This window comes from Triplophysa rosa, linkage group LG6 (genome assembly GCF_024868665.1).
Source record: "Triplophysa rosa linkage group LG6, Trosa_1v2, whole genome shotgun sequence".
In the NCBI taxonomy this organism is placed as follows: domain Eukaryota; kingdom Metazoa; phylum Chordata; class Actinopteri; order Cypriniformes; family Nemacheilidae; genus Triplophysa; species Triplophysa rosa.
In genome coordinates, this window is record NC_079895.1 from 10,631,018 (window position 1) to 10,774,516 (window position 143,499).

Sequence of the window (143,499 nt, forward strand, 5' to 3'; positions counted from 1 at the left end):
TCAAACAATGGACATTTTATGGTTGTCTATGTGATGGAGCACACGTGTGGTTACAATGCTTGAACAGCAGTGTAAACTATAAAATGTGCAAAAGGGAGCTGACTTACATACATTCACTTACGTGCATGACTTATTGGTTAAACAAATTGCAAGCGAACTTAGATCTGAGGTCTAAATGTGTCTAGCATGATTTGTTTGTAGATACGTCTTTGTTTGATATTTTGTGCAATCACATTCGTATATTTATGTGTCTATTGCCAATTGCTTTTTGGGTCCAAGTTAAATGTATTTTGATGTTCGATTGCAGATGGTACATCCCCCTGTTTACCCTCATTATCCTCATGATCTGCTGTTACGCTCGAATCATCTGTGTGGCCAATGAGAGGGTAAATGAATCGCCTTAACCTACACCCACTTAAATACCGTCCTACAACTTGATTGTGAAACTAGTCTTACATTGGTCTCAAATTCATCATGAACAAAGCCCTTGTCTCTTTATCTTTTCACTGTCTGATCACTGACCTACCATGATAAGGCAGAAGGCCACATTCCAGAACATTTTTGCTCGATTTGCAGTTTATGATGAGACACATTCACCTGATAAATCAGAATATACGTGCTTGTAAGTGTGCTCACACCGGAAAAGACATGTACCTGGTTTTGTGTCTACTGCTGCATTAAATAGATGAAATAATTGCAATACTTATTGTGTACTTATCCTTTGGTGGTACGCAGTGCACCTTAAAATATTCTATAAATATAAATACATGCTCAGACGAGTTTAAAGTTCAGAACTGTCTTAATTTCAGATGCGTTCCTGGTTGGGCACCTTTAACCCAGAAAGAGAGAGGAGGAAGGTAAGTGTTTGTGTATGTGTAGAAGAATACAGATGTACCTGTAACAACAATGTTGTATTCACATCCTGTACCAAAACGTCTTGCAGATGTCTTTAGCTGAAGAGATCAGACCGTTAAAGTGGTATCCCTCTGTTTATCTGCTCGTATCTGTCTTCCCCCTTATAAATCGGTAACGTAAACTCTAGGCACGTCTTATATTTTCGTGAATGCAACTTTGGGTGTGCATCTGATTTATGTCTGTATTTTTGCAGAGTTCATAATGCTGCTTACCCAGAGGACCCTGTGTTTTCTTTGACTTTACTGCACGTGCTCAGTGCTCCATTACATGGTCTTGCCAATGCTCTCGTTTTTGGTAGAGACACCTGGAGTCAACTGAGTACCACAGGAATAAAGGTACTGTTCACACTGGTCTCAGATGGTACGCACACGGTTTGAACGATCTAATGCCTAATTCACACGTAAAAAAACGAGCTGTAAATTGATTCTCTGGTTTTATTGCGGTCAGATGTATGTTTTTTTATTCAGTCTCTCATTCATGTTTTAGATGGCGCTTCAGTCTCGGCTGTGTGATCGCACTAGGATTGGAGAGTACCATCCAACGACTATAAGATACACACATGACCTCGACACACACTCCGACTCAGATGACGAGGACAGCAATGTTCTCTTTTATAGTCCAAACATGACTCTGAAAGACAGAGGACCCTGGGAGAGTGTTTAGGAAGCAGTGTGTGTGTGTTGGGATGTTTATTTACACTCCTTGCCTTTAAAAACTTAATTCAGTGTTAAAATATTGCCGTTTTGTGTCAACACTTTAATTAAACTGAGTAGTACAGTGACGGTCTGTCCTTCAGTGATGAGTAGATTATTTGTACTGTATTATTTAGAGAAAGCTTTTAAAACTGGAGCTGTTTACCACCTCAGAATAATATGTCTTGTATATAATGAAAGACTCGCTTTTATATATCATTCTATAGCACATTTCAGACATATGATATACTTACAGAGATTTAACCTGTAGGCCTAAGATTTGTGCATGTTTCATTGTTATATTTATGAAAGAAAATGCTATATTTTTGTATTGGCTGCAGAATCTACAAATTTTTAATAAAAATAAAACATTTTTATTTTGTCTTTGTGTTTCTGTGCAGAAAACAATAAGCACAAAGAACTTTAGTATCTAAAGTTGATTTATGAACATGTTTATGACATGAACTGTTTCACAAGAGGGTTATGAAAGATTAAAATCAGTGATAAACTTTGAATTGCCAGAGGTGTCCTCAACATTTAATAAGTTGCGGTTGCAAAGAGCTGTTCTGGACAATACTGCGAGCTACTGGAGAATATTTTTCAGTCAGAATTTTGTTTTTGTAATCGGCGGTGTTGCGCTACGTCCTCAAAGCGCATTTAACAGCGATTGGTGAACAAGTCACCAAGTCTGTTAAGACAACCAATCACTGATGAGTGCGACCTTAAGGTTGATGAGAAATGCGACACTAATCATACGTTAAACAGTTTCACAACAGCAGCTGTGCGAAGGCTGGGCGCTTCCGGAATCATACAGCTCAACAACATCGGTGTCGTGCACAACGTACAGACGCGTTTGTTTCAGGACAATATTTCGTGTACAGACGGTAAAAATAAACACCAATAAACAATGGTATGACTTCTGATTAAAGGTAGGAATTTCATAACTTTTACTGTAAAGCCTGTAAAGACTAGAATACTATAGGATTCAATACATACTGCTGTTTACGAGATGAATATTTTATATTCATAGTTATATATTTACTCAATATTATATAATAAATGACTAATACCTAAATTAAGACATTTAAGTAGGTAAATTCAAGTACATTGTTATTAACAGACAGTAATCCTCATATTTAAATGAACATTAATCTTAATTTTATTTTATGTTTGACTGTATGCTATATGACTGATTTATAATGCTCTCCCCTACAGCCGGCTCCTACGTGGTGCGCAAAATCAGTGCAGCCCTTAAACAGGGAGAACAGCCTGACCAACCTGTGCTCACACCATGTAGTCTGGCTAAAGGTGAACTCTCATTATATATTTCACACTCATACAGCCATAAACAGATTTTTATCATTCACGTTAAACATCAGCACAGCTTATTATCAGTCAGGAAAAACACACTATGTTTAAACAGACACATACATTATTTTATTGTTCAGCACAGCAGATTCAAGAATTTCCTCATTCCTCAAAGTGATACTTCACCTAAAAAATAAAATTCTGTCATCATTTACTGACCTCCAAGTTGTTCCAAAACTGTATACATTTGTTTGTTATGATTAACACAGAGAAATATATTTGGAAGAATGCTCATAACCAGACATATTTTGTCCCCCATTGACTCACATAGTAGGAAAAATTACTTTATCATTTTTTTTTGTTCTGTTGAACACAAAAGAAGACATTTTGAATAATGTAGGACAGCAGTCAGTTCTGGGGCACTTTTGACTACCATTGTGTTTTTCCTACTATGGTAGTCAATGGGGGTCAAAATCTGTCTGGTCATAAGCATTCTTCCAAATATGTTTCTCTGTGTTCATCAGAACAAAGCAATTCATACAAATTTGGAACAACTCGAAAGTGATTAAATGATGACAGAATCACTTTAAGTATGTGACAGTATGTCAGGTTTTTATACCATTTAGCCTCAGGACGAAAGAATCAAAGCACATCAGTGTTTATGGAATGTACAGATTGCATGTACAAATGTAACTAATGTTGTCTGACGTGTTTGTGTGTTTCCAGGTAAAAAAGAGCTCTATGCCGGGGATGCAGCATTAATGTCGAATCCAGAACCTGAGGGGGTTGCTGGCTCATCTGCATTTGCGCCTGCAGTGACAGCTGTGCAGAATTGTGGTTCCTGAGGTTAAAGGTCATGCAGAAGCAAATCTGGGCACACAAAGGGTCAACATTGCTGAAAAACTCTGCATTCCACCTAAAGCAGACATAACCAACCAGCGATGCCAGAAAAAAAATGCTGGTCAAACAAATTTGCTGGTTGAACAGCACAAAACCAGCACTAACATTTCAGCAAAGTTTTTATATCAGCATTGTGAAATATGACACCAAACCAGTTTTGCTCTGCATGACCTTTTATTTTTAGGTGCCAACACTAGTGGCCTTTATCTCTCTCTTTCGATATGTTTTCATTCAGCTGTAATATGTGAAGATCGGTTCATCAACCTCTGTTTCAGGGACGGTTCAGATCTGATTTTTTACCTGCAGCTGTTTAATTATATGACTGCATTTCGACTAGACTTACAGTATATCACTTGCATGACAAAAACAACCAATAAATTAGTGAGCTCTAATTCTATTATTGTCCTTTTGTTTCTTTCTCAAATGAGTCAACAACAAATTAAGATGTTGAACTTGATGTTATGTATGACTTGATATTGCACTTTTAAGGAGGGCCAACTTTCTGTTATTTGTAATAGTTTAGATGGTAAATGTTCATTGGGTGTGGTGTTTTGATGTCCAAATACTTTTAGCATTAGTGTTTTTACTCTGAGCAAAACAACTCAACTCAACTTTATTTATATAGCGCTTTTTACAATTTTCATTGTTACAAAGCAGCTGTACATGAGACATATTGACTATAAGCAAAACAATTAAAGTTGTACCTGTAAAAACAAGAAAAAGGTGAAAACACAGAAGACAAGACATACCCACATACAAAACACTCCACACACAATATCCACACGTACTAACACACACAGACAAGCACGCACGCACAGTGAAAGCACACATTTAAGATAAAGGAGAGAGAAACACATGTCAAATATTAAACAGACTATAAAATCCTATATGCAATATTAATTAAGTAAAATTAAACAATTCTAAAGCAGCCCCCGGCCAGGCAAACAGTGCAAAACAGTATGCAAACAGTGGTGAGGAACCCTAAACTCCAATCGAGAAAAAAAACCTCAGGAGAACCCAGGCCCAACCAGGGGATTCCAGTTCCCCTCTGGCAATAGCTGCTGCCTCTGCACAAGCTCGACAGTGCTTGCACAACCAGGCTAAATAAAAATAAATAAATTTACTAATAAGGTAAATTATAGATTTAAGATTATCACTAATAATCTAATAGCATTTGAAATGTTGTAGTGAAGACGTGTCAAGTCGCCGCGTCCTTCTTTATCCAGCTCTATCATCTCAGCTCTTGTCAGGTCGCCGCTTCCCATTCTCTGCTCTACCATCAGGTCTGAGCATGAACTGCATCCTGCTTGCTGTGGTAACCTTGGATCAATGAGACAAGACTGGCTGAGAGTAGAGTACTGTTCTGCACTCTTTGATGCAACAAGTACATCAGTTGTTGTTGGAAGTTTTCCTGGTTCCGGTTGATCTAACTAATGCAGCCTAAACATTTTGGACCAGTTGGAGTTTTTGTAATAAGCCTGCAGGGCAACCACCTAACAGTGCATTACAGTAATCTAGTCTTGATGTCATGAATGCATGAATTAACTTCCCTGCATCTGACAGTGACAGCATATGACGTAGTTTAGATATATTCTTAAAATGGACAAACGCAATTTTACAGGTGTTGGCGACATGGCTCTCAAATGACAGATTACTATCGAATAGAACTCCAAGATTCTTAGCTGACGACAAGGGTTTTATGTGACATCCGTCAATAGTTAAGCAGTATTCTTGGTTGTTACGTATGGCGGTTTTCGGTCCAATAAGTAACACTTCTGTTTTGTCCGAGTTCAGTAATAAAAAATTGTTACTCGATGGAACTGCTGTGTTTCATGAGGCTTCGAGGAAATATAAAGTTGAGTATCATCAGCATAACAGTGAAAGCTAACTCTGTGTCACTTTATTTTTTTATATTTATTTATTTTATTTATTTATAATGCGAAGAGCAGAGGCCCTAAGACTGAGCCCTGTGGTACACCGTACTGGACTTGCGATTTGCGTGACACCTCATTGTTTATTGCTACAATTTGAAAAACGTCGGATAAATAAGATTTAAACCATTTCAAAGCTATTCCCTTAATGCCGACATAATTTTCGAGTCTATGTAGGAGTGTGCTGTGGTCAATGGTATCGAATGCAGCACTAAGGTCTAGCAGCACCAATAACGAGATACAACCTCGGTCAGACGCCAATAGCAGATCATTTGTAACTCTGATCAAAGCAGTCTCTGTACTGTGACATGCTCTAAATCCAGACTGGAATTCTTCATTGATGTCATTCCTTTGGAGCATAATTGAGTTGAAACGACTTTTTCCAGAACTTTAGACATGAAAGGTAGATTCGATATAGGCTTATAGTTCCTTAGGGTCAAGTTGGTTTTTTTTGACAAGGGGCCATATAACAGCCACCATATATGCTTTAGGAACATGTCCTAATGTCAGAGATGAGTTAATGATACTAAGAAGAGGATCTATAATTTCTGGGAGCATCTCTTTCAGTAGATTTGTAGGTGTAGGGTCTAGCATGCATGTTGTTGGTTTAGATGATCTAATGGTTTTAAACAGTTCATCGTGATCTACGGTAGAAAATAATAGCAATTTCTCCTTAGGGGCGCTGTAGTTAGTTTGTTCAGCGGGTTTGTTCAAACAACAACCATCACTTGCAATTGTGGCGAAACTGCAGCATATCAGGTAATATTGGTTTTTATTTAAATATACAATAAATGCGTAGAAAAACAACATTTTGCCAAACATAAAGCAAACTTGCCTACAATGTTATCTATTGTTATTAGAATGTGTTTATATTTTCGTTTAGCAATATTTTGTAGCCGTTCTCCTGAGCTAGACCTACACCTTAATAAACTGTTAATATGTGTTGTGTGTAATTTCTTATTCTTATCAAATCTGAGCTTCAGTTTATACCCCAAATACAACTGTTCAATATGAATAATAATATTCCACTTACATTAATAATATATTTGAATTAAAAGCGAATACGTCAACTGACCAAATGTGGACATCACTTTTCACCGGGACAGAAGCGTGCTCTTTATACCACTAGATGGCGCACTTAATCTTCGCATTTTCACGTTACCGCTTCTCAAAGAAGAAGAGCATCTGACTTCCGGTGACTAGCGGAAGTTTTTAGTCGAGGGCTGTAATCCAAATACACATGCGCTCACTTTCAATTCATCAGCGAAATTATCTTCTTTTATCATGATCTACAGTTTACACTGACTCTGGATTTGAAAAGTAAGTAGAATATATAAACATTGAACCAATATGAGGGCAGATTTAGGCGTTGTATTAGCTAGAAGTTTAATGAGGAACTTTTGTTTACTGTTAAATGTATTTAATTGTTGATTGTTTTATACGGCATGTGCTAAACTCCCCTAATACATGTAAGAAGATAAATCTCACAAATTAGGCGTTTTTGATTCAGGTTAAAGATGTGCTGTTAGCACGTTACATTGATGAAACATTGCTGATTCAGCTGTCCTGGTTACAATAGTAAACCCAGGTTCTAATCTCATGTGTTGTGTCTGTTCTCCTCTGTGCTGTGCTTGCGATCTCAAAGAGGCTTTTTAACCTTTGTTTGGAGAATGCCACATGAAAAAACCCGCAGTAGTCTCTTGTCTGACACCCTGAACCGGAGAAGAGCTCTGACCCTCTCACCAGGTGGCAAACATGTCAGCTGTCAGGTAAGTCCATACATAAAACAACATCTGGCGACTGGCATAGTGATGTTTATTATGTTAAAGCTTTAACAAAGGATTTAAAATAATCTTTTCGACATGCCCATGTGTCCCAGACTGAAAGTCCACTCAAGATTCCCAGGAGAAGTTCCACAGCTAAAGATGAGGATATAGAGACATCTAAAGATTGGAAAAAGAGCAGCACCAAGGTGACTATAGATGAACTGAAAGTGTTGCATGTCAATATAACATTGTCTTTATACAAATAGGGTGTGTACTGACACTTAAAGGGACAGTTCACCCAAAAATAACATTTTTGTCAGCATTTACTCACCCTCGACTTGTTCCAAAACTGTATACATTTCTTTATTCTGATTAGCACAGAGAACATATTTGGAACAAGGCTTATAACCAAACAGTTCTTGGCCACTATCATAGCTGGAAAAAATACAATGGTTGTCAAAAGTGCCCCACAACTATTTGTTAAAAAATATATTTTTGTTGAACAGAACAAAGTAATTTATAAAGCATTTTTTTCTTCTATGGTAGTCAATGGTGGCCAAGAACTGTTTGGTTACAAGCATTCTTACAAATTTGTTTCTCTGCGTTCATCAGAACAAATAAATGTATACAGATTTGGAACAAATTGAGGGTAAGTAAAAAAAACAATGTAAACTGTTCCTTCAAAATTTAAACCTAAAATCAGTTGTAAAGATAGTAAATAAAAGACTATAATAAATGAAATGTAGCAATTGCAGTTTTTGCTCACTGTATATAATGACAAATAAAAATGTGGCTTTACAGATCAATTGTAAAATAATCATTTGACCATCTTTTATTAACAAAAATAATGAGACCAGTTTTACATTTGATAAAAATTTATGATTTCCCCCCACAGTAATATTCAATTCAATTCAATTTTATTTATATAGCGCTTTTCACAATGTGCATTGTTCCAAAGCAGCTTTACAGGAGCAAATAAGAAAAACACAGAAAGGTAAAACACAGCACAGTGCATGGTGTTTATAGACCAAGCAAGATCATTATAATAAATAATATCTAATAAATAAATGAATAAATAAATAATAAATAAATAAATGCAGTCTCCCGGTGAGCAAGCCAACACTGCACTGCTCTGCTGTGCTGTGGCGAGGAACCCAAACTCCAATGCTGAATAATGGAGAAAAAAAAAACTCGGGAGAAACCAGGCTCAGCCGGGAGGGCCAGATCTCCTCTGACGTGTCATGGCTGCACTCAGTGACCCCGACCAAAAATTTTGAAATTAAAACATACTACTTTTTGCAACAAATAACCTGTGATCTCAAATATGTTTTGATAGTCTTATTTATTTTATTTGTTTATGTGTTTGTATTAGATCCATTGGACACAGCTGGCATCAAATGGTACGTCCCCCCAGTTAGATCCCAGATCAACCAGTGATCGAGGACAAAAAACATGGCAGGAATTTGAAAGGTAAAATGCTTGCTGGGCTCTGGTACAAGGCTGTAATTCTGATTGTCTTATTCGTTTAAATGATGACATCAGAGCCATAATCTAACGAAGTCTGCTAAATTCTGAGGATTTAACCTGAATGTTTAACGTTCTTTATTTCCCACCTGTTTCCTGTAAGAGGAAATGATGCTAGTCTCATTAAGCAGTGAGAACACCTGCATGCATTCTGCATTTGGTTTGAGTTGTTTTAGGGCACAGTAAGATTGTACTGCTGCCTGTAATGAAGTTGTAAGCGATTAATTTGTCTTATCTGGCTTTAACACATCAACTACTACTCTTTTGCTTATCATTCACGCACCATCTGTGCATGCTGGCTCGTGAACTAAATTTGTAAATGTGTGTGCCACTGTGCCATTAGTAATCAAATGAAGCAAATAATGAATCCATATGTCTATGGGATTTTTGCCTGCTCTTATTGTTTGCTGGGTTAAAAATAGAAAACTAATTGCACATTGCTGATAGAACAAGTCACATTATTTTCGGTGCAATTAAAATCTGTAGCACAAACTGTGAAGTATAAGTTGTGCTCTTAAAGGGACAGTTCACCCAAAATAAAAATCTGTCATCATCTACTCACCCTCAAGTTCTTCCAAATCTGTATAAATGAGAATTATTATGAACACAGAGAAAGATATTTGGAAGAATGCTTGTTACCAAACAGTTCTTGGCCACAGACTAGGAAAAATGACAATGGTAGTCAAAAGTGCCCCAGAACTGTTTGCTTTCCTACTTTAAAATATCTTCAACAAAGAAATGTATAAAGCAATTTTTCCTACTATTGTAGTCAATGGTGGCCAAGAACACTTTGGTTACAAGCATTCTTCCAAATATCTTTCTCTGTGTTCATCAGAACAGGAAATTTATACAGATTTAGAACAACCTGAGAGTAAGTATGTGAAGACAGAATTTTCATTTTTGGTTGAACTGTTCCTTTAAGTTTAATATGTAGTGTTTGTTCCCTAATAATTATAAAAAATAATGTGCATGTTGCTGATCAAATTATTTATTATTCTTACAGACGTCAGGTTAAGGTTATCTTAGAAGATGTCCTCCAGACAGAGATCGGACAAAACTTTCTAAGAAGTAGCAGACAGAGTTTCCAACTGAAAAACCAAAATGAGCCCAAAAGAACAGCCAGAGAGAGGCGAAGTGATCAGACATCAACAAGTGAGCTCAAAGACACGAGAAGAAGCAGTGTGTCAGTGAGAGGTAGAAAAGACTCTGCTGAAGCAAAATATTCTTCTCCATGCCCAAAACAGACCGAATCAACCCCTTGTACTGAAAATGAATCATGTTCATCCAAAGATAGGAAAAAGATAAAAAAATCACGAGTCAAACAAACTAACTCTTCACTGAAACAATCAGAGCTGTCTGAAGAATCAAATAACTCGTATTCACCTAGAGAAAGTGACTCTCCAGAGATTAGCGATCAGTTGTCTGAACAGATCAAGCCATCTACATTTAAAGAGACGGAAGCAACATCGCTTGAAGGATCTCCACAAAATGATGAAGCAGTTTTGTCTGAATTTGAATTGGGACACAGCCCCTTATCATCAATAGAAGAGCAAGTTCACCTCAAAGAGGATGACACTGATAGTGAGGTAAGATTCATATTCGTAAATGAATTACTACCCGCTAGTTGGTTGCAGGTATTCTTGAAAGAAACAACAGAAGTTATCAATATTTATGATATATTTTCCAGAAAAAGAGAGTCTATAAATTTGAATTGTGTAAACCTGCTGAATATTAAATAGTCAACAGAAGCTACTAGTCATGGACTAAAAGCCACAAAAATCAAATTTCTTGCTGTGCACTACTAGAAGTCCTTACTCTTTACTGGTCAACTTTGCAGCATCTAACCAATCAGAAAGAAAGTGAAGAAACACAAGAATTCTCAGAGTATACAGAAGAAGATATTAAGGAAACCCGCAAACGCGTGAATGGAGAGGTGGTGCAGGAGTTGGAGGGGTTAAGGGGTAGTGTGTTGCGTCTCTCAGTCGGGGCTGATGGGGAGGTCCCGCTCAAAAGATGTCGTTTGGACAGCCTCTCAAGTGAACAGGTTCCTGGCTCAGACTCTGCCTCTGAGAGTGCAGAGGGACAGTCCTGTCAGCCCCTCCCAACTGAAACCAGTAAGTGATTAGTGATGTCACAAGAACATTCTGGTATGATTTTATTAACAGTTTTTATGTCAGCATCAGTGATTTGACTAAAGCAGCATGTGTTTTGCTTTCATTTGTTTTGGCTATTTGGTGACAATCACTCCCTCTTTACCTCTCAAGTTGTTCTCTCAAGTGAAGAGGAGGAAGAGGAGGATGTGGTAAAAGACAAAGAGGAAGAGATCTTAAACATTCAGCCACCAGAGGGCGATAAAGACATGGATAGACTAGAGACACCAGAAAGTATATATGAGCAGATACCAGTGCCTGATTTTCAATCGCACATTACACGACTGTACACACAGGTTGGTTTGATGATCCACATACTGCACTATATGTACAAGACTATTGTTCCAAATACAGTGGCCTCAGAAATTATTTGGACATTTAAAGCAATAGTTTGCTCAAAAGTCAAAATTCTGTCATCATTTACTCCCCCTCTTGTCATTTCAAACCTGTATGACTTTCTTTCTCTTGCCGAACACGAAAGAATATATTTTAAAGAATGTCGGTAACCGAAAACTGTTAGTCCCCATTGACTTGCATTGGTTTTGTCTCCATATAATAGAAGTCAATGGGGACTAGCAGTTTTTGGAAACCAGCATTGTTCAAAATATCTTCTTTTGTATTCTGCAGAAGAAACAAAGTCATACAGGTTTATTTATTTTGCGTTACAATTGTTTTTTCTTCATTTTTAAATGTGAAAAAGCATTTAATTGGTTATTTGAGAGTTTTTTTTCAAACTGTGTAATTTTGTATAGATCATAGAGAAAACAGTCTCAACCATGAATGTGCATTCTCATGGCCCATCACAAAGTGTTCAGACTTGTGTAAACACAAAGTGTTTATTTGTGTTAAAACCTGTTTTCAGAGTTGTAGCATGATGGAGTTGCGACTGTCTTCGCTTCATATCGGTGGAGTTAGTGCCATATCCAATGAGAATATGAAGGTAAGGACAATATAATAGATTAATTTCTTACAAACTATTTAATAAAAATGCAAATTAGTGTTTTTAAAGCATCAGGATGTTATTATATTATACATATATTACAGATTACAACAGAGAAGATCATCATTTCATTAAAAGGTAAACATTTAACAAAAATCAACATTTATTATTTACCAGTAAAACTTCTGTTCATGCTTTCTGTTTATAAACTGTGTCACTTGTAGATTCTTCAGTGAAAGTTTCTATATCGATGGCAAGCGTGCGTAAATACAGTGTGTGGGAGGGGACCATGTTGAAGGGGTGTGAACTGGTTAAGGATGATGACATCCTGCCCCCTTCTTTGCTGCTCCTATGGCTGTCTGACACTCAGGCCCGCCAAATGCACAAAGATCTGTCCGTTATCCAACCAGAGACATGCCCAGGTCATATATCTGCACTACCTTTCTGTATGCTGGAGTGCTCTTGTATAGTTGAAATGACGTTTTCTCGGTGTTGTGCTATGTGTTCAGATGAAGGCAGCACGTGTGTGGTGCTGTGTTTGGCAGAGCCTGTTGCTGGCATTGAGAGCGCCATCTTGGCCTCACTAATGGATCTGGTGGCTCTCAACCAGGGCAGTCCAGAGCTCTTCTCCCCCCTCACACATTCAGACTCCCTGAACCTGCTGCAGAGCTCCCAGGAAACACATCTGCTCAAGCTACTGACGTCAAAATATGACATGCAGACCAGTACTGCTGCACAGGCAACTGTATCTGCCATAAAGGTGCGTTTTGTGTGATCTTTTGTGATGTTGCATGTTTTTATTCTTTGAGATTTGCATGTACAAATCTGCTGCTTATCTTGCCTTTATGTTGTTCATTCCTGTACATTTTTGTCGTCTCAGGACGCTGATGTTCAGCTGAAGCCAGTCTACACGCTGTGCCACAGGAGATCTCATGGTTCCTACAGTGTTTCAATGGAACCTGGGCTCGGGTCAGAATGGACCCCGTACCGCCACCAAGGTCCTACACGCAGGTACACAAACTCAAAACAGAACTTGGTATTGTTGTGAAGTGAAGTCATATTATTAAATAGATAATTACGGCTGGAAAAAAAGGATAATTGGATTTGCGTATCTTTCTGTGCATTTCAGTTCTGATTTGCCTCCATTAATCTCTTTAGGTTGATTCAGTTCCCTCCTCCGCCCTCTAAAGGAGCCCTCTCTGTGACAACAGAAGACTTGGAGTGTTTAGACAGTGGCGAGTTTCTTAATGATGTCATCATCGACTTCTACCTCAAGTAAGGCTGGTATTGAGATGCTGTACATCAGCGGGAGGAGTTTCATTTGATCCAGCCATTCCCTTAAGGTTTGGGGAGATTTAGGGTGGAATTAAACAAATTGTTCACTTAGTGGATTTTGGCCTGAAGTCAATTAGCTTTTCCTGACCGAGAATCACCCACAGAAAGAGGTTGTTCGAATGAGTCTGCAAATGTTGAAATAAATGTTTCAAAAATATTTTTTTAGGTATCTTTTGGTGCAGAAGGCTCCACCGTCATCTGTTGAAAGATCACATGTTTTCAGCAGCTTTTTCTATAAACAGCTCACACGCAGAGACAATGCGAATGAAGACAGCACAAGCACACCGTGAGTGTATTTCAGATTGTCTGCAGTAACAAAGAAAGCTGTTTCACTGTACATTTTTATATTTATGATGGGTTTTTTGCTTTCAGAGCTCAGGTCAGAAGGCATCAGCGTGTAAGGACATGGACCCGTCATGTAGACATCTTTGACAAAGACTTCCTGTTTGTACCTGTCAATCAAGAGTAAGTAGTTGTTTGATTGTGTCCACATGAAGCGGCTCCTGATAGTTTTCGGACAATTTGTGACCCTGGACAACAAAACCAGTCTTATGGGTCAATTTTTCGAAATTGAGATTTTTACATAATCTGAAAGCTGAATAAATAAACTATATAGATATAAATATAGATATATGAGTTGTTAGAATAGGACAATATCTGACTGAGATACAACCGTTTAAAACTCTGGAATCTGAGAGTGCAAAAAAATCAAAATATTGAGAAAATTGCCTTTGAAGTTGTTAATCAGATGCACTGTGGCAGACCATCCACTCACAAAATAAAGTTTTTATATATTTAAGGCAGGAAATTTACAAAATATCTTCATGGAACATGATCTTTACTTAATATCCAAATGATTTTTGGCATAAAAGAAAAATCGATAATTTTGACCCGCACAATGTATTTTTGTCTTTTACTAAAAATGTTCCCGTGCTACTTAAGACTGGTTTTGTGATCCAGGGTCACATTTGTACTTTTTGCTCATGAACTACCTATCAGCAGATTATTGTCAGATTTTTGTTCATATTTCAATGGGGCTTAAGTCTTTACGTGTCTGTTTTGTTCGTGTCAGATCTCACTGGTATTTGGTGGTAATATGTTTCCCCGGGTTGGAAGAACCGCAGTGTGTGAACAGGGAAGGATTTGGTGAGGAGGGTCTGTGTAAGAACGAGACTGAGATCCAGTCTGACAACAGGTCCAACAGTGATGAGGATAAAGACGCAGGTAACGCAAGTTTTTAATTCTTCAATTTGTTCAGTTTGACCCATCAGAACCTGGAAATAGGGAATACCATCTCATGATGCTGAGCACCTTTTTTCCTAATTTAGATGACAGCCACAAAAAGGCCAGTAATTCTCATGAACCCGTGGTAAGTCACCATAAACATTAATATCTGACAGGGCTCTTCAGTCAGAAATATATAGGATTTATTCGATTTTTGTTGAGATTTAATATAGAAAAGTAACACATTTTCTGCCTCTTTCTCTGTAGAACTGCACGGAAAGTACCTGTAAGAGACAAACTATCTGCAAAAGGTGTGTGGGTTTCTTAAAATTGTAAGCACCGTAGCTCAGCATGAAGTAGCAAATGCCTTGCCTGCCAGGCCACATGTCAGTCTGAACTTTGTTTAACACTGTCTCTTTATGCTTTATTCTTTCCAGGCCGTGTATTCTTGTCATGGACTCCCTGAAGTTATCTCTTCATGAGCGTATCTTCAAACTCTTGCGAGAGTGAGTGTTTGCACTATGTTTTGTTGAAGTCTTGGATCTGAATTCCAGTTGTTGTACCAATGAAATAAGATATTTTAGAATGTGATGTAGGCATTTGATTACAAACACATCATATGTCAATTGAATATCGAATATACGTTGTTATTAAGTGTGAGCGTCTTTTAGATACCTTCAGGTGGAGTGGGAGGTAAAGAGAGGTGGTTATCGTGACTTTAGTGTTGAAAACATGGAGGGTTTCCATTGTAAAGTCCCTTTGCAGGACAACAGCAGCGACTGTGGCCTCTACCTGCTACAATATGCCGAAAGCTTTTTACAGGTAGACACATCTGTACACCACATAATCAAATACACAATGTGTGCAACTGTCTGTTTCAAACCTTACAAACAACAGCAAATGCTCTTTTCCTTTCAGGACCCAGTTGTACATTTTGACTTGCCGCTGAGATTAGAACGCTGGTTTCCCCGGCAAAAGGTTCGAGGGAAACGGGAGGAGATTCGAGACCTCATACTACACCTATTCCGATTTCAGCAAGGCTCTCTGGGAAATGAAGCATTAATAGATAGAATAGATAATAGAAATGTGATTTAGTAGTGTATAGTGTTTAGGTGTGGATTATTTTACACTAGATGTATTTATATTTGATGTCTTGAAACATTTTATATAATTTTATGCACTTGTATACGTTGTTGCAAAGATTTTAGAAGGAAATAAATTTCTTGAACTTTTTTTGCACTGTCAAAAATTACTACTTTTTACCACATGCCATTGTATATTTCTCTGTGTTCCCTCTCATCAGTGGTTTGGTTGTCATGAATGAATGTGGGAATGAGCAAAAGGCCTGGAGCATACGATTGGACAAGCAGTTGGGTGTAGCGTAAATTGGTACTGTGATTGGTCGACTTGGACGGGAAGATTGAAAGTGATGCATATGGTTTAATGCTAACCAGACAGACTGAGATTAGACGGATTTAGAGACCACCCACCTTCTTCCAGTAATCTCAGTATTCCGGTCTGTGTACATTGTTACTCTGTTTGATAGAGGCTTAATTTGAGACAGATGGGGATTTCTACAGTGTCTTATCAGTTAGTCATGTAAGGAATTTAGACTAAAAATGGGTGAATGGTTACTGTTTTTGTGTATTCACATGCTTTATTAAAAATTGCCAATGTACATTATGTATGGCGCAGTTTATATTTAGTAAATTCTTATTCTGTTCAGCTCAAACTTTTCTGTTGAGTGAATTGCCAATGCTTTTACTGCATTCTGGAAATTTCTAAGCAAACCTTTCACTGCTCTGGAACAATAATAAAACTCACACACCATGGTGTACTTTCTGCCAAACTGGGATGAGGGTTGATACACTAGCTGAACTTTAAAGAAGCAAAATGGCTAACATTACAGAGCAATTACCTAGTAACTGCACTGAGGTAAAACAATTTTAGACAACGTATATATGCATGTAAATTGGTCAAATAATGTTTACATTTGCGTTTAGAAATTTAGCAGATGCTTTTATCCAAAGCGACTTACAAAACAGAATGTTGCAGCAATCCCTGAGACATTAAAGGAACAGTTAATCCAAAATGAAAATTCTATCTTCAAGTTGTTCCAAATCTGTATTAATTTCTTTGTTCTGCTGAACACAAAAGAAGATATTTTGAAGATTGTAGCAAAAAACAGTTCTGGGTCACCATTGACTGCCATTGTATTTTTTTTACTATGGTCAAATGTGGCAAAGAACTGTTTGGTTACAAGCATTCTTCCAAATATCTTTCTTTGTATTCATCAGAACAAATAAATGTAGGTTTAGAACAACTAGAGTGAGTAAAAGATGACAGATTGTTTTTTGGTGAACTGTCCCTTTAAAGCAAATGCAACTGATGTCATATAAAACTTATTTTGTTGGCAGGAGAATCATTTTTTAAATGAGTGGTGTACTGGTATCATGCTAAAGATGTTCTTCCTCTTGAATCCAGTTTATTTACAGTTTGTTGTGGTCTTTAGTGGTCAAACCAACAATACATGTCCTTTACCCAGTCCTTAACCTTACAGGTTCAGCTGAGAAGTGGTTGTGTAATCACCGCCGTATCACGTTTTCAATTGAAAACTATTGAAATCCTGTATGTTTTTTTTTTGACGGGGGCCTTTAGACAGTCACCATAACCTTTCTCTTCCACCTGCACTACCTACCCCTTGTATTCTTGGTTATGCAGTCTTGTTTACATCCAATACCTCCAGTTACTTCTTGATGAGCTTCTCTACAGGATTACTAAACAAGATTAAAGAGAGAAAAAAATCCCTTTCCATCTGTTTACCTGCATTAACAGGAGCGGCAGCGTTACCTGTGCGTGACTTTGAGGATCTTGCTGCATAGCCCTTAATCCATAACAATACTATACCTTGGATACACACATGTACTGTGGATACCATGTAACATGCACAGGCGTGTGAAGGTCTGGGGTCCCAAGTGAAGTAGCGGCTATCGCTTGACAGCTCGATTTTCAAGCCACGGGAGGTAACTGAACCTCGCTATGTTGCAGCTCATATGGACGTACAGCCTTTGTTGTTTGGGCTGCGTTTTTGCAACAGCCAAACTGGATATTGCTGCAGGTAAGGGTCTTTGTGCAAATATGTATTATCTGGAAAAGCCAGGGAAAGTGTGATGGTAATGTGTGTATTGCTGTTTCAGAGGAGGTTGACTGGAGTCGGTTTCCTACACTTAGAAATTCAGATAAGCGCTCGCAAAATGATGATATTTCACGGTTGTTGCAAATGCTTGTGGAGAAGCCTGGAGACCGAGCTTTCTTGCCAAGAAAGAAGCGTAATGTTCTTCTCTCCAGTGGAGTATGGCACTGCAGTCAAGAAACAGTACAGCAAGTCATCAGCAATCATCTCAAATACTACCAGCTCAGAGGTGAGAGCCTTTTACAAATTGTCGCATTTATGACATAGTTATAACATAGTTGTAACATATTTATAACAGGATAAAGCACCATGCTGTTTAATGTAAGTGCAAGATTTATTGTTCATGTATTTTTTTTCAAAATTGGGGATGCGTAGGGTGTGTTTTGATTGAGAGCAAAAGTTTTGTAAATTGGTTGTGGATGAGATCATCTTTTAAAGCTAAAAAGGTCCTTAGCCCAGAGGCAAAGTGCCAGACATCTGAACACTTCAAGAAATAGACGAAAGAGCTGTCTCTGATTACGGTTTGGAAAGGCATGACGTCAATACTTTGTGCGAACATGATGTTCTTTGGTATGAATAAACACGTTCTTAACCAGCTTCAGTTAACTATTTTAATGCAAGGGTAAAAGACTTAAGATAATGTTTTTGACATTTATGTGCATTTCACAAATCATACGAAGACGCAGATGCTTTAAAATTAAGTGTTAAATGAAATGCAGCTGTAATGATTGAACCAATTTACTAATCAAATAATCAAGTCAAAACAAAACTGATGGCTGAACAAAGAGATTATTTTTTAGGTCTATGTGCATACATTTCATCTCTTCCTGTAGTTTGAGCATATACAGCACTTGCCACGCCAAGGTTGTAGGTTCCTATACAGGGAATGCACGTAATGACAAAATTTATACATCGAATGCATTATAAATGCACAAATGTAATGCTATAGAGACTAACATAATACACATTATGCAGTGGTTTCCCGGACAGGTATTAGCTTGAAACAGGACTAGGCTTTAGTTTAATTAGGATATTTAGGTAGTTTTTACATTTTTACATTCCTTACAAACAAACATTATTAGTGTGCATCTTGAGACAAAACAATGGCACAGATATATTTTAAGATCTTTCAGTGCAAGCAGTTTTCAGTTAAGACAGCTCTAAAATGTATTTTAATCTGAGACTAGTCTAAACCCTGTCCGGGAAACCACCCCTATATACAGTAATTTAATCAACAACATAATCTGAAAAGCGTTTGCATCCATCCCTTTTGTGAACTGCTTTTGTTGTCAACATCCCTTAGCAGAGATAATCTGAATTTGGGAGAATTCGATTAGAATCAAAGCAATCTCAGGCTGTGGAATTTAATTTGTTATATTTCTTAAGAGACAAGAATAAGAATAGCAGGAGGGACATTTTTAGTGTCTGCAACACATTGTCTTGTATAAATCAATGAGGTTTTGGATAAACAACCAGACCTGTTGTTGTCTATTTTAATGAACTGAAATGAGAAAAGGTTGACTTTATTACATCATTTATTTCCAGCAGGGAAGATACATATTCCTGCAAATTGTTTGTAATAGTGAAAGTATCATGCCAAACTGTGGATGACATAATTATTACTTTTAGCTAATTGGAATAGACGGCAACGCTTTAGATTACGGCCCGCAATGTACCGCATAATTCAACAGAATTTACAGAGTAACTAATTGTAACAATAATGTACCTCTACAGTACATACCTGTAGGTAACGGGGAACACTATGCAAAGTTTGGGGAACAAAGTAAATTCTAAAAAATATGTATACTGTAAGTATTTTAAAACTAAGGGGTAACTATTTTAATATAACGTGGTATGCTTGACCTGCAGTATGCTATACAACAATCTTAGCGTGAACATACACTACATTTTTGTAATCACAATGTACTCATAAATAAGATACTGTGGATATTAACTAAGTACGGGGTTCTTATTTTAGTATTATAGCAAACATGAAATAAGGGGAACACAAGCAAAACAGCACGAATGAAGCACGCAGACTGTCAACTGTAAATTTGACAGAGTTTTGACTAATTTTTATTTGAATGATTTTAGGATTGTTGGTCACAAATAATAAATTTTTATTAAGAGTTATTACGAGTTAGTTTGATGAGTTTACATGTGTAAAATGCGCAAAATCAATGTTGATCTTCTGAGACTATAATCAAGTATTTAAAGAGCAGTTTGATTTGGATGTTTATATGGCATGCAGTTCCCTCATATTTTTAAAATTTTCCTCACTCTTACCCCTTTATTCCCCAAACTTGACATATTGTCCCCCTTTACCTACATATATGTACTGTAGAGGTACATTATTGTTACACTGTAAAACCTGTTTAATTGTGCGGTACATTGCGAGCCGTAATCTAAAGCGTTACCGAATAGACTGTTTATCTCTGAGACAACAAACCAACACCAAAATCCAAAGCAGCATACTAACATGACCCATAATAACCCTGTGCTCCTGAAAGGTTTCAAGACCAAAAAATAAAAATTCGCCAAGTGTGAACAGTTTTCCAGAGTGGACAGCTGAGTAACAACAGCATTTGGCTCACATTCATCCAATCCACTCACATCACATCACACAGAGACATCTCGGTTAGTGGGGATAGACAATCTTTCACAGCTCACGTGTGATTTCTCCCTCAACAAATTAGAAGGCAGCCTATGCAGTTAAATGTCAGTTAACATAATGGATTGAAGCCAATGAGGTCAAAGCTATTATATCCGCATGGCTGAGATAAAGGGTGTGAGCACATGCAAGCTGTCATTCGTGTCTATGTGTGTCACTGAGATGCTGCGTGCTAATACCAGCTCAGAATTAAACAGTGGTGGACAGTAACGAAGTAAATTTACCTGAGTACTGTACTTAAGTACACTTTTTGAGTATCTGTACTTTACTTGAGTATTATTTTTTCTGATTACTTGTACTTTAACTTGACTACATTTGAAAGACAAATATCATACTTTTTACTCCACTACATTTATAAAAAGGTCCAAAAGTAGAAAATGGTTTCTATGCAGCGGGGTTTCCTGTGTGCGCAATTTATCTGGCTTGCGATCTGCCAGGACCTTTTACTGTTGCCAAGTATTTCAGTTTTTCTAAGTTTGCGGTTTTCCGGCAAGCTTTGAATGGCCATTAGGCAGATTTTCTTAACGCAAGTCTGGCAACTCTAGGATCTTCTCCGCTAAACTAATGTAAACGTAGGCGCTGCTACACCATTGATAGCGCTCTAAAAAGGCAAATAGAACATTAAAAGAGGAAAAAGGCAGATGTTAAAGTGTGGTGTAATCATCTGTGGGTTACGATCAATGAAAGATCGTAGAAACATTGTCATGAAAATGATCGGCATAACGGCTAAACGGTAAATAAGCATCACATACACCTTGAGCTACGCGTGCGTGTTAACTTCTGATCTGCTGCTATATCATTTAAAGTGATTTGGAAAATGAATGATGTTTTTACTGAAGTAACTATAGTTGAAGTATTCCTGTTGAAATAAAAACAATAGAACCCTGCCCAAAATACAACATAACATGTAATGGATTTAATGGTTATAATGGGAATTGTACTATGGATACTTGTTGTCTACTTGAATGTGATGGATTCTATTGCTGGGATGGTAAATCCTATTGGAATAAAACCCAAAACACTCCAAAGAGGAATTTAATTTAAAAATCTCATTCTAATTCAAACATTCCTTGTTTTTTTTCAGCAGGGATGGTATTTGCAGTAAAACCACAGTATCAACATATTTACCATTTTCTAAATATAGGAACCATACTCCAATTAATAATCCTTAGTAAAACCACAGCAACTAAACATACCATAGTTTCATTATACTAGCTATAGTTTATGTTTGTAGGTAAATGATGGTAATACAAATGGTAATAAAAACAAAAACATGGCTTCTACACTTTACTATTTACAAGAACCTTACTACTTACTGGTAAATTGCTGCTAAAACTGGTAAAGTGAATATACAAAATAAAAGAACACTGCTCATAAATACATATAGGCCTAGGGGGCTAATGAGGATAATTAGGCTAAATGATCATACAGAATTATATCTAAACTAAACATGTATGTGCTAAACATATAAAGTTCTTAAAGGAGTTGCTCACTGCAAAATTTTCCCCCATTGACTTTCCATAGTAGGAATACAAATTATGTAAATTATGGAATTATGGAAAGTCAATGGGGTAAACTACTCCTTTAATACAACTGATACTGTGAGCTACTCGGTGTATTCAGTAGGTTGCTTCAGAGGCATAAGGTATATGACAATAAAACAATGCACAACTGACAAAGGAAATTTACTTTTAATACTTGAGTACTTTTTAAAGCACATACTTCTGTACTTTTACTCAAGTAAGAATCTGTCTTTACAACTTTTACTTGTAGTGGAGTAATATTTGTAATAATAGTACTTTCACTCAAGTAAGGAAGTTGTGTACTTCGTCCACCTCTGGAATTAAACCGTAATGTCAAGTTATTAAATCTAATTTCAATGTTTGATATGCAAACACCACTTAACATTATTTCCTATTTGCAAAGAATAATTCTATTTTTTTTTGGCTGCATACTTTTTTTTTGTCTTTTAAGATGTTGCCTCCATAATACTGAAGTGTTATAGTACTATTGTATTTCGTTTGTTGTGTATCTTTTTTCTTGGGATTGTGGTTTCCACAATTTTGCAATTTGGTTTTGTAATTGGTAATGAATACAATATTTTTTATAAATGTCAGTGTGTCAGGAAACGGTGTGGGAAGCCTTTAAAATCTTCTGGGACCGCATCCCTAACCAGACAGAGTACCAGAGCTGGTTAAGTCAATGCCAGGCCGGAAAAGTCACCATACATGACGTTGGCTCCTCTTTCAGCAAATCAGAAGAACACCTACAACTTGTCCTCAAAGTTTGTAGCACAAGACCTTTTATTGTTAACATTTGTGATAATTACGTTACCTGATAATTTGGTTTGAATACATTAATATGAACATAATACATGTCTGATTGACTGTGATTCATATCTCTGATTTATTTGCCTTTCTCTGCAGAGACTTTCTCAGACGAAAAGGTACAACAAACACTTGAACACCGAACCCTTTATTTCACATACACCCACTTTCCTCAGTCTATTCCTCGTATATTCTCTACATTGGATGATCTGTCGTAACTCTTTCCATTTGTCTGCTTCTCTTTTCTTCTCAGTGAAACACCTTCAACGTCATTATGCAGCCCTGAGGATTCTTCCCAAAACCAAAATAATCCACCAGCAGGTCATCATTGCGTGTTTGCGTCTTCTATTAACTGCATGAAACCCTGCCAAAATCTTTGTAGCATTAGAAGTACAGTAGAAATGAACATTTGAAAAATGTTAAATGAAAATGAGATTTATTTTCTTAGTTTATGAAAGCTAGACAAAACAAGACATTCAGCTGATGAACAAAATAACACTGACAGGCAAACAATCAAATTCCATTCATATTTAAAGACATTTAAAATGTTAAAACATACATCAAAAATAACAAACAAACACATCATATACAGTAATTCATTGTGGATGATAAAAAAAATATAGTTCTCTAGTTTCTAGTAATGGTTCCTGGTATGAGTAAAATAGTTTTCTTTTATAATGTGCCAGGTGATGGGTTTCCAACAGAGGCCACTGCCGTGGTGACTGCACCTGTTTCAGATGAGGTCGTCTCTCAGAGTGTGATGGAAGTTACAGTAAAAACATCATCTGTTGTCATGACGACTGAACCGGAAACTGAGGTTGGTGTTTTCAGCCTGAAACAAACAGTTCAAAGTCCAGTGTATGAAATTTAGGGACATCTAGCGGTGAGGTTGTGAACTGCAACCAATTGCTCACTCCACCCCTCCCTTTTGAAGCACTATGGTGGCTGACACAGCACTAAGATGTCATCACAGTTTCGCTTCTTTGCCAAAGGCGATAACGTATTTGCGAAATGAGCTCTGTAGAGCAGTTTGTCCGTTTAGGGCTACTGTAGAAACTACACCCACGGTGTATGTACTGTAGATTGAAATAGTTCATTCTAAGATAATACAAACATCACGCTGACGCTTCTTTATGTAAGGTCTTTATACACCTTTGAAGACATAGTTATGTGTATTACGTAAATTACGCATTTATGTCACTAGATCCTCCTAAAAGTTACACACAGCATTTTTTATGAAGATCATGAGTGGGTAGGTGTGGGGGGTATGCATCTTGACAGATAGAAAAAAATAATTAATAAAAAGTGACAATTTGCAGGCTTTGTGTAAAGGAATATTTAACCTCTAAATAAAATATAATTGTTTAATAAAAACACTTACCTAAAGTCCAAATGGATACATTTAATCACAAAAAGGGCCCACAGAACACTGACCAACATGTATTTTGTTTTCTCCATTTGCTAGATTACTAATGAGGTTGAAAAGCCTGCTGCTTTGCCTGCACGTCCTCTGATCGAACAGAAGCTGAAGTTATTACTGATGGGAGAGCCGTGGAGTGAACATCTGTCTGACCCCACCAGTAGTGAGCGCCGCAGTCTCACCCAACAGTTCACAGAAAAGGTAAAAATCACATATGCTTTTCCTACTGTACTTTTAGGCTACATTATTTAATGTGCATATACAGTTTGTACAGTATACTGTATGTATTTATATGTTTACAGATTTCTACTGCTTTGAAAAAACTTACTGAATTCAAGAGTGTATCAGTACTGGATGTCAGGTATGTTTGTGCGTGTTACATTTTAAAGTGGTTTTAGTGTAGTTTTACTACACAGTGGCCTAATAATAGGACATGTAAAAGGCATTTAATCTTTCTTCTGTGTAGGCCACAGTTGGATCCCTCAAGGTAAGTTACTCACTGAGTGAGATAATGTGTGAGTTAGTATATTATTAGTATTAGTATATTCATTCATGAAGTAGGATCAGGTATGAAAGTGTTTTTTTCCCTCTCCAGTGGTGAAAAAGCATTGCTGGTGGAATATATTGTGTTCCTTCAGACCAGCAGTGGAGAGATCAGCAGTGAGACACTTGATTTAATTAATCTCCAGTCAAACATGGAAGAGGGCACCTACAGAGACTCCCTGGGACCCACCATCACTGAAGACTTGAATAGTAAAGTACTGCTCAACATGTACTGGGGAATTCCAACGTTATGGTTGTGACTTTTTTAGGCAAAACTTGAAATATGAACTCTCAGAAAATGAATTTATGATCAATATATTGAACCATCTGTTTATATTAGACATGATAAAAGATCAGTCTATAGACATGTTCTTTGTTATACAACATGCATTATGGGTGTGATTAAAAAGGACACCAATTTTGAGAGACAACATGCTTTGTACAATTTCTGTAAATTAAAATGCACAAAACAAAAGCAATAATACCAAGAAATAGAACATACAGTAAAACTAGAGATGCACCGATACCAATAGACGATTATTGAGAGTGACAACTTCCGATATGATTCTGAAGATTCAATTATCTTTCTTAACTTTCCGAATGTTAATAATTCATATAATTACTATTAATATTAAACATCAAGCTGGTGATATTTCTTAATATTTTATCTTTTGAACCTCTTTTGATTGACCGGATATATATTGGCTCTGATCATCGGCTGTTTTTAAAATATATCGGCTGATAGCAGTTAGTGTAAAAAATTGCTTTTATCGACTGATAGCAATTACTGGCTGATAAATTGAAGCATCTCTAAGTAAACCAGTTAACTTATAAATATATATGGACAATTCTGAAAGCAGAACTTACCTCACTTGGAAAATCATGCTTTCAAAAATAAAATAAAATAAAATACTTTTGAAACAAATTCTTAAAGAGTATTTAAATCACTTAATAAAAACCTTTGGTAAAAAGTTTATAGTTTAATATTGACATTTGCATGTAATTGCCCTACTATGGCACATCTCGGTCTGTTACAATCTAATGTATTCCTATTTTCAGTGGAAGCCTCTCCAGGGGAAACTCATGAAGCAACAGAATCTCCAGACTCTGACCTCACGGTGAATTCATATTTCTGTCAACATGACAATGAAATTTGCATTATATCTAGAATCAACTAATTTCTTTAATTTATTATGTAGGATGAAATTCAAAGTGTAGAAAACACACCAGCTCTGCCTGGTGAGGAGCACAAGGAGGTCTTCACCATTGGTCCAACGACAGGATTACAACAGGAGGTTTTGCGAGAACATGATGTTATAAAACTAGATGAGAACACACCGTCCCTCACTGATGATCCAAACAGCAATTTCTCGGAGGGTAAGAACAAGCATTGTTGATATCATGTGTACAATGATATAGTCTGACATGGTGGTGATAGTCAAAAAAAAAAAAAGATGATTGTTTGTTTCTTATTTCAGATATTGAAGACAAGGGCTTGGTTTCCTGGTCTACCCCCAGTACGACTCTTGCTGTTTATGATGAAACTGTTGGTCAAGACAGTGAAATCGCAACTGATGACTTTGATCCTGCCTCTGGATCTGGTGCCGCAATGGACCCGGCTGAAGAGACAGAAGCTGATGTAGAGGTTTTGACTGATGAAGACACACCCCTTTTAGAGGACTATGAATTCTCCACCATTACCACAGTTACAGAGGTAATCGAGGACCACGTTTCACCTGTGGAAATAGATGGAATGATTACTGTTGAAGATACTGATACACCAAGAATGCCAGCTATAGAAGAGACAAAAACTACATCCGTACCTGAGGTAGATCACATAAAACCAAATGAAGATGAAAGGCCAGAGGAGGACAAGAAAGAAATTGCTCCCACAGAAACACAAACGGATGAAAAATCTGAAGTTGTAGTGATTACAGAAAACGAATCAGGGGAAGTTGAAGAGAATGGGGAAGTTGTTGATAGTACCACAATGGCAAAGGAAGGAATTGGTTTTGTACTAAAACCTACTCAATCTTTAGTGGAAGATCTAACAGAGGATGACATCCTTTTGGTCACTTTACCAACAAGCCCAGTCCAACAAACATCTCTTTCACCAGAGAAAGAATCACCCTTCACTCTCATCACCACGACGACCCCAGTGAATGTTGAATTAACTTCTACCATTAATTCAGAAACCATGAGTACATCCTTAGATTATAATGTGATCTTTTATGGGGTGGAAGATGGTAGTGGCGTCCCCGGTATCATCAAAGGTGATGATGTTTCCAGCATTGCCATGCCAACGAACCCTGGGCGAGCTTTGATGGTGTTCTTCAGTCTTCGTGTAACTAACATGATGTTCTCAGAAGATCTGTTCAATAAGAGCTCTCCAGACTACAAAGCCTTGGAACAACGTTTTCTCGAACTGGTAATGTGTCTTCCACCATCCCTCTTCCTCAGTTCATTTAAAGGGAGAGTTATTCACCCAAAAATAGAAACTCATATTATTTAAAACCTGGATGGGGCGATATACATTTCGCGTCTATCGCGCGCGCAAGTTCGTTATTTTAAATGTAGAGATGCGCAAATAGGGATTCCATCGAGATGAATAGTTCAACTTTTCAGAGTGCCGCGCGCGCACCGCGGGTCATTTGACTAGAGAAAGAAGCGCGGCTCGCGTTTTCCGCGCAGTTTTAGACGAGAAATGTGTATCGCCCCTAAGACTTTCTTTCTTTTGCAGAATACAAAAGAAGATATGTTTAAGAATGTTGGTAACAGAAAACCGATGGTCCCCATTGACTTGCATTGATGAAGTGAATGGGGACCAGTGGTTTTTGGTTACCGACATTATTCAAAATATCTTCTTTTGGGTTATGCAGAAGAAAGTCATGCAGGTTTGAATTGACAAGAGAGTGAGTAAATGATGAATGATTTTTATTGTATAAAGTTATTATTGTAAGTTCGTGTATATTCCTCAGCTGGTGCCATATCTCCAATCAAACCTTAGTAACTTTGAGAACCTGGAGATCCTGAACTTCAGGAATGGAAGCATCGTGGTGAACAGCCGGATGAAGTTTGCGAAACCTGTTCCTCGTGGAGTCACCACTGCTGTTTATCTCATTCTGGAGGACTTCTGCAACACAGCGTACCAGACCATGAACCTCGCCATTGACAAATATTCCCTGGATGTGGAATCAGGTAAGTCCTTAGTCTTAGAAAGTCAATGGACTTTTAAACATTTATGAAAGGAACAGTTTACAAAAAAAATTCTGTCATCATTTACTCACCTTCAAGTTGTTTCAAACCTGTATAAATTTCGTTCCTCTGCTGAACACAAAGATCGAAATCTTTGTAACCAAACATTTCTGGGGCACTATTGACTACCATAGTAAGAAAAGCAAACTACTATGTTAGTCAATAGTGCCCCAGAACTGTTTGGTTTTCCACATTATTCAAAATATCTTCTTTTGCGTTCAACAGAACAAAAACATTTAGACAGGTTTGAAACAAATTGAGGGTGAGTAAATGATGACAGATGTTTTTGGTAACCTGTCCCTTTAAGTCAACACACATCAAAGCAGCAATATATTTGCCTTTATGTGTTTAATATACAGTATGTAATGCGTATTGACGTTTGGTTCAGGTGATCAGGCAGACCCATGCAAGTACCAGGCATGTAATGAGTTTGCAGAATGTACTGTGAACCGCTGGTCGAGTGAAGCAGAATGCGTGTGTAATGCTGGGTACTTCAGTGTCGATGGACTTCCCTGCCAGAGCATCTGTGAGCTTCAGCCTGACTTCTGCTTGAATGATGGGAAATGTGACATCATTCCAGACCAAGGAGCTATCTGCAGGTTGTATACATGTTTTATTAGATCATGTAATCATGTTTTCTGGACACAAACCATGACAAGTTTTTATGCATGTGTGCTCTGTAGATGTCGTGTGGGGGAGAACTGGTGGTACAGAGGGGAGCATTGTGAAGAATATGTATCTGAGCCACTCTTAGTTGGCATTGCCATCGCGTCTGTTGCTGGGTTTCTGCTGGTGGCATCAGGAATAATCTTCTTCTTAGCAAGAACCCTGAGAGATCAGTATGACAAAGATGAGCTGGAGGACCCAGTGCGGTAAGACAGAGAATATGGCACAGTCAAAACGGTGCACTTAAAGTATGGACTTTGCTACACTTGCAGTGTATTTGGTAAAAGCACAAAAGGTCAATGGCAGTTGTAACCTAGTTTGTGTGTGTGTGTGTGTGTGTGTGTGTGTGCGTGTGCGTGCGTGCGTGTGTGCGTGCATGTGCATGTGTGCGCGCGTGTGTGTGTGTGTGCGTGTGTGTGTGTGTGTGTGTGTGTGTGTGTGTGTGTGTGTGTGTGTGTAGAAGAGAGGATAGTTTTCCGTTTTTAGACAGGGCCACTAAGTACAACCCTATGTTCGAGAGTGATCTGACGACAGGCTACAGTCATTACTACCGGCGGTACCCTGACCCTCCGATACACAGCAGTGGCAGTGCTGAGGCCTCCACTGACTTCAGCATTGAAGAAATTCGCCACATTTATGAGAACAGTGAGCTCACCAAGGAGGTACGAGTACAAAACGACAGATATTTGTTAACAGTTCATACAATCTCATTTGGATGTTTAAGTAGGATTTGCTTTTGTGCTCATGAAGGTGAAGTTTAGGGGTGGAGATTTAGAATTGCTTTTTCTACTAATTATATGGTTTTGTATTCATATCGTACTTATTTGTAATAATGAACCGCAGTGTAAAAGTCCCCTTTTCCCCTGGACGTTCCCATAACGTGGGTTTAGTATACAGGAATACACACAGTTACTCATACAATACTTGTGACAGTGTATATATGTTTTGTAAGCAAATAATATATCTTAATATAAAAAAATACTTTTTAGTGGACTCAAATGAAAGCTAAGCACTGTAGAAAATACAAGACTTTGACATACAGCTTTGCAGTTTAAAACTTTATTTTTATAGTTTTTCTGGCAATCAGTTTTTTCTGTAAAAACCACTGAATTTCACTGTTATCCTCACAGACATATTTGACAGTATATTTGTTTTTCTCTCATTTTCTTCCAATTCTACAGGAGATTCAAGATCGCATCCGTATCCTTGAACTCTACGCGAGAGATCGTCAGTTTGCAGACTTCATGCGGCAACATCAAACGTGAGTGTCACTTCTGCATTAGCTTTACCTGTTTTGTCACCTCATGTTATCTTGCTTTTGTTTGATCAGAGCGATTGAAAATCAGAGAGAAAGTTCCTCTTCATCGACAACACACGTCCAACTGAATGCAACAAGCTGAAGGTGATAAATCAATATTATGGAAACTGCATGTTATAGTGTGACATGTTTTGTGTTTTTAGTGTTGCAATGAGAGTAAACTTAAAAAAATCTTGAAGATTTTTATGACAGAAGAGCACATTTTAATGTTTTATTATGATCACTTATTTTAAAAATGTTTATGCTTGTTGAGCTTTAATTTATCTAAATATCATGTGCTTGACGTGTGATGAGCTTTTGTTTACCTCTTTCAGAAACTTGCCTTGTCTTCGAGTAATGGCACCTCACTGTTTTCTAAACACTTTCTGTCACCAGCCTCTCTTCTTTTCTAAGATTCTTTCTTGCTTTCACAAATTAAAATGGTTATCTTAACTTTATAGGTGTTAGATAAAAAGAGCTATATTCCTTTTATTTTTTCTTATATTTTATTTGTATTACATATAACGTTTTCCTGTCATAGATCAAGATTGTGGTCATAGACAGTATCTTTCTCTTTGGTTGAAGTTATTAGTGCCTTCTAATCTGTGTTCTGGGTGCTGTGGCCCATGAGCTCTCAGCCAACCATCATTTGGTGTTTGGAGAAAAAGGCCTGCACTGACACAAGGTCTGCCTGCTTTCTGGAAGTTACTTGAATAACTGTTACGGTTGTAGTTCTGTTAGTTTTACTGCTTTTAAAGTATCACTGTTTCTTACAATTAAACCTGCCCTTTAAGGGGGTCTTGCAAAAGTTCCTATTTAGACAAGCTAGTTCATTCGGCAATTCCCCTGGCAGCTATTTTCTAGGCAGTGACAAAAATAATGTATAGTTAACACTTAGATCACAATTTTTAGCATAAATGAAAGCTATAGATTTAATGTCTGTGAGATTAAATCTCATTGTTTTTTGCAAGGTCCACGACTGATCACCATTAATGCAAACACTAATTGCTTTAAAAAGAATATCCTGTAAGTGATGGAGAGCCATGAGGGTTTGGAACGAGGTTGAATAAATGTTATGTATGTCACTTCATATATGATTGTGTAAAATTAAAACCAAATAAAACCTTTTGATACTGAACACTTACAGTATAGTTCAACTTTTTTTTCAGTTGCACAGAGTAAATGTGTTTGTTTGCATTTTGGAAGTGATGTCTGTGATGTCAGGCTTTCTTACTATGCGTTGGGCTGGCTGGGTTTCCATGTATCGGAGCTAAATTAGGATTACAGAGAGCTCAATTCACTTAGTCAAAGAAGAGATTACATCTGAGATTATAAGGCACAACACACTTAACCGTAAATTCTTCTAAGGCTACTGTTCCCATCCTGTGTAAGTCACTTTAGAGTAATGTGTCAGCTAAAGTATGTCATTTCAGCATCACCAAAAAAAGCTCAGTTGGCAGAAGTTAAATAAATGTAATTGTCTGGTAAAACGTTATAGCCTTCTATTTTCTGTATGATTTACATTTATGGTGCTTTTTCGGAGCTCAACAACACCTGCTTACAATATTCAGTGAATGAAAAAGAACAGAGGACATATTTTCTCCTTTCTCTACAATTTCCATTTTTGTGTGAACTGTTATTTTCATGACCAGACATGACATATTTCATTATATTAATTTTATGTGGAACAAATGGAAGCCATTTTACGCATTACATCATTATTCATGGTTAATTTGTTAGCGTTTCAGTCAGAAAGCGATAGATCCATGATCAATGTAAAAGTGTGTTTTCATTCTTTGAGTTCAGAACTTGTTACAGTAACACATCACTGTTTAACCTCCAGGGGGAGCGTGTGTTTTTAACACCGTGAAGAGTGTGCTCAAAGCATCACACTATGATTAAATGCTTGCTGTGAAATTCCCATGTTGATCTATTTTTTATCTTTATGCATGAGCTCATGGTGTGGTGGTGAAGTCACTGATTTAACGTTTCTCAAATATTCTGGTTCCTTAACCTCTAACTCTAGAGTGCAGACTATTATTTTTTTAAACAGTCTCAGTCTTGTGAGGTGGATCCACTTCGGTTTTTAGCTTTTTGTGGAATGTATAGGCCTACTTGTATTTAATATTAAAAAAGTTCGACTTTGATTTGCATGAATGTTACGTAACCAACAATTTAATGCATTGTGGTATTCCTTCTTGCATCTGCATTCTTTTCATTGCAGCCTAAACGGTGTATTTTCTTACTCACATCTGCTTAACTAAAGCCAAGGGTGAGATGCTTGGCTGGTCCACTACAGCTTCAATCTGGCTTTTACATCTGATAACTATTTGCTGACTGGTGTGAGAAATTCCACTCTGATCAATCATGCAGTAAAGAGAGAACAAACTGTAAAGAGAACAAAATTACTGTTTAACTCTTGTTTATTCAGTTATATCAGAAAACATGTAAATTATATTAGATATTATAACATACTGTATGGCCAAGTGCTGTAACTGAGGCAGACACAGAGAAAGACGACTTGGACTATTGGTCCGTATCTAGTGATAAATTTGATAAACGTTCTGCTCAAGGGCATGTTTGTATATTTCAGCCCTAATGACTGTGCTCTTGCACTTTTCTGGCATGCTTAATAATGAATTACTCTCCTGAGCAGAATTCATCAGCCGCCTCACACAAGCACATTGCCAACAGCTGCTTTTAGTCACTTTTCCTTCCTCTGAAGAAACATGCACACAAAAACCCTCGCAACATTTCACACCACTGATAACAGATGGAGCCACACGATAGATCTAAGGCCAGAAGGACCAAATCAATTTGGTTCCCTCTGTGTCCTGACTACTGACACACTCTCTCATATTAAGTGTATATGTTCTTCCTGACACAGTTTGTCAACACCTTTGTCTTCTTAGTTTGATCTGTATGTTTGGATTACTATTATTAGCACGCATGTGTGTTTATATTTGCGATTTGTGCCTCGAACAAACTTTTCAGCAGAAACACGTGCTCGGAGTTCATGGTTCAACGCGACTCCCCCTTGAACCAATCACAGCTGCAGAACAAAACACATGCTCAGCCATCACTCTAATCTCTTTCATGATGTCATGTGCTAATATCATACAGTACTGACCTGCTGACTCTCATTTTTAGTGCTTGACTGGATTTGAGTGACATGTACCAGACTTCCATAAATCCAACAAATATCTTGGACATTTATAAATTCTTGACCATCTTGACACTTTTGGCACGCTGTTTCTTACTGTGCCCAGGAAAAGTAACCATCTGTATAATTGATTAATAGAAAGCCTTGTCTCGCTTCCAGGGGTCCCGTTATTGAGTCTTCTCTGGCCAAAAAGGATTAATGCAATCAGGCAAGTCTTAATTTCTGATCTTTCCGCAGTCTGAAAGCTGCAGTCTTGCATGTCGGCCTAAGAGACTGGCACATAAAACAAAGACTGGGAGAAGATAGAAAACAGACAGAGAGATGAGGAGAGGTGATCCATGTTTCTTTGACATGAGATTGATTCTTAAACGTGGCTGCTGCCAACCGATTCAGCCCTGAAAACAGTCTGTGGAGATTTTGATGTATTCATGTCAGTCAGACCCAGACACCGTTTTTCAACAGGTGACAAGTACTTGGCTCCCTGTTATTGTGCACACTGGACAGATAGATCACAGCTAAGACTGTATGAATGCCATTTCAGAATAAATATTAAAACAAGTGTCATATGCAGGCAAATAATGCAGGAGAGCTTTTCCCAGGCTTAACCCACTTTGTTGCCAGCAAGGTCGTTTTTAGTACACGTGTAGTCACTTACCCTCAAGTCACTTGCCAGATTTAATGAAGTTGTGTAAAAAAGTGTGAACTTGTTAACACCTGCAAAACATTTCTGTGTTGATCTAACAAGGTCTACTGAGCATGGTATCTTCTGTGATTTTCCCTTGATAATTGCTTTATTTCTGCAAACAACACTTTTGTCCTACTTCATCTGCTTGTTGTTAATCTATTTGTTAGGCCTTTCGCTGTTGGTATGTGCGTCTGTTTTTAATTACATTTGTGTACAAAATACAGGAAGGTTTCATTGCAAATAGAGTCATTTTGCACAATGATTTAGAATTGTCAGAAATTGTAATATCATTACAATGCTTACTAAAAAAGCAGGCAGGCGTATCTTGTGCTGTGCACCATTAACCCATGAAGCACACATGCAATTTCTAATTCTTCTTTATTCACTGTGGTTGCAGCTTTTTGAATGCAACATATCATATGTAAAGCATTCTTTCCCACAATTTGAAAATGGATACTTAGTGTAATAAAAATACATTTGTGTTCTATTTGAGAAAATATACCCACAGTCTAGTCTAGTCTAGTCTAGTGTAGTTAGTCTAGTGTACATTAGCAGGGTAGCTAGTGTATATTAGCAGGGTTGCCAACTTTCACACACTTAAAAGTACGACACGCTCCCAGGCTCTATCACGCCGTAACAACAAGCCAACGTCGAGCAAATACAGGATAGCTAGCCATATTCACATGCAACTTTACGTGGGTTTAGAGGCCGTCAAGACAGCAGTCTATAATTTATCATTACAATGATACCAGGAAGTGAGATGCCTAGTGAGTTTTGAGGAGATATACAATAAAGTGTTATGCTTCCAGTTCATATTTATAATTTATAATCGTGGTGGCATTTTACGTATTGTTTCTTTCTTTAAATGTTTGTTTATATTTTTGTAGGTGTGTAAATACATAATGAAATTGTTGTTTGCAAGAGGCAGACTACATTAATAAAACATTCTAAAGGCCTCTAATTGTGTCACCTTATGAATTTGTTTTGTTGTAGCGTTTAAAAAACATAAAAGTCATTTGAATGTATTGGTAGTGTTTTATGAGGTGTACTTTCTGTGAATGTAAAGAAAGGGGTGTAATACTGTACATTCACCATGAGTTTAAAAAGAAAGATACAGTAATTGACTTATAAGTGGACTTAATTCTTTAAAAGGAGACTGTTTGCAAGAGCGACATCGTCACCCTCAGGTACATTTATGTAACCGAGATAATAAAATCGCTAAAGGTTTCTCTGTACAGTAACTATGCAGCAATGTTTTCATTTAGCACGTTAATTTCTCACAACCCGATAATCTGTAACGTGTCTTTATTGGATGTTATAAATCAAGTTGTTCATTCCTTTTTAAGAAAATTATCTAACATAAAATAATACCTGACAAGAAATATAAAGCACACAATGAACGAGCTAAGTAAAGTCAGAATTGCTACTGTACAGGAATAAAACTTTTAGCGATTTTCTTTATTATCTGAATTACATTCATTTACCTGAGAGTGAGGAGGACGCTTGAATCCAAACCATCGCATGATTTACCAACTTCAAATACCAATTACTAATATACTAACTAAATAAGAAAGTAGTTTTAAGTACAAACAATAAAGATAACAGCATGCAGATCGTTCTCTAAAATTCATTGCACTGTACTGTCTTCAGTATTGACTTCCTTGTCAGGGAGCTATCAATCAAAATCGCACTAGCCAATCAGCGTAAAGCGGCCATAAGTCCCGCCTACACGTGAAATTTGTGCCAGAAAGACGAACGAAAACTTGAGAAGCATAAACGAAAACTCGGAAAGCGCAAATGAAAAATCTAGCAGCGAATTAAAAACTATTATTTGCAAAAACGAAACTTAGAAATTTTTTGAAAATCATGTCACATTCTTGCAATTGAGTTTATTGTTTTCATTATCAAAGTGTTTTTCTTCTTTCTCATTGTATATTTTTGTTCATTTGTTTAAAGCTTGCGTTCATTTTTATTGGCACAAAAGTAATCCCATACGGTGAAACATCTCCAAAAGTAAGCAGTGGAAAAACCAAATAACCTCTGGTCACTGCCGACAAAAACACCAATAACTAAAATGTAGGCATTTACTGTAGCTAAGTAGAGATTTCTTGTAAATTATAAACAAAATTAGATAATACAATGTAATAGTATTTAATATAAATAACATAATCTTAATTTTGCCAAATGGTTGATCTGTAAAGTGTATTTGACAATACATTTGGCAAACAGTGTTTTTTGGTCTGTTGATTTGTTTAGGATTGTGGTATATGGTAGTAATAATTGTGTTGATGCTTTACTAGTTTAATTTGACACATACAAAGAAATTGGTGCTGGTGTTTGTTTCATGATTCCACCTCAACAAACTTCACATCAAATCAGCATTTTCTTTGTTTATCTACAGCACATTAAAACTGTTTATTTGAATGTGGTAACTTGCCTAATGAAAGACAGGGCTGTGATAATGTCAAGCTTTCACGTTAAAATGACCACAAATACAAACAAATGGTAACACTTTACATTAAGGGTGTATTTGTTAACAATTAGTTAATCCATTAGCTAACATGAACTAACAATGACCAATACTTTTATAGCATTTATTAATCTTAGCTAATGTTAATTTCAGCAATACATTTTTAAAGCAACACCTTGTAGTTTTTCGACCTTGAAATAATGTCTCTAAAATAATTTCAGTGGTAGAACAAATGGATATATTCTACTGCCTGAGCAGACTCAAAGTGGCTGCAACCACACTCAGTAAGTTCTGTGTTCGGGTCCGTACACACAGCCCCTCCCATCCTCTGCCTGTGGAAGAGTGCGTTCCAAACAACGTTTAGTAAACAAATTCAAGTGTATTGCACTGCCCACGGGAAGCTTATACAGTGACATCATTTACAACACTGGTAACAAACAATTGCGCTTCTCAACCACATGGGGGAACCGTGAGCAAAAGTTATAAAGTGTTGCTTTAAAATCAAATGTTGTGTCTGTTAGTGTTAACATTAGTTAATGCACCATGAACTAACATAAATAACTGTACTAACATTAACTAACATTAACAAGGACTAATAAATGCTGAAAAACAAAATCGTTCATTGTTAGTTAATATATTAGCTAATGCATTTACTAGGCTGTTAACAAATACAACCTTACTGTAAATTGTTACCAAAAATGTTTCACAAAATTTGTGTTAAAAAATAACGTGGAATCAATTTTATGAACTCTGACGTGACAGAGCATTCTGAATGATTCATAAAATGGCATATGTTGACACATGCTCAATCTTTTCACTGTAGAATTTCAGTCAGTATTCAAACATTTGGGGGAATTTCAGCTGAACCTCAAAATTCACATATGGCGTGACCGTGACATGTTATTCTCCTTTAGTTGTGGATAAATGAAAGTAAAATAAAAGTTATAGATCAGATTTTACCCATAAACATGTTTTGATTTTCTGCGTATGATTTATTACAGGAACTGAATGGGTTTTGAATAGGTGATCTCACAAGTGAAAAACGAAAAAAAAAGATACCGCTTAAGAAGAAAAACAGAGATGGCTGAAATGTCAGCCACTGAATGAGAGAGGGAGAGAGAGAGGGTGAGAGATAAACTTAAAGTTTAACAATAACAGTGTGACATCATAGGGTCCCTCCCTCCTGTTAATAATCCAGTATAGATGGTGCAGTCATACAAAAATCTCTCACAATCACATCAACAGAAGTATTTTCAAACATACCAACGCACTTTCTCTCACACACTCTTTGGGTTGACATGAACTTCTCTGGGGTCATTTAAAAGAACGAGAAGAGAACATATGATTTACGAAAGACAAACTGAATACGTTTAGAGAGGAGAATTGTGTGGACTATTGGAACTCTGTATTGGCTTTTCTCTGAGAAAACAGGACAACATGAAAGTCTTTCTCTTCCTCTTGCTGCTGAGACTGATTTCTGCAACAAAAGGTACAAAAGCGTTTGATTCTAGACAAGTTCCAGGATCATAAATATTTAGTAATATGTATGAATATTAATGTATTATATTATATAATTATATATTTTATGAATATATGATTTATTTATTTATTAGTTTATTATAGACTTTTTGTTTTATCTGTAAAAACAAGCAAGAATGTTTAAATGCACACCTGGTTATTGTTTGACAAAACAAATGTATGATATGAAATGCATGGAAATATGTGTACATGCATGTGTCTGTTGTAATGTGATCTCATTGAAGTCACAAGTCTTGTATGTGTGGTTCTAGTTAGAGGATGCAAGCTCAGCTGTTGTCAATATTTCTGTTTTTTCTTTTTCTTGTTTTCTTTTTTGGACTAAATTGTGCAATAATTTTCTGTAATTATGACCATCTTATGAGAGAGCACCAAATTGTGACCCTGCCTTTGAAATCCAGTAAAATCTCATAATCTAATTATGAGATAACAAGAAGTTTGATTTCAACCATTAATTTGACTACAATTTAAATGTTTGACATGGCCTTACTCAGTCATATTTAAAGATATCAATGTTATATTTTACCCAATGTTCCTTATATTTAATGTTCCTTTGTATATTTTGTAGGATGATTTTATGAACAGTAGAAAACAGCAAATCACCCAAAAATTGGTTTCAGCTGGGTTTTCACCAGGCAGAGTCACAAATTAATAAAACTTTCATTAGATGTCAATTGTGCATTCTGCAAAAAAAGAAAATGTTTGTGTGTGTGTTCTGTCTTGATTCGTCCAGGCAAGTTATTAGCACACTGATTTGTGTTTGCTGTTCCTGTTGAAGCCAAAAATCTGTTAGGATACTGTATTTATAACGAATAAATGGAGTGCCTGTAAGTCTTTACATGGATGTTAGCCAGATGTTGGATCTGCACTATTTAAATTGACTTTGAGTTTACTTTTAGTGTGTAATATCCAAAATGACTTCACACCCTGTTCAATGTTCCAGTGACTGGATTAGTTTTTTACTGTGTATCATGTGTAAGAACAGAACTGATAATTGACGATTAAAAATTCTGTTAATGGAAATAAAGCCAATAATATTAAGAATAGAATATTAAATATGTTATGCTATGACGTGGAATCTTTCCATGCGTTTTATGTTGCTGGCTTTTCAGAGTTTACCACAAGAATGAACTATGACACCATTTACAGTATAGAGATGTTATTAAGTAATGACCTTGACTTAAGGTCATTACTTAATGTCTTGACTTGACTAATTTGTTCCAGGCCATTCCTCTGTTACATGACCAGTTCGATTATGTCCAAATCTCCTGTTACTATAGGAATCCTTGTGTTTTCCAGTCATCATCGTCGTGTGTTGTACACACTTTGTTATTTTTCATTCACCTGTAATGACTTTCCTGTTTGGCTGACATCATAGGAAATAACTCATTGTATTAGACCACTGCTGTGGGTAATGCGTGATTTTTAAAATCCTGCCAATATTTAACACAACAATTTTATCCCAGCTAACACTGATTATTTTAATAATGTTTTTAGGATTTAAGATTGTGAAATTAGGATTAGTCAGGTTTGAGATGAAATGCTCTTGAGGGTGAACCTGACCTTTCAGCAGTCTAATGATGATAGTCCTTATGAACATCAGCATGCATTTTCTGTTCTCTTAGAAACATGTCACATTATACATAAACTGGGTAGTGTTTTGCATTTTACATTCACTTGAATTCTCAAAAAATCTAGTAGAAATTATTAAGAGAAAAACATGTGACAGTTATTGGCATGCACAAAACATTATTATAAAAAGAATGGTGACAACTCAGATTTGGTTTTGATTACATATTTAGTTTTCTTAGCAATTCGAGTTTATTGTAATATTGCTGAGATCACTTTTGAAACCCCATGAAAAGAGAAACAAATATGTTACTGGAGCTTTCTCTCAAGAGAAAAATCTAAGAAACGGGAGATGTCTCCATTTGTTTCCAATTAAATCACAATTGAGGTAATGAAGATAAATAATCTAATTCGTGATTTTCTTGTCATCCAAGTTCAGATCCTATGTGGTCTTTCTTTAACCATAAACACACGCATGCAACAACAAAATGCATGTTTTCTCACATTGTGACCTGGAGTCACATAACCCCAGATGATTTCTGACATATCTCTGCAGCGTGGCAGTTCATCCGCAGACCCCTGAGGGAATGACACAGAGAGCAGCTCTGATGTAAGGAAGAGGCTGTTTGTGTGCTGTAGAGCTCTGTGTTCAATGCCAGGGGTTTCCCTCACAGAGGTAACAACTTATTCTGGCACAGGACACTGTTTCATCAGATATTCTTTAGAAAGGCCAAGCACACCATTTACAAGAAACAAACCACTCGCACTGGGCTTCTTTCATGTGTTTGTGTTTTGTTGTCATAGTTAGCGAAAAAGGTAATAATAAGAACCGTATTAAATCATTGAGTGGGAGGCAGCTCGCTGGCAGGCGCATAGATACACAAGATTACATGGACTGTAATTGTAGATGTTTAGCTTTTTTGAAAGAGAAAATGTGACATCAGAATGTAATTCCGAATCTCTTGGCAAAAGCCTTCAAGATACAGATCACATAGCCTATCTGGTAATAGTTCTAGCTGAAGTTATTATTGAATGTGAAAGCTTGAACTGTACATGACATCTCTTCTCTGTTAGTGTGTGAATACAGGTTTGGTTAACCTGTGAGGGCTAAATATTCAAAAATATCCTACAAATATAGTAAAACATGTTAAAAGACTTATTTTAAAGGCTCACCAATTGACCAAATCGTTTGGATTTGCAGCTAATGATGTCAATAGGTTTGAATATGGCTTTAGCAAAGCAAAGGTGCATGCAGTTTCCAGGGACTGCATGTTCTAATGTATTAAACTTATTGCTTGAATTGCTGAATTGCTGAAACTGAACTGCTTTGGATTAAACTGTCAACCAAGATAATGTAAATGGTTAGGTTTAGAGTATTGCATAAAACACATTGTGTGTGTGTGTGTTTGTGTTGTCCTAGGGCAGGGACAAAACAAGAGGGTGCATATCAGTGCTTTTGGAGACACCATCACATTCAAGTTCTTGCAACCTCATGTGAACAGCCGATTGGAGGGATACATCCTTGGATATGGCAACAGTATGTTCTCCAAACAATTGATCCAACTACCTGAAGATGGACAACCCTTTGAAACTGAGAGAGGTATAAACGTGATCTTTTCTAGAGTTTCCTAAAGTTTGTAATGTATTAAAATCATTATCCCCTCTGCTGTATAGATGCTGAACCCAAATATCTGATTGCGGTGCAGTCAGCGAATGACGATGAACCAGCTAGAAAACAGTGTGCAGGTGAGCACCGCTTTATTAAAAAAAAATGATGTAATTAAAAACATACAGTAGCCTTATAATGATTTAACCTTTAAGTATAACATTTGAAGATGATGGCTAAGAAATGTTCCACAAACATACTTTTCATGTTCAAATTTGTCTTTGGCTGTCTGTATAGAGTATAATGCATTTTAGGGGATTTCTCAACTCTTACCTCTAGGAAAAGTGGATCTGGAGAAACCATTACACATTGTGATCGGCTCGGTAACAGACTCTTCGGTGCTTCTGTCTTGGGGGACTCTACTGACAACCCCCTTCATGGATTCCATTGTGGAAGATTGTGTTGAAGATGGGTATGTGTTTAACCGTGTGTATGTGCATGTCATTGAATTGTGCATTTGGGTTTGATCAGTTTGTTGTTGACCTTCTGTGAAATGTTCATTTATTTAACTGACAAGAGACCCACAGCGGTTGCAGGAACGTGTGCAGATGCCTACAGAGTACTGAGAACAAAAAACAGACACCCTGATAACACACAGTGAAGGACAACCGGCTTTTAACAATATACAGAGTAAAAACTGAGGAAAAACACAGTCATAAAATAAGCAGATGTTTTTAAAAAAACATAGTACATCTTGCACATGTACTACTGCACATCGCATCATGGCTGGGACTTTTCTAATATTTTTATGCCAAGAGAATCATATTTTTGAACCCAATCGCAGCCCCTAAAAAAACCTTCACACTACGCTTTTTGTGTGTTTATTAAAACATTATTTGCTTTTTGATTTCATCTGTTATTTTTATGAGGACTGTTGGATTGTTCCTATAATGTTGGTCACTGCATGGGGACATTTGGTCATACAAACACATTGGAAAGGCTAGTGGAAAGCTTAACCTCAGCCCTCTATTAAACAAACAACGTGATCCTTCTACTCTATAAAACCCCTTGCCAGAGACACTGGCAAAAACTGGAAAAAAACAACAGCCTGGATCGTTATTGGTTATGTATTTAGTGAAATCATGGTGTTTTGGATGGTTGCTTACGGGCCCCAATCCATTATGATTTATGCTTGGTTCTCTCCTTCAGGATGCCTTTACATGTGTTTATTGGTGTGCGTGTATGTGATTGCCTAGAAAAGTTGCATAATTAAATGAACATGAACAAGTTGCTTTAGTTAAACAATCATTTTACAGATAGCCTAATGCAAAGTTAAATCCTAATCTTACATAAAACTTTAATGTTATTCTTTTGCAGCCTTCTTGCACTGGTGTTTCCATCAGAATTCTAATTTTAGTTTCTAAAATCTGTTTTTCTTTTGTCTCCACTCAGACAGTTCACTGTGCGCTACAGGGAGAAGGAACCCAGCAATAACTGGAACTACCAAACCTGTCCAACCACCAGCACGGTCATAGACCACCTTAAACCAGATGCTCTGTATGAGTTTGAGGTCCGAGCAGACACTGAAACCAAAAGTGGAGACTGGAGCCCACCAGTTATCCATAACACAGCAGGTGTGTCCCATCACAAATCCTGTTTCAAAATGATGTTGTCAGTTCTATTTTTTAATTCACCTCACCTCACCTCACCTCATCGTCTCGTCTCATCACATCACATCACATCACCTCACCATCTCATCTTATTATTTTGCTTTAATAATATATGGATAGCTTTGGTATAGATTTCCACAAGACATGTCTCTTCACATCTTCTCACCCGTTGCAAGAATCTATTGTAACATTCTTAAGAGTTTCAAAAGAGATTTCAACGATGTCTTGATCCCATTTGTTAAAATACCAAAGTCTGCAGTCAAAAGATAACGATGTCAATAAAAAAGGTTTTTTTTCCAGCCTCCAACTGGCCTCTTGAATCCACATTAATTTGTTATAGTTTTACGCTCTTGATTCAAAATTACACACTTTTGTTAGCTATTGTTAGCTACTGTATGAGTTTTCTTTTTTTTACCAAAGTTTTATTTACTTATTTCTCTTACAGATCAAATAATTGATGAACCGTTCGAAGAACTGAATCAAGCAAAGCCTAAGGTGAGCAGCTGTGCCCTATTGAGACATGTTTTCTCTCTCTCTCTCTCTCTCTCTCTCTCTCTCTCTAATCTTGGATGTTCTTTCAAAGCAGAAGCCAGATCAATCATTATCCTTCCCAGCAGTCCCAGGTAAAATACTTTCATTTTCTTCCGGAACACAGCCAGTGATATTAATAATGTATATGAAGTATATCATGACTTTTCCTGCCACTTCTCAGTCTTGAAGAACATCACCCAGGTCAAACCAGCTCCCCTCATCAGACAAACTCTTCCACCAGATCCCTGGATAACTTCAGGTAACCCCACACCTTATATTCTTTGAATTCAAGCATAATATAACACAAGGAAAATTGAATTTAAGCATACTGTACTGCTGTAGTTTAATATTTTCTTTCAAATAGCATGTTAAACAATATGGAGGTTCAAGCAGTCTTATGCTACAGTACATTGTTTCCATATGACCTTACTGTGTAGCATGTGAGTTATCACCTAGAAAATAAATATGGTTATTTTGGCTTCTATTTCAACAATCATGTGCACCTGTTTTTCCTTCATTCATTTCTCAATAATACATCCCTGATCCTGCACAGTGAGCCATATGTTTTTCTTCGTCTCTATATGTTCAAAGGTCCCCTGCCACTGAAGTTTTCAGCATAAATTCCAAATGAATGTTCTAGTTGTGTATTGAAATTCCATATGTAGATAACTTTCCAAGAGGCGGACTGTCAAACTGGAAAAACTATTTTATTAAACTTTATTTTTATTGACTTGGCATGAAGCAACTCAAAAAATCAAAAAATCTTATTATGACATTATAACATTTGGGATTTAATCTAAATGGCGAAATCAACCAATGATTATAATCATGATTCTTCTAAACAAATTAAATTAAAAATAAATAGATGCTGAAATCTGTATTTTATTGAGATAAAAATCTCTCTTTGATTCACGTGACAGGAAATTTATGCACACCATCTCTCACCATGACCAAATGGAAATGAATGTCCAACTTTTTTCAGTTTTATACTCCAGCTGTGTCACTGAATGTCTATAATACCAAAAGCATATGTCCTCTGTTTTCTATTTTCAATTCTCTTCACAGAAGCAGAGAAAGTCACAACAGCTTTTATCTCTCCCGAAGATCTGATCCCCTCCACACAGCCCCCTGCATTCCCTCAGGCACCTATTCTCCTTCCCACACCAAAGACCGCAAGCACGGTGCAACATAAAAAGTCCACCAGTCAACCCAGTACAACCAAACCAGTTCCAGATAATAGTGTAACTCCACAACAACCACTGACAACCCATCAACCTAGTTTTACCCAACCACAAACCAGTACACTTCACAGCACAACCCATCCACAAACAAGTACACATGTTTCAACCGAAGATCAATATACAACCAAGCAGCAACTGATCACAGTTCAACAGCAACTTAGTAAAACAACATCCAACCCAATTTCAACACAAACAAATCCACCACCTCCTCAAAGCACTGTCCAGGAGCACCCCACCCCTCCTAAGGAACAAGACACCATTACTCAGGACAATCGCCACACGGGAGAAATTCAGCCCAGTACCAAACTGCAACGATTGAGACCAATCCTTCGTTCACGAGGCACGTCCAAACAACAAACCACTGACTCTTATTACTTCCATAGAACCACCTCTTTCTATCCGTCTAGCACAATAACACTCTTTGAACAGAAGCCGAACACCAAATCACCAACAACACACACATATATGTCCACCAATGGCTATTCTCTATCAAGTACATTTTTGACACCACCCACTACTCCAGCATCCAAGCAGGATGACGTAGTGTCAGTGCAGACAACCGATACTAACAAACATTCAATCTTTAGTACCAAGTCATTCATTTCTAAAGAATTTTCTACATTTCCTCATCACACAAATGAAGAACAAGAACCAACTTTACACCCCATACAACCACCTACCATCTTATGGTACCAGCTCCATAGCCCCAGCACCACGACACAGAGTTCCAGCACTTCTAAACACCACCCGAATTCTACCCTAACTGCTAAACACTACCCAAATATTTCTAAAACTGCTGAACATTCCCCAAAAACTGAATCCCAGTTTGCAAATCTACCACCTAACCATAAAGAACAGTTACCAGGTACCTCCAGAAACCTGGAACTGAAGCCTACAAGGTCAAAGCCTTTCATCAAATCTGATGATAATCAGGATTCACCAGTGCCAAATGAGGTGGCCAGTAGGAACCGGGGTAATGATGTCACTTTTTTAATTTGTTAGCTATGCTGTTTGTCACCTCTCCGTGTTAACCACATAAACCTTCATCGTACACAATAAACATCAACATCACAATTCAAGGCTGGATTGTCACCAAGTATCACCTTCACTTTCGAATGTCATCCTGCAACGTGCCATCGCCCCACAGTCGTCTTTAAACCATCAGCCACCAGCTCTGACATCACACCATCCCATGCATTTACCTGCCCGACTGTTTCATACGCCATTAATATCCACTGTTGTCACTGTCTTGATGCTACGCACACTACTGTATGTCCTGCACCTTCTCTTTTAGATCTGTTGGCCTCTGTCTCTGAAGAGGTTACTGTTGGAGAATCTAGCTTAAACTGGTAGTTGTATTCTGGAACACGGAGCTACTTTTTACAATAAATACAATAACTACAATAGCGAATACTTTTTGCAATAAGGAACAGACAGTTGTTTTTTAGAGGTATAATAGAGTCTAGTAGCTTGGGCCAGTAAAGACAACCGAGAAATAGTTCACCTTCAAAATAAAAAATCTGTCATCATTTACTCACCCTGTTGTCATTTTAAACCTGTGTGATTTTCTTTCTACTGCAAAACACAAAAGAAGATATTTTGAAAAATGTCAGTACCCGAAAACCTTTGGTCCCCATTGACTTCTATTGCAGGGATACAAAACCAGTGCAAGTCAACGGGGACCAATGGTTTTCTGTTACCAGCATTTTTCAAAATATCTTCTTTTGTGTTTGCAGAAGAAAGAAAGACATTCAGGTTTGAAATGACAAGAGCGTGAGTAAATGATGACAGAACTTTAATTTTCAAGGTGAACTATTCCTTTAAACCTGCTCGAAACAATATGCATTGTGTATTATTCAATTTAATATAATACTGTAATATATTCACAATGCATTATTCTTTATATTTTAAATGATATATTAAATGAGTTACTACAAAGGGTCCAATATCATAAAGGACCAGCTACTGTGTGCCACAGCTACCGCTTTAAACTGGATTTAAGCAGATTTTAAGCTCATTAAGCCTTTAACCCTCAATCACATTCTCTTCTCCATGGCTGACTGTGTTTTGGTTTATTTAGGCAGAGGTATCTTCCGCAACTCTTCTTCTGTGTCCCGACCCTTGGCGCGAAATGTGACACACAGACTGAGGCCGAACGGCCGTGTCTCTCTGCCTACAAATACCTTAATGCACCAAAACTTCACTTTGAACAGGAAAATGGGTATACAAACTTTGCAGTCTTACACTGATTCAAACACTATTTTTAAGTGAGACATTAAACTATCATTGCTTTTGCTTTTATGATTCCAAATCACAAATTTGTTCGTTCATTTATTTTCTGTCTCTAAGCAGGGTCCAAAATTAGCACGCCAAGCTCAAATAAATAATGAATAATGTTTTAGACAAGTCGAAGAACTATTTTTCTTTTCTGTCTGACACAAGTGAAGTAAACAGTTACCTCACCTACCTTAGAGAAAACTTGACCATCAGATTTTAATGGCCATAACTTTAGAACATAATGTGATGATGCGTTCCTGCCGAGCCACTGAAATCAAAATATAAAAACAATTTTGAGAGAGGTGCCATTTCATTAAAAGACCGACCAATGAATGGTGTTATGTTTTCTGCAAATACTGTATGCTAAAAGTTGTAAATTTGAAAGAAAACCAAATAATATATATAAAAGCAATAGCTAAACATTTAATTTAGTGCTATTTATAGGCATGGAAAACATGTTTATTATAAAGAAGTAACTGGGTCACTGTTTATTTCACATGCTTTTTTTGGGTGGGTTTTGTATTGAATTCTTTTAGGAACTCTCAGGACCTGTTGACATGATTCATGTGTTATCTGCAGGGAAAAGACACACAATCTCTCTCTTTCTGCCAGACGTCTGTTTCTCATCATTTTCTTCCACACGCTGCCATTTAATTCTGCACAACAGCTGATCACCCCTGTGACACTTATTATTTCATCTGAAACTCTTCAATTTAATGTTTTTCTCATTTAAGTCCATCTTCTTCCTTTCGTGTCTGATTCCTGATCTCTTACTGTCCATCAAATATTATCAAGTACAAATGTTTTTAGGACATATTTTTAATATTTTTGTCAGTATTTCCACAGTATTGTTGTTATGCCTTTTGAATGTTGACATGTGGTTTGGATGGATTTCAATAGTCATTTGAAATGGTTTTGCCTTAACAGCCTTTTGTTTTCTGACAGTACCCAGCGGTGAGCGCATTATAGGCCTTTGGGGGGCCAAACCTCAGAAGGAACCCAAAAAGAATCGTGGTAAATTAATCTCACCTTTAAATAGAGATGTTAGGTTCTCAAAAACCTGCTATTAATTTGTTGTTGAAATGTTTCCAGTGACTGATTAGATAAGTAAAAAACTGCACTGCTGTCCTGTCTGTCCAATGTAAGCATTGTTTTTTCAATCTCAGTACTGTTGGACACATGCAACTCCTGCATGAATGTAGATGTAAACATTATAGATGCCATCCCTTATATTTGAATCAATATATAATGAATCAATGTTAAATTGGTTATTTTCAACATTGATTCAACATTAAATCAATTATCTTTGCTATCTGGGATTAGTTTTATCTTGTAAAGTGGCCACATCCATCACAGTCCATGTAATTTGAGAGTCAAAGAAAATAAGTCGTAACCTTGGTGGTGTTTTTATGCTTGAGTTTATAGAGCTGTTATGCCGTCCTGTTCTAAAGAACTGTGAACCCAATTGCTTGGATACAGTTTTAACATGATGTTAAAGATGTATGTCCCTGTTTGGTAGAAAAGCCGCTTCCCTCGCAGCTGTATTTTACGATTATTCTAGGCCAAATAAAATATTTATGTGCTGTTCATGTCAAAGTGGATTTTAAGGGCTTAACAAGTCAGTCATTGATAAAATCAAGCCAAGCAATGATGAGAACCCTCTTTATATTCTCTCCCTCACTCACGGACAATCACTCTGCCCCAATCAATGACAACATTAAAACTATACAATAAAGAGCCAAATCCTTCTGACCTGACTCGATTGCTCATCCATTGCGACTTTTATTAGGTTTACTTTTCTCAAAACATCTGGCAGACATGCGATCACTTGATGGACTAAAAAGAAAATCTAAAATTGTTCTCCAACTTTTCTTGAAAACCTTCTATTCATCCTAAATTGAGTGCCTGGTAAAAATTAGAGATTGAAATATTTTGGAAATTGCATATTGGAATAATGTGCCTTTGGAGAGTCGCGATGTTGGGAGTAATTATGTTTGGGATTGATTTATTGGTGTGCTTTGATGCATATTGTCCTACTTTGACTGAGTACCCAGCATTATGGTCATGTAGTTCTGCACTCCATCAAAGCGTTGGTCCCTCAGAGCCCATCTTGGATAACTCACAGTCCTGACAGTTTGGCCAACATTATATCATCTCATTTGGCTCACGCAGTATACTGACTGTGCGGACGTTGGCCTCACATGCAGTGTTCTTGTAATTTCATCCATGTGAATGTTGTGCAGAGCTTTACTTTCACTTCTGTTCTATGTGTTATTGGCCTTGTATAGTCATAATGTGTGGTTAGCCCCATTCAGGCTGCTGGGATTTTAAAAGTGAAAATATGAAACGAAAAAGAACACAATGTCAAAAAGTCACTGCATAGTTTTGTTTGTGGTTTCACTTCATGTTACTGGGCGTGCAAACTGGATCTTTATGCTTAGCCAAAAGTTTGATTCAGGAGGATCTTCTACTAACCTGCGCTTCTCTTTTACAGGGAAGACAAAGACGAACCAGGTGTCAGAAAGTAAAGAAAAGGGTGAGGACACTATGTTGCACAATGAGACTGACCATAACAATGAGGGTGCATTCCACGGAATCTTAACATAATTCTTTTCCCGTTCACCTTCAGAAAATGTAATTGATCTGAAGCAGATGGAACCAGTTCCACTGAAACCTTTAGCTCCACCCACTACTGAGAAACCATTCTATCAGGAGACTACACTGACACCACTACAATTGACTTTTAATGGTATGCACAAATGTCCATGTGATTTGTAGATTTACAGTATTTATAGCGAACTGCATTAAAGTCAAGACACTTGATGTTCACTTAAAAGTATTGCCATGGAAAGATGCAAGATTTCTTTCATGTTTGAAAGAGTATTGCACTGCAAAAAATGACTTTCTTACTTAGTCTTTTTTTCTTGTTTTCCAGTAAAAATGTCTACAAATTCTTGAATCAAGATGCATTTTCTTGATGAGCAAAATGACCTAAGAAAATAAGTCTTGTAAGCAAAAAAAATAAGTCAAGCAAAAAAATCTGCCAATGGGGTAAGAAAAATAATCTTGAATTAAGGTTTACCTTTTTCTTAGTCATTCAATTCAAGATTATTTTTCTTACCCCATTGGCAGATTTTTTTGCTTGTTTTAAGCACAAATTCACTGAAATTTCATATTTTTTTACTAAAAACAAGACTTATTTTCTTAGGTCAGTTTGCTCATCAAGAAAATGCTTCTTGATTCAAGAATGTTTAGACATTTTTACCGGAAAAAAAGACTAAGAAAGTCATTTTTTGCAGTGTGACGTTTCTGTCTTTGAATCTTAGGGAGTCGTTTTGACACAGGTGATAACTCCTCGGTGTTCAGTCCTCATCCTGTGTCTGAAATAGATGCAATGGGGAGAAAACGCTTTGTAGGTAAGAACTTCAGCAAAAGTATTTACAGTAAATACTACACCAACTGCACTTTGAAACATGACATCAGAACTACGACCTGAATTTACAGGGTTGTTTTATAAATCACAGTTTTTTAAGAAAGTCTTTTGTGATTGGTTATGTAATAGGCAGATCAGATGACTGTTGGGCCTCTGATTCTCTTTGCAGCTCCTCATGTGATCTATAAAACCGACAAACGTCCGGAGGAGCCCTGCTCCGTCACACACTCTCTCAGCTACTTCCCTGATGAGGAAGTGGGATACTTGAACGTCACTGGCCCACCCAAGACTCCTCCTTCCAACGTTACTGTGGTAACGGTGGAGGGATGCCCTTCTTTTGTTATCATTGACTGGGAAAAAACTGACAACGAGACCAAAGGTAGATGGAGCGTTTTATTTTTGTGATTACTGGCGTGAATGAGAGAGAATAATATAAAAAGAGGAAAGTAATCAGGAAACTGAAAAAGTGTTTGCATTGCTCGATATGACGAGTAATCCCAGAACACACATGAGCATCAGTTGGAACAGCCTGTAAAATAAAGTTTTATGATATAATTGCTGACAGATTTTATTACTGATTTGACACATCCAATTAAAATCATGACAAGCAGCTGTGGAAATTTTGGGTCTTTCCTCATTCAACTCACTAGAATATCTATTTGTATGTTGTTGACTTTAAAGAACCAGTGTGTAGTTTTTTGGAGGATCTATTGACAGAAGTGCAGGATAATATACATAACTATGTCTTCAGAGGTGTATAAAGACCTTACATAATGAAGCGTTATGTTTTCTTACCTTAGAATGAGCTATTTCTATCTACATGCACTCCTTGCATTGAATGTTGTTGACATGCCGCCATGTTGTTTCTACAGTAGCCCTAAATAGAAGAACTGCTCTACAGAATGTGTTTCGTAAATACGTTATCTCATTCGGGAGAGAAGCGAAAATGTGACGACATCTTAATCCTCTCTTGGCCTCCGTAGTGCTTCGAAAGGGAGGGGGAAGGGATGGAGTGAGCAGTTGGTAGCAATTTGCAACCTCACCGCTAGATGCCGCTAATAATTACACACAGCACCTTTAAAGAAATGAACTGCCTGGAGGCATTGCCACGATGGCCACAGAGTATTTTTTATCAATCAAAGATTAAAAAAACGTTTTCTTTTGTTTCGTCTTGAAAGAATATGAGGTTGAATCCACCACCAAGGGTCCACATGGAAAGGAGGTGTCCATTGTGACAACAAATCAAACGCATACAGCAGTGGAGAACCTGAAACCAGAGAGCAGGTATGAACACACAAACATGATGATGGGAACCTTTCATTGTGTAACTCAAATCTAAATAATATAAAAGAAGATTTTATTTAATCACGTCTCTTCAGGTTTAAAGGGGTGATATGGCGCAAACACGTGTTTTTCTGTGTCTTTGGTGTGTTATAAGTTGCCCATGCATGTATTAGACATGTAAAATTGCACAAATGAAAGTATCGGAACAAAAGATGCATTCTATCTAAAAGCAAATGCTCACCCAGACCTGCCTGAAACGCCTCGTGTAACCACACCCCCACAAATCTACATCAGTTCATGGTATGAGTTGACTAAGACCGCCCAAATGTAACGCAAGTAAGGTTGGCGTACCTGTCAGTACAATTGCTTGGGAACATGATGTTCCAAATATGGTAAGAGACATTACATTTCCGTCACACGCTTGCAGTATTCGACCAATCACTACGCACTGGTTAACTGGCCAATCATAGCACACCTCGCTTTTCAGAGCGACGAGCTTAGTAAAAAATCCACGCGTTTCGGAGGCGGGGCAAAGAGGAGATACAAACATGCAAGGTATGTGGAAAATACAGTGGTTTTGAACCTTAAATTGTGTATACACATTACATTACATCTAAAACAAACAATAATATTCGTTTTAGCCATGTCATATGACTCCTTTAATACCTGTCAACAAACATTACATTCTAAAAGTGACTTTTTGATTTACAATTTTACATATGTATTTGGCAGATGCTTTTTTTACTGCAGCAACTTTAATTACTAATAAAAAAAGTATTTCGTATTCTATGGGAGTCAAACACATGATCTTGATGTTGTTAGTGTCATATTCCTAACTAAGCTACCGGGGTATCAAAGCACCATGATATTGAATCTGAAAAGTTGTTCTCTTGCAGCTATGAATTCAAAGTGACACCCAAGAATGAGCTCGGTTCAGGCCCAGCCAGTGACCCGGTCACCTTCAGTACTGAGTCAGGTAAGAAGAGTAGAAATGTTAAATTCACTCTCCTTTATGGTCTACGACTCTTTCTGTTCTAGATGTTTTATGATTTTTGCAGATTTTCAATTAAGATTTTGTTTTACAAATGTTTCTGGTTCGTTCTATCATATACCTGTATTATTTGCTTTCTTCCATGCACAAAAAGTAAATGTTTAGCCGAAGCCATCAAAATTTGAAGGACTTACTGAAGTGATATTGAACTGTAATGCATACTGGCAACACACCTGGAACTACATGCAGTACAGTTGTAATTCACTCATGCGAAAATAAAATCAGGCAGTGTAATTTACGAATGAAAGATCAAGTTCACAGTTCCATGAAATAGGCAATGAACTGTTTTTGAAATGAATGGATAATTACCATTTAAGCATCACTGTCAGCAAGTAATGTGCTGGAAAGTAATGTGACTAATATTAAAATAATAGGTTCAATATGTTTACCTCTCTGTGTGCATTGCAGTCATTCAGGTGAAAGTACTAAATGGGCCAGGTTTCCAAAAAATAATGAAAGCCACAAGCATACTGACACAGACTCTGGAAAAGTGTACATCATGAAAACTCAGACGGCTTTGGAATTTAGTAACTTTGTTAAAATAAGTCTAAATGCATGTCATTTTCAAGTCTTGAGTGTATGTCTGACTTATAGTTGATGTATAGCCTAATCTACGTAGCCACATAAAAAATGGTTGTATCAAATCAATAGAAAAGACTACATTTTACTGAGGTGCTGTTTTTCGTAAGTTTTTAGAACACTCGTATATAAGCCAAATCAAAATGAAAAAAAATGAATATGTTTTTCTCTGTATCGCAGCTGATCCTCGCGTGAGTGAGATTCCCACTGGTAAGTGCTCATGCTTATCCATAATGAAGTCCTACTGTACATGTGTGTTCAATTTGAATGTGCTCTACAGGTAAAAATGCTATTTGGTCATCGTTTCCATTCAAGGCGGACTCATACTCCGAGTGCAACGGGAGGCAGTACATAAAGCGAACCTGGTACCGCAAATTTGTAGGTATCCAGTTGTGCAACTCTCTTAGATACAATATCTACCTAAGTGACTCTCTCAAAGGTCAGTACTTTACCCTTCATTGACCCACCAGGCATTTTTACGCCAACTTCGGTCACTAAATCATTGTTTCGTAACGTTCATTACTAGGAAAGTTCTACAGCATAGGAGATCTGGCAGGGAATGGAGAAGACCACTGTCAGTTTGTTGACTCATTCCTGGATGGACGAACCGGAGGTCCTCTTGCGCCAGACCAGTTACCACCCAGACAAGGTTTTATCAGAAGCATTTCCAAACACAAACAGACAATCTTACCAAGACAATAGATTTAATGATTTCTTCTCCCCTGTTAAGGCTTTTTTCGGGCCGTGCGTCAAGAGCCTGTGCAGTTTGGCGAGATCGGAGGAAATTCGCTTATCAACTACGTGGCCTGGTATGAGTGTGGGATACCCATTCCTGGAAAGTGGTAGGACTCCGACCAGATGAAAAACATGACCAGTAAAAAACATCAGGACAAAAAGAACCGGTTTTGTTACATAATGAATGTGTACAGAAATGTAGTATGCATCTTTTTACCAGGCACATATAAAATTATTTATAATCACACACAGCGCATAAAATACAGAGAAATTAATGTTACGAGTATAAGTAAGAGTATAATGTTTTTGAGAATATAGGGTAGCAGGCTCCCTGAAAGGCTAAAGCAAATGTGTATATTATTTATCATAATGTTGAATATACCCAACAATGGTTACCCAAACACTAAAAACAAAAATGATGAAGGATAAATATTTTCTTAAATATGCCAGGCCAAATCACATTGTTTCAGGTTAAAAACTAGTTAATCTCTGTGAAAAGCACGTGTGGCATACTGTCAATTACCATTTTTTTCATGTAATTATGTTGTAAGTATACTATGTATCGATATAAGGAACACATAGGTTTGGAGGATCTGTTGTTTTGTACAGAAGTTGGATGACTCATTTAATAATTTCCAGAGAAAGCTTTAAAATGTAAAATTTCATAAAACGTTTTACATTGAAAGCTTTGTTTTTGTAAGGTTAAATGACTCTGCTTTTACCAATAAACGCACAAGCAGCTGTTTTATGATTTTTCTGTGGCTAGTTAAAAACGATTTTTCAGTCAATGAAAATATCCGATATGGTTTTTCCTTATGTTTCTGTATATTTGATACTTGCTCTGCAAAACAAACCATTAAAAATTATTAAAAAAAAAAAGATGAACATACAGCAGATAAAAAAACATTCCGTGAATAAACAAGCTTCTCATCAATTAAGTCTCAAAGTCTTTATTCACCTCCTGAAAACAATGTTACAGTTTATACAGATATGACAGGCTTCACTGCAGAAGGCCAGTCAGGGTTAGTAAAAACCAGGACATTTGAAAAAGGGAAAAAAAGAGTAGGCTAAAGAAAACTAAACAATTGTCACTTTCTTTGATTATGATCATTTTCTAGTGTTAAGACAGACTCATGGTTTATGACAAAATAACACCAACAAGGAGACCGGTGATAAAATAAAATGCACACAAAACGCATGTCCTCTCTCACTCAACACGCACGCACGCACGCACGCACGCACGCACACACGCACACACACACACACACACACACACACACATAGCTGTCCAACACCCATGCTGTTTGGTCTCCCATGTGTGCAAACGCACACATAAACATCTCACTAGCTCATTCCTGCACTCACGAACATTCATCAACACACACCCAAAGCACAAACAAACACGATATTAGGTTGTCAAACACAGAAATTCGGGGGCTGATGTGTTGGAGACAGAGAAAACTAGCGAGGTCGAACTCCCACAGGTGCTGTGGGGATGTTAAAGGGCCCTTACCGATACCCAGGACCTGGCTGGGTGTAGCCCTGGCCATAAGGTGGGCGGTTTCGGGCATAGGGGTTGGCACCCCCGGGGGGAGGGGTTGCACCAGGCGGTGGGGTGTATCCAGGGCGGGGCTGATAACCCCCTGCAGGCTGGGATGTGTAGTTTTGAGGTGGAAATGCTCCAGGTGGGTACTGGGTTGGTCCTTGGGGAGCAGGAGGTTGTGATTGACCAGAAAATCCAGGGGCGGAGCCAGGAGCACCAGCAGCCTGAGAGGTAGGGGTGGGGTAATTCTGGAACTGCTGTTGAGGGGGAGGAGCCTGAGGAGCTCCAGGCTGAGGGGCATAACCAGCTGGAAAAAAGGGTAAACAACAAAATATATCAAATATGCAAAAACAAAGCAAACTGTTGTTTATCAAGAGGTATCATTTTGTTTTAAAAGGAAATTACCAGGGTACTGCATCCCATACTGCTGCTGGGGTCCAGCTGGTGGAGGGTATCCACCTGGAGCCTGATACTGCTGATACATCTGACCTGTTAAAGGCGGAAAACATGTGTATTGGTTTAGGACAAAAATATTATTTTATGCCCAAGGATTAAGAATCATAGTGTGAAGAACAAAATGGAAGGAATTTTTCCACAAAAAACCTGTACATCTAAGGATCTGCGCACAGCTGTTGGATTTCAGTGAGGACATCCCACTGTTACTTAGTTTCATCATCAAACATTTGAGAAAAAGCTGGGATAACACAGGGCCATAAATATCAGGAACTGATCTCTTTTTTTCTCTCTCTCTGTGCCGCAATACATTTAGAAAGAAATACAGGGCTCAACGCTACTACTACTGGCCCGGTCGGGCAAGTGATTCAAATTTTTACTGGCCCTGCTAAAAATTTCACTGGTCCCGCCACAAAAAAAGTAATAAATAAATAATATTATTGTGTAGTTCTTTTTTTTACCTATGTATTATCAAAAAATAAGGTTATGATACCATAAAACTATTAGCATAACTCGCAGAAATGTCAGATATTGTTAAAGACAACTACTCAGTAAGTGATAAAATAAGAACCAAATAAGTAATCAAAATACATGCAAAAGCACTTATAAATGTAATAAAGCAAACATACAAATAAAAATTATCCGTGCTTTTCAGGTTGGTCTACCAGTAGTTATCAGGTACATCAATTAAATAATGTAAAAAATGTATAGTCTTCACTGTATACATGAAATCCTTGCTTGTTATTATTTAATCATTTTGGAGAAGTGAATGTTTTTGAGCCTATTTTTTGTTGTTTGATGAACATTAAAACAGAGATGTTTATTATGCTGCTATTATGTACAGATCTAATGTACTCGCATGCATTTTGTTTCACGTTTACCTAATACTTAGTGGATTACCTTTAGAAGGATACTTGCTAATATGGGCATTATGGCATAATTTGATGTGGATATGTCTGTATTATAAGAGTAAGAAGACATGAAAGAGAATTCAACAGTATTTTGTGTTTTCTGAGATGCGGCTTTATCATAAACAGTCTGTGAGAACCGAATCGAGTTCTCTATTGCATCTTGACAATATTCAAATAGGCTAGGCTTAAAAACATGCAAATGATAATTTTTCGAAACGATACAGCACTGGCCCGATTGGGCAAGTAACAGATCTGTCCACTGGCCCAAGGGTCTTTGTTGCTGGCCTCGGGCCCATTGATATTCTAAAGATGGTTACTTGAGCCACACTAAGACCAAACAATCAAACAAGCCGGAGATTAGGGCTGTGCGATTTGGGGAAAATATCTATTTGCGATATTTTTGACAGACATTGCGATTGCGATTTGATTTGCGATTTTAACTTTTCTAATTCAAGCTTCAATTAAATATTGTTGTGTGGAGCACAGTGTGGGTATAGTTACCCTGAAAGAAAACAACAAAAATAAAAACATTTAATTGTTTCCATTAAAACCATTACAAAATTAATTTTTGTAGTGCGCTTTGGGCATTATTCAAATAGGGCTTACTGTTGTTCAACTGGTTCCCAACTTCCAGATTACATCACACCAATAGAATCCAAATACCAGTGTAATAGTTTCCATTAAAACAAATACAACTCCCATTGTAACCCTTAAATCCATAACATTTTCTATTGTGTTAGTGAATTATTAAAATAGTTCATAGTTTACATAGGCTGATTTATTATTGTTTAAGTATGTGGGATTTTTTAAAACAAGTAAAAAATGTGCTGAATGTTTAATTTCATCCAAGTGAAATTAGCAAAACAGTTAGATAGAATTTACATTTGTTTGAAACGCGGAGCTAGGCGTGAGTTTACACAGGGTGCGCGCGTGCGTCAAGCCTCGTCCATATTGCCAGATGCCCGAGCCGGACTCAAGTACTATAAACGTCATTACGAAACAGGCTGTGTATGCGCGTCAAGTTTAAACGGCTCGTCCGCGAGACGCGCAACGCGGGGCAGAGACGCGCGAGTATGACAGGCTGTGTGTGCGCGTCAAGTTTAAACGGCTTGTCCGCGAGACGCACAACGCGGGGAAGAGTCGCGCGAGTATGACACAGGCTGTGTGTGCGGTCTTCTGAATTGGACGGTTCTTTAGTATTTATTTGCCTAATGATCGATCTGACTCTGCAGATGCCATAATAACACACACACTCTCTCTCCTGCCTTCTGTATGTTTGTTTCTTTAATGACGGACGTTTAAGCAGTTGGCTGGGGCAGTGCTGATTAGGCATAACGGAGGTGCGCTCACTCAGTTGGTTAGCAAGAATGCCACTCAAAGCGGGCTTGGAACAGACGCGTTTCCTATTTTTCACATCGCTTCCACATCGCAGCCTCTTGCGATTAGCAAATCGCAACGTCTCACATCGCGATAGCGATTCGATTTCGATTAATCGTTCAGCCCTACCGGAGATGGACAGTAAGAATAGATCATTGATAGTCCGTTGACCATCTGTGAATCACATCTCCTTACTGAAGGCGAGGAGAAATGTCTGACCATAATCCAACAGCCTCAAACACAACCCCACTATCCAATGTTCACATAATGTTTGTGTGTTTTGCACCAAGAAACTAATAAGAAAAGTGTGTGTGTCACTGTGCAAGGCATCACAGCTCCACAAGTTTGCAACCATGGCAACCATCTGAACAACCTGCCAAATACAGAACAGTTCTGCACAATTTCTCATGTGATCTGGCCTGATGTTTAAATTCTTTGCGAAGATCAAATCCAAAGGATGAGCGCAGAATAACATTACACGGAACCCACTACAAAGCCTTGAAGGCTATTTGATTTCTGGTTAATTGATCTTTTGCTGGATGCTTTCCCATGAACCTCAGTCAGAAGACAGTGTAAGATGCTTTCATGCTGCACACACACAACCGGCAGAAACATCCTGTGGCACTTCGTGTCAGCGTGAGAGAATGTGCATGACTTCAGGTGTGTAACACTTCTGCCAAACTGCATGACCTGCCAAATCCAAAACAGTCCTGCACAAGTTCTCATGTCCACTGGGATGATATGGAAGTTCTTTGGAAAGAAAAGTGGGGGTTGAACAAATCCAATGGATTTTCTCCAAGAGGAGAAAAACATTATGCTCTGAATTTACTACAAAGACTTGCCATTTGTCTTTTGTTCATTTTTCTTTTGCATGCTTCAGTTTGAAGACATCTGCACTAGGGATGTGCACAAGATGACATATATTTAAAATCAATAAGTCTGTGGGTTTGAACAAATGGTCAGAAGCTCTATATAATCACGCTGGTTTCATGCTCTTACAGGGCTTGACATTAAGCATTGTCATGTGGTTGTCCTTTTTCGGATAAAGATTAAAAATGATATTTCATTTGAAGTGTCAAAACTGTTTCGGATCCTGATTGTTCAAGTTTGATTTTAAGCATTTTACCTAGTGTCAGCTGCGGCCACCTAAATTTGTGAATACTCTCCATGATTACTATAGAACAAAGGCAAGCAGTAATTCTTATTACTGTCAGGGCTGTACATTCAATTTTTAGCTCATAGCACTGGTGCTACAGAGGATTAAAGTTTTGTAGCACAGGTCAAACAATTGTAGCAAGTGCAAGTATAAAACGTCTGTTGTCATCATTGAAAAAATATGCAAGTGCAGTTCATCACATGAATAGGCAGGTAACTGACAAATGACATTAATGTCACATACAGATGGATAAATTAGGGCCATATAATTTTTAGGTATTTTGTCCACATAAATTACTGTTGTATACTATAGTGTTATTTTCTATAGTAAACTGCAGTAAAATTCCTAGATACTTTAGTGTTTTTGAACCTTACTATAGTATACTACAGTGTTTAATACAGTGTAAGATGTGTTTTTAGGTGCAACAACAAAGTGGACCAAATAGTATTCATTTATGATTATGGCTACAACAATGTTTAAAAAAAACTTGTTTGTGTAAATAAAATTGTGAGAGAATGTGCACAAGTACGTGTGACGCTGCTGCCAAACTGCAGGACTTGACTGAAAACTCGTTGAGAAGTCAAATTTTCCACTACAGCATTACTACTGGCTCCAAAAAATAACTATACATTTTCCATTTAGATTTTTTATTCTATTCCCTCCTGCCTAACCACAGCCCATCGGTGACCACCGCTGTTAAGATATTAGGTACAATCAATACACATGGTAGGGATGGACACGAGTACCCGAGTACTCAGACGCGCAGCGACAGGGCAGAGGAGATGACGCCTCACGTATTTTTAAAAACATTGACGGTGAATTTTTTATCATCTTTTTTACTCAATCTTGTCATAGTTTTGTCAACATAAATTTTCGTATCAGTGTTGTAATTAAAATCTTTATATTATTGCCATGTCCCGCCCCCTGCTCATGCCCCGCCCCTGATTAATCGAGTACTCGTTTTTCAAACCTCTCCAGAACTCAAAATGAAATATGGTCAAAAATGCCCATCCCTAACACATGATAGACTTACCATCCATAGTAGTGGAGGGAGGTTGTTGGACCCCTGAGTAAGGTGGGGGAGCCTGGGGAGCCACAGCAGAGGGGGGCGCTGCTGAAGATGAAGAAGCAATACTGTCTGGAGTAGCAGAACGCTCCTCTGCAGCGGCAGCGGCAGCTACAGCTGGAACTAAATCACAGGAGTGAATTCATTATAATTATATAACTATAATTCGTTGTAATTCAAGAGAATCCAGCTTTAAAATGGGCATGTACCTTGGGCAGGTTCCTCAGACAGGCCGAATGCTGAGATAACATTTTTGTTGACCTCCTCCTGGTTCTTCAACGGGTCAAACGCTGACATGCTAGCAGCACTCACGGGAGGGGCCTGCTTTATTGTTGAATCTACTGCTTCAGTCACACATTCTGTTGCACAGGCATACATCAAAACAAGACAACTTTAGCCTATCCACACATCACCAGACACATGGAGCAAGTCACGCAAGTTTGAAATTCTGGGCTGAATGGTTTCTTTAACATTGACCTACTTTCAAAAACTAAATGAGCTTCTAGTGTGACACTTTATAACACTTGGTTTTATGTGTTTCAGATGCTTTAAATTTAGTATTGGCTATGAAGAACACTAGAATCACTCCAGGAGAGTGGGTGTCTATACCAGTTTCTCGATTAGTGCTCTCCAGGACACACTCTGAGGGCGGCTCCAGGCTGTCCAGAAGGCTGTTGACTTTATTCCTCAAATGGATCAATTCTCGACGCAGGTGCTTCACCTGAGACGACTCCAGTGGCCGAGGCTGTCCATTCACTGCAAACACACAACAGTGATTTGTTAACACTTTACCTGAGAGACTATAAATCACATCTCCTCCATGTTAATCATGAGTTTTTGTCCTATTGTATCAGTCGCATGATTTCAATTTTTGTCACATCACTCTACATAGCTCTCAAACCCACCTTTAGCAAATGAATCATGAAGAATGTTCTGATTTACTCTGACTTTGTCAACAAATGAATTCAGATCATTTCAATACTGGGCTCAGTCTATATGATGAGGTAATCCAGAGTTTTGGTTTTGTGTCTGACCTCAGACTGTTCTTTCCAAAGTCCATATGTCTGAGACCGGCTGCTGCTTGAACTATTCCAGACTGTTCAGACATCACACAAGCGCTAGAAGGTGTTCACCCCAGCCCCTGGGCGCCAGTCACATGTTTGGGACGCATACATGCACGTGACAATATACAGCCATAAACCAGCACATTTAGGCACTTAAAATCTTCCTGAAAATCACATCACATTTCTTGATTTCTTCCTTCAATTTCCTTTCTTCCACAAAAAGGGCATGGCTTCATACTGTTATCAGACATCATCTCTCTGGTGTATAACGCCTTTTAACAGTTAAAGACATTGCAGACACCAAAAGTAATAACTTTTTGTTTCCCACTGCTACCAACTGATGCATGCCTTTTATTCAGCATGTGAACTTTATTAGTATCTGTCTAGAATATCTTTTAAATCATTATAAATAACTGGGGTTTGTTCCACCGACACACATTGCAACCTTTAGGTTTGGTTCCACTGGTTAAATCACTTTGCAAAATATCGCATAAATCACCAAATCCAAAACACAGCATTTATGGTACATTTGAAGAGTAATGGGCACATGCTGAGCACTGGCTCTGACGCTGCAGTGCAGATGTACTTGTACGAGCCAAACACTGGTAAATCACAAAGAGCATGACGTTAGTGGGAAAGAAACTGTGGTTGATTCTCTTTGGAATACATGTTGAGTGGTCTTTTTCGGCATTGCTCACCATATGATTAATAACATACTTGCAGCCAAATAAATTAAAATGATTAAACCTGCCTTTTGTGCTGTTGACTTGTATTGAAAGGTTTGTTTGCATGCTAATCTTACCAATCAGTTAACTTTCCTGTACCACTACATTACAAGAAGGGGCATCTACTAGGGCTAGAAGACACTTATTCGAACAAATTTTAATTAGTCAATTGTCTGCTTATCATGTATACGCACCACGTTAGTTGCTTTATATAGCCGTTCACTCTAACACTACTGTTAACTTGGATAAAGGGATGCTATTATAAGCATGTTTAAATGTTTATTTGTCCAAGGGTGTAAAAGTAACACGGAGGCTAACAAATTAGGAATGCAATCCTATGTTTGCCAGATCTGTTAATCACATGTGCGAATAGTCGACTAATGGCCTAAATGAACGACTACTAGTCGACTAAAAAAAATCTCTAGTCGAAGGCAGCTAACTAACAATGCCAGACCTTTGCTCAGAACTAACTTTTCTGACCTACTGTTCTTAAGGTCATTTTTATGAATGTAATAAGTTAGTTCTCCTAAAACTTACAAAAGTACCCAAGATGATTAACCTTAAATATGTTTGTAGTTTATCTAGGCCTATTTTACTTTAAAGTGTTCTTTTGGTAACATGTTTTGCTTGGAAAGTGTGCATAAGCTATTTTTCGTCAAAAACAAAGGCAACTTGATTGAATACAAAATATTGCCTATATAACAATCATTACTAATAATGAAAGTTGTGGACTGATTGTACAGTGACCCTACACATCCAGACCCAGTATTAACTTAAATTTGTTCTCCTATGCCATCTGCTGGACATCAAAATCCTCAGCTGATATATCCCACTATAAAACAATGACCTCTCCTGGCTGGATAAAATACTACCAAGTTCTTAAGTTGGTAGTATAATATTGGTAAATATTGGTTCTTAACCAATATTTTTAAGATTAAAAGATCTTAACTCTAGAAAATTACACAATCTATGCTGATGTTACTGATGCGGGATTATCTTCTTAACCAAGAGTCCATTTTAACCCAAATGTTGAAGCTCAGTACAACACACTCTGTTTTCTGGGTCACAAAGAGACAGTGTGGAATCGAGCTTAACTTGATATGTCTCTTATTTTAGCAAGTTTAAGCTTCAAGAGCATAACAGCAATGACTATGGGCTGCATAGTTCTTTTTGTCCTATATCTCTTTTCAGTTATTCTGTCCAGGGACACCATGACCGCTGTAGAGCTTTTGGAATATGATCCCCCTACAGGTAATGTAAACCTTCACAAGCTCAATGACCTTAACTCTGAGCATGAGTTGTACCCACAACAGGTGTTTTATAGCACATCAATCTTACCAGTTAAATACAACTTTAAATAGCATTAGAATAGGCACCTGTAGACAAATTGGCAAAAAAATATAAAAGCAGAAGATGTGAGCCTTTTTAATAGATTAAAGTGGTCTAAATCCTTTCAAGATGGTACTATTTTTTACATGAAAAACCGTGAATAACCTGTAACACTACTTACGCAAATAACTTTGCAGAACTCAGATGCATGTACAGTGCTTCTGGAATATTACATTCCTTTAATAACCTTTCCTGGTATCCTATGGTAGGTAACTATGCTTACTTTTTTGGCTGGTCATGAGAGATAAGCCAAAATGAATTAACAAAAAGTTATGGATGCAAACGTTACAGTGCTAAACTTGTATTTCCATTGATGACAGGGTGTGCAAAACTCCACAGCATTTCTGGTTTCTTACCAAACAGAGTGAGTTTCAATATTCTACTGCACTGGATTGCAAAGGACAAATCAGAACTGTCAAAGATGGTGATATGGTCATCATCTGTAAGAAAACAGACAAATAAATGAAATAATTATTACAAACCTTGTTGCAGGTCTTTTTAATTCTAACATGCATGCTTTGAAGTCCACAACTGACCTTCATCCTTATACTTGATGGTGACCTCATCACTGCTCTGTAGCTGCCCACGGAAGACACGCTGCATCATCAGCAGGAGCTCATCGTAAGTGATGTCTTCATTGTGAATGGGGATCCGGCGGATATCATCACCCAGCTGAGCTTTAATGATCAGCTTCCCACTCAGGTCCAGCTGGCCATTCATACTGCTGAAATATAAGTGTCTTTGCTATTAATACTAGTAGAGGTCTGTATTGTTTTTAATACAACAGCAAATTAAACATACACATACAATTTTACTTAAATTAAAATAGCGATAGATGATATGAACATCCATCTATCACTACTTAATGCTACTGCTATACAGTTGTTTATTAAGGAAGAGGCTGCTCAACTCATCACTATTTAATGCATCACATTCACTTTAGGACGTCATCTGATGCATCAGTGTAGCAACAAACTGAAACACACTACAGGGCAGGCAGGCAGCATCAGTGTGACAACAATATAAAATGCACACATACATGTGATTGAGATAACAGCCTATCCAAGTAAAAAACAATCACATAATCTAAGACTTAATCATTCATTATCTTCCGTTGGAAACAGAACCTCTGCCCAGACCACACATCACGCAAGTTAATCATGAAATGTGATAGCTGTAACTCAATGAGCGTCTTACAGCTAACTCTCCTGCTTTTGTTGTCGATATAAACACGTCAAGGCCATGAATCACTTATGTCATACACTAAGGGTTCCATAGTCTAGTGAGAGATGGATCTTATGACTGGAATAATACAAGCAAGCAGCAAATGTTAAAAACCTAAATATTTTATGAGAAAACTTGTTCACCTTAATGTACAAATTATACACAATTTTATAGTAAAATAGGGGGAAAAAAGACTCATACTGATACTGATAATTTCAGTTTATTTGCAATATGCTACTGTACAGTAGTGAGCTGGGATATTAAATAAAAGTCTAAGGTTCATAAGACACTAGATGATTTGGCAGACCTACAGTCCTTCCCAACACAGACTTTGGCCTTATTGAAACACAGCCCATGAGACCCATTTGGGGTTTCTGATCACAATACAGCGATAAGAAAGTGTCAGGGACAAACTTATCAGAACAATTTACTCCCTTCCTCTGACAATCTTATCCATCATTTTAGTGAAATGCAAAACTGCATTGCATTGTAGACTGAGACAGACACGTATTTAACCCATACCAATAAAAACACAAAATGTAATCATAACGCCATAATCGTGATATAAGCAGTGCGCTTTTAAAATTCTTGTAGCCTGTATCATAGAAATTATAACGTCTGCTTGTCAATCAAATGAAAGCGCGAGCTACAAGATGTGATCATTTCCCATTGCTTTGCTTGTCAGGATCGCATGTGTATTGTGTAGGAATAATGATGAATGCATAGGAGAGGTTTCTCTGGTTGGACTTGTTGTTGGAAAACGGCGGCTGTCTTGCAACGTCATTTTTTCTGCTAACTTGTCAAATTTCAAGTGTTGTTTAAAACGGAATGAAAAATCCCTGAAGCTAACATCAGTTTAATACTAAACGATTAAGTTTTGGTTGTAAAAACGCACCAGGCCATTTCTCCATCACACCATCATGACGATCAACAGTACTGCCAAAAAGTGATCCATTTAAACCATACCACCAGGCCTAATTAACCTGATGATGCAGCAACTTCCTGTCAAATAATGCTCTAGCATAACAACCGGCGTGCAATGATAGAAAATGTACAAGAATCAAAAAGAAAAGCTTAAAACGACCTTAGAATTTCTATTGTTTTACGAAACAATAATATACAGTACATTTTATTATCATTTGTAAACACTGACATTTGCGGAGAACGCTCTTTCTGGCTTGTCCCAGTTTCCCACAGGCTAAGCTAACGCTAGCTAGCTTGCTTGACAGCAGGCTAATTGCTAACGGTTCGTTTTGAAAGCACCCTCTTAAGCGACCATATAAGCGTATATAAATGTTTACACAAAAAAGTGTATTGCTTTTACCTGGTGGTTTGGAGGTACTGATACCAGCAGCAGCCTGTGTGTCATGGGCTTGAGCTGAGCGACGCCTGACTGACTAGTCGGAAACGCCTCACAGCGACCTGTACGTGGCAAAACCACAAACGCGCATGCGAGGTGAGTAAACCCTGCTTCGTATCTCTTTTGGCGTCTGAATGCATTTCTTTAATAAACCAACACCATATAAAGGTAAGCATAATGTTTTAATACTATAAATGTTATATATTTGTTGTAGTCACACCCTGACCCCTTGCTCTGAGAGCGTCCTCATAGGCCTATGTATGTATAAAACATGACACAGAGATATATCTGTATTATAAAGAAATCATTTATTTATAAATCATTTAAAAAAACATGTGGATTGTATGGGGGATTAGACCTCCAGAAGAAACAATTGTTAAATTAAACCAAATTAAATAATTTAAATGTTAAACATTAATAATATGTGAAAAATATCATTTGGAAAAAAAAGTATATTTAAGGGGCGAGATCATTTAAACATGTAAAAGTAAATATGAACATTAAGGTATGCTTTGTTGGATTACAAATATATTTAACTTAAATAAAACTATATTTAAATTAAACATAAATATTCTCATGCAACTTACAGTATAAACTGAGGCAGAATTAGATATGTAAAATGTAATGATATGTAAAGCAAGTCCTCCTCAATAACATGTTTATTTCTTCTTCTTCTCTTGTGTTGAATTAAACCACGCATCCAGTAGCTTCTTGCTGTAGTAGATTTGCCAAGCGTGTATCTGAATAGCGATTACCATGAGCAGATACATCACAGAAACAGCCGAGAAGCCAAAAATAAAACGGTAGGCCTTGCCATGCCTGTATAGCTGTTGGGCCAGTGGAAACATTTCCATTGCACCAAAAATCAAGGGTGCCACTGAGAACAAACCGGCACTGATCATTGAGATCACCAGGTAGCTGATGTTGTTCTTTGGCATGGCGAGTGCTCCGATCAATGAAGGCAGAAGACTCAAAAGGTATGGATACTCCCACTGATAGGGCAAGGCCACCAAGTCGTGTGATACCAGATTGAGATGACTGACAGCTACCTGAGCTGCCACCAGCAACCATACGAAGACATGGATGACGGTGAGCTTCTTTATCTCTGATTTTAGTGAAGCACTGCAAGACAGTCATATTTCAAATATGAAACACTCTGATACATACTGCAGTGATTTGTAGCCGTATTATAGCAAATTTAGTTACCTCATCTGATAGTGGGATGCTTTCTCTCTGTGTTTATAGTCACTTCCATTAGTCCCTGCAGCTCTTGGGCCTGCACGTGATGCCATGGCAATTTCTAGATGATTGCCATACAAAGATGTTACTTATACATGACACACCAGCTTGCAAATCACTTTTATAACAACCATTTAATACTGATTGAAACCGAAACATTTACAGATAACAGAAACCAGTTAAAATAAATATATGTTTATAGACAGCTATGATGAACTTCTTACAATGCAAATGCTCATACATAGATATGCAACGTGAATCAAACTGTAAATAAAGATGTATTCATCTGGTCCAGTATCGAAAATAAGAAGCGTAAAAAACATGAACAGATCTTGCCAGCCGGCTTCCTGGATAAATTTACTGACACTGGCAGACGGATCATTGAATTGCGTAAGTGGTTATTTCATGAGATAACCCTTAAAAAAACGTACCGAAAAACGTACCGTGCTGTCGATTGTAGAAATGTGGAAGAAAAACGAGGAAATGTTGATGTTGGAACACAAAGCCCCTTCGATGTAGCAACATATGCTGCTCATGCGCAAAACAGAGAGAAATCATTTCTCCGCCCCTTCGCGAGGTGTGGTTTGTCAGCGTAGCATCCCGTTCTAAGCATCCTCAGCATCACTGAGCAAAGGCGCACGAATATTAGTAAAATAACGAAGTAGCGCATTTTTTCAAAAATATCTTTATCCCCTTAGTTGTCAAACAACAAAACTGAACTCGCCTTTTTATATCAAACTTTCATTATAAAATGTATTTGCTGCTTTAGATTAGATTTGTAAATGGGATGAAAAAATGGTGAACACAAGTATCTTTGTGGAGACCATTACTTGCCACTGTTTTATTAATAATCATTGTGTTCTTTTATTGACATTCATTTAGGTTAACTACGGTTTTTTATAAAACTGTTTTTTTGTAAAACCCCTACAATACAGGAGCAGTTTTTTATGCATTATGCATTATTATGCAACAATTTAAATAACCTAAGGACAGTAATCACTTGTTTTTAAGACATTTTAAAGTAGTTAGAAATATTATTTAGCATCAATCAGTAATTCTCCACATTATAGCTGATGTCTGAAATTAAATTCATTTAATTTATGTGAATATTGAATATGGCATGTTCTTGTTACAGTATTGGAGAGCAGTAATTTGACAAACTTATAGATGTAAACCACTTTTATTAAAAAATAAATAAACAAAAGTGTCAAACATGTTGTTGGAAAAGTGACCAACATATCAAAAACAAAGATTTACTTACTAGACAATTAGCGGTGACAAATAAAGAATAAAATTAAAAATGACATAAAATTGTATTTGAAGTTGCTGCTAAGGATAGGGTGAAGGTGAGACAAGTGGGAGTGAAAGATTTTTCATAATCAAATGATTCTTCAATCAATCTTAAATCAAATTAACGTAAATATTGTCATGCAACTTTCCTTTTGTCTATAATTTATAATAATTTTGGTGTTTACTTATTGTAGGTGTATTCAAATGAGTGTTTAAAGGTAACTGTCATTTTTTAACTATTGTAAAATTTCACAGATTATTACAGACCGAGCACACACACACACGCGCGCACACACACACGCGCACACACACACGCGCACACATACACACACAAACACACACACACGCACGCACGCACGCACACACACACACACGCACGCACACACACGCACACACAAACACACACATGCTCACAAACATAAAAACACAAAAAAACACTTTCTCTTATTGCAATGTGGTTGCTGTTCAAGCAGTGTGTTACAAAACAGATGTAAAACTTTTAGCATTTAAAAAAATGTTGATAAATAAAGAACAACAAACTTTGGTGTGATATCTTTGACAACTGTCTTTCTTACTTCATTCTACACATATACAGTATATTAGTTTGTAATATATAGTTTGTAAAACAGTCTGATGCCTTTATAGTCATGTTGGATGCCATTGATTAAACACAAACATAAATACATTACAAATACAATCATTTAAAAAATCTCTCTTTAAATGTGATGTGAGTACTTTTGTTACAATTTGTGAAAGTCTTTGTGCAGGTAGTCAAAATAAACACAGTACTCTGTTATGTATCGTTGCATATACACAGCCTGTACATGGATATGGCTGGGTAGACATTTAAAGATGTTTTTATGTCTTCCTTTTTCCCTGTAAGAATGTACTTACAAATACTGACATTTTTAAAAAGTCAAATATTTTAATGTCAGTCTTCTCTTTTGCTCTTTTGATTTCTTACTGTTACTTTCTACATCGGATATAGTAAAAAGCCAGAGAAGGAGGAATGGACATATTGTCCTGCATAAAATCCAGCTGCCTGCTCAGATGGTAACTGTAAGTAAACTGTGTCTCCTGGTTGTAATGGAATCACAGCACTCCCAGATGCTTGATCAAGGAATCCTTTTGTGTACTCATCATATGTATACATGACTGGCTCTCCATTCCTGTAGAGACCCACCCAGACATTGGCACCCTTGCAGTGTACATGATAGGCAAAGTAGTAGATGCCTGGGAGGTCACAAGTGAACACACCGGTTTGAGGATTGTAATTTTGACGTCCATTATACAGTAGTTTGTCAAGCACTATTGGTGTGCCTACTGGAGGGAATGGTGTGGTCAGCTGGGCAGTGAAAGCAGGCATCTCCAAACCACTAGCTCCCATCATATCACCTCCACTTGCATACTTCCCTTTCTTGTACCCACCAGTCTTTATACCATCAAGGGCTGGGCCCATCTCAGGAAGAACACCCATCAGGTCAGGGGAAAGAGCGGGGCCTGGAGGTCCAGGTGGCCCTGGTGGACCTGCACTTCCTGGCTGACCTGGGGGACCACTTGGGCCAGGTGGACCTTGAGGACCAGAAAGACCAGGAGCACCAGTGTTGCCTATACCAGGTGGACCAGCTTGACCCGGTGGACCAAAATCTCCCTTTGGCCCAGTAGGTCCTGGAGCTCCAATTGGTCCTCCTGGCCCTGTAAGTCCTGGAATGCCTTTAGGACCTTGTGGTCCTCCTGGACCAAGCTGACCTTGTTCTCCCTTCAGACCAGGTAGTCCAGATGGACCTGGAACACCAGGTTGACCATTGATACCCCCCTCTCCTTTGGGACCAAAGGGTCCTGGGAGCCCTCTTAGACCAGGTTCTCCATCCTCACCTTGGGGGCCAGGTTGGCCAGGAAATCCTGGAGGACCTTGTTGCCCCATAGGTCCTTGATCTCCCTTGGCTCCCTCTGAACCTCCATCTCCTTTTTCACCTGGGGTACCAGGTTCACCTGAAGGCCCTATGGGTCCTGGAGCACATGGGGGACCAGCTTTACCTGGTGGACCAGTCATGCCTTGTTGACCATCATTACCTCTGTCTCCTTTGGGTCCTGGTGCACCTGGTAGTCCTCCCATTCCTTTGTCACCCTTTGGGCCAGGGTATCCAGGTTTACCAAATCCAGGTAATCCGGGTTTCCCAGGTAATCCTGGTGGTCCTGTTAATCCTTTGTGACCAGCTGGACCTGTCTGACCTGGTAATCCAATTTCTCCTGGCTTTCCAATACCAGGGATTCCTTGTAGTCCTTGTGGACCCTTTTCACCAGGTTGACCTGCTGGACCTGGCTCCCCCGACTGACCTGGTTTTCCTGTCAAACCAGGTGGACCTGAAACACCAGGCAAACCAGGCCTACCCACTCCTGGTAATCCTGCATGACCTGGGGGCCCTGGTTGCCCAGCTGGCCCTTTGGGCCCCTGTGGACCCGGTAGTCCAATTCCTCTCTCTCCTTTATGTCCAGGTAACCCTGGGAAACCTGGTAAGCCTTTATGTCCTGGCTCTCCTTTAAATCCTGGCTGTCCTGGCAATCCTTGTCCACCAGGCTTTCCTATTCCTGGTAAGCCTGGGGGTCCAGGAGGACCAGGGGGCCCGGCCAAACCTGGTTGTCCATCTTCACCTCTGGGACCTTGTTCACCTTGTTGTCCAGGCTGCCCAATACCTCCTGGCTTTCCTGACATACCTGGCATTCCTGGCTTGCCAAGTCCAGGAAGCCCCGGAAGACCTGGAGGTCCTTGCTTTCCAGGGGTGCCTGCCATGCCATTACCTTGAGGCCCAGGAGATCCATGTGGCCCAGGTGGGCCAGGGGGTCCCTGAGGTCCAACCTCTCCTGGAACACCCTGCTCACCTCTGGGAATGGTCTCACCTTTTTTTAAAAGAACAATCAAGGTCAGGACCAGGCAAAAAGTTAATAAGTATTGCATATTTTTGCATAATTGTTTAATTAATATTTTGTTTTCGTTTGCATAATATTTTTTACTTAAAATGTTCATTTAAATCTACTTTGCAACAATAGATATTGTAAAATCACTATAGAAATAAAATAAAATGTATTAAAAACAATCAAAGTGCATACATTTCAGTGCAAAAATCATCAGTTTTGCATACCTTTGTTATCCTTTCCTTTGTTTAGGTGCACAGGTGGATAGTGTGGATAAGCCTTGTGTGGTATATCCTTTCCCATTCCCATGTGATGCATCTGTGGCATAGGTTTGTGTTGCTGAGGATACATTTGTGGGATAGGTTGGTGTTGCTGAGGATGCATTTGTGGGATAGGTTGATGTTGCTGAGGATGTGGTTTGTGCCCGTAATATGCTCCTCCGAAAGCTGATGGCAATAAAGCCATTTGCACCACAGCTACAAGGAAAGCAGCCATGGCCATGGCTTGTAAAAAGAAAAAAAGCGAATTAATGACTGGACATATTGTTGTTCCGAATATATTATTTGTGATATTAGGTAACTGATCAGTAATGTTAATCAGTCAGTCAACATGGTAAAATGTTAAACAAACACATCAATTTAAGCAATAACAAATATCAAACATAACAAATCAAGTAGACAATTGAAACAGTTAACTATTTCCTTTTATGCATGGCTAAGTAAGTAAAATAACCCAATATGTTTATTTGTTATATTGTCAGTTAATTATAATTATATGACATTTATATTCAAATTAAATCAAGCAAATATTAAACAATAATGATAATGAAACAATAATTTCTGCTATGTTAAAACATTACACTGCCACTGACTTGTACTAAGTGCATGAGGGAAAGTATAAATCTGACCATGCACTCTTAAAATTAAAGGTGCTTCACGATGCCATAGAAGACATTTTTTGTCTAAATGGTTCCATAAAGAACCTTTAACATTTCTGTTTCACAAGAGGTTCTTTGTGGTGAAGAAAGGTTCCTCAGATAATAAAAAGGTAAGAAAGAGATGGTTCTTTAAAGAACCTTTGACTGAATGGTTCTTTGTGAAACCAAAAATGGTTCTTCTATGGCATCGCAAGAACCTTTTAAGCAACTTTATTTTTAAGAGTGTAGCATTATATCTTGTCATTCTTTAATTCATTGTTTTCATTTGTTTACAGAGAAAGTATTCTTATTATTCTTATTATCAAAACAAAAGTTGTGGCAGCAAAGAAAAGTCAAGAAGTTGAAGTCACTAACATGAAAACCACTTGTTAAAACATTTAACCTTACAAAGTCAATTAGTATTGCTCAGACAGCATGCCATTAAGAATGTTTTGCAGGAATAAAGCTGCTCAGAAAAAAAGTAATCTATATAGCAGTAGGACACAATTCATGTTCATTGAGCAGGTGCAATCATTTAATAATGTAAATAATGAGCATCAGAGTTGTAGGGAATCTAAGATCCTAACATGTGTTTGTGGTTGTGCTTGCTATGCCAGGATCAGTACCATCATCCATAGATTAATATAATTTGATAAAAGGGCTCTATAACCTTCGTGCATAGTTGATAATGGGAACATTTCAAGTTTTTTTCCTGAGAGTTTTGTCTATGAGAAATGAATTATCAAAAATAATGATCTAAACATTTGTCTAAACATTTGATCTATAGTAAAAACACGTTGGTAAGAGAATACGAGCCTGGGGACATTTGTGTGTGAAGTAGTGGAGTGGACTGGAGATATTTAGAGAATGTTCGTTATTCCCAACCGGAAGAATTTTTCACCAATGCCCCTTTCACAACGCAGGGCTATGTTTTAATCCCAGACAATGTGTGTTTATGCGTACATTTGTGTTTCCGTTTTTAAGTTTTTAAATGTGCAGATCCAAATGTTTTTTGCTGAATCTCCATAATTTTTCAGAACACAGTATGTCTGATGTGGATCAAACAAAAATTGCATCATATTGACGGAAGTGATGACCTTTGGCCTTTTCTCAGACTGCTGGAGATTTTCACACAGATATGCTAGACCATCTAGGTTTTCCGCTCTTTTGATGTGTGTACAGGCACTGTATGGTTTTCCGGCCCTGTTAGTTAGGTTATATGATATATACGGTCTAGTTTCAACCAACCATACAAAGTTTAGGTGATTAAAACATATTAAAGCATCATCAAGAGTGATTTCTTGCACAATAGCCTTTAAACAATATTCATTGTGAAAAGCGCTATACAATACATGTGAATTAAATTAAATATTGAAATGTATTGAAATGTTTGTAGGTCATGTCTGCAAGGATGTAATATTGAGCCGAGTAATGTTTCTGAGATCATCCCAATAACATTGGAACAATCTGAAACTACCCACAATGCAAATGTAAATGCACTTAAATGTGAATAATGTAACTCACTTCCCTACATCTAGAACTGAGAGTGAGAAAAAGAAAGATAAAGCAGAAAAGAAAGAATATACAGCAAATGTAAGTGATAAAGAAGAACAGAGCCAAATATAGAATAGGTCTTAAGTCTAAAAATAGCATATCTCTCACACCTGCCTTACGCAGTTCTTTAGACTGACTCTTTTTAAGAAGGTGGTATTTTTAAGAAGGTTGTGACATTCATCACAGACTGTTTACCCATTCACAAACTTCCGCAGACAATTGTGTCACCTCTTTTTCAAGTCTGTACTACTCAAATAATCACTTCAGTTCACACAGACTGACGCTAACAAATTTAGTAATCAATTCAGTTGGCAAATGCAGTGTGGTGCTTACCTATGCTATACCAAATAGACATGAATAGACACAGGCATCACAATAATGACTAAAAATATACACATATATATATACAATATAGTATATTTCTTTTTAGGAGCATTTCTGTGCCTTTATTGGACAGATAACAGGAAAGTACATGGTGAAAAGAGGGGAACTGGGTCAGCAAAGGACCTCGAGCCGACATATGCGCATTGGCTCCACATGTTGGAACACTGCCCTATAGGCCAAGATAGCTTAAATAATGAAACATTACACTTTGTTGCTTATTAACATAAAATATTTCATTATTTAAAATAAGTTGTTAAAAAAGTTTATCCTATGCACACTGTGATCCCAAATGCAACCAGTGCAATGCAAGTCATTGTTTTCTGCCCTAATAGGTAAACTATCATCTTAATAGAATTTAAAAATGTGTAAATCATTGCATCCTTCAATTTAAAAATCAATTTGATCAATTTTCTTATGTCATTTTCAAACATCCAGTTTAAGATTAGCCTAAATTTAGCCTGCTTCTCTGGCCTCTGACCCGGGTAAACAGTCTTCCGTGCTATTTGTGAAATGTGCATCTGGAATCTCAAGCATTGCTTATACAATTAACACCTCAGCAAATAAGTCGAGTTAAACACAGACTCTTGCAAAGCTGGCCTAGGAACAGTGTTTACAGAAACCCATTCCTTGCTTTTTGTGTGCATGTTCCCTCGTCCATCTCATAGTGTGCACAGTCCCTCTCTTCTGTCTTTCAATTCTGTTTCACATACGTAGCCCTTTTCTTTGTATTTCTCACAAATCATCAATGACAAAACTTTCTTTATGCCTCTTTATGGGATGAGAAGGAGAGGGTTGGGAAATCCTTAGAGTAAACCATGATGATATTTAAAAGATTTGCTACATTTAAAGTTTGCTGTCTGTTAGAAAATGTGCTTTCTTACAGATCTTACAGGTGACCCAAAGTTCAGCCGTTCCTAAATCATGACCATGATATTGAATGAGCAAATATATGAATGACAAAAAACATTTTAATATCTAAGTAGAAAAGATATTTCAGGGTGACTGTATCTGCATGCTTGTGTTCAGACTGATGTCACAGTATTGTTAATATCCATGATGTAGATCATTGTAATTTTTGATATTTTGTGTTACGCTACACAAAAAATATTGTTAATAATTCAGTACCATTCATTTTTCAACCATTTAAAATTTTGCCTTAAAAGCCATATTGGTTCCAATGGGAGCTGGGATTCACAGCTGCAAACAAGCACTCCATTTAAGATGCAACACGGCCCTTATTCTCCCTGTCTAAGTGTTGGGTCATTTAGAAGCATTTTAACACCTTAGTGTTAATAAGAGTGAGAAACACAACGTAGGCATGCTACTTTCACCATACGAGATGAATAATGTCTCTGAGAATCATCCTATTGTTGTTGTTGCATTTTTTATGCATTTAGCAGATGTTTTAATACAAAGCAACTTACAGTGCATTGGAGCTATACTGTTTTATTAGTATGCGTGTTCTCTGGGAATCAAACCCATGACCTTTTGCGCTGCTAGCCTAATGCTCACTGAGCCACAAGAAATCCTATGGTCCTCAAATGCCCATTCAAAGACACATTTCGACAGTAAGTATAAGTGGCCCAAAATTGTAATATTGTACTGTAATGTATATGTATGTATACACTTATGAATGCATACATGCATGCATACATACATATATCCATCCATGCATACATTACATACAGTACATGTGCATACTGTGTAATTCTGAAAAATCTCAAAATATCACAAACTAAATATCAGCCAATTAACTAATTGGCCTGGCAGATGTATTGCTGGTCTATTGGTAATTTCAAGTACTCAGCAGTCTCACTAATAAACCTCCATAATGTAGATTCCGAAGTGCCATACAGCAACAAAAATCAGTCAAACAAAAATGAAAATCAACCAATGAATGAAAGAATGTTACATTAGATTAACAGTTAAAGATAACATTTGTTCTGCATAGATATTTTCCCAAATAACTATGTGTCTTTTACAAGCCATATGCCATTGTGTCTCTAATGGTATCTAATAATCTAATAGATACGTTTAAACTAACAATACCAGGTACACTATATCAATCACACATGCATGCTAAGACCCAGTAAGTATCTGCCACCAGAAGGTTGAGTTAGCAAATTGTTCAAGACACTGCACAACTAAACTTTTAAAGTTTCATGACGCTCCTGTTAACATGATGTACTCATATTCACTTCTCACTCACTTGTTAAAATCTATAGAGTTAGACAGCTTCTTTTACACAGTAGAATGACTGACACCTGCACACAACATGTTAATAATACCAAAGGATATCTATACTCATATTAGGTGAGGCCCGTAATAATAATTTTGTCATTTTTAAACGTCCATTTGATTTCCCCCTTCTCAGTAGTTTCCCAACAACAAAGTGCATCACTAATCATCACAAAAGCCACTATTAGACTAATAAAATGTACTTCAGCATAATTTCTTACCTTTCCTTGGTAAGTGGCCGTTGCAGGGGTAATCTCAAGGATCCTCAAGCTCAAACACAGAAAGATCCTAAAACACACTTTAACCAATTGACCAGTGCTGACTGAACTAAAACAAGAAACTGCCTCCAGATGACCACCTTTTATCCACAGCAGGGTGGAGTCAAAGAGAAGGGAGGGCAAGCTAGAGACAGATAGAGATTGATACAGTATAGGAACATGTGACAGTATAAAGGTGTTCTCAGCGATTTGTTTGATTTTCCAAAATCACTGTCTACACCCTTGGTACAGGATGTCTATAGGTTTTCCTCTTCACACTTTAGTCACCACATTTTTAATTGAGGCAGAGCTACACTGTTAGGGCTATAAATGGACATTTATAAGATTCCAGAGAAGGAAATTAGGGAAAATAGAAGAATGAGTTAAATATTGAGTTTGTTGTAATTTAATGAAATGATACTAAAGTTTTAATTTTAATATACAGTGGGGTTCCAAATTACAATTTTAGAAATTGTGACAAAAAATGAATAAGAAAGGATTCAGCACTATTTTTCTCATAATAAGGTACATTTTCATAGAACATATTAGCTTGTTTTTACAAAAGTCGAGTTTACTTGCTTCTATTGAAGCACACAAGATGATCATAATCTCAAATCATTATGTGATTGTGAGGATGTGCACAAATGTGTGAATTCCATCCAAAAAAATGGAACGTATACACATGAAAAAAGTTTTAAAAACATTTTAACATTTGTTAAATTGTAAAAATTCTTGACAATACAGAAACAGGGGTTTTAACCATTCAGTCCAAATGCATACCATACTTTTAATCTCAGAGTAGGATTTGATTATTTACAAATCAAGGCTATTGCATAATCCTGTATACACATATTTAACCATAATATATTGATATACCTTTAGTCTATATACCTACTAATACCTTGTATTTTTCATATTATTGTGATTCATAAGTCTTTATACACTGTAAAAAATTATATGTTTAAAAAGTCATGTTGAGACATTTTTTCATTACTTTAACTCATCAAATTATTTAACAAATTAAATTTTATAAGTTATACATTGACATTGATCCACCACGACGCCACCACGTGAAACTGGTTTTCTAAACCTTCCAGGTACTTCAGTCTGTTACCAAAATCAATTCACAAATTTTTTCATGCCTCGCTTTTCCCTGCATTCAGTGCCTAGAATAGGTTTAACCAACACATACCATTGCAGTGACAGCTGTATATAGAAAGCATGCAGGAAATACATAATGAAGTGCTAAATTTGTGGGAAAAAAATGCCGTTTCTAAATGTGCAGTAAATCAGAAACACTCAAACACTCAAAACAGAAATAGATTTTTAATTATTCCAGATTTCAAAACATACAGTACATTTCTGTAAAGCTGGTGACTTGGTTCTCTTAAAGGGGATGACTCCAAAATTCATTAACCCTTGTGTTTACCCATGGTCTTTAAGTTTTATCACGGTCACTTAGATAAAAAAGCCACCATGACTCTCTTTAAGGTTAGCACCCTCCTCAGCGCTGTGCGCATTCACACACTTTCTCAAAAAGACACAAAACTCAACTAGCTGTAAGCATGTTTGCTAATCACACACCATCCCGGCATCTGCTTCACGGTTTGGTCCCAGAAAAAAACGTTGAAAAAGCGGAGGAGCCTATTGTCTTTGTTTGCGGAATAACTGATTTAGGCCACAACAGCTAGTATTATTATAATTGAGTGCATAGCTTGATGGCATGTGTTGTTCTTGCCTATTTGTCAGATCTAACCTGGAGGTTAATGGCCCGTGTCAAATCAGATGCCTGCAGCACTGCATTGTAAGGCTCTTCACATGCTGTGCTTAATACTGGGCTATCGTCTTTATAAACCCTGCTTTTAACCAATAAATTGCACTTTCCCATGGTTAAAAAATAACTATAGGGGCTTAAAGACCAGCTAGGCCCAGCAGATTAGTCTAGTTTTAGATGTTTAAACAGATGGACTGAATGAATACATGCAGAAGTCCTTTCATGCATAACCCGTAAGCTTGTTGCCCAAATGCCCAAAAGTTTGTTAGTCATTCCACTCGAAATTAGCAAAAACTGTCACAAAAACTGTTGTTCACTATGACGGTGCGGTTATGTAATTATTTGTTCAGTTTACGATTAGGTAAATGTGTTGGTAAGCCAGGTTGTCCAGGTGACAGGGTCTAGATTGTAGTCAACATTGGCTGTAAGATTTTTACATTCCCACAGCTGTTGTTGTTGTGTATTGTGGCAATGGAATGCAGAGTGCAATCATTACCACGGTAACACATCACAGGACTTCAACACACAGAGGACAAAACAGTCCTGCACCTTAAAATGTAAACGTTTTAAATGTACGCAACACAGCACACATCATTAAAATCTCTCTAGTGCAGGTGGTTTGGGTAAAAAATATGTAATGAACTACTAATCATGCATAGGCATGTATTCAGTGTGTGTGTGTGTGTTTGTGTGTGCAGTTGTGTTTTGTGAATGAGTGTGTGTGAGGTCTGAGACCCCCCTTAGTTCAATGATGCTGACGTGACCTGAGTCTGTTCTAGCAGTGGAGATTGGCTGATCCTTTTGGGACCTGTAAAACCATCGCCATGGAGAACTTAACCTGTCACCAGTGAGATTTAGGGGTCCCGGTGGTTGTTTTTAAAGTTTCTCTGTGACGCCAGGCACAAGTTTTGTTTCTGTGTTTTTATAAAAAATATGTTCATATCACACAGGTACAGACACATATTTACGTATACGTACGCACTTAATCCTTATCAGATGTGTATGTGAAAAGGGTGATGTTTTTATGGACTTTTGTTCTTGTTATTCTTTTTTAAGATAGAATGAAAATGTTTGAAGTTTATAAACCTTACCTAACAGTACGAAATGTTTGACTTGACTTGTTTATAATTTGAAGTCATTTAAATTAAACACATCCTGTCAGAAATCTGCAATCAGACTCCAGATGGTGGTGTGACAGCCCTATAATAGATGTCTATGTACATCTAGTTAATCTATATCATTAAAATGCCATTACCATCGTTGTTTAAACCTGTCAAACATAACATATCTCAGCCTTTCCTCCAAAGAAATGTAAAAATACGGCAAAAATGATTAAAAATACACAATAATTAAACCAATATGATTTAAATGTACTGTTTAGGCCTATCATTTAAATAAGATGTTTGTCATTTGTTACTCTGAACCTAATAATGCAAAGAATTGCGTTAATACCAATAATAAACACTATGAAACTGGCAAAATGTGTTCTATGTTGATTAAATACTGTGTTGTCATAGACAAGCCTTTTTCAATACTTTTTTATTGTTTCGATTTTTAAGGAATCATTCACCTTCAAAATGAAAATTCTGTTCTCATTTTAAACCTGTGTGATTTCCATTCTTCTGCAAAACACAAAAGAAGATATTTTAAAAAATATAACCAAAAACCATTGGTCTCCATTCTATTGTATGGACACAAAACCAAAACCAATGGGTCAAAAAGTAAAAAACCAACAGTTTTCTGTTACCAACATTTTTCAAAATATCTTCTTTTGTGTTCTGCAGAAGAAAGAAAATCACACAGGTTTGAAAGTGGGCGTGTAAATGAAGACAGAATTTTCATTTTGAAGGTGAACTGTCAATTTGGAAAAACCCAGCGACAAACATAAAGGGTCACTAATAAAAATGATTTATTGAAAAAATAAAATTCATGAAATATTGAGATACAAGGACTGCAGATACAAGAACAGCGACAATATCATCTTTGTTTACTTGTTGTGTCTGTTACAGCTATATTAAGAGCTGACAGTAACACAATAATGATGTACTTCATTATTATGTTTCTGTCATTGTTATGTTCCTCTCTCACTATCGTGTTACATAAGCTCACTGTCTGCTCATCTACAGACATACAGTAGCATTGTTGGTGCCATCATGCTTTACTTGCTGTGTCTACAGCACACACAGTCTGTGTGCAGTGGGTGGGTGGGTGTTTTGTGTGTTTAGCTGTAAAAGTTTGCCATGAGTATGCGAGGCAGATGGCTCACCTGGGTAGTGTGTACGCTGTTCCTCCGTACACACTACCCAGAATCCTTTGCATCGGTCAACAGCCTGTAACATTCCAGCACTGGGCCCGTCGTGGGGAAGATGACATCATCACTGTGGAAATCGACAGTCTGAATCATCTAACTAAACAAGTGCCACTGACAGAAATAGGTATGGCCTTATGATGGACCGAAAAAAATAAACCACCCAGTGGTCACTTTCCTACAGTTTCCCATTGCTGTCTGTCAGGGCCTCTTGCTGTCTGTAGGGGCTTCATTGCCCTGCATGATATGTGTCTATGTGTCTGCGCTCATAAATGTGTGAAAACCTAATACCAGCAGTGCTGGAGCCATTTTGCTTGACACTAGATAAATAAATAAAAAACTGATATTTTGACAAAGAAACTTAGAAAGGCAAATAACATGTTCGTGCTTAGAGCAACACACACTTTCTAAGCTTGCGACTTTGTGTTTGCATGCATGTGTGGCTATTTGTGTGTGGCCTTAAGGTTCTCATGGAACCATGCATGGAAATGGCTGCCAAGCTTCATTTAGGGTGGACAGGCAGACCCCACATTCAGAAAAATTGGGACATGGAAAGGCTGAAAGTTTCATGATATTGAACTTCTTGTAAAACTGCCATATGTTGAAAAACTCACACTCTCAATATAGAAGTGAATAATAGAAGTGTATATAGAATAGTAACTTGGAAATAACAAGAAAGACAACCAATGATAACTAACTCTCATTTTAAAGACAAAACACAAAAATCTTGGACAAAAATAAAAACTGAATGCTGAAACCTTGTGACCTTTTCCCCTCAGACAGAAATTCAGTCATCGTGAAATATGACTCTGCATACTGCAAACGTAGTTTCACACCCTACAGTCATTCGTGATGACATAAATGACCTCTCCCACACAGAACCAGACGCCAGTACATCAGGAACTCCTCATGTCTGACTGCTTCTATGTGTATATGAAACTATGTCTGTGTTGGTGCATGTCATGTAGCCTACTCTGAATACACGGTTGACATTAGATTTGAAGTGTGATGTTTGCTCATCCCCACTGATTCAGTGTTTTGCTAACCACGTGACAGATCTGGCGTTTTGACGTGATGTGAGATTTCTAGCCGCATGAAATCTCAACCAATACCTTTGACCTCTTTATTATAATGTGCTCACAATGTTGTCTCCTACATGTTACTGCAAGCTATATGTGACAAAACCAGAATTCTGTGTGACAAGCTTAAAATTACAGTCTAAACAATTTTCAGATTACACGTTAGCATTAGCATTAGCCAGGGCTGCCAACTCTCACGCATTCGCCTCACGCAATTGACTCTTTTCTCACGCAGGGTCGCAATCGACATTTTTTTCTGTGGTTTGTAATACATTTTTTAAAATAAATCTGTCTTTTGGTGCTGCATACTTTTTTACATCTCAGTGGTCTAGCAGTAGACTTCATTGTCAAAATAAGTTGGCCAATCAAATGTAAGAAGGCAGTTGAAGGGATATTGCAGCAAAATTTCCCCATGTTTTATTCACCCTCTAGGCATCCTAACTGAATATGACTACCTTCTTGAAGAAAAATGCAGTCGAAGTTATAATACCACGTGTCATTTTGGGAGTGAATGGGCATCGATTTTTAGACATCAACATTAATAGCGCTGTCAATATGTATATTTCTCTTAAACAAATGCATCGATTCGCTTCAGAAGACCTTTGTTAAGACCACAGAGCCGTGTCGAGCAGTTCTCTTATCGATGAATGCACTTTTTGGAGCTTCAAAAAATCGACGCCCATTAGCTCCCATTCTACCGATTGGAAGTAAAATGATATGTGGTATTACTTCGACTGCATTATTCTTCAAGAAGAAAGTCATATTCAGTAAGGATGCCTTGAGGGTGAGTAAAACATGGGGAAATTTAGTTTTGCCTCAGAAATATCCCTTTAAGATTCAGAGTGCATAAGTGGCTAAACATCCAATATTTTACAACTTTTTAACAATAGAAATGCTGATCGACAGTATCCACCGATGCAAACTACAAAACGCCGTTTTAGATGAAAAATATGTCATTTATGCGATTGATGTAATGTAAGAGACCGTAACAGAGCCGTTTTCAGCATTTTATTAGGAATAAGATTAGGAATAAATGTGTGCATATTGTGAATTAATTAAAATAAATTATTCACAGACCTTCACTAAAACATGGTAAACTCTGTTTATAGATTTTGGTAAGCCTATAAAAAGTAAAAACGTATTTGCAAATGCATTATTTAACAATAAATGATTTTTTACAAGATCTCCCAAGTGTCTACAACCTTTATAAAATAAGTCCATGTCTGGTCTGTGCTCATAATTTAAAGGGACTGTTCACCTCAAATTAATGAAAGTAATGAAATTGTTATCAATTGTTTTGTCAATCACAATATTTCGAATGCAAGGTGTTTGTGCTTTTTCACACCATCGTATACCTCATTATTTTAGTTACCCAGCCCCCCAAGGGCCAAAAAATCTCACTCCAATATGAACTGAAAAGTTGGCAGCCCTGGCGTTAGCATTAGTTTAGACAAAAATAGCCCTAACATCACACAGGTTAAACTGGTGCCAATACATATAATAATATATAATAATAATATAATGAGTAAATGCTAACTGTACATTTGGGTAAATTATCATTTCAACAACACATTAAGACATTCATTAATGCGCACAAAACCATCCACTCACGTGCACCAGCACACACACTGTGGATAATAAACGTGGTCACTTAGAAGAGAAGGATGATTTTGAGTAACACTAAGGTGCAGAAATGTGGAGAATGTCTATCATGTTTACCTGGAACAAACACGCCGACAATCTCGCTACCCTTTGTGTGTATGTGCATGTGCGCGCACGCCTGCGCATATGGTTGTGTTTGGATGCAGATCTCAACAGAATTTCCCATCATTAGAACTCATTTAAGAATTAGGGATAGTGATGACTGAACATTTTAACAATATACTGGACAATAGTGATAAATCCAAAATTCTACATAGTAGTCGTACACGTTAGTCAAGTGGTTGACAGCTTTGTGTCTAAAGAATGTAAATGACAGAAGACAACAGTGGCATGTGTTAGGTCTTATCACCCCTTTTCTTTGTTGGTGTGTTTATATGACTTAAGCATTATCTTTGTTTCTGTTCTTTGAGAATGTTGCCCACCCAGTGCCATTTGCTCAGATGTTGCTGAGAGAACGGGAGACTTAATAAATATCATGGTTATGTTCCATTTACGTAACAATTCTGTGTAAAAAAACCTCCTCAAATTCCTCAGGATAACAGAAAACACTTGTAGAGTAAGAGTATAGTGATTCATGTACATCCAATAGCTCTGATAATTTGATAAGAATTTGATGAGGAACATTTCTCTGGTCTGTTTAGAGACTTTTATTTCAAGTGTAGTTGAGTATTACCATTCATCAAAGAAGTCCCTCGTGGGACCTTTGACCTTTTACGTAATACCTTTTACTTATTTTTTCAGCCTTTGGTTTAATTGCCCTGAAAATGTCTGTTAAATACACACACTTTCATGCATACACATCCCCATAACCGGTCAGACATAACCTCTGGGACACCATAAACCAAAGACTACCAGATGTGAACACTCACACTCAACCGGATTCATGTGTTAAACATGCCTTCACAAAGATGCTTGAACAAATAAACTTTAATAAAACATTTTACAAATAGTATGTGTCTGTTCCGTTAAAATGATAAAACAATAGCTGATGTTCATTGGGATGTAAAGTATTTGGACACTTTATGGACATCAGTTTAACCTGTTAATGTGATGAACTACATCATCATTTGTTTGTCATTCTTAGTGATGTTTTTGACACAATTCATACATTTGTAAGTGTAACTTGGGTGGACACTACAATTCAAATGTACATACCACTGTAAACCAAACCTAAAATAATTAATCACATCTGAGAGTATATAAAGTATAACATAAAAACAACATATTTACCCACATTTGAAACAACATAGCATTTTTGGAGAGTACTAATACTGCATGACAAAACATATGCATATCAAATGTTAAAACACTGATATAATGTCTGAAGTTCCTCTTGGGGTCTGCCCAGAAGAATTACTGCAATGTGGTCAGACCCTCCACTGCAGCCCACCAAGTCTGAATCCAGCCGAATCTTCCCACAAATGAAACTGTTTCTATGTTGAAAGACATAGTCAGGTTGAGCGTTAAATGGACAAACTGTTTATGGGAATGAAGGGATGTGTGTGAAGAGATGTATTTGTGTGGGATGGCATATAAGGATCATGTGTTTCTTTGGACCGCTGCGTTTGCAAAGAGAATCCATGCTGGCTGGAAAGGAAAATACACATGAAGTAGAAAGAGTGACAGAGTACTGGAGCTCAAATAGAGAAAGCGAGACAAACCAGATGGGCCAATAGAATACAGAGACATGTCATAATTTACTATTATTCATATATAATTCACATTTCAATCACATTTAGTTAAATATGGCAGTTAAATAAGGTCGATATTTGATCATTTAAGTGCTTTACCACAATTAAGAGTCCTTCCTCAAACCCATTACCGAAAGTGATGATTAGTAAGATTATATGCAATGTCTTACTTGCATCATATTGATGAGATTAATTATGCTTATTAAAAGTTTTAGAGTCTATCCTCTAGAACAGACAGAACCAACAAATCTTCTCCCCAAGAGCAGAGAAAATACGGTGACATGTGATCTTATGAGATGGACCACACTCTGTGTGCGAGTGACAGTTGGAGTGTCATTTTTAGAAGCGCACACACACAACATTGAGAAAATTCTGTTTCATATACCTCACACATACAAAAAGAAAAGGTTAATGAAAGAGTGTTTATTTTTAATGTCATTTTTATAAACTCACATCTATTATAATCTTCAGAGATGTGTGCATATTTCTTTTGCTGTTTATGTTTTGTGATAATATCCTGTGCATGTGTGTGTTTTCCATATTTAGTAAAAATCTGTTTTGTCTCTTAACCTCTCCAACAGGTGTGTATTGGGGTGGTGGAGGCAGGGGGTAGCTGAGGGTGGCAGAAAAAATAAGGCTGATTATTTTAGTCCTATAGTTCATTTCAGAACGTTCTTACATTTTTTAGACTATGCATTAAGATTCTTACATTTTTTGTGCTATGTGACATTCATTTAGGGACAAAGTCATCTCCACAATGTTGAGGTTTGGTAAGATCTTGGGCCCATATGACAAGAGGGGCCCACTACAGTCCTCGGTTGTATACCCTACTTTTTTGCAATAGCCCTAATAATCACAACTTTCTGTTGCTCCTATAAGAGAGATAGTTCATCCAATAAAGTCATCATTTACTTACCCTCAGTTGAACTTTTGATATAGGTTTTCTGCTGAACACAAAAATAGAAGAATGTTTGTAATCAAACAGTTATTAGGCACTATTGATGACTATAGAAGGGGAAAAAATCCACTATGGTAGTCAATGGTGCCCCAGAACTGTGTCGTTTCCCACATCCTTTAAAATATCTTCTTTTGTGTTCAGAACAAAGAAATGTATACAGGTTTGAAACAACTTGATGGTGAGTAAATGATGAAATTTTCTTTTTTTAGTGAACTATACCTTTAAGACCCCACTGGTAAACAAATGTAAACTAGTGTGTGCGCATGTGGCTGTGTGTGTGTATATTTGCAAGCATGCGTGCAACAGGTATTGATGGGCTTTAGGACACCCACCTTGTCTGGATTAATTTGGTCCCTGCCTGAGTCAAAAAGTGTTTATTTTTGGGGAATAAAAATGTAGCATTGCACTTTCAGCACATGAGGGGCCACCCAAGTGACTGGAGATGTATACGAAACACAAGTGTCCGCCCTTATGTTCACAAGTGACCAGTAGACACTAGCTGAATAGTCTTCACCATGCATGTTAATCTTTTATATCTGAAGTTTATTAACTTGGGAACAAGAAAAGCATGAGCGTATTCTGAATAATGTAAATCCTACCAGTTTGGAATGACTAACACCTGAATAAATGACTACAGTTTCAGGTAAAATTACTCTTTAACATAAAGAAACCAGGCGTGATTGTTATTGCTGGTTTAATCTATTGCAACAACATGCCATATTATCACGTGTAAACCCATATTATTCATATACAGACCTGTATATTTTATTCTGAGTGGAATAGGATTACGGGCAGCAATCTACTGTCTGTAATTGTCATCCGTTGTCTCAATCATAGCACCAGCTGTCATGTAAAGAGCTTCCATTCTGTCTCACTGTGACATCAAAAAATACTTGTCCGTCTGTTTGTAAAAACGATCAGAAATCATGTTCACACTAATGCAATGAAAGTATTGCGAATAATACCTAAATATTAAAAGGTGGGAAAGTGCTATCAGCCACTTGACGCAGTGGAAGTCCATTAGACATTCAATGTTCTTCAGTTTGCTGTTTGATGGAATGCTCAAAGCGGACTATTTCAACTGATGTTCTCCATGTCTTCCCGCTGTAGAGCAGTACTGAAATACAGGCCGTGTGATCTACGTGTTCTGTGCTGCTCCGCTGAGCTCTTTGTTTTTATAGACTGCATAAGTTGGCCACCGCGGTGCAGATGATCAATTTTGGCTCAGTGAGGTCAGAGAGGCAGTAGAGACTCATTCTGTCTTCTCTCAGCTAATGAGCTGGAATGCCCTAAAAAGATCAGAGAGCAGTTTATCAAAGGCTCCACTAACAAACAAGCCCAAATAAGAATTTTCGATTTTGGGGTTATTTCTATTCTTGTGAATATAGCACAGAGAACAATCCCAAGTACTTTGCAATCCTGTATAACCACTAAACTCTATACCTCACTTCACCTTCAAACTCTTACAATCTTTAGTTACGTTACCTAATTACAATTTTAATGCATTTTTACTCCCTAATAGCCTGCAGAAATAAACGTACTTTCTAAGATATGATTGCATAAATGCATATAAATGTACTTTCTAAGATTTAACGAGTTAAAGTAATACATCATCTGGTCCACTAGAGGGTGCCGTTTCTCACGATTTTCTCAATTGAAGCTGTTTGCATGAGTGCAAGAAATGTGATTTCTAATATGCCATATAATATGCCTAAAACACAGTTCAGTGGTATGTTTTGTTACTTTCTTCTTTGACAGAATCACCTCATTGGTGTCCTGTGGCTACTGATGAGCTATATGAGATGTTTGTTCATCTGTATTTGACACACTCTGTAGCAGAGAATAGAGGAATATGTCTGTGCTACATAAGAGCCACTGCTTATAACCCACATTTTCATATATAAAAAGCGCAAACTTATAAACAATGTTTTGTGTAAAGGAGCAACTGTGTATTCTATTTGGTGTGTGTGCGCGTGCGTGTGCGTGTGTGATGTGTGGACATGTTTTTATATCCAAGTGGGGACCTAAACCTGAACGCACACCAACACATGGGGACTCGTGTCACCGTGGGGACCAAAATTGAGGTCCCCATGGGCAAAAAAGCTAATAAATTGTACAGAACAATATTTTTTAAAAATCTAAAAATGCAAAAAGTTTTCTATGATCTTTAGGTTTAGGGGTTGGGTTAGGGATAGGGGATAGAATATACAGTTTGTACAGTATAAAAACATAATGCCTATGGACTGTGTGTGTGTGTGTGCGTGTGTGTGTGTGTGTGTGTGTGTGTGTGNTAGTGGTGGTGCGTTGTGATGAGTGCGTGGTGCGTGCGAAGGTTGTGTGTTGGGTCGGCGCGGTGTGTGGGTCGTGTGTTAGTGTGTGCGCTATGCGTGAGGCTTGTGTGTGTGTGTGTGTGTGTTCATGTTTGTATATCCCGGTGGGGACCTAAACCTGAATACACACCAACACATGGGGACTCGTGTCACCGTGGGGACCAAAATTGAGGTCCCCATGGGCAAAAAAGCTAATAAATTGTACAGAACAATATTTTTTAAAAATCTAAAAATGCAAAAAGTGTTCTATGATCTTTAGGTTTAGGGACAGGGTTAGGGATAGGGGATAGAATATACAGTTTGTACAGTATAAAAACATTACGCCTATGGACTGTCCCCACGGGGATAGTCAACCAAAGCCTGTGCGTGTGTGTGTGTGTGTGTGTGTGTGTGTGTGTGTGTGTGTGTGTGTGTGTGCGTGCGTGCGTGCGTGCCCACGGGGATAGTAAACCAGACATGCGTGTGTGTGTGTGTGCGTGTGTGTGCGTGCGTGCGTGCGTGTGTGTCGAAAATGTCGAAATGTCATATTAAAAATTCAGCACATTTCCACTGTGTGGCAGTCGTGTTAATCCAGTAATTTCACAAATTGAAGAACAGTTTTACACCACTAGATAGCGTGTTAGGGTTACAATTGATAATTTCGGCTGCACACATACACACACACACACGCACGCACACACAGAGAGAGAGAATGTAGACGAGCAGAGTGCTGATAAAATAGAAGATAAGTGACTTGGCTGAAGGACTCTGATTTACCACAGAACTATCTCAAGGACAGATAAAGGGGGTAATTAGTTATAGAGAGAAAGAATGAGTAGCCTAAGCATGCGAGAAAATGCTCCTCTTCCTTTGCTTCAGAGAACAAAAATCCGACATTTTTCCTTTGCACAGTGCATACACCTTTTGTTATTGGTTTTAACAAACATTTTGTTACTGTGACTGTGAGGTATTTATGGAAATAATGGAAAAATTAAATAATTTCCGTAAAAGGAAATCAATAAATAATTTCCATAACTCACAAGCAAACACTCTTTTTAAATCCATTTGAATGTCATTTTAATGCAATTTTGAGAGAAAATGCATTTATGAGAAAATGCGTTTGATATAATAATTCCTGAAATATCGTGAATTAACTGACAATTTTAACAGTAAAGTATGTGTTTTTTTATTAAAATATCGCTGACAATGACAAAAACCTCCAGTTTTAAAACCAACCAATATTTGACATTTGACAATGTCTAAAATTTGATTTCCACTTGAATCTATGTATCTATAGCCTACTTTTTACGTATGTCTTTAGATGAATATTCTTTTTATATAAATTTTATCCCTGTAACAATTTTAAATATTTTTAAGTAGCCTACGTATAAAACATACGATTTTTATATATTCATAAATTATTGAATTAATACTTAGTTTTTATTAGATATTTTAATAAGAAAATATTTTATAATTTCATAAGATTGTGGTTAATGTTGTGAGAATATGCTTTGGTAAAACCAAAACAAATCTATTCCTCATCCACAACAATGCATGGAATACCACTGAATTCCCATCTAGGGGCCGCTGTGCGGTGGGTGGAGCGGAAGTTAAGGAAGTCGTGTAACAGATCGGGGGGATGAAGAGTCGCTGTTTGTTGTAACGGTGAGCCGCTGAAGAGTTCAGGAAGAGTCAATAAAACCATCCCGATAGTACAAACACACGCGCGCGTATCAGGATCGTGACACGCTAACGGGCAGCCGGATCGGAACGCTTTTGCATTATGCATTCGGACTGCAGGCTGCTGGGATGGACGGGTCGGTAATGGTGGGCAGAGGGACCAGAGGGGCTGCGGTCTTCATCCTGATCGTCTTCATCCTCCTCCTCAGTGCCAGAAGCTCGCGGGCGCAGAAAGGTGCGTGATCTTTCACCGAGGTTAAAGTTTTGGTTATTTGATAAAACTTGCCTTAAAACCAACATGCCGACTCTGGGGTTGGGACTGCAATTGCGGTTTCACAACAAACAAACTCTGGGGTGGTGTTGTAATACGGATATGAGCTGGAGGGGTTGAACGTTCGAACCCCGCCAAGGTCACTTTCGTACTCTCCTGTATTGCCATTATGCTGTTATTTGCACATTTTAACCACCCCAACCTTTAGTCAAAACTCTTTACAGGGGGACTCTTACGAAAATGTTTACCCTTTACGAATAGTAAATAGTAAAGCTGTAGTAATCACAAATCTAGTCTCACTAATGTATGCACAGTTTAACAACGACATTTGTAGTAAAATTATGATACTACAAATTATATGAATCTGCCAAAATATGGATACGCTTTTGCTATTATAAACCAGGGTTGATTTTTGAGGGAATGACACTTGAGTGTTGTACGCTATACCTGCCTTTGGGTAAAAACATCAATACATTGTTACATTGTTGCTCATTGCTACAGCTGGAGCAGCAGAAGTACGTGATGACGCAACACCTTAAATGGGCTTACCGCAGCCCCCTCTCTTTTCCCAAATATGTAGAGAGATGTGCTGTCAGGACAGCGTCTGTCCAGTGTTACCAGTGACTAAAGCTCTTGCATTTAATCAAAGCAAGTCACAGTATGGGCAGTCCTGAGGGTTCAGCGTACAGTTTAGGAACTGACTTAGTTTAGATTTTTATTCAATGGGTTACACCATCCTGATAAAATACTAGGCATGGTGAGTGATATTCAGCATTTTTTTTTTTTGCTGCTTGTGTGAATGGGATTGCAGTAATTTGACATGTGGGTGGGCATGGCTCGTGCAGAAATGGTCTTTCAAAAAGACAGCAGAGTAAAATAAAAAAACATAGGTCATACATTGCTAAGGTAATAGGGGCCAGATGTGAAAGCATCTTATCGTATTATCATACCTGGTTATGTGTAAGGTTATGCGTTAAAATTCAGTGGTTTCAAACACCTAGTTCAAAACTGTCAAACATTAAAAATGACCTTTAAATATACACCTACCCTGAGCAATACTCGCTGTAGTTACTGTATTAGAAACAGCTGAGCTCTGTACTTTTTGTGCATAAAAGTGCATAAAGAAACTTTGCAAGTGTACAGTTTGTAGGAGTGCAGTAAAGCTTGAGGAAACATTGGAGGCTAGAGATGTGTGTGGATAGGGCTGTTGTTTTTACTCCGGGGGTCTGAATATTGTCCAGCAAGATTACGTAACAACAGCGCAAGCAGAGATTCATTCGGTGTGTAAATGCGTGACAGGCGGCGCAAGCAGCTGCTCAGCAATGCGATCTCATCTCTCTCGCTCCTGCTCCCTCTCTCTCGGTCTCCCTGTTAAAGGGATAGTTCACCCAAAAATGAAAATTCTGTCATCATTTACTCACCCTCTTGTCATGTCAAACCTGAATGAGTTTCTTTCTTCCGCCGAACATAAAGAAGATATTTTGAAAAATGTTGTTGACCGAATAGCGATGGCAGCCAGTCACTTGCATTGGTTTTGTGTACATACTGTACAATAGAAGGCCATGGCTGCCACCGCTGTTTGGTTATCAACATTCTTCAAAATATGTTTCTATCTGCAGAAGAAAGTCGTGCAGGTTTGAAATGACAAGAGTGTGAGTAAATGATGACAGAATCTTTCATTTTCATCACTTTAAGATTCAACTTTGAAAACACAGTAGCCCCTATAAGTATTTAGACATATGAGCCGTGAATAAATCTCATTGCATTAGATAGGCCAAGCAAGCACTACTTTAAAGCGAAACATTTCCAAAAAGAAGTCTGTTAGGTTTTGACTTCACTTAAATCCTTGTCATTTGCAAAAAGGCCTCATGAAGGTGAAATTTATTTTCCTTAATTTTGCATCTCATTGTTTATCACATTCATTTCCATGACACCAACAAAACTGTGTTCAAAAATATTATACTATTACCAAGTTTATTGGGGGCATGTACTGCCTTCGCTTTGAAATATCTTGGAAAACCATCAGTATCGGTACATGAACCATGAGATATCTCTGTGTACCATCCCGTTACTGTATCATAGTAATGCCACATTTGTTTTTGCAAGGAATGGTTAATTCATGAGTGAGTGCTATACCGACCCATGCCGAGTGACTGAGGTTTTATGGATGTGTTTCAGGGGACGGCTGTGGACACACAGTGCTGGGTGTGGGTAGTGGAAGCCTGGCGTCTCTGGGTTACCCTCTGTCCTATCCATCGAATTCCGTGTGTGAGTGGGAGATCAGCGTGTCCCCCGGACAAACGATCCGTGTGCACATCGCAGACCTTGACATCAATAAAAACAACTGTCAGGTGTCTTACCTGCGACTGTATAAAGGCATCGGACTTGGACGATCAGAAATTGGTGAGAAAACCTTGACAGTAATTCTGTGACTAAAGAGATTGTCATAGTGCTCTAAAGGGAATGAATTTAGAGACGCGGAGAGATGCTTTCAGCATGCTCAAAGTTCAGTCTCCACCAACCATCAATATTACAAATGAAACATCTTATGCAAAACATAAATGATCCGTAGTCCTTTTGGTTGGGAAAAAGGCGTAAGGAACCAGCAGCCCTTTGCAAGGCTTTTAGAATTCATGCGATAGCAACAAAATGAATTCAACTACTTCCAAAGAGTATAGATGCCAAGAGGCGAAACTCTGGTGCTTTTTGGGAAACAGCGACCATTTTGGGGTGAAAATGCGTTATAACTGACATGGTTTCAAGCGAGCCAACGGTTTTGTCATCATGTATTATCATCATTCAGGTTGAATTTCAGCTTTAATGGTTTTTATAACAAAGCAGAGTCGCTTTCACCCCAAAATGGCGGAAATCGCAGGGCGCTGGTGTTACAATGGAACGTTCTGTTGAGTTTCGCCTCTTGGTATTCTATACTCTTTACTACTTCTGAGGAGACGGCTGATAGAAAGCAGGAAATGAATATGCTTGATGTCTTTGCAGTGAAGTTCTGTGGAGAGAGAGAATGGAGAGACGCTCTAGTGTCGGAGGGACATCAGATCACAGTTCAGTTCATGAGTGGACCCCACAGCAGAGAGCGTGGCCTCTTCCTCTCCTACAGCACCAGCCAGCACACAGGTAACCACATCATTCAGTGTGTAAATGTGCCAGCGTGATGTCACATGAATGTCCTGTCATTGCTGACTTAAATATTTATGTCATTCTAACCCAGTATGCTGGTAAGAAACTTGTTGAGTTCACTATGTCTGTTTCAGGGTTGCTGTTACACTATCATGTTTTTACAATGCAGACTTATAGGCGGTAGTTAGTGCAATTACTCTGCACATGCACATTGGGCCATGGTGCTCATTTGGGTGACACAGGTTCAAGTTTTGCCAGACCCAATCGATGAAATGCCATGCAAAGTATTTACTCAGTGTATTGTGTAAATGTGTGTACTTGGATATCAGGACACACAAAAGAGAAGCTATGACAACTGCTGTGTGTGTTTGTTCAGATGAAATTGAGTGAAACTGATTAGAGAGAGGGTTTTTCTACAATATGCTTCTGACACTAGGGGTGTTAGTGTTGAGTTATTCTCTCTGTCTCATTGTGTAGGGTGCGTCCAAAGTCTTTATGAATGACGGGCAGTTAATTTAGCAGATGTTTAGCCGTAGTGGAGAAAAGTTGATGAGAAATTAAGTCAAAGATGTTTGTTTTGTAAAACCGTACCAAGATGTCAACGCCACACTGTCAGGGTGTTAAAGGGACAGTTCACCCAAAAATGAAAATTCTCTTATCAGCGTTTCCCATACAATGCATTTACTTGGGCGGTCCGCCCGGGTATATTTCTGGCCGGCCAAGTATATTTTGTGTCACGTTTTTTTTATCCATCCGTGCTAATGACAGTATCTGTGATCGAACAACTAGTGGATAAACAGCGCTTACGCATCTTCTCTCTTCCTGTTTGGTGTGAGTGGAGCGTGGCCATGTGCGCATCCTCATCTTCTCTCTTCCGATGAGCTCCATGTGTGTGCGCGAGCCCTCGGCCTCTCATATTTAACTGTCACTTGCATTTAAAATCAAAGAAGCGTTCGTAATACAGCAACACATTGTCGAGAAAGGGCAAACAGCATATAGCCGCTCTTTAATGTAGATGTACTGTATTGTGATTTTGTCCGATGATGTTGCGTTTGTAAATCAGAATTTTAGCAGCGGTTAAAGTGACTGCTGGTGGCACCCCGTCGTAAAATACAGCCATGTTCAGACTTGACTTCTTTTTTGAAGCTGCTAGCGTCTGTTTTACATTATAATCCTATGGAGTAAACCGTGTTTTCAAAAACGTCCTGAGCGCTTTTTTAAACGCCAGCGTATTTTTCTGCAGCTCAGAGCGTCTTTTGAGGTTGAAAAAAGTTCAACTTTTCTGAAAAAAACACAGCTAAAAAAAACACCTTTTTCACAGCTAACCAAAGACAGAGACCTGTCGTTTCCATAACAACAGTGTTGGGTGTAACTAGTTACTAAGTAATTAGTTACTGTAATTTAATTACTTTCCCCTTGAAAAAGTAAAGTAAGGGATTACTCTTATTTTTTCTGTAATTTAATTAGTTACTTCTGATGTAATTAAACTAAATACTTTGTGTAATATGTGTGTGTGCAATAGTGGAATTGACATCAAAATTCAAAGTCTAACTTTAAAATCCTTGCTTTAATGTATAATTCTCACATTTGTAATACTTTGGTGAGTTAATAAGAGTACTTTATATAGTTTAATATTATTTATTTGAATGAATTAAATAAGTCGTTTCATGTCTATCCTTCAATCACTTAACTAATCAAAGTTGATGTAGGATATTGAATATGTAATTAGTAACTAGTCATTAATTACTTTTTCAGAGTAACTTACCCAACACTGCATAACAACATGCGAGGAACGTGATTGGTCAAGAAGACTCAAGCTCGAAAAAATAAAATGGCGGCCGAAACGCCCGTTGGAGGATAGTTTTGTATAAATGTAAGTTTAATTTTCACTTTCAACAACTTCTGATCGCATTTCTATCGAGAAATTAGTATTGTAGTTTTTAAATATGTGATTGGTTATTGCAAAGACGATCTCTGTTTATAATTCAAATAGACTGACGCTAAATAATTCAAACGCTGCGAGTGTATTTTTTACTAACAAAGCGCTTTTGTCAACTTTGTCTTGTCAAAAGAAGTGCTAACACTAACACGACGTGATGACGTCACAAATATGCTAATTAGCCCGTGATGTCACCAGCGCCACAAGTCTGTCAAAATCCTATGGGAAACACTGCTCATGAATTACTGAACCTCAAGTTATTAATTAAATGTATTAATTTATTTGTTCTGTTGAACACAGAGAAAGATATTTTGAAGAATGTTAGAAAACCGAGATTTCTGGGCCACCTTTGACTACCATTAAAATGGTTGTCAAAGGTGCTCCAGAACTGTTTGTTTTCCTAAATTCTTCAAAATATTTTAGGTTGTGTTCAGTTCAACAGAACAAAAAAAATACAATAATTCTTTCTACTATGGTAGTCAATGGTGCCCCAGAAATCTCGTTTGCTAACATTCTTCCAAATATCTTTCTTTGCATTCAACCAAACAAAGACATTCACTTTCATTTTTGGGTGAACTGTCCCTTTAAGGGTGGGCATTGCTAGGATATTTTGTCGTTGCTTGGCTAGCTTGTTCAAATCAATAGAGCCCAGCCTCCAAATCTGTATCGTATTCTGGTCCCTAGATATGGCTCAGGTCATGTGTAATTGTAAATTCAGGAACCTACTACATTAAGGCCCTGTTACACTATAACAATAACTATAACGGTAAACCATTACTATATTTGTGACCACATTAACAAACGTTTACATTATATTATATCTTAAGCTTGCGTGCTCACGGGTGTTACCATCACAAAAAGGAATGTAGACAACCTGCTGTTGTTGCTTTAAATTTTCAATCGCAAACGTCTTTTGCAATGCCAAAATCTGACTGCAAAGGCTAGATGGATGCTGTCTCTGAAGGTGCGCTCGTGGCTGGGATGCAAAGTGTGTATCTTGCCAGCTTGCTCAGGATTGTAATAAAAAAGTTTTATATAAATTAGTGTTATGTCCCACCATAAAAACACCACTTACTACCACTACCGCCTTTAATTCGGACATAAAACCTGCGATAACCAAACATTATTAAGGAATATCTGCCAGAGACTGTTTGGCAGTATGTTTTATCATTCATGAGCTGAAAAAAAATGCTCTGAAAGCGATCCCAACGATAATCTATGTATTTTTATTGTTCTTATTACAATTTAGAACGATTTTTAAATGTCCATCTTTATGGTTATAGTTATCTTACATAGCGCGAATGGCCCTTTAGTCTATATTTTTGCCATCACCGTTTGTTTTATCGCTTGCATCGGTGCATAGTCACCAAACATGCTTATATGAGTTGACTCAGCACTTAAAAAGCACCTTTGTACTGCATGGTACTACAAATCTTTGGATTCACAGCTGTGAACTTCTGTGTTTGATGTCTGTAAGCAATGACATTTGCCCTTTGACCTCTGTGGCTGTCTGAGGTCAGGGGTTCACAGTGCCATGTGGGAGCTACACCTGTTTACCCCAGCAGAGAGTCAGACAGAGAGAGAGAGCGAGAGAGAGAGAATGTGTGCATGTCAGAGAAGTAGAGATCATATTTCTCATGATTCAGGAAAGAGACAGATGAATCCATGCTGTGGGTATGAGTAATGGGTAGAATAACACCACAAAATACCTTTGACCTGAGATGCACACACACACACACACACACACACACACACACACACACACACACACACACATACAGTACAGTGACGTAAACTAGAAGGGTTAGTGGTGTTTGTTGTGGCTAGAATCATATTATTATTGCTCAGAGTAAGAATTATTTTCAGTTTTTCTGAATTTACTATTTATAGGTATGTGTTTGGTTAAATTAATATTTTTTGCTTCATTCTGTGAACAATATTTCTACCAAATTTCAAATAAAAATATTGTTTGTATTTACATTTATTTGCAGAAAATAAAAACTGGAGAGAAACAGGGCAAAATAACAGAAAATATGTATATGAAAAGTTCATTAACGTATTTTTTATGTGATAACCTCACAATTTTCATGTGTCTCGTCGTGCTGTCAGTCTTGTCAACATTGCTGTTGGATGACTTTGTGTCACTCCTAAAGTTTGATTTGTGGAAATTCAACAAACACTGACTGGACTGGAATGCACACAATACATCTAGAAAATGAAGAGTTTGGTTCCAAAATGAGATAACTCCGTTTTTAAATTCATGTTTTTCATTATGTTATCTTGTTTATTGTGTTAGTTAGCTGTATTGAGTATGAGTTATTATGGCTTAAATCAAAACAAACCAACTGCAGTTTGATTGATATCAATTGGAATGCACAATAAAAAACGTGATTTTTGAAAAATTCTGAAAACGGAGTTATCTCATTTTGGAACCAAACTCTTCGAAGCTGGTTAAATGAAATTTTGGAATGGTCTCTCAATTTTTTATGTATATATTATGCATCCCCACAGATCATCTCAACAGTACCCTGGTAACCACCCAGTACAGCCTAGCATTTTCACAATGAGTTTAGTGCCACTGAGAGCTAGTAGCCTACCACTTACATTTTCTTCAGAAAATCTACCAGATGAACATCTAGTTGCTATTGATCGGTTCATACATATGGAGGCTTTTATCCACAAATATGAAATACAATACACCACGAGTCACTCACTGAATGCCTAATGTGCGCACAACTCGCACACACATACACACGTTTTTCACCTCATTGCAAATCTGGGATTAAAATCTGATTTAAATCTGTATAAACAATGTTATTGGATTTATAAAATGAGAAGGAAACTTCTTATATGTATGCAAATTTGTGACATTGACCTTGCCAACGCAAGTGCATGCTTGTCAAAAAGAGTGACAAAGTACATACTAGCAAATTCTGAAATTCATTTCAGTTTTGCAGTTACTTATATGTGGATAATGTAGGTTTTAATGAAAACTGTGAAATAGAAAAAATGCAAAAAGGAAGCGTTTCCAGTAGTGGTCTCAGACTGATGACATTAATCAATAGCGTCACCATGGCAACCATCTGGTACGCTGCTTTATCTGTCAGAGGTAAACCCGTTTTGAGAGGGTTTAAAGACACGGAAAGACAGCGTCTCTGTTTTCTCATTCCCTCCAGATCTCATTACCTGCCTGGAGAAAGGAGAGCACTTCACTGAAGCAGAGTTCAGGTATCCTCTCACACAGTTTTTTTTGGGATGCGTGTGCATGTTTTTCAGTGCGTCTCATTGTCCTGTCCTGCCTTCGCAGTAAATTCTGTCCTGCGGGATGCCTGACTGATTTCGGAGAGGTTTCGGGAACCATTCCACACGGATACAGAGACGTAAGTATGGGACTATTGTGTGGGTGTTAAATTAACAAGTTTTCTCTGTCTGTCTTTGTGTCTGACAGGATTGTTGGACTCCTAGAGAAGCTCTTTGATTCTCTTCCCTTTTCTTACACCACTTAACCACCTCGAGTCACTTTATTCGCACTTCCGTTTGGTGATACGAGTGATGCATAAACTACCTTAAAATGTTTTAAGCTCTTTTGACGGCAAACTAATTTACACTAATGCACTTACGACGGAAGCCGGGCTTGCAAACACGCAGGGGGGTTTAAAAGCAGAAATGTAAAGCTCGTATTGAAGGCACTTACGTTTAAGTGAGTTACGTCCATCAGGCCTGAAACACTCAACTCACACGCAAAACGTTCCAAAATGCGCCAAATGCAACACAACACTGTTATAGGGCTGTCGCGATAAACCGACGATAAATATCACGTGATTTATGCACAGCTTTTGAGTGAAGTACGGGAAAATACTGCTGCATCCGAAAGCCAGAGGGCGCTCTCGTGCAGAAACTCCAAATGCGCACTGCAGAAGAAGACCATAACACGTTCTAGAATCTAGGAAATGCCTATGGACATCTTTTTATCACTGTTACTCAAGCCTCATCAGGTATTTTTATGATAATAAAGTATATTTATAATGATCATGTGTGACGGGTATTGCTTTTTCAAATGCACATTATAAGCGACTCAAACTCGCACTGCTTTTAGATCGAGCAGCATTTCATACTGATCCCAGAGCCGTGCTTCACGGACAAGCTACGCATTAACATTTTTTTTGACACATTGCATATCGCAGCCAGCTTGATTTCAATAGGATTTGGTGGTATAAATGATCGTGCAGCCCCCCTCAGGTAGCACAAACAGTTTGAAGGTAAGTCTATTGCTAATTTTGCACAGTATTTACAGCAAGTCTGCACACTTTTGATGTGTTAGCCAAGCATTAATGTTATCCTTTCCAGGTCCCTTTCTGATAAATGTTTTAATAACATTTTATAAACGTTCTATAACGTTTTAATTCGGTTGAGCAAATTGAGGCACGTTTTTTGTATTCAAATTCTTGTAGGTGGTATCCAAAACCATACGACAGACAGGGATACTTCACCCAAAAATGAAAATCTGTCATCATTTACTCGCCTTCGAGTTGTTCCAAATCTTTGTTCTGATGAACACAGAGAAAGATATTTGGAAGAATGCTTATAACCAGACAGATTTTGCCCCCCATTGACTACCATAGTAGGAAAAAATACAATGGCAGTCAAAAGTGCCCCAGAACTGTTTACTGTCCTACTACATTCTTCAAAATATCTTATTTTGTGTTCAACGGAACAAAAACATTTATAAAGTCATTTTTCCTACTGTGGTAGTCAATGGGGGGCAAAATCTGTCTGGTTATAAGCATTCTTCCAAATATCTTTCTCGGTGTTCATCAAAACAAAGAAATATACAGATTTGAAGGTGAGTAAATGATGACAGAATTTTCGTTTTTGGGTGAAGGTATCCCTTTAACACTTACTGTAACTGCTCCTTTAAGAGCCATGACCGTACACTGTCTTGTCTATACACTTTAGGTCATTGCTGATGACCTCATCACAGTTCAGTACTTCCTGCATGTTTTAAACTGTTTGCATGATTCACAATGATTTTGTCAGTGTGAACACAATAGGCAGTTGTTTTGAGATCACGCTTCAGTCTCCAACATGATTTTTAGGGTGTACGAATACGAAGACGTTCTTCTGAAGTTGAGTCATTGTAAATGATTCTGTTTGTCCGTTTTAGAGCTTGTGGTCTCGTAGGGGCGTGTTGATTTGAGTGTCTTGACTGTATGGATGTACGCGTATTTATGTGTGCGTGATGGCGTGTTTCTCGGGGAGATGTTAGATCACGTTTGGCTGAATGGTTTTCTAATGAAGTCCAGCTGACAACAGCTTTAAGTCTTTTTCTCAGCTCAGATACACCCTTAGAATTAGTGTGGGGACTTTATGACTCCTTACAAATGTGTCGACGTGTGTATCTGGTGTGTGTTCAGGATTGTTTGTGGTCAGAGTGGTGTTTTATTTTGCCCAGAGGAAGTGGTGTATGTTTGCGGTGTTTTTGTGTGGGTGTTGAGAGTTTGCCTAGTGTTTGTGGTCTCGCTTAGGTCTGGAGTCCCCACCGTGTGTGTATATCAGAACTGCCTTTTTTAAGCTAACAGTTTAACTTTTACTTTAATGCCAAGTTGCAAGTGGCTGTGCTCATGTTCACACTAAGCTCAAAACGCTTGGAGTCGATGGATAGTTCATCCAAAAATAAACATTCTGTCATTATTTATTCATTCTCATGACGTTGAAAACCTGTACATGACCCTTTTTTATGTGGAACACAAAGAAGATATTTTGTAAAATGTGTCAATGGAAGTTAATGGGGGCCAATGTTGTTTGGTTATCAATATACTTCTAAAAGTTAAAAATGCATCAGTTTGACTTAAATAATTGTAACTTTATTATGAACAAATACCAATGTGCTTCCTCTTTAATTCTTTAATAGAAATGGTTGTTTATTGTTTTTACACAAATGTTATTGTGTCTCTAAAAGCTGCATTCTACAACTAAACTGACTTCCTAAAACTGTAAACAAACACATTTTTATTAGATTCACTAAGTATTTATCACAGAACCGAACAAAACTATTTGTCAGTTTTACAATTTTGAAAACTGTTTATTTGTATTTGTGTAACTAAGGTCGGAAGTTCCACTCATGAATCATGAAGCATTCTTTATCAAAGTGGTAAAAATGATACCCCTGCGATATTCCTTCCAGGATGTGACCTCATCATGCTATGTCACAGCTTGTGGGTTTTATGTAAGTGAGTCAGCTGTCTCATCCTATCTCTCTTTCTCGCAGTCTTCTCCACTTTGCCTGGCCGGAATTCATGCGGGTGTGGTCACCAACACTCTGGGGGGGCAGATCAGTGTAGTCAGCAGTAAAGGCATTCCACACTACGAAAGCTCACTGGCTAACAATGTGACATCTGTGCCGTGAGTAACCCATTTGCATTCTTGATTCCTTTCTTCATGGGAAAAGTTATTTCATTTGATTATAGTGCACTTCTGCACATTCAAGTCAACTCCAAACTACTTATGAAGAGACTTTTTTGTCTTAAAATTCAGCCTCAAATTTATCATTCAAATTGTAAGTGATGATAATATTTGCATATAAAATTGGTCATGCATTTATTAGCATAGTGTTCTTACTTTCATCTAAAAAAAGTTATACAGAAACAATGTTGTTATACATCATTTCTTACATACAGCCACAGAAAACTTGAAACGCATGTTTGGTTTTTCATTGGCTGTACAGAAGGACCTGTCACAGCAAATTGCATTTGCGCAGATACAAAGCCTCAAATTTTAGCTTAGTTAAAACTCTTTATCTTTAGCGTACAAGCACAGGTGCCAAAAGTGCAGCACTTTTTTTGGGTTGATTATTTTGTTATGTCTGTACATTATTTGATGGATTGATCGATAGATTGATATTTTGAGTCTTTCTCCCTCTTACAGTGGAAATCTCTCCCCCAGCCTTTTTACCTTCAAGACGAGCGGTGAGTAAATCAGCAGTAAATTCAGTCAATAAAGTCAATGTACAGTATTTGATGGTAGTGCAGTACCTTTTAGAAAGCTCAGAATAATTCCTTATGAGCACTATTTCCATAATTATTAAGAGTGACAATATTATAAATGCAAGATATTGTCTATTTCTGTCGCAGAAATTTTGTAGATTTTCATGCTTTATTAACAGAAACTTTATTTTATAAGGTTGCTATGGTACTTTGGGATTAGAGTCGGGGGTGGTCAGTGGCTCTCAGATCACAGCCTCCTCAGTGTGGGAATGGGATGGTCATGGAAAGGAACCCACCATCTGGGGCCCAACAGGGGCCCGTCTTAAAACTCGGGGACGTCCTTGGGCAGCAGCCAACAGTGATATAAAAGAATGGATTCAAGTGGACCTAAAGAAGGAAAAAAGAATAACAGGTACTGATTGTGTTAATCAGGGTATGTGTTTGTGTGCACGTGTGTGTGTGTGTGTGTGTGTGTGTGTTTGTGTGCGTGCGTGCGTGTATCTTAATCTTAATTACTCTGTTTTCTCAGGTATTACTACCACTGGCTCCACCCTCTCAGAATATCAGTTTTTCGTTTCGGCCTACGAGGTGTTATATAGTCATGATGGACAGCAGTGGAATGGCTGTCAGGAAGTGGGATCGGACAAAAACAAGGTATGTTCGCATCATATTACCTTGTTTTGTGGTCCATTCTGCTCTTGTGCGCGTGTGTGGGGGTTGAGGTCAGATGGTGGTATAGAAACTGCTGCAGAATGACATCATTGTTTGTCTGTTTCCAACAAAAAAAAGGTTTTGCAATCCTGAGGTTTAAGGACCCTGAAATTAAAGTGCACTCTCTGGTCATTAATAATGAATGTCCATCGATTGTCAGGGAATTTAACGAGAAGCGCATTGATTGGTCGTAAATGAGACAGACCTTGGTCTGAGGCCAGATTCTCTTTGTTACCAAGGTGATGTGTCCTTGTGTCTCTGAAACAGATTTTCCAAGGCAACACCAACTATTTGCAGGAAGTGCGGAACAACTTTATTCCTCCAATCGAAGCGCGGTTTATCAGGATTAGCCCCTCCCAGTGGCACCAGAGGATTGCCCTTAAAATGGAGCTGCTGGGCTGCCAACCGCATGCGGGTGAGACTAATGAGAAATCAATCACAAGTATACCATAATGTTGATTTGATCAATCAATCTATACACGTTTGGTTGTTACTCTGTTGTTCAGCGAGGCCAAGAATATTCCACCCAGCCCCTCCTCCGCCTCGTGGGAGAAGCACAGTTCCCCCTCTTCAGGAGAGGACGACACGGACGCCCAACGTCCGAAATACCACCATGACTCCTCACTCTCACGATGGTGAGGACTTTCTCCAACATCACAGTTTATTCTTATAAAATGAATACTTTTCGAAACAGCCTTTCCGTTCCAGCTTTACAATGAGTCCTAACAACCTATGTAGGCAGCTCTAGATTAATGTTATTAATGCACTGTGTTAATGTTTCAGAGGTGGCTCTGGTGGCAGTGTTGGTGCCGGTACTGGTGGTTGTCCTGATGACCCCTGTCTTGGTAATAGTGTGCTCGTGGCTTTGGAAGAACAGGTCAGTATTATGTAGGGCTCCTCCCTTTCTTGAGTTAATGGTTACTTAACCGTCTATTTACAGTTTTGTTAGTAGGCCATTTTAAGAAAAGTTATTTTGAGTCCAGTTTCTTTACACAATGTCCAAATAAAAATACTCGCTGTCATTTTTTTTAACCAAAATGATATTAAAGGGGTCATATGGCGCGAATACGTTTGGTGTGTTATAAGTTGCCCATGCATGTATTAGACACGTAAAATTGCAAAAATTAAAGTGTCGGAACAAAAGATACATTCTATCTAAAAGCGAATGCTCACCCAGACCTGCCTGAAACGCCTCGTGTAACCACACCCCCACAAATCTACATCAGTTCATGGTATGATTTGACTAAGACCGCCCAAATGTATACGCAAGTAAGGTGGGCGTACCTGTCAGTACAATTGCTTTGGAACCAGATGTTCCAAATATGGTAAGAGGAGTTACATTTCCCTCAGATGCTTGCAGTATTCCACCAATCACTGCGCACTGGTTAACTGGCAAATCATAGCACACCTCGCTTTTCAGAGCGATGAGCTTTGTAAAAAATCTGCGTGTTTCAGAGAGTCGGGGCAAAGAGGAGACACAAACATGCACGCTATGTGGAAAATACAGTGTTTTTGAACCTTAAATCATGTATACACATTGCATTACATCTAAAACAAATGATAATAAATTGTTTTAGCCCTGTCATATCACCCCTTTAATAATAGAGCTTCACATTAGTTGAAATAGTTCGAACCCTTATTATTGGCTCTTTGTTAAAGGGATAGTTCACCCAAAAATGAAAACTTCTGTCATAATTTACTCATCCTCAAGTTGTTACAAACCTGTGTAAATTTTGTTGTGTTGCTGAACACAAAGAAAGATATTTGGAAGAATGTGTTTAACTTAACATATCTGGGGCACTATAGACTTCCATATTAGAGAAAAAACTACAATGGAAGTTAATGGTGACCCAGAACTGTGTAGTTTCCCACATTCTTCAAAATATCTTCTTTTGTGTTCAACAGAAAAAAAGATGTTTATACAGTTTTATAACAACTGGAGGGTGAGTAAATGATGACAGAATTTTCATTTTTGGGTGAACTCTCTTTAAATGCTTTCTCGTGTATAAGCCGCGTTGGATTAAGGCATGGACTAAATGAATTAATGTAAATGAAATCAAATAAAAACTGATATGTCTAAATGTGCATATGAAAGCTGCAACTTTTCTGTAACTTTTGCCTCTAAATTGCCATCTTTGTATGAAAAAATGATCAATTCCAGGTTATTTTTACGAAGGCCAAATGATGTCAAATCGACTGTTTCCACAAAATTCTACACGACATCTTATTAATTATTATAAATCATTATCATGAGTTTGGAGACAATGTTGAACACTTGCACAATACGTTTTTTTAACCAAAAAAGATTACGGATTGCAGCTTTGAACCTCAAAACCACTTCTATATATTTCGTCTGCTAATATGTTCATAATTTGTATTCAAACCTACAGAAAAAGCACAGAGGCAACTTATGACCTTCCGCACTGGGAGCGCACAGGTACATCTGTACAGACATAATCTGTGATTGTTTACTTTATTGCATTTATACCTACATAATTCAATAATTTTTGTGTGCACATGTTACAGTATGGTGGAAGAGTATGAAACAGTTGTTGCCTTCTAAGCTGGATGGAGATGAATGTGTACGTTACAGTTCAACAGCACAAGTGGACCACCAGAGACCACGACTGGAGCCTGCAGGTACAGACATACCTGTACAGTTAGAATTATATTTCTGTTTTTCGACAAATACAAACATTTCAAGTTCTGCTTTTCTCTTTCACATCTGCGTAGAATATGCCCATCCACTTGTCAGAGGTACCATGGCATCTCTGGGACAAAGGTCAACCTTTAAACCCGAGGATGGTGATGACCCAGAGTATGATGCGCCTATTCCCCCAGAACATTACCATGCTTACGCTGAGCCCCTCCCTGCATCTGGGGTTGAATATGCTACTCCAATCATGATTGACAGAGCGAACCACCTATCAGGAGGCACACTGCCATTCAGAGGGAGCGGACTACTGGCTCGGACAGACAGCAGCCAATCAGCGAATTCAGCGTACGACACACCTAAAAGCACGTCTGATCAAGCCACACCCACAGAAGGACAGATGTACCAGGTGCCTCAGAATATCCACAATGCACCATGTCAGAAAACAAACTGACCAATCACAGAACGGGGTGAATGGACCGTTAACCCCTTTAGAAACCCTCATCTGAACACTACCTTAACAAATGCCGATCAGTACATGTGCGTTTGTGCACGCATGCCACTCGAAGCCTTCTCAAATCGTATGCCGTGCAAGTCCTATCACTGAAATAACACGCAGGAATGTCAGGAGAGAACAGCAGAGGTCTTGTTACACTACTGTGTTTTGTAGATGTTTTTATGTGTTCCCGTGTCTAAATGTGTGTGCGATGTGTGAGTACATATATGTGACTCTGCTATCAAACTGTGAGTCCTTACAAATCTGTATATTTTTCTGAGAGCTGTTATGAATACGTTTCAGCAGCTCATCGTGAGGCACATTCTTCCCCTTAGACAGATATTTTCAACACAGACTCCCACACACAGAATAACACACTTTACCAGATAAGACCGTTACACTGTGGTCATTTTGCACTTTTTATTGTGTTTTGACGTAATCATGCCACCTAAGCCGCAAAGTAGCACAGTGCTGGTGTTTTTAGGTCTGTTCCAAAACCTTGCTGTCAACTGCCTACTTACGCAACTGCCTTCTCAGGGCACATCCTGATTTAAAGGGATAGTTCATCTAAAAATATAAATGCTGGTATTATTTATTCACCCTCATGTCATTCAAAACCTGTATATGAGTCTTTAATCTGTGGAACACAAAAGAATATATATTGAGAAATGACTGGATTTTGTGTCCATACAATGGGGGCCAATGTTGTTTGGTTACCAGCGTTCTTCAAAATATCGTCTTTTGTGTCAGGTTTGGAATGATATAAAGATGAAAAGATAATGAAACAATTTTATTTTTGGGTGTTTATCCCTTTAAATGTGACCTTAATAACATTTGAAATGCTGTACAGAATGCAGCAGTGCCACACAAATATGACTCCTTTATGAAAAATTGATAGTTTAAAGTTAGCATGTTGCTAAGCTAGCGATTCTTTAACACAAAATGGGGTATATGCATATGGGGCGATGACGTACTTCTGCTAAAATCTCAGCCAGCTAAGCCACTTCCGCTATCATTGCGATGAGGTCATTTTTCATCAAGTGAAAACGATGTGTTTTGTGAGAAATCTTTCAAATTTCAGCAAACCGACAACACAACGGCTAAACATTGCTATATGCCTTTTTCATCATGCCTCAAGTGCAAAAGTTTATTTAGCTTTTTTCATATTTGTGATTGTAACTTGAAATGGATAGCTTGAAGCGCTTCTCCTTTTTGGTTGTTGATGTATGTATTGTATTGACGTAGTGTTTGGATCATTTGACTCGTGTTGTTGACCGTAATCCTATTTGTGTCTTGATACGACAGAGTGAAAAACGTCATTTTTCCAATGGACGCTAAATGCACCGGATGTAACACAGCTGGCTGAGATTTTAGCAGACATACGTCATCACTCCGTGTGCATATACCCCATTAGAGCAAACAAATGATACATTTTGGCAATACTTAATAGAAAATAAAATAGAATTTGTCTATACTGTAGTCCCCATTTCTCAAGCATCATCCTCCATATTGGATTGCTTTTTTCACAAAGCTCACCACAATTCTTTCCGAGGGTGCATATTCAGTAATATACAATAGCCTAAATATATATTTAACTTTTTTGCCAGAGTTATTATTTACATTAAATTTTGGCCAAAATATATATTTTTAAACAATCTTGCATCTTAAGCCCACCTATAATGTCTTAAAACAATTTCTTGGTAGACAGCTCATTAGGTTTTGGAACAGACTTTCTTGTGCTTTAGTCAAAATAGGTTAGGGTATTGTATAATGAAACCTGTGTGATGGACTGACAAATATTTATTCAGCATTGAAACCTTCTAAATAACGGTGCTGCATTGTCTATTTCTCTACACATACACATTCATGCCAAGTGTTTCCAATTCATGCACGTCAAAGAGCCTCTGCCACATAATCCATTTTTTCCTGCTGATGTCTCTTGTATTGAATACTTCCAAACCACTAACAGGTCGAGGTAAAGCTATCAACCCGCATTGCTTTCCATAGTTACACTGTCTTAATGGAAGCCTTGCCAAGTGTAACCCTTTGGTGGTCAAAGGCCAAAGAGCAAAATATAGTATGCCAACATTCTTGCCTATGTTAAGATTCACTCCGTGCCAAGTGGTCTTTTAATATCTTGTGTTTTTAAAAAGATTGTTGACTTGAAGACCAAACAACCTTATGGATAGTTCAATCCAAATATATTCTCCTTTTAATTCAAATATCAGACCAAATGTTGCCTCACGGTAAGGTTGAGGATGTTGCACAAGATGTTGCATGTTCCAAGTCAGATTTGAGAATGTACACTGTTTGCCACAATTCCACATGATGTGTCACACAAGTGATCTTTCGGTACTTGCGTTTACTGTCTTACAACTCTGAAACTCATAACATCCACAATAGTGTCTTATTAGTGTGTACACAGGCACTATAGATGTGTGCTCTGTATGTTTGAGTGTCATTGTGAGTTATAAAGTGTACCAGATTTGATGTATGTGCATGTTTGCTAATCAATTATGTGTGTAATGTATTTCTGTGCACTGTATCCACAAGCCTGTGTGTGTATCTTCCTGTCACTGTACATCTGTCTCTAAAGGATGACTGGTACTGTAGATTGTATAGAAAAATGAAACATTGAATTGAAGTTTTATTAGAAAATAAAATGTAATTACAAAAGTGAACAAACAAATGTTGAATTTTGAATGAACATTCTGACCATGTGACTTATGTGGAAGTGTAATTATACTTGATCACGTCAATATATATACATGCATTTCCTGAGAACGTTTCAATGCAAAGCATGTCACTACAGTTGAACATCACAATATCTTTGGATAGTTCACGCAACCTTTTTTTAAATCAATATAAAATGTACATATAAACCTAGAGTGTTATGTATGTTAGTTAAATACTTTTTCTCATTTTAATCAGGTTTTTTCAGTTCATAGAAATGATACAGTGACACTACAAAACATAGTACAAAACATAAATATTTCATGTAGCCTCTCAATTAATAAAGGGTCACAATAACTGCATTCATCATCACACAAGTTATAAAAATGAGACTGATAAATTTACTCAAGTTTTGTTGCGAAGGCACAACAGATTTCCAGAGAGTATGTGCACGTGAAATGAGACAAGCGTTGTAGACACCCTGTCATACTGACCAAAATATTTGCTTTGTAAACTATTTGGAGTGTTAAAAATGCAAAGTACATGACCCAGGTATGTAAACTAATACATTTTCAAACAACATTTAAATTCAACGTGATATTGCCTTGTATACTGTAAAAGTAAACGCATTGTTATAGTCACAGATGCCCCCTGCTGGCAGAAAGTAGAATCTAGTTTGGGTACATTTTATGTTTTTCATAGTGTCCTCTATTGCAAATGTAGAAGTATTTCATCATATGATTAGGTCATATTTTGCACACAATTAGAGGTTATCCGAACATAATGGTTTAAGGCTTATATGTAAATATTAAAATAAAATACCTGCTCCCTATTGTATTTAATTCTATGGATGAGACTACAGCCAACATCTAAAATCAACATCTCAGATAGTCTTTTCTTTACTTCAGCCACTTTTTTGTCATTTATTCTTCCATGTTCTTGCCTTTTTTGCCCACTTTAACATACACTGATGTGAGTACAATAGATGTCACTAGGATCAGTCCACTGGTCACCAGGTATGCTATGGGCAAGAAGTGATTCTGTCCCCCAAACCAGGACACTGTAGAGATCACCACCTCCTTCCGACCTCTGAAGTACTCAACAGGATAATCTGGAGTTACTGTTAAAGTCTAAATGGGTTTCTAGAAATAATCTTGAAATTAAATGAATAGTATATTACATCATCTGAGGACACAAGGAAATTTACTCAGCGGTGTAAATTTGTCTTTTATGAAATGCGTATGTGTGTGTTGGTTAAAATACACAATTGAAAGTTAATCATATGCAGATTTCTACAAGTACCTGTATACAATCCTATTTCAAATATTATTTTAAATCATTTTAAGGGACCGCACAATATTGTGGTAACACCAGTGATGCAGAAACAAACTGTATTATTATGTAGTCATTTATTAAATGACCGTGCGAGTTTAGATCTCTATAAAAGTTTCATCACCAAAGCCTTCAATGCTTCCATCCTCAGGTAAAGGATACTGTAATTGATGGAGATGCTGTAGTTGCCAGCAGGCAGGCCTTCGGTGAACAGCCCCTGAACACGACTGAGAATCCCATAAAGCTTTTTGAAATTAGGGAAGGCTGCCTCTCTCATCCAAATAATCAGGTCATCATTTATGAAGCCATTATTCAGGGGGTCACTCCGGTCCAGGTCATAGACGGGACGCTGCCAATATAACGGTTGAGTCGTGCCTGAGAACAATGAGAGAGTGAGAGAGTGAGAGAGAGAGAGAGAGAGAGAGAGAGAGAGAGAGAGAGAGCAGTGACAGAGACGCATACTGATGCGCATGATTTGATCGCGTGCACCTTCAAAGGCCTGTTGAAGTGAAAATGTGTCGTTGGTTGGGGGATTACGGAATTTCACGTTTTTGTCTGTGTACCACGCGATGCCCTTCCTGTAGAGTGGAACCAGCGCTGATCGTGCGTTAGTTGGATGATACATCACGATAAATGAGTCTAAGAGAGTGAAAAAATGAATAAACAAACACAAACAGCAAGTGAAACAGCTTATCAGCATAATGCCAGCAGATGCATCTCACCATTAAACATGCTGTTGGCCACAGCGCCACAGGGGGCAATGGGCACTCCGCTCGCATCGTAATCGAACGGGGGGGCGCAATATGAACTCGGTGTCTGTGGGAAAAAGTTGCGACATCCTGAATGCGATAAAGGCGCTACTAATGTGAAGCATAGTGAGAGATCAAATAGACAGGCGTTATTTTAATCAGCGAGTGGGAGGGAGAGCGAGCGTGAAAACAGAAGGAGAGTGAAAGAGACGTCGAGCACCTTCAGGTTTTTTCTCCTCCCCACCATCTGTGCATCGTCACGGGAGTCCATGTACCTCCGCAGGTTCTGATGAAAGTTCCTCAGACCGTAGTAAAAGAATACATCACCCTGAGGGAGACAACGCGCTGTCTGACATATACTACATCATGCTGAAAGGGTACAAGCTGAGGACAAATTATGAGGACCACATGGTTTCTCTTTCAGGCATCTGAATTTTGTCTATAAATGGAATCGGTCTTCACCAACAAGCAACAAGGAACGTAGCCTACTGTAGCCCACTGGGAAAGGGGCACAGGATTTAAAAAGACCCTTAAGGTCAAAGATATAGTCTTGAATAGAAATAAAAAATAAATATTAATCTTTTAAGTTTAAAACAAGCTCTCTTAACAGCAGCTAAAACAATGCTAATGTCAACAAATCATGTAATTCACTTACAATGGAAGGCATTACCAACCAGATAACATTCCACAATATTATTTAGACCCAGTCTCACACACCAGAATGAGTTTAGGAACATTGAAGTTGACTAAGCACTCGCAGGTGATTTTGGCATTGGTGGCATTCTTCCGTAACTCAAAGCATCGCTCACACGACCCAGAATTTGTGTAGTCCACCTGCACAGCAGAAAGACCAACATAAATGTGGTGTACATTCTATAGTATGCCGTGGTGCTTGTATTAGTGACATGAGTTCAAGGTCACACACTTTCCTTTCGTGTAATGTCTTTTTATACCCGTGATTAAAAGACCAACATTTTTGTTTTTTATTTAGATCGTCTTCAAATACTTAACCACAAAATATGAGCAGGGGATATTTATGCCACTATTAATGCAATTGCTTAAGGGAACATTCTTATCAGCGTGTCTATAGCCTAAAAACAGTGTAGGCATTTTTTTTTGAAAAATGCATCTGGAAAACCAAAAATGAACATAACAACAACAATACTTGATAAAACAGACTAACTTAATAGATTAATAGATGTAGTTACATTTTCTTGAAGTTTGTATAAAATGGAGGGAAGCGCTACGATGAAATTAAAAGGTGTGTCTGGAGTGTGGCACTCTCCTAATAACACACACACACATATATATATATATATATACTGTATATATATATACATATACATATATACCAAAAACATTGAAAGCAGACTATAAAATAGTGGATGAACTTGTCTACCACATGAAGTTACATTATTCACACACTCTTGACTGAATTCATATTTTAATGCATGGATGAGTTGCATCTTTCAAATGTGTTTCCATAAACAAAACGTATACCCAGACAAACAACCTCCTGATCTGTTTCTTCACATGTCTTGCACATAGACATCTATGACAAAGAGCACGTCTAACCTTCAGTTGGTATGTGTTCTCAACTGTGATGACAAGCCATATTCCCAGTAACAAACAAACCAGAGACAGAATGTAGAACGTTGGCAGGACAGTCTGTGCTGTGAGAGACGGAGACCAGGCTGGTAACCTCTGCTGTTTAAACGCCGAATTATCCGGACGCCTCGACAACGGCCCAGTACCTGCCTGCTTCTTACCCATTTCAGATACTTTAAGATACTAACAACACAAATTCAGCTAAGAAACAACAGAAATAACAACCAGTGGGTCTTATTTTATTACTTCCACCGCAGGAAGTTTTCCCAGCATCCCATGCGACTGAACCTTTGAACCTGAAGTGACTTGTTACTTATTAACTAAACGCACTCCAGCTCAAACACACACACACACACACACACACACACACACATACTGTTCTCCCAGCTTGTAGCTCTGACTGTTAAACCTCCCCAGTGATCCACACATTTTTTTCCACCAGAACTCAGTATGTCCTCATTCCTGGACCCTGCTGTAATGTGTGGGAGCAACGTCTAAGTAAACGTGCATGTGCATGGTGCTTGAGTTTGTGTGTGTGGTGAAAATGGATAGTGCAATAAGCAGAGTTTCCCCGAATTAAGTCTAATCCGTGCATCATGCCTTCTGTGGGAGGGGTTCCTGGTGGACAAGACAAAGAAATAGACCAATCGGCTGTCCAATCAAACGGGTTTATTTATAAACCTGAACAAAACTCTAAGGGGATCATATTCGCTCTTGCAGCTGACAACTGTATAACACTAAAAATGTTGCAATAGTTACATCAAATACATATCAAACAAGCACAGTGACATGAATATGAAAGCAGGCAGTATGCTCAAAAGAGTCCTATTTTAACTGCTCCTTCTCTGCAGCTTTGCACTAGACCAAGGTCCATTATCTTCAACAACTCTGTTTTCACCTGAAATAACACAAACAGATATTCAGCATCGTTTTACATTATTTAGAAATCAGGAATGAAATCATGAAATGTGTTTTTGGCCTTTTAATGTTATGTTTGAGGCAATATACTAGTGTGCTTCTAAAAACCTGTTCCAAAGAAATGGACAAAAATATTTATGATTTTTTTCGCAGGGTATATACAAATTTAAATACGTGGTCACTAGAATGGGAAATTTCCCTCCGCCAAATACCACCTGTCACCAACCAGCAACAGCAAGCACTGAATCATGGCTTTGCATGGACGTGGCGTAATTTAAAGTTTATTGGCCATTTTTAAAAAAGGACAAGCCCTTCAATATGTCCTGCCCTAACTTCCCGGTTCGACGGGGAATATTTCAAGGCAGGAAAAACTGCATTCGTCTAACCATTTTATGAGGCCCTTTACTGTAACAACGTCATTCTGGAGATGAATAAATGTGAACATTAAATTACTAAATGGGTTTTCTGTGTTATTATCACCAAAATATTTGGCTAAGGCTACATTAGATATAAACATTAGAAAATAACTCTTTCCCCACCAGTGGTTTTTTATAATAAAGTTGACAGATAACGCAAGCATTTTTGATCATTTTCACAAACTCATGACCCTTTGAATATTTACATGACCCTGTAAATATATGAATATACAGAATATAAAAAAAGAGAACAGAGCAAAAAAAAAACTATATTATTCTATCTTCATATGTTTTTTTAAGGGGATAGTTCACCCCTAAAAGGAAAATTCTGTCATCATTTACTCACCCTCTTGTCATTTCAAACCTGTATGACTTTCTTCCATAGAACACAAAAGAAGATATTTTGAAGAATGTTGGTAATTGAAACGCGATGGCACCCATTCACTTGCAATGTTTTTGTGTCCATAGAATAGAAGTGAATCGGTGCCGGCGCTGTTCAGTCAAAAACATTCTTCAAAATGTCTTCCTTTGTGTTCTGCGGAAAAAAAGAAAGTCATTCAGGTTTGAAATGACAGGAGGTTGAGTAAATGATGACAGAATTTTCATTTTTTGGTGAACTGTCACTTTAACTCCTCCTGAATTTGGGAGGTTTTCTTAAAAAATAATTAAAAAAACAACATTCTGAACAAAAAAGGCTGGGTAAGACTTCAAACAGATCTAGATTTAGAATGATGATCAAAACATAGAAAAAGCAGTTAATTGTTTTTGGATCTGTAAATGCTCTTTCAGATGTATAACAGTACCCCTATAACAGTGAAAACATTGACAGCTGAAGTCTTGTCATAAATGACGGAAAAAATAACGGAAAAAGAGTTACACATTTGATATAAAATATAAGCTATATATCAAACTTTCAGCATCGGCAAAGAGCATATACTGTATGTTAATGTTACCTCTGGTATATCCACCATTCTTCTCTGCTTCTGGTCTCTGTGGTTCCAGTCGAATATCAGATATCGCAATCCCTGCATGGTCAAACCCTCTAGAGCACAAGGATCAAGTCTCAGTTTTTTATTTGTTAAAATAAACTTTGCCCTCAACATATTGAAAACTAAAATGTGCATCAAAGCTTACAGTACCTTTCTCTAACAGCGCTGCGATTCTCCCCGGGGTTCCAACACCAATATGTGTCACACATTTGCCTAAGACTTTTATATGGTCATCCAACTTGATGTGTCTCGCGAACAACTTCTGCACTTTCGCTTGTCCTTTGAAGGCGCCTAGCTGCCTTTAACAGAAAAAAGACAAGAATTCAACACCTGCTTAAACAAACTTCAAAACATGATCCAAGAAAGGAAACTCACTTAATGAGATCAATGGTCCTGAGAGCAGATCCACAAACAATGAGCAATATGATTGACCGTGTCTGGGTGTGCTGCTTCTGTATTTTAGCCCACTTTGGACAGACTGTAAACATTTTTTTTAAATATAAGTAGATTCAAAAGTATGTATGAAAGTAAAAACGCTATATAAAAGTGATACATAAATATATCTGAATAGTGACCACTCCTGGCAGACTGTTGTGATATGAGAACAAAAGGGTATAAGGTTTCTCAGGTGAAAAAAGACACTGTCCATATACGTTTTTTTACCTTCTTTGAGGTAGGAGGACAAACTATGTGTGAGATCATTAATGTTCAGGAAACAAGAGTCTAAAATAAAAAAGAACACAAAATCAGGCTCATTATCAAGACTCAAGACAAATCTAGATACAAACACACATTAATTGACTCACCCGGTAGCGTCAGTTCCTCCTGCTCGATAACAGAGCGTGTCTGGCTATAGTGAGTCTTCAGAAGGCTCCTCAGGTCAGCTGGAGAGCCAGGCACAGGCTCGGCGCTTGCCAGGACATCTGTGATAGTTTTCTTCTTCTACACAGATGGGAGGTTGGCATGTTTTTGAAGGATGTACATCAAGAGTGGAGACAGTAAAAAGAAGGCAAGGGTGGATTTTAGAGTTACTCCATCCTCTATTATTATTTAATCCAGAAAAACCTTCCAAACATTATTTTTTGTCAAGTGAAAAATGAAGAAGCATATTAAGTTAAAGCATGTGATACACGTTTTTGAAATGTACATGTATATATATATGACATGTTCATTTATAGAAACACGCCAAAACATAATTCTCCTTACCTTTCGTCTCTTCTTTTTTGTGTTGGATTCTTTATCACCCTTTTCCTCAGATCTCTCCTGTGTGATAAAACACTCTTTCTGCAGGGAAGCATGACACTCTTTACTTAAAGATGCCCCGTTTTTGCTCATAAGACATTCAAACACACCATTTTGAGGAAGAAACTAGCGTTGAAATGTATGTTGGTGTACCCCTAATAATGAATAAATTAATTTTTAGTTGAAAAATTACATGGTCTTCTTAAAAAATCAAACCAAAATATTGCTATTACATTACTTTTAGATGTTACATACATAAAGTTACTGATAAACAGAAAGTACTATCAACCTCAGTAAATATGTTACCTGATCAGTTTTCTTTCTTTTCTTTTTCTTGGTGTTCTCTTGTGTCGGTTTTTCAACTTTTCGTTTCTTTGATGTAGATTGAATCTGTTGCTCTTCTGTAGAGGGCTGTGTGTCCTCTTCCACCTCTGGCGAACCTAAAAACAGTGATAAAAAGCAACACGCTCATCTCTTTACATTCATGCAAGTATAAAAGACATCACCTGGAAGAGGTCACAAAAATGTCATGATGTCCTTTACATCACCAGCGCTAAATAAAACAAGCACTGATATCGAGAGCTGCAATTATTTACACCGAAAGACTGCATTTCCCATGATGCTCTGCGACTAACACAAACACGTGTTTGTGCAGGATAAATTCAATAATGGGTAGTTTTAGGAACAGATCAGTCAGCAAGGAACTGGTTACAAGTGAAAACCAACGTGTGTTCGTTTATGGTGAGGCACTTGTAATGTAAGTTAACCTGAACTTAAAGAAGCCGAAAAATGTTATTATGTAGAGCTCTGCAGGATGTATGGCAGTTACAGGATGTAGTGGCGCAAAAAAACGGAAGGTTTAAGACATTCATACATAACACAGCTAATTTACTATAAATCATGCTACCAGCAAAGTATAGTTGTAAATGTTTATTAATGTTACCAGAATTGTCGCCCTGTGTCCACCACTCGTCTCCTAAATCATCAGCCATTTCTCAAACAGCAATAACATGTCTGTAGTTTCTGCACGGCAGATTCGCGTTGGTAAAACTCAGCGTGAATCTGCGGGTGAAAAACCCTCCACAATTATGAAATAATGCATGAGCTGTCAGATAGCAAAATTTTCAGAACTCTTTCAATTAGTTTAAACCAGAAAAAAAACACTTTTTCATAATAAAATATGTAAAACTTAACATACTGCTAAAACATTTACTATTTAATTGTTTGCTTACATTTAGGAAACATGAGACATTTTTTTAAATAAGATGTTTGGCTGGGAATTGGGATTTTTTTTAATTTAATGTGTTTTTATTTAATGTTCCGTTCAATGTTCGTATGAACTAACTTCAAACCACTAGGTGGCACTAAGTCCCGTAAAATTATAATTAGTCTTATTAAAACTTCAGGGTGTGTGTGTGTGAAAAACGACTTGAGGACATTTACTAGTCCTCACTGGTTCACTGCTCGTATACAAGGCAAGTCACGTTGGGCTTTCAATCTTTTATTGTCAAGACATGTCTTAAGGGTCAGTATGGTTAGAGGCAGGTGTAGTAACGTTAAACATCAATACCTTAGTATGGGAATCGGTAACTGACATAGCTGTATGTTTGAGTTTGTGTGCGTTCGATTATTTTCATTTATTTATTTGTTCGTTCTACTTTTTTAAGGCCTACTAGTTTAACAGAAATCGCTAACTATATTTGTTCCATCTCTTTCAAACCCAGCGTGCACACACACAGAAACTCGCATGCAATTATTTATTCATTACTAACATGAATTAAAAATCTGTGTTTCCCTTCAGCATACAGCACTGAAAGCATCTTCACAGTCTGTTTTTCCCTAGTTCTCCTAACACACAGATCACTTGTGGTTGACCGAGAGAAAGATTATATAAAGCTATCATTATTCAGATGCCTTCTAGTTTGTTTCAATGCTGTTGTTCTGAATTCCAGTAAGAATTCACAGAATTTGACAAACTGGGCTGAGTTGTTTCACAAACCTGAGTTTAAAATTTGCAGATCTGTTTTATGTGTCCTGGTTGACATTACGCAATTCCAGCTTGCTCCATGAAACGAGAAGGAATATTTTAGATTCTTGCACTTTCAAGTGCAACCATCAAACATACATTTACATGCACACTCATACACGCCAGGGGAAAGAAAGAGTCAGTGCTTTAATTTCCCCTTAATTACATCTTTTCTCTTATTGTATTCATTCACTCGTTTTTATCTTTTTCTTATTTCTTTCTCTTTTCTCCCTGAGTGATCCTTAGTAACAAGCAGGTTCTCGTCATGGCAACATGCTCTGAAATAGACTGTGAAGCTGTGTTGGATTGAAGCCGTGGTGGTCAAAAGACTGATGGAGTGTGGAATGCATTCACTCCATTATGGGCTCCACTGCTGCTGTGATTTTCTGTGTTATTGAAGCACTCGGTTAGACCCAGGGGAACTCAACGTAGCAATCAAATAAAGTCTTTAAACTGAGAGCAAGTCGTAACTAGATTGCGATTAGTCTTTTAGCTAACGTTTGATCCATAGTGGCCATGAAGTCAACGTAAAATAGGTTCAGTCCCTCTGAAGAGCTTTAAGGGTCAATGCTTTCATCAAGGGTGCAATAGTGAAAATATGCGAATCGCCTCTTGTGGGGCTTCACGCAACCAGTATAATTTACGGGAATTTAAAACATTTAAGCAATATCACGCATGTAAGAAGATGTTTAAGTGATAACTAAAATAGTTCCAAAAGAAAGCGTAATTTGACAATACACTAAATCTGACTCCCAAAAATTATTAACTCGCCCTCATGTATTTTCAAACCTGTTTGACTTTCTTTCTTCCACAGATATTTTGAAGAATGTTGTTAACCGGCACCCATTCACTTACATTAGTTTTGTGCCCATACAATAGAAGTGAATGGGGGCCGGCGCTGTTCGGATACCAACTTTCTTTAAAATATCTTCTTTTGTGTTCTGCGGAAGAAAAAAAAGTCATACAGGTTAGAAATGACGAGGTGAGTAAATTATTTCAGAAATTTTCATTTTTGGGTAAACTATCCCTTTAAGTCTGGTGTAAATACTCTGGTATGGTACCAGTCTGTTGTTGAATATGGGTTTGGTGGTTACATATCAGCCTATTTAATATCGGCATGGCATTATGTTTAATGTATATTTTATATATGCAGATATATGTAACTTTATAAAAGACGCAACTAATACGTTGTCTGGAAGTCGTCAGACAGAAAGAATGTTGTGAAATAACCAGAATAGTTCGTTGAGTTTCTAACAGGGCTTTGAGAGCCCTAGTTTAAGCACATCACAAAAGGATGTGGTTTATGTTTAGAGCTGAGAGTCCTTACTCAAATGCAGAGCTGACAAATCCAGGTCAGAGCTTCTCACTTGGAAATTATAAGAGTTTATTGTGGCTGGAGATTTGAGCACTGCAGAAAAGTATGAAACAACAGCCATAATTCATTTCAAGACACACTCCAAGACCCTCGACTGCATTTTTTTTGAGTCGTCGTTGTCACCGCGGGTCCTCTGCGGCACGATCATGACTCGAAGATTAGAGGGCAAGTTGCCGGGTCCCCATCGGTAGAGGGAAGATGATTCAGCTGGGCTTTGAAAGGCAACAATCTAATCTCTCATCCTAATCATTTTCTGTTATTTTCCACTTCCTTTTTTCTGAGAATTCGACCTCTGTTATGTTTAGACGGACATGCACTCAAATGCATCTGTAATATAGACTGTGTGGGAGCTCAAATGGTGGCAATTTGTGTGGCTATAAGCGATTGGTTGACACGGAGGTGCTGATTATGGGGTGTAAGTGTTGGGTTCCGATGGACCCATCCACACTGATGCCCTGATTATGGATAATTTACCCCTACTGTGGCAGCATGGGACTCCACCCACGCTTCCATTCTCTCTCTCCCTCCCTCTCCTTGTGAGTATCATCTGATATCAGAGAGCTTTGGAGAGGAAGGATGTCACCAGTTCTTCTGATGCAGCCATGGCAGGCATTCCAACGGAAATGCGGAAACTCATAAAGTCACTATTAAATTGAATATCTGCAGCCTCATATTCTTTGACAGACGTGTGAGGTTTTCTCTATCCTTCCACCCTTATGACTACTGTGTAAGTGTAAATGATGATAGCCAAATCTCTGGGTACGCTAGACAGCATGACAGCTTGTTTCTTCACCTTTTATGAGTAAAATATAACAGTGAATGCACCGTCTATGAATTACATATTTCTGTGTGTGTAATATGTAATGTTTTGTATGTAAGAAGGAGGCGGATCAACCAGAATGTAGCGCTTTGCATTCAGTTATTTATGAAGCCTGCATTCAAACAGGCAATGTGGAGGAAACTGGCTTCAAGTGCATACATCATTTAGCAATGCTTTGCGTATGCTGCAAGCCGATGTGCGTTTAAGCCCATCTTGAACTGTATTCAACGTATAGTATTTAGCCGGGAAATGCCAATGAATACGCCCACATTGTCTTGCGTGTTACTCACACGGGAACGTTCCGCCCACAGTGACGCATGCTGCTGTTTATGGTCACCATGTTTCATTAACTCGAGGACACAGATTTTTGCCATATGGGCTGTGAGGGTGAAGCTAAAATGCAGTGAAAGATGAATTTTGACCAAAAATGACGATTCTTTAATCATTTACTTACCATCAAATCATTCCAAACCTGTATGATTTTGTTCTTTTTGTAGAAGACAAAAGAAGATATTTTGAAGAACGTTGGCAACCAAACAACATTGGACCCCATTGACTTCTATTATATGAGAACACAAAACCACTAAAACATTTCTCAAATATCATCTTTTGCCTTCCACTGAGGAAAGACTCATATAAAGGTTTGAAACGACACAAGGGTGAAAAAACCATGACAGAATTTTTATATTTGGGTGAACTGTCCCTTTAAGCTATTCTGATCTCTTTCTTTTATCTCCCCCTTCTATCTTTTTATATCTCTCCTAAGCACTCCAAGCGTCATTCACTAAAATTTGTCAGTTCTGCGTTCTTCCAGTCTTACTGCAACCATTCCTTTCCATTAGAGTGAATTCCTCTTTATCAATACTGCATTTAAACGCCGCAATCAATAAACAAATTATTCACTGAGTGTGGCATATCTCCCCTGCTGTTTTACGCTGAATAGTTCATAGCCCATGCCAATGCACTCTGTGGTGTGGAAGTATACACACAAATACACACACAGTGTTTGTTTAATATTGACTAAACATAAGGCCAAATGAGCACTGCGAGATTTGACATTAGTGCTGTATGCAATAATTGTGCAAGAATGGCGTGCGTAATTCAATTAAATTTTATCACTCGAAAGGTACGCTACCGCTGTAGGCATGTGAGAGTGATGATAAATGAAGGTCTGATTTAAATATCAGTGTACCATTTGGCCATGTCTTGTAGATTTGATTTCGCTTATGCATGTTTAACCAGTTTGAACATAAAAAGGGCAGAAGACATTTTTTTTCTGTATGTGTTTCTATAGACTAAATGAGAAATCTTGGATTTGAAAGCCCAGAGGGAAATGTAACGAATTGCAAAAAGAATTGTATTTAAACAGCTTCTACAAACACGTACCCATTTTCCACTGGTCGGACAGACCGTTAGTCCAATTCCAAAATTCAAATTCATTGGTTAAACTAATGTTGCTGTTACTCTGATAAATGGGTAGATGTTTTGGTAGCACCTCGGGGTCGTAATATTTATACTTTTTAGAAAATTTAATCTACAAATGGCTCGTTTATAGTCATCTCTACAGGAGAAATTGATCAAAAAGATTACTTACTTTAGTTTTTTTTAAGGTCTCAGAATTGTATAATTTAGTGCAAAGTATTAAAGGTTCAGTGTGTAATTTTTTGGAGGATCTAGGCCTATTGACAGACATGCAATATAATATACATGGTGTATAAAGACCTTACATTAAGCGTTATGTTTTTATTACCTTAGAACTATCCATTTCTAACTACATACACCGCGGTTCTCTTGCATGGAATTCGCCATGTTGTTCCTACAGTAGCCCTAAACGGACAAACTGCTCTACAGAGCGCATTTCGTAATTATGTCATCTCATTCGGCAAAGAAGCAAAACGCGATGACATCTTTGCCCCGTGAGAGCCGCCGTAGTGCTTTGAAAGGGAGGGGTGAAGTGAGCCGTCGGTTGCAATTCGCAACCTCGCCGCTAGATGCCGCTAAAATCTCCACATTGCTCTTTTAAGCTTTGTCACGGATGTATTAATATACCACTCTGATATACATTAATGTGGATAGCTCTAATAATTTGATCTCTGAGATTCTTTTGGTGAGGAAATATTTGGGTTTAAACAAAATCATGATTAAAGTATCTTGGCAAATCTGCCTTCAAATTATAACATTGTTGAGATCTTATTTGGAACTCTAAAGGAGGCATATGTGAGATTACCGAGGTCTGTTTTTTCAGGAAAGCAGGACTTAAGCAAAAGTCTCCATTTGCTCTCTATTTGCTGCTCTTATTTTTTTCCTCAATGCTGTCTAGGTGGAACATCTGTGATGTTAAAGATCTAATTTGTGATATTTCTTCCCTATGGGAATGTTGTTTTCATACCCAGCGTATATAAATATCTATGTACATACAGTTCTGAACAGATACTGTATACTGATTGTATAAAAATGTCCCAAAGTGCTAAGCGGCTGAAATGCTGTAATATGAGTGACAGTAGGCCTGTGGTACATTTTTGTATTCCCAGGTGATGCAGCTTTCTCGCCTGCACACGTTTTACATAGCCAACAGCTCAGCAGAACCCAGGCAGAGCATGAGTCAGAGAAGAGCTCATACTGCCAAATGAGGATGAAAGAGACACTGGTTTAATCCACCCAGTAGATATACTGTAAGGAGGGGCTGAGAGAGAGAGAGAGAGAGGTAAGTCTTCACAAACTGGGTCCTATTCTCCCTTTAAAGGCTGCAGGGTAATTTACTCTTCTGAATAGTGAACTGTCCACTCAAATAACTCAAGGCACACAGTGATGTGCCGAGACCCTGTCTCCGGAGGATTATGGGCAATATGACGTGCATTTTTCTGTGAAGGTGGATTTGTGTGTGTGTAGGTGCATGGTGCTGCGTTTAAGCGCGTGTATGGCAGATCTGGTCTTAGTCTTGAGGCGAGCCGAGTGTGACCCACTTTCCCTCTGAGCTTCTCCGCTAGAGATGCACTCAAGTGCGCGTGCACGCACACACGCGCTAAACGCCAACATCAGGGGAGACGGAGAGGAGGGAGATAGAGACGGGGAAAGAGGTGGGGGGATGATGATGCATAGCCACTGCTGTACTCTTCAATTCAAAAATCAATCCCTGTTCCAAACCCCTTCCCTCTAGCACTCTGTCATGTATAAAAACACAGCGCCCATTTTGCTGGAGGATTTTCGGCTGACAAGTAAGCGCACAGCTGCAGCCCTGTCTCCGCGTGTGTGTTTAAGCGCCTGTTTGCGTATGCTGACGTGCGTGTGTGCGTATGCGTGCGAGGAGAGTCGTAAACCTTGGCTCGAGCCCAGCATGCGACATCTCCGTGTACAACATCTTGTGCATTAGTAGTTCATCTAATTTTAACGAGTCCCAAGAGTAATTGTACCACAGGGAGAATTACCCTTCAAACCTTAACCGCCAAGTACAACAAGCCAGTAAATGTGCTGTATTTAGTATCAGGTCAAGGCTCATACCATTACACACAATCAGTGCTGGCTAATACACCTATATGTGATCTGGATTACACAATCAGATTCTAAAAATCAAGAACTTGCAATTAATAGTTTTTAAGGTGCTGTGTGTCATTTTTTTTTAGAATATATGGACAGAAATTCAATGCAATACAATATGCATAACTCTGTCTTCAGAGGTGTATAAAGACCTTACATAATGAAGCGTTATGTTTTTATTACCTTAGTTATGAGCAGTTTTTATCTACATACAACTACGGACAAATGTTTCGTAAATACATGATCTCCTTTGGCAAAGAAGCAAAAACATGAAGACATCTTAGTCCTGTGTCAGCCACCATAGTGCTTCGAAAGGGAGGGGTGGAGTGAGCCGTTGGCTGCAATTCACAACCTCACAGCTAGATGGCGCTAAATGTCATACACTGGGCCTTTAAATAGTCTTTATCAAAACAATTATACCATTTCATTAATTACATAGTACATTATATGGACCACTTTACATGATGTAAAAACTGGTCTAGAAGCACTTCCACTTAATGTTATTTTTTTGTCTTACATATAATAAAATCTTAGATATTCATTTTCATTCGGTTATAAATGTTTTGTTAGTTGTATTTGTTCAATCGTTTGTGTAGTGTTAAAAAACTAAAATGGGAAGTTCTTCTTAATCAGCCTTCTGAAATGGTCTATACATTAGAAGACATATCATTTCCCTATTTCGTATCTTTTACATAATCTTAACATTATATTGTTAATGTAATATGTGAGTTTTGGAGGAGAGGGAAGCTTTTTTTCGATTGCTTTTCCAGCAAATGACGGTGACGAAAGCTCCCACACAGAGGAAACGGTATGCTATTGGATCAAAACGGAAAAGCCGCGGAACTTATGACACGCCTGTGTCATTTGCCGGAAAAATAAGCCTCAGGTTCACACACAGACGAGGAATAATGGAAGCTAGACATTAACGTTAATATCACTCTGAATATGGATATTTCTCTTAAACAAACTCATTGATTCGCTTCAGCAGAACTGTGTTAAGACCACATAGCCGCGTCGAGACGTTCTTTGATCGATGGATGCACTTTTTGGTGCTTCAAAAAATATCCACCCATTCACTCCCATTCTACCGCTTGTAAGAAAAATGATACGTGGTATGATAACTCCGACTGCATTATTCTTCAAGAAGAAAGTCGTATTCAGTTAGGTTGCCTTGAGGGTGAGTAAAACGGGGAAATTCAGTTTTGCCTCTGAAATATCCCTTTAATAACGTAACTTCTTTACAATGTCTTTGATGTTTTATTGTTTACATGAAATGTAATATTAAATGCACTTCTGAAGTGAATGCATGTCTGAAGCTGTAGCTTTTGTGAGTCTCTTGTTTGTTTAATAAAATATTTCATATATTTTATTGTACTTGTATATTTTATTGTAATGATAAACATCGATTAAAAGTAGTCCAAATTTAAAAGTAGTCCGATTACATTACCAAAAATGTCTACTCTAATAGATTATTACTGACTACAGTTTTGTCCTGTAGTTTCAAATAAGCAACTGGTTACAATCCCCATGTAATCTACTCAGGACTGCACACAATATCAATACCTAAAGTGATAGTTCACCCCAAAATTATTTTTTTCATCATTTACTCATCCTCTTGTCATTTCTTTCAAGAATGAAAGATATTTTGAAGAATGGACTTGTATTGTACAGAAACGAAACCATTTCAAGTAAATGGGCTGCACCATTGTTTGGTTACCAACATTCTTCAAAATATCTTCTTTTGTGTTCTGCAGAAAAAACTTTGACAGAATGACAGAATTTTAATTTCTGGGTAAACTTGCAAAAAAGCATGGTAATCAAATCTCCTATATTATATATACATGCTCAAACTCTAGCACTATATTGCAGGTCTTCTAAAGCCATACATTAGCTCTGTGAAACCTCAAGTCTCATTTGCATGTCAGCATATTGAAAAGTGCAGCATAGACAATCTGTCTGAAATCTCTTTTTGTGTTAAAAAAAGAAGAAAATCCATAGAACATGTTCAGAATGACATGAGAGTAAATTATGATAAAACTTATATTTATGTGAAGGGGCCCAATTTATTGAGTAGTGTCACTTTATAAACTGCAAGATGCTCTGGATTTTTTAAGATTATGTGAGGATGGCACTGTCATAACAATCAGGTGAATGTTTTCCATGTATTTGCAGGATTTAAAATGATCACAGCTCAGAACTAAACCTGGATAAAGCAGAGTGACTGACTGACAAACTGACTGACTGGAGTTTTTCATAGCTCCATATGTCTCTCCAATCTGTTGAGTTTGAGCAAGGAAGTCTATAATACCTGGAAAAAGCATTTCATTTGCATTCCCATTCATCTCGATGGCAGTTGCTCGGCTGGCACAGCCTCCCGGAAGCATGGGATTTGAATATTGCCATCTTTGCTGATGGGTATTGAGTTTTGGGCTCTTATATTATTAACTACTCTGGGGTAATACAAAGAGACTGTACTTTGCAGTCATGCAAATTCAGAATTCAGGAAATTGGCTCCCTAAATTCTGAGTGTGAATTTAAATTTAATTGGTCACACCTCACAGGAAGTTGAATTTGAATAAATTCAGCTGGGAATGGCATTCTGGGAAATGAAGTGTTCTTTCACTGTGTGGCCTATAAAATGTAAGTTAACTTATGAAATAGAATAATAGTCATTTCAAACAGATTCTATAAATTCTTCAAATATCCAAACTTTTTAAACTTGGAAACAAGACTTTGTTTCATTGTTCCGTTGATTTTTCGTTGATCAAACTTTTTACATTGATCCTTTTTATTTAAAAATCAACCCTAAAGCAGTTGGAATATCTTTTAATCTTAATTCATTTTAGTCCGGCTTACATTCAAACACGAATTCATCAAAAATACATCAAATTCAAGAAATGTTAAAAGACAAGTCCATAAATCTGATTGGTGCAGGACTCTGCAGGGCACCATCCTTTCAGTCTGTAAACTGTGATGTTAAAGACTGCAGACAGGGAGAAACATAAGTCAATTTCATGGTTTTAAAGTCATTTTAAAAGTCTGTCCGCAACACAACATCTAGTATAATGTCACGACATTACTGGGATCTACCAGCATTGTCCAACTGGTCATTTCAAAATCTTGGGCTTGAATAAATAATTGTGACCAATAATCATAATGGCTATTTTATAAAGTTGATTTAACGTTTGAAGACTTTAATGGCCTGGCTTGATTTATTGCTTATAACCGCCAGAAGAAAGTTTTTTATCCTCACCCATCATTTAGGCCTACCGCTTTTATAAATTTATGACAACCTCATCAGGATTCTTTGGTGTTTTTATTTTAAGATTTCAACTTTTTAAAACCAAGATTTAAAAAAAGAACGTTTCTTTATCACTCGCGGGATTAGCTCCTTATATTTGCACAACGAGAAGTGTTTTCGCGCATCCAGAAGTATCAAACAGCTGGTTTCAATGCGCTGTTGGCATGAATTTCTCGCTCGAGTTGACATTTTTTTCAACTTGCACGGAAGACGAACGCACATCAATCGCGCTGCGAGTTTGCGTCTATTCACGTAGCCTATCTGCATTGACTTTTTGTTAAATTTACTTGCGCAAATAGTTCAATTCGCGTTTGGTGTAAACACAGCATTAATGTTTTAAGTATTTGTGTACATTTATTTTAAAACTTAACTTCTTTACTTTTCCTTCAGATGTGAAACTTTTTTGGTAAATTTGAAAGGTTGTGGTATGACTTTAAAAAGTCACTTTAGCCACACATACAAAATATATAAATGTCATTGCAAGGAAATATCAAACCAAGTGACATTTATTTCAAAGAAGAAAAAAAAAACATTTGTCAGGCAAAACATTTGACAAAATTACATGTGAAAGGTTTTAAATGCTAAAAAAACAGGTATACTGTAACAATAGTAATCAAGAAAAAAACTTTCTGGTTGTGAACACATGTCCTGAGTTTAGTAGATCTATGGTGGTAGGAAACCTGTGTGAACTTAAAGTTAACTGATTTACAACTTAAATGGCTAAAATGGAAAAGGAAAGGTCTGAGAAAGTTGCAGATGTCACTTGGTTTGATTGTTACCGAAAGCAATTCATTTAGTTTGTAAAAGGTACTGTATAGAAAGTACTATTGAAAAAAAGGTAGTCTGACAGGAGATGTGTTTTTTAATGTGCTCCGCATGCGATTAGTTTTCAGGTGCAGTTCTTTGTGAGCGACACCTCAATGTAAACACGGGTAATTAGCGAACAGGCAGATGTGCACTCGTGAAGAAAATGAGCAACTCGCCGCATGCTGTAAACTCATCGACTAAAGAGAGAGAGAACAGGAAGCCGTCTCTAGCTCTTTTAGGAGCGCATTAGCGATACTTGATGAGTGGTAAAACGCTGCATTTGTCATTGTGACACACTTCTGGCCCCCACAGAGACAGACTGCAGTTAAAACTCAGCCCTGATAGATTACACAGACGACTACATTCATAACCCAGCTGTATACCTCCGTGCTGAGACATCACAAGGATGTGTCCCGCCTGCGAATGTTCAGGTGTTTACTGATGGATGTGTTCAGATCTGCATGAAAATGGCCTGTTATTGCTTTGTTTGTTTATTTATTGTATCTGTCCTTTTGACAGCAATCAATCTTGATCAGAGACCAAGGTCAGCGTGTGTGTGCGTGTGTGCGTGTGTGTGTGTGTGTGCGTGCGTGTGTGTGCGTGTGTGTGTGTGTGTGCGTGTGTGGGAAGAGAGGAGAAAAAGAAATCATGCGTCTTTCCAAGTGTAGTTTGTCTTGTCACCTAGGAACAGATTTCTCATAATGATGTGTCACTATACACAAAGCATTGTAACAAAAGCATAATGTCTGTAATGCATGTCAAACAAAACAAAAGACTGTGCACGCGCACACACACACCCTGCACTGTTTATTCGGCTATGCAAAGACTATCAATAACTGTATTCTCAGCTTTATTGCAGTCTTAGTCATAAACAAGCTTTTTATACCCTTCTCCCTTTCTCTCTTCCTCTCTCTCAGTATCAATATGCTTAATGAAGGAGATTACAGGACGTGCATGCAAGATGTCCCGAAAGATCTACTAGAGCTTATTTCCATTACAAACCCGAATGCAGAGAAATATGAGATATATGAGAAAATATGTAATGGAGTAAAAAACAAGTTCTTGTTTATCAAGAAGCTTTATGGTGAAACATTTATTGTGATTCTGTGTACAGTAATACAGACTGCATCACTCGCTGGAAGTGCAATTTAGCTCTCGGGCTTTTATATTGCACCTTTTTTTTTTTCTCTGGTGATGAAGTCGCTGTGGTTGAGTAATAAGAGATCAGATATTCATGTTCTGTGTGAATTCAATACGCATTTAATAAAACATGTATTCAGAAATGAAGTGACTCTTTTGCTCCGAGGTTTATCTTTTGTAGCTCATGAGACTTAATTAGGGTTATTGCCTCAGATGTTTCTCACAAAAGTCATTTAGGGAGAAACATAGAGGCAAAAATGAGATGTGGAGAGAGAGCATGAAGCCGTCAAGTGAATGTAAATAGCTTGGATCGTTTGGAAGAGTTTGACAAGGACTGTTTGAGGTCAGAGCGAAATCTCTGGCTTTTGATTGTAGGCTTTGGTGTCTTGTCAGATCTGATCAGTTTGTGATGTTGATGAGATCTCTTTCTCTCTTGAGAAGATGTAGATTAGTAGTGTTGGTGTTTACAGTTTGAAGAGCAAGAAAGGAAAACATCAAATGCCTGCAACTAGCTTAATGAAATCAACATGTACATTTTTTAATTCCCGTCATGCTTACTGTAAGCATGCTGTGCATAACTACACAGTTAATATATATATATATAATTACAGCCCTTCTACGTCAATACAGCCTCACTTTGCTCTCTTATTTAATTGTGCTATCTACAGTAGGAGAAATGCTGTCTATTCAAATATTAAAGAGCTCTCATCTTTGATTTTTCTTTCCTGTGGGATCTACAGTAAGTCGTGCATGAGAAGATTGTTGTTTAAAAGCTGTGCCGAATCTGTCCGGCAGAATGAAAGGAAGTCTGCTTGCAAACATCTTGACATGTCCGTGTGGATCTAGACCGGGTACGTCTCGAGGTCACAAAATGTTGACGTTGATTGTGTATTTTTGTCCTCTGCCACCGTGCCACATTCAAGGGCATCCATTTTTAGAACAAAAGCCATGATTTCATGTCCCGAAATAACAGTGACTGTACACAGGAGAAAACTGTCTCTGCGCGCACATCACAGAGCCGCTCAGCTGAGGAAATGCTGGTTACGACAATCTGCTTCATCATTAGCTCTCTCTCTCATTATCTTTGCAAGTCTCTCGCTCTCTCTTTTTCTTCTTGTTTTGAGGCCCCTGCTTCTCATCTTTATTTTTATTTCCCTCTCTTTCTTTGCCCCTCCCTGTACTTCTCTGTCAAAAAGTGGGCTTTGATTAAAATATATCCATTTTTGTCCCTGAAACCTGACTGCATGTGCTGGCACTGTACCGGCTCACATCATTACGAGATGAGCACCAAACAAAATCTGCTCCTCTTTGTCTTCTACTCTGTGACTCATTCATTACCATGTGAAAGATCAAACTCGAGCACGATAGCTCTCACAAAAGAGAACCACGCTAAAGCGAGTTTTCCGAGCCATATTTAAACAAACAAACAAACAAACAAACAAACAAACAAGCAAGCAAGCAAACAAACCATCCTGTGCCGCAACACATCACGTCCTTGTTTAACTCAACATGCGTTTGATTCACGCCGCAGGCGGCTCGCGAGTTGCCTTATGAAACGTAGCTTATGTAGAACATCTCGAAGCAAAAGCTGGAGGAAATTGTATGATTTTTTTCTCCCTAAATGAGTGGAGCCAATAAACCCAAGCAGGCCTGGTCCTCTCCAGATGGATAGTAGGCAGCCTCATCTTCTTCATCCATTATTGATGAGTGGGGCAAAGAGAAATGGGTCAGAAGAGAATGAACTACATTTTCTTTGTTCACTCAGCTTGTTACATAAATGATTGAGATTTATTGCTTCCACTGTCATATTTAGTCGCCGGCCTCTGATCGCCTTGCACGCCTGCCCTCAGACGATTGTTTGCCATATTAATAGATACACTTCTCTGCCTAGAATTGTTCCCGGGCGTAAATAACTCATTTTTTTCATGTAAGTGAGAGGCAGACGCTGAAGTAGGTGTGGATGGTGAGTTAAGAGAGAACACTGAGCTCAATACATCATTTTTGTTCAGAGGATGGTGGCAAGGACGGATTGCGGGCCAGCTCAATTGGGCCTTTGCCTGCAAGAGACTTGCGAAGCCTGTGGTGGCCCGACAGCTGGAAATGGCGCATACAGAATGTAAAATTAATATAGAAAGACAAACAGCACTTGAATGTCAATGTCTGTTATAAACATGAAAATGAAATACGTTGTTTGTGCCAGGTATCTCCACGGCGGTAATATTACTTTCTGAACGTCTTATTGCAGCTTTGAAGTTTAGGTATTATACAAATGGTGTGGTAGGAATTCTTATTTCTGTATTTGTGATGTAATTTCTCTTTATTCGTTTTATTTTATCTTTCTTTGGTCTCTCGTAATTGCATCTCTGAATCAGGCTTGCATAATTACGGTTTCCAGTAGATTTTAACAGATGATCATAAATCAGACAATAAATACAGTGTGTGTTTTGTGCAGACAACAAAGGCAGGAGAACAATTAATGATAGGGTTAGACGCTGCAGCTCTCAGTCCCCTAGTGGGGCGACAAGAGGGCATCTCCAAAGAGGCTGGTGCCCGGAGGCCCTGCATGACCATAATCCATCTCTGGTTGACGTTGTAGCTCATTGCTCTGCAGGATAAACCAAGTCACTTCCTGCTGATCACCACTAGCTTGGACTGTCGCATGATTGGCATTTGACTACTATAATAAACAAGCTACAATTAGACTGCGTATTAAGCTGATTTTTTCAGCAGGAAATTATAAGGGTTTGGAACATGCTTTCAAAAAACGTGGAAATTTCTTCAACTAATCAATGGGTATCCACAAGACACCCTAGTACCCCACAGCTCAACAAAGAGTGTCAGCACGTGTAATTGTTGGGAGAACTTCTACAAGGCCGTCCATTCATTTCTATGCTCCGAACCTTTCGGATATCACACTGATTTAGTACGTTATTGTCAGTATCAGGAATGGGACATTGTTCTGTATTGTGAAACAAAGTGCAATAATTCATTACAATGCTAATTCCACTGATGACCTTTCTGCGAGAACACTCGCCCGTTTACACGCCGAACACACACGCATTAATCTTCTTCCCTAAATTAACCTTTATTAGAACAGTGTTGGTGTTCAAAGGGCCTGGACATCAATAAATGAATTAGAATAAATGTAATTAGGAGTTGGTGATTATGATTAAGGGTTTGTTGGAGAAGTCTGTCACTGTTTGCTGTTGCACGTTGTTTCATAAGAGGCGCCTGGAGAAGGCTCGCAGCTGAAAATGCAACCGCACGATGACTTGATTTCCTACCAAATCCACCATCACAAAGCAACCGGAACCCAAAGTATTTGCTCTTAGGCTAAAAGCAAAACGTGTCAAATGTGTGAAGTCATTGTTAACAAGCACCTGGTTTCGTTCCAATTAACCGCAGCAGAAGTCAAGTGTGTCTTACATAAATTACAATCTTTTTGTAAAGCGGGAAAGGATGCATCCAACAGAATATTATATACTTAGTCTTTTTTTCTTGTTTTCCAGTAAAAATGTCTAAAAATTCTTGAATCGAGATGCATTTTCTTGATGTGCAAAATGACCTAAGAAAATAAGTCTTGTTTTTAGTAAAAAAATATGAAATTTTAGTTAATTTGTGTTTAAAACAAGCAAAAAAATCTGCCAATGGGGACAGAAAAATAATCTTGAATTAAGGTTTACCTTTTTCTTAGTCACTCAAATCAAGATAATTTTTCTTACCCCATTGGCAGATTTTTTTGCTTGTTTTAAGCACTAAAAACGAGACTCATTTTCTTAGGTCAGTTTGCTCATCAAGAAAATGCATCTTGATTCAAGAATTTTTAGACATTTTTACTGGAAAACAAGAAAAAAAGACTAAGTAAGAAAGAAATTTTTTGCAGTGTAGCGTTTGTTTTAATGACTGTATAAAATAAATAAAATAAAATAAGTAATTATTTTGCCAAGAAATATATGATGTAGGCCTAGTTGGAGATTTGGTGTGTTAATTTAAAATCGATGTACGAGATATCACGTTTGTTGGCTACAAACAAAGCGATTAAGAATGTTTGTTATTGATAAATAAATAATGAAACTATTATTGTTACTATAACTTAACAGTGAAAAGGAAAATACAAATATATGTATAAAATATTTGTGCACTCTAAAAAGTGCTGGACTATTTTCAACCCAGCGTTGGGTCAAAAAGTGACAAATCCAATTGTCCATTGTTGTGTAAAATCTAAACATTTGCAGGGTAATTTTAAAGGTCCAGTGTATGAAATTTAGTGGCGTCTAGTGGTGACGTTGCGAATTGGCTGATTGTTGTTATGTTTTCACTTCTTTGCCATAGGAGATAACGTATTTACGAAACGTGCTATGTAGAGCGGTTTGTCCATTTAGGGCTACTGTAGAAACAACATGGCGAATTCCATGCAAGGGGAGCCGCGGTGTATGTAGATAGAAATAGCTCATTCTAAGGTAATAAAAACATAACGCTTCATTATGTAAGGTCTTTATACACCCCTGAACACATAGTTATGTGTATTCTATTGCATTTCTCAATAGATCCTTCAAAAAATGACACAGTGGACCTTTAAACCAACATTTTTTAGGGTGTAAGAATGCAAACACACTAGGATTTATAGAATGTGAAACCAAAAGTGACAAAACTGCCCCAGACAGCTCTCTACCATCAAAGTAGATTTTGATGTAATCGCTGGCTCAAGTTGTTGGAAGTGTTTTCTTTATGTTCGCTTTAATCAAAAACTACTTTAAATCAGATAGATTCGATATCCAACACATAATATTATGAAAGATAGCAAGGAGGGACACTCCCCTCCATAATTTATGTGTAATCTAACTTTGTCATGGACCAGACACTCACTTAAGATGTATTCTGTCTTTTATTGGGCTGTGATATCATTAGAATTTTTACAACTCCTTTTGTGGTTGATTTAAAAATTGCCAGACATAATTTTCCAATCAAAACAAACTAAATCAATGTAATCGATTTGACATCAGTAAGCAGCACATGTGTGTTTTTATATGATTAGGATAACACAAAAGGTACCCCAAAAATCAATTCCAGGGGGCAAATGTTGTCCCCTGATTAAACCGTTAGATGTCTGACAGTGGACTGTCACATAATTTCTCATTCCATTCCACACGTTATAGTCTCAATCTGTTTAGTCCTGATGCACCTGAGCAGCTTTGATCAGGGCAAAGGTTAAAGTCAGGGGTCAAACTCAGGATCGGTGAAGTCATGAGTTGTAACCCGTGAGGTTTATTCTGACTGGCATTCTCTTGCTATTTCTGCCCCAGTGATTCATGGGTAATTTAATGCAATCTGTCACACTCAGCATCATTCTGAACTCTACACTGGCTGACACTTCAGAGTCAGCGCTGATAAATGGGCCTGTAGTCTCCATGGAGGCCGTTTTGGATGCGATTGCTGGCTAATCCTACAACAGCCGTTGTAATAATTATCTCTAAATGATCAGAGTTTACATACTTGATCTGTTGTTTACATGCCCTGTCAGGTATAGATTTATTAGTATTATCTCACAACTCCCTTGAAATCGTAATAAGTTGAGGATTTCTTTCTTCTTCAGTGGATAACGGAGGAATCAAAGTTATTTTTGCAATTCGGTTTGGTGAGGCTAGCGTGCATAAATTACACACTTCAGCTTCAGCTCTGCAGCCCTTAACTCAAGTAATTATCATTTAATACTTTATATACTGTATGATTAAAAATGTTGATGGGAGAATCTGTTAGGAGATTTACGATTTTAATTAGGGCTGCTTAAAAATGAACAGAGCTGACTTTGTTGATTCTTATTGTGCAAACAAAGAGCGAAGGAAAATAATTATAGTAATGAAAATAATTGACTCCTAAGTAATAAAAAGCAGCAAATAAGCATCACATCATTTGGTTAATGCAGGCGACGGGTTTGTTGAGTTCTGCTCCATTCTTGTCTCTGCCATTTTTAATCCATTTTAAGCTTAAGAGAGCTGTAGCCATGCAACTAATGTCAGCTGGATTTAAAATGCTAAGAAAATATATCCCAGTATGCATTGCTGTAATAAGGTCCCCACCCCCTTTTCAGGGTCACTGCCTATGTACTTTAAATATATATTGATAGTCATTGTATAATAATCTTGTGTAGGATGTTCTCAGGGATTTAAATAATATGGTTCCTAATGTTTATGCAAGCGCTGTCCTGGCCCTGCAGTGATGGAGAAGAGAGGAAGGTGAAAGGACAGACATATATTCTAGGATGAAGCTGGGTTTAAACTCACTGGGGCTTTGGTGAATTATATGCAAGCCAAAGTTAATTTAATTTCTATATTAATCTCATTCAAAGAAAGTCACCTGCTCTCGGATCACCAGCATAAAGATGTTAGCAGTCAAGGCAAGGGTCCTAAAGGACACCCACTCATTTCAACAAGAGTAAGGCAGAGCATGCCCTTCAGATGAGTTATTTTAAAGTTGTCCACCTGGACTTTTTTTTGAGGTACGGGAGAGGACAGACGAGAGCGAGATCAGGCCTCCCAGCGCTGTTTCTGGGACAGTTCCCCTGACCACGTTCGATGGATAAAAGAATGACATGAGTGAGGAGACTTAGAGGTATAGAGGTAAAGGAAAATCAGCAGAATGGAAGAGCAGTCAGTCATGCTGATGTCACCTGGGGCCGAATCTTTTGGAGGGGATTTGTGAGTGTGGTCTTTGTAAGGACAGAGATTATTGAGATGAAGGTAGATGCCCTTTTCAGCATGCCACCCTCTGTGATCCAGCGGCGCCCGCAGATAGCACAGTCATTACTGACTTTTAAAGGACATTGTGACACTATCAGAATTCTGCAGATGCTGTGACATCATTGCAGGTTACAGACGCTGTGATATCATCAAACCCGCCCAGTCTTGATGATATCAGTTACCGTCCACTGACTCTCCATCAGTGTTGGGGGGGCCACATAACAAATACTGTAGCATTATTTAATCATATTATCCTTTTTTAAATTATTAACATTATATTTGTTCAATACATTGCACAAACATTATACTGCAATGTTTAGCCGTAAAGCTGCTTAGAAACAGTATATATTGGGAAAACTCAGTTTAGTTGCATTTGTGTTTTTGTATTTGTGTATTCAACAATATTCAAAGCACCGCACCCCTCCCGCTCACAAAAGCTCACAATTTCTACCCAATAAAAAATCAGAGCTTGATACTAACTGGAAAAGTGTTTATTCATTATAAAAATGGACAAATGATAAGAAATATCTAGTTTTAAAATGTATTTCAGTGCTCATTTTGTCTGATTCTAAAATTATTAGTCATCCTGAGGGCCCCCCTGGAAGTCAGCTGGGGCCCCCTTGTGGGCCACGGCCCCCCTGTTGAGAACCACTGGTCTAAGGGCCTCTACACCATCACACCAGCAAATTTGGGCCAGTGAGAGAATGGAGTGAAGCTACCCGACATAAATCTACAGAAATACGAATCATTAAAGTAAAGATAATATTGTTTAAAACCTGACCTTCAACCTGATGCATTTTTTATGCTTTTTTATTACCTGTTTGAATACATCTATGCCTCCTCTGCACTGCGTTTAAAACTCTTTCAGTATATATGCAACATGCCACTTTAGAAACAGTTTCTCTGCCAACTTTGCTGTGTAAAGGCTCTAGAGAAAAAGTCTACCCACACGCTTTTAATGCAAAAGAAATGCAACGATGTCCAACGAAAATTTCCATAAATCGTCATCATGTAACATAATTAGCTAGTTTTTATGAGGCGTAATGCAATAAATGTAACATTACTTGTAATGCAATGTTCCCCAACAATGCCCTCCATTGACAAAATGAAATCGCTTACTCTTTGCAGATGCTGTGACATCTCAGGGTTTCCATGGATACGCTGTCACAGCCACATCATTAACTGCCCACTTCAACAACAGAAGTAACAACCCTCTGTTATAACCTCACTATTGCTCAACAGACACAACATCCTTATCTTGTAATGATTGTATAAGAGAAACGCCATGAAATCATGATATAATATATGTTTTTTCCTTTTATTCCTTTTATATAAACGTATTTGTTTTAAATGGAATGCGCAATCGTCTCTCAACTCGCATGATAAATATTGCATAAATGATTCTGTTTTTCAATTGGCAACCATGACATAAAGTTTATAATTCCTTCTGCAAAATTATAGTGGGTCTGTAAAGAATCTGTCATTTTAGTGCTTCAGGAAATAATCAGCATTCTCAGTTTAAAACAGAAATTCAACTGAAACATGTGACTGGGTTATTCACCAAACGTCGCAGATGTGAAAAATGCCTTTTGATCTATTATTTAGTTTGCTATAACATTAACATTATTTGAATGTGAAACAGGCAGTAGTGCGTTCTCTGATTGAGGCTATCAAAGCTTCTGGAACCGTCTGTGGAAATGAGTTTGAGAGCAACAGCTGATTTGTCACACCTCTTCCCATCTCCCCCTTCTGTAAATCATGCCAATTAAACCCTCATGTGTCAATTATTGTGTTTATCTGGAGTTGGTTACTGATGAATTGTGGGTATGAGTGTGTGCGTGCGTGCAAGTAACCTCACCTGATTCTACATAGGCACACTAACCAAAACAATAAAAGATGTCCTTATTTTAATGGTTTACTATATCTTTTCTCTCCATAATGATCTCATTGCAACAACAAAAAATTCTCCAATTTAAATCAATTTAAATAAAATAGCCAAGGAGTGCCTCTTTACTTCACTCTGTCTAAAGAAAAATGCAAACTCTTGAAATTTCATACCTGGATAAATTAAGTTTTAAAATAAAGTGTTCAATATTTTTGCCTCTACTAGCTCGGTGGAATCCAAAGCGAGAGGTAGATGCTCTAGTCTAAACAGATTCTGTATTGTTAATATTCAAGCAATGGAAAGTGTAACAGTTCAGCTTTTTGCAGAAGCACAAGCTGTTTAAAAATTTACCAGATTTCCAAGATCTATTTCTTAGTCTCATTGTTTCATGCTCACATTGTTTTTCCTCAACTTTTTTGATAGGCTGTTTTCTTGGACTACTTTTTAACAGGTTTTACTATTTTAAAATATGTTTTCCATTATAGATGTAAATGTCATGTTAAAATAAACTTGGCTAGTCATACAAACACATTCTTCTCATTAAGCTGACCTTTGTCATCAGGTTCTGTATTAAACTCAGCATGATTCTCCACAGATTCGACCATTCTAGCAGAAAATTAAATTAACATAAAATCAATTAATACATTAATTAGTCTGCTTTAATCACATCATTCGGAGTCTACTTTGGGGACTAATTATTTATTTCATAATTAATGGAGGGTGATTAATTGTGAGGTTTAGTCTGAGTATATGCCTTGCACCATTCCAGAGCTAAAGGGTCCCACGCCTGCACAGTATTTCCCGATTTTTTTTAGCATGCTCTCACATTACACTGTGTTATTGAAGTGTGGACAGAGTCTGGAATTTGCCTGCCTGGATGACATAATTTGCTTAATCCTAAATTGTTATGCACTTTAGAATACATTTATTACAGAAACAGTTCCCCTGGAGTAAGGTTAAGCTCTTATCTTCAAGGGTGCAAAAGTAATACTTAATCAGAAAGCAGAAGCTCTTTAATCTTCACAATATCTGAAATAATTTCTCCGAGATGGCAATTCAATTAAATGGAGATCCTTTCATACTTAAAAGGATAGTTCATGCTCTCATTTTGTGTTTTGTCTGCAACTTGTCTGTTTCTTGTCGTAGAACACAAAAGGACAACCTTGCTTAACATTCACTTTAATTGCAAGGAAACAATTAGCAGAATCATCATTATTAGAAGTTTCAGTCTTTATTACTCACTGTAAAACATTCTGTAAAATAGGGCACAATGTACGGTATCCCTCACGAGTTCATCATGATTGACTTGCACCTGCACCCGATTACCCGGACACTATGTATTCTCACTTGCCTATTGTTCTTTGTCTAGTATTAATGTAAGTTTATGTAACATTGGTGGATGTCTTGTGGATTACCCTGTTTGTTCCGTGGATGTTTTGGATTCCCTTTTGTTCCTGATTTCACCTTTTGTTATTAAGCCTTTCACCTTCCCAAAGTTCACTCGTTGCATCGTCGTTCCTCGTCAGTGTCAGCATTACAGATATGAAGGAATTTTCTGTTTTACTTTTTTTTACTGTTTCATCTGTAGCTTGAAATCTTCACTGCATTGTGCTGTGTTTTCAATGTCCATGATACTATAGATAATGTCCTGGCAAAAAATAACAAGAACATTTTCCTTTTTTCTTTCATTTTCTACTGTGCATGGATAAAAGAAGGTCATTTTTTGAGCTGGAACAACAAGAGGACATCTCTGGGTGATCAAATTACAAAACAGATTACCGTTGGGTTATTGTCCATTTAGGGCTACTGTAGAAACAACATGGCGAATTCCATGTAAGGAGACCCGCGGTGAAGGTAGACAGAAATGGCTTATTCTAAGATAATAAATACACAACGCTTCATTATGTAAGGTCTTTAAATAACTCTGAAGACATAGTTATGTATATTATATTGCATTTCTATCAATACACAGCAAAATCGCCAGTGTTAAAAAATATCAAATTAACTCTCACAGTATTATATATACGTACACTGTGAGTGTTAATTTGACCTTTTTTAACACTGGCGATTTTGCTGTGTAGATACTCCAAAAAATTGCAGTTCTATGTTTTACTTGAGCAATTGTCTCGTTTGATTTTTATTTCTCTAGTAGACTTTTAGCATACATATTGACACAAAGGTTAAATTTAACTTAAAGGGGACTCCATTAATTCTCCTGACCTATGAAAAAGCAATAAGATTTTATGGGAATTCATGAAACAACCATCCTGGGGTTTAAACCTGCAATACTTTTTTACATATTTTTTAGCCCAAATGGTTAATACTAGACATTTCCATTCTTTGAACATAACACCACAACAGCATTGTATAACTTGCAGTGGTCTCACAGTGTTTCAACCGTACATCCCAAGAAAACCTCCATCAGATGGTTTCTAGCAGTCAGACACCTGCTGGTTGTGCATGTGTGTGCTCCGGGTGATTTTCCTCCTAATTAGCTGTCATTGGTTATATGCACATATCAGGGGCCATATTATCATTGGGGCTGATATATTCTCGGCGTAACCACACCACTCATCCAAAGGGTACGTTCGAGGGGGCGGAGGGAGGCGATGTGAACTTGGGGAGTTAATGAGGAATCAGACATAATTTAAATGTAGATGTGTGTCATTAATCTTAGGTGTCCTCCCTCACTCTTACACTGTTTAATTCACTCACTCCCTTTCGCTCCCTGAATATTCCTCTCCGAACCTGAAATCAAGCTAGCTTGATATAATTTGGGATAAAGAAAACTATTACACAATACATGATGCGTTTATGATGCTCTTCAGACTGCAGGGACCACCGGGGATCACGGCTAAAACCACGGTATACCGTTACTTCCTGTTTAGCTCCTGTGGAAACTTTTCATCAGCACTGTTTCTCGTCCAAGCTTTAGAACTTCTCTCCGCCCACCTACACAGGCCTATATGGCTCACAGATGAGAGTCGAGATAAATGTGCAGTCAGCTGGGCTCACATCCCAGAATAGACCGGTAACTACGGCGACTGTACGTTCGAGCGAGCGTACAGGAGTTAATGTAACCACCTCCTGCGCTCCACTCTTTCTTTCACACTCTCTCAGAGTAATTGCGCGTAATTGGCGGTCCGCTGAGACGCTCCATACACTGTGTGTCCATCCCTTGTCTTTCTTTGATTGTGTTTTGGATAGCTCGGTTTGTGTCACTGATAAGGCACTCGTTTAATCGATGTTGAGAGGTAGCCGTGGAGATGACACGACCCTCTCGACTGCGTAACCATAATTATGCCCACCCCCGTTATGCGGCACTTGATCGCAAACAATGTTTGATTTTTTCCCCCCACCTCTTAATTGTTTTTTAATTAGCAGACTCTGAGAGAGAGAGTTGGAAACGCTACGCACCGGAGATCATTCTGTGGTTAATTACTACACACACATATATGGATTTTCGGTGTATTGTGTTAAATATCGATGTAATATGCATTATTTTCAATATGTCATCATGAGGGGGTTACTCATGCAAACAGCATACCCTGCTTCCCTTAGAAAAATTAATCATGGTTTTTGTTATAGTAAAAGTGTTGTATGTTTTTGTGTGTGTTTGAGTACCATTTGTACAACCATCGTTTAAAAACGAGTTATTTGTGGTTTTACTACAAAAAACACTAATAAAACTATAAATACTGTAAACCATGTTCATTTTTATTAAGGTTTATTAAAGTAAAATGACAGCAATAATAAAGGAGAGATTGAAATCGACACATTCCCTGCTCTCTTAGCTTTAGGGGTGATTGTTATAGTTTCTGTAGGTGATTTTGTGGTGATTAAAATTACCATGACAACAGTGAGAAGCTGGGCTAGTGCTTGGAGGACGCATATTAATTGTACATATTAAAACGAATATAATTCATAATATGTATATACATATATGTATGCCTTGAGTCACTTTGGATAAAGCATCTGCCAAATGCATAAACGTAAATCTGTTTTTCTCAATGGTATACTACTAGTCATACAGTAACAATTAAAGACCCCCTGTGGAGAAAATCAAGTTTTTAATGTTTTTTATATGTTTATGTTGTGTTTTTAAAATGCTTTAAGAAAAACCACGTGCTAATTTATCATTTTAAACCATTGCTGGGTATTTTCTTCATAAAACTGAAGTTTACCAAAGACAGTTTAAAAAATGCTGTTTGAATGTGATGTCATAAACCTGTAACCAATCACATCAACTCATTTGACCCCGTGGATCAGCAGGTTCGGCCATATGCAAGGATGGTACATAGATTAGGCTCTGAAACAATCAGCTGTCAGTTTCATTCATATCAGGTGGGGCTAATTTGCATATTCATGTATCTGTGTATACTTAATGAAGCTGGATGTAGAGTTACAAGCTATTTTAAGGCAGGAAAACAAATCACAGGAAAAAAAATTCAAATATGCAACTTTGATGGTCAATGATTAGTTTTAATGAGTAAAATTATCAACCATGGGGGGAATTTAAATAAAGTTGTCTTTGTTTATCTTACTAACAATTAACAATAATGTTTTTCAGCATTTAATAATCTTTGTAAATGTTAGGTGTCATTACAGTTGTTCGTGTTAGTTCGCTCCATTACAAAAATTAACCGTTTTTTGTGGTAAAAGTGTATTAACCATGTTTTTTTTGGTGCATTGATTACTATCGGCAAAATACAGTAACCATGGTTTAGCTATATGTTAACTGTAGTAAAACTATGTTTTCTTTTTTGTTTTAAACCATGGTTATTTTTCATAAGGACTGTGCAATGTGTGCATCAACTGTAGAAGTATTGTTTCTTCATAATAGCTAATGTATCAACTAATGGTAACATACAGTATATGACCTTATTGTAAAGTGTTACCACTCATACAATATTTATGTAATATTTAGCATATGCTGATCAAATTGTAATTTTTTTTGTATGCATAGAATGCTGTGTTTGCTAAATTACTGTATCCCAAAATGCAATTAGTTCACCCTTTCATTTAACATTACTTTCTTGACTTTTTATTTAACTAGGCTTATTTTAAGGTGTAAACAGTGACGCGTCTCACCAGATTACTTGGGATCGGATCAACACATTAATATCAGGTATAGAGAACAGCTAACTACGTGCCAGTTACTAAATTAAACATTCACACAGTGAGGTCATGTGACATCAAAGCTTTACTGTTGCATACATAGTAGGCAGGACATACATTCATAAATATGCTATATTATTAAGCTGTGTTTGCTAGATTTGCTAGATTTAAGTCTGTGATCGGTGTCGGCAGTGCTCGTTCGGTTGTCATTCTGTTATTTTTCTCCTCGGGATC

General features: G+C 37.8%; 10 protein-coding genes and 1 long non-coding RNA gene across 19 annotated transcripts in view; 6 read left to right on the forward strand and 5 right to left on the reverse strand.

Moving 5' to 3' along the window:
• si:dkey-100n23.5 (cyclic AMP receptor-like protein A) overlaps positions 1-1,978 on the forward strand; it is a 6,708-nt gene extending 4,730 nt beyond the window's left edge. The window contains exons 9-13 of the mRNA XM_057335286.1: positions 308-386; positions 810-857; positions 944-1,026; positions 1,109-1,250; positions 1,402-1,978. Of these exons, the coding sequence (XP_057191269.1) occupies positions 308-386; positions 810-857; positions 944-1,026; positions 1,109-1,250; positions 1,402-1,578 (529 nt within the window). The 3' untranslated portion in view covers positions 1,579-1,978. The remainder of the gene's footprint in view (positions 1-307; positions 387-809; positions 858-943; positions 1,027-1,108; positions 1,251-1,401) is intronic.
• Positions 1,979-2,387: 409 nt separating this feature from the next.
• Positions 2,388-4,207, forward strand: LOC130555239 (uncharacterized). Its single transcript, XR_008963101.1, has 3 exons — positions 2,388-2,536; positions 2,823-2,915; positions 3,642-4,207. It is a non-coding gene; the product is annotated as an uncharacterized LOC130555239 (long non-coding RNA).
• Positions 4,208-6,954: 2,747 nt separating this feature from the next.
• Positions 6,955-16,794, forward strand: senp7 (SUMO specific peptidase 7). The gene is made up of 21 exons (XM_057335281.1): positions 6,955-7,066; positions 7,392-7,515; positions 7,626-7,718; positions 8,885-8,982; positions 10,040-10,622; positions 10,874-11,150; positions 11,301-11,482; positions 12,049-12,126; positions 12,231-12,264; positions 12,351-12,548; positions 12,636-12,886; positions 13,007-13,137; positions 13,285-13,401; positions 13,628-13,747; positions 13,834-13,926; positions 14,534-14,685; positions 14,790-14,830; positions 14,953-14,996; positions 15,123-15,191; positions 15,357-15,507; positions 15,604-16,794. The coding sequence occupies exons 2-21, from the start codon at positions 7,417-7,419 to the stop codon at positions 15,778-15,780; spliced, it is 2,988 nt and encodes a 995-aa protein (XP_057191264.1). The 5' UTR covers positions 6,955-7,066; positions 7,392-7,416; the 3' UTR covers positions 15,781-16,794.
• Positions 16,795-16,904: 110 nt separating this feature from the next.
• On the forward strand, positions 16,905-31,189 carry impg2a (interphotoreceptor matrix proteoglycan 2a). Of its 4 annotated transcripts, none has more exons than XM_057337009.1 (20): positions 16,905-17,803; positions 17,883-18,107; positions 22,667-22,833; positions 22,976-22,995; positions 23,130-23,197; positions 23,563-23,693; positions 24,342-24,497; positions 24,599-24,657; positions 24,763-24,783; positions 24,892-25,049; positions 25,899-25,957; positions 26,039-26,216; positions 26,318-27,267; positions 27,818-28,037; positions 28,483-28,693; positions 28,778-28,966; positions 29,221-29,422; positions 29,942-30,021; positions 30,091-30,162; positions 30,393-31,189. In XM_057337009.1, the coding sequence occupies exons 1-19, from the start codon at positions 17,725-17,727 to the stop codon at positions 30,158-30,160; spliced, it is 3,243 nt and encodes a 1,080-aa protein (XP_057192992.1). In that variant the 5' UTR covers positions 16,905-17,724; the 3' UTR covers positions 30,161-30,162; positions 30,393-31,189. The 4 variants fall into 4 exon arrangements, with proteins under 4 accessions (XP_057192992.1, XP_057192995.1, XP_057192996.1 ...); XM_057337012.1 differs by having other exon boundaries at positions 29,224-29,422; XM_057337013.1 differs by having other exon boundaries at positions 29,341-29,422.
• Positions 31,190-37,584: 6,395 nt separating this feature from the next.
• LOC130555550 (target of Nesh-SH3) lies at positions 37,585-54,766 on the forward strand. Of its 4 annotated transcripts, none has more exons than XM_057335848.1 (21): positions 37,585-37,864; positions 40,901-41,080; positions 41,155-41,226; positions 41,426-41,558; positions 42,539-42,720; positions 43,202-43,251; positions 43,343-43,379; positions 43,469-43,546; positions 44,353-45,501; positions 46,609-46,749; positions 47,751-47,819; positions 49,300-49,341; positions 49,435-49,554; positions 50,132-50,221; positions 50,408-50,617; positions 51,417-51,522; positions 52,419-52,498; positions 53,333-53,362; positions 53,433-53,591; positions 53,679-53,801; positions 53,883-54,766. In XM_057335848.1, the coding sequence occupies exons 1-21, from the start codon at positions 37,813-37,815 to the stop codon at positions 53,996-53,998; spliced, it is 3,219 nt and encodes a 1,072-aa protein (XP_057191831.1). In that variant the 5' UTR covers positions 37,585-37,812; the 3' UTR covers positions 53,999-54,766. The 4 variants fall into 4 exon arrangements, with proteins under 4 accessions (XP_057191831.1, XP_057191832.1, XP_057191833.1 ...); XM_057335849.1 differs by having other exon boundaries at positions 44,356-45,501; XM_057335851.1 differs by having other exon boundaries at positions 37,586-37,864; positions 44,353-44,872; positions 46,613-46,749.
• A 55-nt stretch (positions 54,767-54,821) lies between these two features.
• Positions 54,822-66,252, reverse strand: tfg (trafficking from ER to golgi regulator). 2 transcript variants are annotated; one of them, XM_057335852.1, is made up of 8 exons: positions 66,120-66,252; positions 64,108-64,295; positions 63,928-64,011; positions 61,003-61,149; positions 60,603-60,752; positions 60,361-60,516; positions 55,836-55,919; positions 54,822-55,737 (listed from the first exon to the last, which is right to left on the reverse strand). In XM_057335852.1, the coding sequence occupies exons 2-8, from the start codon at positions 64,289-64,291 to the stop codon at positions 55,397-55,399; spliced, it is 1,146 nt and encodes a 381-aa protein (XP_057191835.1). In that variant the 5' UTR covers positions 64,292-64,295; positions 66,120-66,252; the 3' UTR covers positions 54,822-55,396. The 2 variants fall into 2 exon arrangements, with proteins under 2 accessions (XP_057191835.1, XP_057191837.1); XM_057335854.1 differs by having other exon boundaries at positions 64,108-64,292; positions 66,120-66,221.
• A 244-nt stretch (positions 66,253-66,496) lies between these two features.
• Positions 66,497-67,937, reverse strand: jagn1a (jagunal homolog 1a). 2 transcript variants are annotated; one of them, XM_057336430.1, is made up of 3 exons: positions 67,838-67,937; positions 67,362-67,455; positions 66,497-67,277 (listed from the first exon to the last, which is right to left on the reverse strand). In XM_057336430.1, exons 1-3 carry the CDS (start codon positions 67,917-67,919, stop codon positions 66,815-66,817), a joined length of 639 nt encoding a protein of 212 aa, XP_057192413.1. In that variant the 5' UTR covers positions 67,920-67,937; the 3' UTR covers positions 66,497-66,814. The 2 variants fall into 2 exon arrangements, with proteins under 2 accessions (XP_057192413.1, XP_057192411.1); XM_057336428.1 differs by having other exon boundaries at positions 67,826-67,920.
• A 1,701-nt stretch (positions 67,938-69,638) lies between these two features.
• On the reverse strand, positions 69,639-77,002 carry col8a1a (collagen, type VIII, alpha 1a). Its single transcript, XM_057336452.1, has 3 exons — positions 76,911-77,002; positions 71,825-72,100; positions 69,639-71,582 (listed from the first exon to the last, which is right to left on the reverse strand). The coding sequence occupies exons 2-3, from the start codon at positions 72,096-72,098 to the stop codon at positions 69,658-69,660; spliced, it is 2,199 nt and encodes a 732-aa protein (XP_057192435.1). The 5' UTR covers positions 72,099-72,100; positions 76,911-77,002; the 3' UTR covers positions 69,639-69,657.
• A 13,324-nt stretch (positions 77,003-90,326) lies between these two features.
• On the forward strand, positions 90,327-109,270 carry dcbld2 (discoidin, CUB and LCCL domain containing 2). Its single transcript, XM_057336263.1, has 15 exons — positions 90,327-90,642; positions 92,857-93,081; positions 93,676-93,810; positions 98,929-98,980; positions 99,060-99,132; positions 102,021-102,154; positions 102,677-102,717; positions 102,932-103,147; positions 103,265-103,389; positions 103,714-103,861; positions 103,953-104,081; positions 104,230-104,323; positions 105,837-105,883; positions 105,973-106,086; positions 106,180-109,270. The coding sequence occupies exons 1-15, from the start codon at positions 90,537-90,539 to the stop codon at positions 106,551-106,553; spliced, it is 2,013 nt and encodes a 670-aa protein (XP_057192246.1). The 5' UTR covers positions 90,327-90,536; the 3' UTR covers positions 106,554-109,270.
• tmem30c (transmembrane protein 30C) lies at positions 108,017-113,122 on the reverse strand. The gene is made up of 7 exons (XM_057336264.1): positions 112,925-113,122; positions 112,067-112,183; positions 111,570-111,677; positions 111,323-111,416; positions 111,090-111,239; positions 110,763-110,975; positions 108,017-110,379 (listed from the first exon to the last, which is right to left on the reverse strand). The coding sequence occupies exons 1-7, from the start codon at positions 113,120-113,122 to the stop codon at positions 110,192-110,194; spliced, it is 1,068 nt and encodes a 355-aa protein (XP_057192247.1). The 3' UTR covers positions 108,017-110,191.
• A 466-nt stretch (positions 113,123-113,588) lies between these two features.
• On the reverse strand, positions 113,589-117,559 carry cmss1 (cms1 ribosomal small subunit homolog). Its single transcript, XM_057336273.1, has 9 exons — positions 117,466-117,559; positions 116,829-116,962; positions 116,487-116,564; positions 116,087-116,222; positions 115,944-116,003; positions 115,656-115,758; positions 115,431-115,579; positions 115,245-115,333; positions 113,589-113,855 (listed from the first exon to the last, which is right to left on the reverse strand). Exons 1-9 carry the CDS (start codon positions 117,512-117,514, stop codon positions 113,772-113,774), a joined length of 882 nt encoding a protein of 293 aa, XP_057192256.1. The 5' UTR covers positions 117,515-117,559; the 3' UTR covers positions 113,589-113,771.
• Between the last annotated feature and the right edge of the window lie 25,940 nt (positions 117,560-143,499).

Excerpts from the sequence above, each read along its gene's own strand:
- senp7 (XM_057335281.1), top strand. The coding sequence starts at position 7,417 with ATGCCACATGAAAAAACCCGCAGTAGTCTCTTGTCTGACACCCTGAAC. Across the intron at positions 7,719-8,884 it reads GGAAAAAGAGCAGCACCAAG|ATCCATTGGACACAGCTGGC; the intron begins GTGACTATAGAT and ends TGTTTGTATTAG. Across the intron at positions 13,927-14,533 it reads TTTGTACCTGTCAATCAAGA|ATCTCACTGGTATTTGGTGG; the intron begins GTAAGTAGTTGT and ends TGTTCGTGTCAG.
- impg2a (XM_057337010.1), top strand. The coding sequence starts at position 17,725 with ATGTTGCAGCTCATATGGACGTACAGCCTTTGTTGTTTGGGCTGCGTT. Across the intron at positions 25,958-26,038 it reads CTCCAGACTCTGACCTCACG|GATGAAATTCAAAGTGTAGA; the intron begins GTGAATTCATAT and ends TTTATTATGTAG. Across the intron at positions 27,268-27,817 it reads AACAACGTTTTCTCGAACTG|CTGGTGCCATATCTCCAATC; the intron begins GTAATGTGTCTT and ends TATATTCCTCAG.
- LOC130555550 (XM_057335848.1), top strand. The coding sequence starts at position 37,813 with ATGAAAGTCTTTCTCTTCCTCTTGCTGCTGAGACTGATTTCTGCAACA. Across the intron at positions 43,547-44,352 it reads AGATCCCTGGATAACTTCAG|AAGCAGAGAAAGTCACAACA; the intron begins GTAACCCCACAC and ends TTCTCTTCACAG. Across the intron at positions 50,618-51,416 it reads AACTGACAACGAGACCAAAG|AATATGAGGTTGAATCCACC; the intron begins GTAGATGGAGCG and ends TCGTCTTGAAAG.
- tfg (XM_057335852.1), bottom strand. The coding sequence starts at position 64,291 with ATGAATGGCCAGCTGGACCTGAGTGGGAAGCTGATCATTAAAGCTCAG. Across the intron at positions 61,150-63,927 it reads ATTGAAACTCACTCTGTTTG|TGAATGGACAGCCTCGGCCA; the intron begins GTAAGAAACCAG and ends GTGTGTTTGCAG. Across the intron at positions 55,738-55,835 it reads GTATGGGATGCAGTACCCTG|CTGGTTATGCCCCTCAGCCT; the intron begins GTAATTTCCTTT and ends CCTTTTTTCCAG.
- jagn1a (XM_057336428.1), bottom strand. The coding sequence starts at position 67,919 with ATGTTGCTACATCGAAGGGGCTTTGTGTTCCAACATCAACATTTCCTC. Across the intron at positions 67,456-67,825 it reads ACAGCACGGTACGTTTTTCG|AAATTGCCATGGCATCACGT; the intron begins GTACGTTTTTTT and ends GCAATCATCTAG. Across the intron at positions 67,278-67,361 it reads GCATCCCACTATCAGATGAG|TGCTTCACTAAAATCAGAGA; the intron begins GTAACTAAATTT and ends ACTGTCTTGCAG.
- col8a1a (XM_057336452.1), bottom strand. The coding sequence starts at position 72,098 with ATGGCCATGGCTGCTTTCCTTGTAGCTGTGGTGCAAATGGCTTTATTG. Across the intron at positions 71,583-71,824 it reads CAAAGGAAAGGATAACAAAG|GTGAGACCATTCCCAGAGGT; the intron begins GTATGCAAAACT and ends TTTTAAAAAAAG.
- dcbld2 (XM_057336263.1), top strand. The coding sequence starts at position 90,537 with ATGGACGGGTCGGTAATGGTGGGCAGAGGGACCAGAGGGGCTGCGGTC. Across the intron at positions 93,082-93,675 it reads ACTTGGACGATCAGAAATTG|TGAAGTTCTGTGGAGAGAGA; the intron begins GTGAGAAAACCT and ends ATGTCTTTGCAG. Across the intron at positions 93,811-98,928 it reads CAGCACCAGCCAGCACACAG|ATCTCATTACCTGCCTGGAG; the intron begins GTAACCACATCA and ends CATTCCCTCCAG.
- tmem30c (XM_057336264.1), bottom strand. The coding sequence starts at position 113,122 with ATGGGTAAGAAGCAGGCAGGTACTGGGCCGTTGTCGAGGCGTCCGGAT. Across the intron at positions 111,417-111,569 it reads GGAGGAGAAAAAACCTGAAG|ACACCGAGTTCATATTGCGC; the intron begins GTGCTCGACGTC and ends TTTTTCCCACAG. Across the intron at positions 111,240-111,322 it reads GGCCAACAGCATGTTTAATG|ACTCATTTATCGTGATGTAT; the intron begins GTGAGATGCATC and ends TCACTCTCTTAG.
- cmss1 (XM_057336273.1), bottom strand. The coding sequence starts at position 117,514 with ATGGCTGATGATTTAGGAGACGAGTGGTGGACACAGGGCGACAATTCT. Across the intron at positions 116,963-117,465 it reads GACACAGGGCGACAATTCTG|GTTCGCCAGAGGTGGAAGAG; the intron begins GTAACATTAATA and ends CACTGTTTTTAG. Across the intron at positions 115,334-115,430 it reads CGCAGCGCTGTTAGAGAAAG|AGGGTTTGACCATGCAGGGA; the intron begins GTACTGTAAGCT and ends CTTGTGCTCTAG.